The sequence below is a fragment of the Nelumbo nucifera genome, chromosome 7 (genome assembly GCF_055504915.1).
Source record: "Nelumbo nucifera cultivar China Antique chromosome 7, China Antique-T2T, whole genome shotgun sequence".
NCBI classification, from domain to species: domain Eukaryota; kingdom Viridiplantae; phylum Streptophyta; class Magnoliopsida; order Proteales; family Nelumbonaceae; genus Nelumbo; species Nelumbo nucifera.
Window position 1 is genome coordinate 19,680,901 of NC_142655.1, and position 144,179 is coordinate 19,825,079.

The 144,179-nt window shown below is 38.7% G+C and overlaps 4 protein-coding genes across 6 annotated transcripts in view; all 4 read left to right on the forward strand.

Annotated features, from left to right (window-relative positions):
• Positions 1–10,098: 10,098 nt before the first annotated feature.
• On the forward strand, positions 10,099–81,427 carry LOC104588289 (putative LRR receptor-like serine/threonine-protein kinase At1g56140). Of its 3 annotated transcripts, none has more exons than XM_088891763.1 (28): positions 10,099–10,333; positions 17,752–17,944; positions 18,022–18,093; positions 29,450–29,521; positions 31,033–31,104; positions 46,543–46,614; positions 46,954–47,025; positions 47,125–47,196; positions 47,361–47,432; positions 47,511–47,582; positions 47,676–47,747; positions 47,873–47,944; positions 48,028–48,093; positions 48,328–48,390; positions 55,300–55,344; positions 55,517–55,581; positions 56,094–56,482; positions 56,991–57,189; positions 57,337–57,522; positions 57,723–57,841; positions 72,962–73,172; positions 73,284–73,515; positions 73,638–73,788; positions 73,891–74,342; positions 74,477–74,630; positions 80,106–80,473; positions 80,825–80,957; positions 81,130–81,427. In XM_088891763.1, exons 1-24 carry the CDS (start codon positions 10,219–10,221, stop codon positions 74,275–74,277), a joined length of 3,141 nt encoding a protein of 1,046 aa, XP_088747889.1. In that variant the 5' UTR covers positions 10,099–10,218; the 3' UTR covers positions 74,278–74,342; positions 74,477–74,630; positions 80,106–80,473; positions 80,825–80,957; positions 81,130–81,427. The 3 variants fall into 3 exon arrangements, with proteins under 3 accessions (XP_088747889.1, XP_019051667.1, XP_088747890.1); XM_019196122.2 differs by having other exon boundaries at positions 80,119–80,473; XM_088891764.1 differs by lacking the exon at positions 46,543–46,614 and having other exon boundaries at positions 80,119–80,473.
• LOC109113900 (putative LRR receptor-like serine/threonine-protein kinase At1g56140) lies at positions 80,019–83,705 on the forward strand. The gene is made up of 10 exons (XM_088892247.1): positions 80,019–80,034; positions 80,119–80,322; positions 80,672–80,742; positions 80,825–80,957; positions 81,130–81,213; positions 81,632–81,750; positions 82,383–82,596; positions 82,720–82,951; positions 83,070–83,190; positions 83,307–83,705. The coding sequence occupies exons 1-10, from the start codon at positions 80,019–80,021 to the stop codon at positions 83,703–83,705; spliced, it is 1,593 nt and encodes a 530-aa protein (XP_088748373.1).
• Positions 83,706–96,689: 12,984 nt separating this feature from the next.
• On the forward strand, positions 96,690–112,062 carry LOC109114065 (putative LRR receptor-like serine/threonine-protein kinase At1g56140). Its single transcript, XM_088891766.1, has 24 exons — positions 96,690–96,890; positions 98,839–99,022; positions 99,473–99,544; positions 101,886–101,957; positions 102,522–102,593; positions 103,801–103,872; positions 104,010–104,081; positions 104,186–104,257; positions 104,638–104,709; positions 104,786–104,857; positions 105,117–105,188; positions 105,386–105,457; positions 105,554–105,619; positions 105,890–105,952; positions 106,823–106,867; positions 107,017–107,081; positions 108,692–109,080; positions 109,417–109,615; positions 109,712–109,879; positions 110,196–110,314; positions 110,501–110,711; positions 110,832–111,063; positions 111,185–111,335; positions 111,437–112,062. The coding sequence occupies exons 1-24, from the start codon at positions 96,794–96,796 to the stop codon at positions 111,818–111,820; spliced, it is 3,093 nt and encodes a 1,030-aa protein (XP_088747892.1). The 5' UTR covers positions 96,690–96,793; the 3' UTR covers positions 111,821–112,062.
• A 10,967-nt stretch (positions 112,063–123,029) lies between these two features.
• The window catches only part of LOC104588290 (putative LRR receptor-like serine/threonine-protein kinase At1g56130), a 35,003-nt gene continuing 13,853 nt past the window's right edge, over positions 123,030–144,179 (forward strand). Inside the window, exons 1-5 of the mRNA XM_088891767.1 lie at positions 123,030–123,223; positions 131,376–131,559; positions 132,170–132,241; positions 134,518–134,589; positions 135,151–135,222. Coding sequence (XP_088747893.1) covers positions 123,127–123,223; positions 131,376–131,559; positions 132,170–132,241; positions 134,518–134,589; positions 135,151–135,222 — 497 coding nt within the window. The 5' untranslated portion in view covers positions 123,030–123,126. The remainder of the gene's footprint in view (positions 123,224–131,375; positions 131,560–132,169; positions 132,242–134,517; positions 134,590–135,150; positions 135,223–144,179) is intronic.

Genomic DNA, 144,179 nt, shown 5'->3' on the forward strand with positions numbered 1-144,179 from the left:
TCCTTTCTTTTCCATTTCTCCCCTGTTCCATTGGGAGTATTCTTTGAAAGTTTTAAACCTCTGTCCAGTTAACAAAAATCTTCTCATTTAACTTTAAATACAGAAAGACAAGAGTAGAATAGAGGAGAGAGAGAGAGAGAAATTCAAACCAAGAGTTGGAAGCCTATGAGGTTTTCTTGTTCTCACTTTCTCTCTCTTGTGAAGATACTTAGAAAGAGAAAGGTATAGATGTTCATGTCCTCCGTTGAAAGTACTAAATTTCATTCTCTAGGGTTACTGTTTTCTAATGTTTATTATCAATTTATTTCATTTTTGTTTTGAGCATAAATCATTCCAACGTTGTAATTTCAATTTTTGTGTTTTCATCTGATTCTATTTCATTACTTTTATCTTTTCCCTCTAGATTCCTTTGATTGTCATTAGGTTTTCTCAGTTCAAACTTCAAAGGACTTGGTGGCTTCAAATATTCTATGCTAATATGCCCAGTGAATCTTCAAGGTTCAACGGATATAATGTCAGTTCACTGGTCATCCTAATATATGACAAATGGCAAATTATGGGTCCTCAGGCTGGTTATATTATTAGTAAAGTGGGTCCCCGCATGCATGTATAAACATGTATTATATAATGTATAATTATATTCTATATATGGTTTCTATGTCTAATGTTTTATTTTTGATAAATAAAAAGAAAAAAAATTGAAATTTGAGATAAGTGCTTTGTATTACCCAAAATCAAAAACAAAATTACTCTAATCAGACAACCCAACGCAAAATTATGGCCTCTGGAATTTTTCAATACATCGTGTGTTGTCCCATGACCCAGTGATTGAATCAAGCAAGTTAATGGGGCAATTTTTTAGCATGTCAATGGTTTTTCTTTTTTGGTCAATTTCTAAGTTTTAGAAAAACTGGACCTGAAAATGTGATCAGGTAATGGTTGAAATGGTTTGACCATCTGTGTCAACAACGGCGGATTCAAAACATTGTTCTAAACTAAACATTAGTTTGCCATCAGAATTGAAGGCGTTTTGATCCTTAAGGCTCAGTTTGGAAGGAGTACAAATGCAAATTTATAGAGTGCAAAATCTTATATTTTGTATGTATTTGTATACAAATACAATTATGTAGAGTATAGAACCTTGTATTTTGTATTGTTTTGTATGTATTTACGCTGTAAAAATTCAAGTTGGTACCCAATTTAAAGATTTTACATAGCATTTGGCTGGGCTTTTCAGTCCAAGCCCATTCAGATTTTGACAAAAACCCAATCCAAGCATGTCCAAGTTGCACTCCTATGTTCCTACCCTTAAGAAAATCAAATATTTAAGGTCAAAATTTTTTACTATAAATAAATAAACTTAAGATCAATAAATCAAAGATGAAACACAATTTTAGGAGTCATTCGGTGAACTTTGAGCTTTGTGTGAAAATATTTGAGTGAAAATTTGTTTTTTTACGTTTCTAAAATCTGAATGTTGAGTTCTAAGAAATGGAAATTTTATGATTTTATCATTATTGATGAATATATAGTTTATTACATTATTCTGAAAATATTAATATTAATTATAAATAAAAGTATTTAAAATTGATAAATTAATAACTAAAAATAAATTAGAATAAAATACATAATTTAATAAAATTAACAATTAATACTATTTAAAATGTAAATAATAAATAATAAAATTAATTAAATAAAAATACTCATTAAGATTAATAAAATGAATAATCAAATAATAAGCTTAATATAAAATAATTAAATTAATGAAAAAAATAATAGTTCATATTATTAATAAAAATATTAACAATAACTACCAAAAGAGTCCAAATAGTCAATGCTAAAAGTAAAACTCCTAAACTTAATAAAATAATCATTAAATAATATATTAATATAAACTAATTAGTTCAATAAAAATAACAATATTAATACAATATTGATAATAAAATAATAATTCAAAAAACAAGGTTGGATGTTTTCTAGAACCACAAATAGTAGTTGTGGTTTTGTGTGATTCAGAACACAACTTATTAAGAACAAAACCACAACCATAGCAAAACACTATGATAATTCAAAACAAATACTTTTATTTTCAAAAAGAGGTGGTATGATTTTGGAACACAACCACACTTTTTTCGAACCACAAAACGAACAATGTAGTTGTGCTAAAAAAACTATCTTCCATAGTGTTCAAAAAATGAGAGTTTTGCTATTTTTGGAACCATTGTTTGTTAGTTCTAGATCCAACAACATAATGAAAATGTCTTACAAAACATTGGTTGTGTTCATAAACCAAATGAAACATGAACACAACCATGAAAAAAAAGCCCTCTAAGAGGCGAATAAATAGCATTACCAAGAACTCTTAGTGCTAGGGGTGTTCATAAAAAAACCAAGGACTGAACCAAACCGGTCAATCCAGTTTGAATTCGAAATTTTAATATATATTTAATATTATCTATATATTATAAATATATATGCATTATATGTGATATATTATTTACTATTTTAATATAATATATTATATGCATTTCTAGTATTTATATTAGGGCTTTTTGCATAAAAATTAACAAAGTTATGACTATTGATAAAATCATATACATTTTGAACAAAATTGTAAAACTGATGAGGTGTACAAAAAAGCTTATTATTTTTTACCAAGTCACCCCTCATTAATCCCACCTAGGCCAAACTTTGCTTTCATTCTTTCATTGTCTCAGTCTTTCATCTCTATATCTCTCTCTTCTCACTTTGTGGGGCATCTATTTATTTCTCTATCTTTTTTTTTTCTTATATGTTGAAATGAAGTTGGAGGCTCCTATCTTTGCAGAAAACATGGCTCAAGCTCTTTACAATGGGGAGAGGATTTGTGTAGCTCACCACAAAAATCTAGAATTGTGGTTGGCTTAAGTCAGAAGTTGGTTTATTTCAAAAAAGAAAAATTGAGCTTGGCTTTTGCCAAATTTATCAATTATTTAACAGTAAAATCTCCCACAAGAATGCCCTCTACACTTCCTACAGAGTAAAAAACCCTAGAAGTTCATCACTGCCTCACAACTCTACGTGTTGTTGTAGTTATGGAGATTGCTAGAACGATGAATGTTTCGCCTCATGAGTTTGTTAAGGCATACACTACTCATCTCGAATGATCGGGAAAGATGGAGATTCCTTGCTCACTGGACTGATATTGTGAAACACCATTCAGCTTGTGTAATGCCGAATGGTTTCTAAATCTTCTCCATACCGGATGGTCTATGCACCTATGAGAAACATATACAACCATGTGGTCTATTTGGTTTTAAAAGAACTTGAATGTGTTAAATCACATGTGTAATTGATAATTGTAACTATAATTGTTGACTCAAAATTGTAAGCAACCATCCAACCTATGTAATGCTGGATGGTTTCTAAGTCTACAAAATGCCATCCAGTCTCCACTATACGAGATGGTCTATACAATTGTGAGAATCATATAAAATCTTGTAGTCTGTTGGGTTTTAGATGAATTTAAAAGTGTAAATACTATTTTGTCACAAGAGTGATGGATATTTGCAACCGCAATTGATGATTTAAAACTACAAGCAACCATCAAGTATTTATAATACCGAATGATTGTCAAGCCTGTAAAACACCATTCAGTTTGTTTGTTGTTGGATGATTCCTAAATCTATTGAACACCATCTAATCTATTATATACCAGATAGTCTGGGCACTTATAAGAATCATATACAACTTTGTGGTCTATTAGGTTTTAGATGCGTTTGAAGGTGTAAATACAAATCACTTGGTTTATCTATATTTGCTACTATCTAATAATTGAAATTTTCAAAAAGATGATCCAAGCTTCCCTATTGACTTCTCTGTCTCAGATGCAACGAACTGATACGTTCTGTTTATTTATTTATTCATTAATTTATTAGTAATAGCAAACCCATTAGTATGATAAAAAGCTTTTATCATTTAATTCAATATTACAAGAAGTATCTATACGATTTTTCTTTGAGAAAAATCTAAGCCTACAGATGTATAGTCTTGGTTGAAATTGAATCAATTTTGGATAAAAGAATGGATTCTTTATTTTTTCTCTTGATTTTGAGTAATAGTAGTGAAGGCATTTAGCAAACCCCATTCAACCCACATTCTCCAAATTGTTCCCTACCCTGATGTCCCTCTCATAATTTATCTCCATGGCAAAGGTTTCATCCTCTTTAGCATTGCAACTGTCACTCCATCACTCATGCGCTCACGTGGCCTCTAGTTTGGTGGCTTGGGGAAAGCGAAGCAATGGAATTGGTTAATGCCACTTATGCCAAAGAAATGGAAGAGATAGAAGAAGAAGAAGAAGAAAAAAAAGAAGGGTGTCATCATTGGGGCTATGTTTTGGCCACCACCTCTGCTTCGGTCACTTGCATTCGAACGGGATGATAGAAGGTAAGTAGCAGCGGTTGTAGGCTTGTAGTGATGGAGAGAGAGAGAGAGGGAGGGCGAGAGAGAGACGCTTATCTGTATGAAATAAGAGAGGAGAGAACCTTTAGACGATGAGGACGATGAGAAGAGGGAAAGGAGTTTGTCTAATGGGAGAGAATGGAATTTGGGTGGGCTTTTTAAGAAGGGGATTTTTGGTTCTAAAATGTTGATTTTTTGGTTCTTTTCACCCTTTTTGCAATTTGTTTGAAAACATAACTGAATTTGCCAATTTACTCAACCTTTTTAATTTTTATGCAAAAGGCTCTTTATATTATAGATTTACATATTATTTATAATATATATTATAAATATAAAAAACCAAAGAACCAAAGAATCAAACTCATAAACTGATTAACTAATTGATTTCAGTTTCAATTCGTGACTTTCCAAAAACCAGTGGTACCAGTTCAGCTTGGAAAATAACCCACCAAACCATGAACACCCCTATTTAGTGCTAAACAAAAGTACCTCATTTAACACTAGGAAGCATACTAAGCACTGCAAAAGGAGGTCTTATTATCTATCCTTTCATCCCTTTCTCTCAACTATGCTACCATTTCTGGTCATGCAGAGTGGACAAAGTAGATCAACATGTCAGTTTTCTTCACTAGCATTCATCATTCCTTCATTAGATTAAACTTTATTTACATTTGTCAGGTCATCTTGTGATGAGGGCGGATTTGGCCCTCTAATGAAATTATGACACCTGACACCTCATGTCAACTAAGTGCAACCTCTTGCCAACCAGGCAGCTCGGAGCTCATCACCAAGGAACTTGCCACCAGGCAGCTCGGAGCTCACCACCAAGGAGCTCGCCACCAAGCAACTCGGAGCTCACCACCAAGGAGCTTGCTACTAGGCAGCTCGGAGCTCACCACCAAGGAGCTCGCCACCAGGAAGCTCGGAGCTCATCACCAAGGAGCTCGTCCGGGGCCTCATGAGAAGCATTCCGTTTGATAGTCGTACCAGAAGATTGTACCCACGTCTCTCGCCTGACGGCACCGTACCTGCCAGCTCTGGTGGTTGCCTATTGCCTGACAGGACCGTACCCTGCAACGATTACCTGCACCCACCAGCTCAGCCTTGGAAAATAACGGTTGCAGCAGAGAATCAGAGGCGGTTGCATGTTAGATCACTAATATATAAAGACCTCACCCCCTAGGGAAAAGGGGGGATGGAAAAAGGGGAGGTAACCCCTACTCTCTAGCTCTCTCATTTCTCTAATATCATCTTCAAGCTCTCTACTATCAGAGTGCTAACTTAGCCATCGAAGTGGCCCCGTCGGGTAAACACCCCCGGGTCCTCTGATTCAATTCTCGCAGGTTCCTCAGCTCCCGTCGTCTACAAAGAGGAGCAGATCATCTCATGCAAAGGGCAGTCGGGTTGCACTCCACCAGGGAGCTCACCACCAAGGCAGCGCACCCAGCAGCTCATCAAGGTAGCTCACCACCAGGGAGCTCGCCACCAAGTAGCTCACCACTAGGGAGTTCGCCACCAAGTAGCTCACCACTAGGGAGTTCGCCACCAAGTAGCTCACTACCAGGCAGTTCGCCACCAGTGAGCTCCATCGTCCCCTGAGTCACAGGCCACCTGGAAGCAGGTCAAATGACGAGATACTTAGCCAAAAAATTAAAAAAAAAAAATTGGTACGTAACCAGAACCGGTTACATTATCTTGCATTATAAATAGATGCATATGTACATGCATAAACTTGCAAATAGTCATACATATAGAGATAGATGCACACATACAGTTACATACATACATATAAAATAAATAGGTTTTATATAATAAGTATACATGTAAGTATGAAAAGTATGAATCTATCGAGGTTGGGTTGGGTTGGCTAAAGTCTAAACATTTACCCAACCCAAAAAGTCATATTTTTTTATAATAAAGTAAAATGCATTAAAAGAAACAAAAGAAAGATACATGGAAGGTAACCACAAATCACCTGAGAGATGAGAAATAAGTAAAGATATATTCAAGTTCCATCCAATCCTCCCAAAACTAAACCACCCTTAAACAAATTTATACTACTTAAGAAGTAGGAATGAGGTCTAGCTTTTAGGCATTTTCTTGACTAAAGAACCCGTATTTTTGAATTTGGTCCTTTATTATGAGGGCAAAAAACATAATTTGAACTACTATTTTGAAGTCCATGCTATTCTATCTCATTAAGTCTTAATATTTAATTAAGGTATTTTCTCAAAAAAAATAATTAAGGTATTAAGTCTTATTCCCTCTTATTAAATCTTACATTAGGTATATTAAACAAATTATCTTTGTGGACTTTTTCTTGACTAAAACACCCTACTTATGAATTTGGCCCCTCTCTATAGTGAGCAAAAAACATATATAATTTAAATTACTACTTTTCACTTCATTTAATTCCATTTCATTAAGTTCAATATTTAAGGTGCCAATTCATATTTTCTCTCATCTTATCCTTTATTTGAAATAATTTTGTTTCTCACCAATAAATTCTACTAATTAAATTTATATCCAATAAATTTAATAATACAAAACCTATGCATTTAAGACCTACATAAAAGCAAAACCTTTCTTTTGTTTAGGTGGTAGGTAAATAGTTTAACCATATGGATCAAATGGGTCAACCCATGGTGTCATGGTTAAATAATAAAATTTTTTAAAAATAAATAAAATATAAAATTACAAAATAATACAACACATTTCTATAATGCTATATTTATCATATTATACTTTTATCAACGAAATACAAAATTTAAAACAAGAAATGAAACCATTTTCCTATGCAATAAATAGGTAGAAATAAAAATTTATAAAATACAAAACTTGTTGAGAAATTTTGTACACACCTCTAATATTATATATTTATAATACTAAATAAAAATACATATGCTAAATAAGAAGTATTCTTATTAACAATGAAAATAAAAGACAAAATTTAAACCAACTAGCACCCCATGCTTTGATTACTTAATGGGTTCTAATAAAGATATTGAAATTATTGAAAACACACATCATACAACCCCCCGACAAGCCCCCAGTGAGTTTTGAACACACCAATGCTTTAATCTGACACCAATTTGACGTGATATTTTGTCTTTTCACCAAACATTAAACATTGGTATGTTAAAAAATCACTGGGGTCTCATGTTTATCCTACAATGGGGTTGCAAGAAAGGTGTTCTTGAAATTATTATTGTTATTTTTTTCTTTTTTTCTTAAGCCCATAAAGACAGAATTCATTCATTCATGTTTGGATTGCAAAACAAGCTCAAAACAATCAACAAAGACCCAAACAAAGAAAAAGAAAAAAAAAAGTTGAACATCAAGAGTAAACCACTAAAATAGCCTTTGCAAACCGCATAATAAGTTTAGAAGTGTCAAAATGAAGGATCATGATGTAACCGTTTTTGGTCACGTACCATTTTTTGGGATGTGTAAAATTTTTTTGGCTAAGTACCTCGTGTTTGACCTGGTGGTGATGTGCCTTGGTGATGAGCTACTTGGTGGCGAACTTCCTGGGGGAGAACTGCCTGGTGGCGAACTGCCTGGTGATGCTCCCAGGTGGTGAACTGCCTAGGGGCGAACTGCCTGGTGGCGGACTGCCCGGTGGCGAACTGACTGGTAGTGCTCCCCGGTGGTGAACTGCCTGATGGCGAACTGCCTGGTGGCGAACTGCCTGATGGCGAACTGCCTGGTGGCACTACCTGATGGCGAACTGCCTGGTGACGAACTGCCTGATGGCGAACTGCCTGGTGGCGAACTGCTCGGCAGTGCTCCCTGGTGGCGAACTGCCTGGTGGCGAACTACCTGGTGGCGAACTACCTGATGGCGAACTACCTGGTGGCGCTGCCTGATGGCGAACTGCCTGGTGGCGAACTGCCCGGCGGCGCTGCTTGATGGCGAACTGCCTGGTGACGAACTGCCCGGCAGTGCTCCCTGGTGTAGCGCTACCCGACTACCCCCCGCGTGAGGTGATTTTCTCTCCTTTGTAGACAGCGGGAGCTGAGGAACCTGCGGGAACTGAATCAGAGGACCCGGGGGCATTTTCCCGGCAGGGACTCTCCGATGCCTAAGTTAGCATTCTGATTACAGAGGGCTTGGAGAGAAATGAGAGAGCTAGAGAGTGGGGGTTACCATACCCTTTTTCTTCCCCCCTTGGCTTTGGGGGTCGGAGTCCTTATATAGTGGTGCCCTCGCGGGTTAGGTGGGTGAAAAGCCTTCAAATGGTAAGACGTCATATCCCGTCAGAACCGGAGTACGGTGATGAACTCCTCGAGGTTGTCAGGCTGGCGCTTGTGCCAGGCGTCCAGGTCGGCGCCTGGGCTAGGTCGTCAGGTCGGCGCCTGTCAGTCGACGGGTCGGTGTTCGAGCCAAGTTGCTAGGCTGGCGCCTGTCTGTCGGCGGGTTGGTGTCCGGGCCAGGTTGCCAGGTCGGCGCCTGTGTCAGTCGGCGGGTCGGTGTCCGGGCCAGGTTGCTAGGTCGGCGCCTATCAGTCGGCGGGTTGGTGTCCAGCCAGGTTGCCAGGTCGGCGCCTGTGTCTGGGTCAGGTCATCAGGTCGGCACCTGTGTCCGGGTCACGTTGTCAGGTTGGCGCCTGTGTCTGGGCCAGATTGCCAGGTCGGTGCCTGTGTCTGGACCAGATTGCCAGGTCGGTGCCTGTGTCCGGGCCAGGTTGCCAGGTCGGCGCATGTGGCAGGCTGATCCGGCCAGGTCGCGCAGGTCGCGCGCAGGCCGCGCCAGGCCGCGCAGGTCGCGCTAGGTCGCGCCAGGTCGCGCGTAGGTCGCGCACAGGCCGCGCCAGGTCGCGCCAGGCCAGCCAGACCGGTGCCCGAGGGGGGGGACCAACTTGGTAAGTTGTTGCCTGGGGGCTTGCCTAGTTGTCACAAGGTGCCACATGTCGCAATTTCACTGGAGGGCCAAATCTGCCCTCATCAGATCACATCTCTCCATGAGGAATGAACTTAGAAAGGAAACTCCCATAAAATTGAATCTTATCCACCCGCAGTTTTACTTTACTTTTTGCTTGAGGAGAAATAGCCAAGAGAACCCCAACCCATGGCAATACAAACTTAAAAATTCGAAGCTGCATTAGGGATAAAGTATTGTTATATGAAGTTTCATGTGCAACGCACATAAATATTTACTAGTAATAATAATAAAGATACCACATTGGAAGACATGCATCCTATCACCTCTTGGTTTTTAGACCTAACACCTAACTTCTTATACCCTAAACTTTAAACCTTTAAGCCCTAAGCTCTAAGTTCTTATCCTAAATCTTAAACCTTAAAGTCTAAACTTTAGAACTTTAAACCCTAAATCTAAACTCTAAATCTTAACCCTCACCCTAAATCTTAAATCCTAAAATTTTAAAATCTAAACTTTAAAACCTTAAGCCCTAAATGTAAACTCTAAACTTTAAACCTTTAAGTCTTAAGCCTTATACCCCTAAGCCCTAAGATCAGTGATGGAACGCATGTCGCCAAAGATCGTAGGAGCCAAGTATTTTCCAAGAAAAAAACAAGACACCAAACTACATTGCCAGCTGACAGCCTGAGGTAAAATTTGTCGGCGGCTTAGACCAGAGGTCGTTATGGGTCCATTAAGTCAATATCTAAGACCCGACTTGGCTCAGAAAATAAAAAATAAATGTACCCAAGCCCAGCGGTTTCTAAAACATGAAAAAGCTCTCTATACCCTTATTTCCTCTCTTCCCAGAGTTGAGCTTCCTGTGACGGACATACGGAGAGATAAGAAAAGATGGTCAAGTCGGAGCTTCCAGCTTCGTTAGCGCTCACCATCGGACTTGCTTGTATTCACGCCCTCTGTCTCATCGTAAAGTCTCAGGATCAACCTAAAACTGATCCGATTGAAGGTACCCTTCCAAGCGCTCTCTCTCTCTCTCTCTGTTTTTGTCTGTGCGCGTGATGCAGCTTTTGCCCCTGTCAAAGTAAAGGGAGTAGGCTGCAATGGTATTCGTGTAATTAGGGGTGATTCGAAATTTCGAATTTGATCAATTTGTAAATTAAAGCCAAAAGGGAAAAAGTGAAATAACTGAAATACAACCCTCCTCTAGAAAAACATTTCAGAAAATCAGGGTTCAGGGATACAACTCCAACTCACCTTTTCTTAGTAGTTGTTATTTATTATAACAGCCTGTCGAGCAAGGAACTTAGTATTCACAAATGTGAGTTCTGAAATGTTTTGGTCCAATCCGATCCAATCCGGTCCAATGTGAGTTCATTATAAATGGATCAGGACTAATTCAATCTAATGAATGTTTTGGATTAATTTGGACTGGTCCAATTTAATGTCTGGACTGTCCAATCTGTTCAAATTCATTTTGATTTAGATTGGTTTCAATGTAAACCCAGTTCATTGATACATATATTCTTATCTTATATCAATAGACCAGATATTGGTCCAATCCAACCCAATCCAATATAAATTTATTATGGACGGACCAAGTTCAATCCAATCTAATAAATATTTTGGACCGAATTAGTCCAATCCAATGTCTTGTTGGTCTCAATCCAAAACCGGCCCATTGACACCCTTATTCACGAATATCCGGCAGAAAAGCCAATACTTAACATTCGGATGCAGAACTTAGGACAGGAGAACTCGTGCCGAACATTAACCTTCCTTCATCACAGACAATTATACCATCAGAAATATTCGACCCAACAGTTCCATCCACATTAATTTTAACCCATCCTTAAGCCAACCGTATCACTGCTTCACCATTAAATTTCAAACAACTCCATAGCTAGCGTATACATTGAAACCAAATGCTTTTTGCCACTGGACAATAAAAAAGAACATGTTCCAATTCCACCTCATAATCACAATAAGGACAGCTCGTCAAGATTAATTGGATCTTTTCTACAATAGCTTCTCTAGGAGGCAACACACCCACCCATGGTTTTCAAAACCGGATCGGACTGGACGGTTGGACCGAAAAAACCAGGAACTGGTCACCTCCGTTTCCCCCAAAACCGGCTTCATTTGAATGATTTTGACTGTTTTTTATTTATTTTTTTTATTTTTTTTATCAGAATGGGCTGACCTTTCGGTTTGAACGGTCGGACCGTTCGACCCGGTAACCGGACCCTGACCAGTTCGGTGTCTGGGTCAGTTTTAAAAACCATGCACCCACCAAACTTCCCCAAATAAAAACTTAAGCATTGGGAGGTAGATGCCTAAACTTCCAAAGAAGCTAGATAACTCTGTAACTACTTGACTCACCTTTACAAGCCTAAGCCAAGGCCCTCAAGTATTGGTGGTGTTTTTAGGGATGAGAAAGGAAAGTTTATAGCATTATTCTCAGGCCCAATTGGAGAAGGTGACTCTCTAAGAGCTGAACTAATGACAGTACTAAAAGGGGTTAAAGGGGCAAAGGAGATGAATATTCGTAAATTAATCTTAGAAGGTGACTCCAAATTAGTGGTGGTATGATTCAAAATGTTCAAGTGGTTAACATAGGATATTGAAGTTAAAAGTGGTATGGATCAAAAGAAATGCCACCTCCATAGCTGAGGGGCAAGCAAAGCAAGGGGTGAATAGGGATGTAATATTTTGGAGTGCCAATTTTTGTATTATGGTACAACTTTTCTGGGAGAGTTAAGAGAGTTACCTCTCCCTGTTCTGTTCGATTTAATTTTTGGAAAAATTCCACTTTATTATTTTGAATGGAGTAATGTCAAGTTAGTACCCAAACTTTCAAACATGTCACAACAGTACACAAACTTTCAAAAAGTTTCAAGTTGGTTCTTACCATTAACAGTCTATCAGTTATCTTATCACGTGATGATATATATAACTTAAAATTTTTCAAAATGTAAAAGCTACCCTTGAAAACAAAACACTGCTCATTGTCTTCAGCATTAAGATTGAACCATAATAACACTGAGTCATAATTGGATTGACTTGACGAGAGAACAGAAGACGTGAATTGATGAATTCAAACCCATAGTGCACATATGGTCGGACCCATCAACACTTGACCCCCAAATACGTCCTTATTGAAGCAAACCAGAGCAGCCATATCTTTGCATGTTCTGTTTTTGTCTTTTTTTTTCACCTTCATAAAGAAATCTACATCCGAGTCCGATTTAATTGATTTTTTTGGGGTGATGAGAAAATGAAAGTGCTTTTTGGGTGATAGGGAAAATAGATAAAGCCTGGTAACAAGCAAATTGCAGAATTAAATAGAGCAGCTTTAGTCTCGGCTTCTCTATCATTCCATTGCGCATGCCTTTGGCTTTGAATTTTGCTGTCTAATTTTTATTTATTTATTTTTCTGTAGAAAAATAGAAAGAAAAAGGAAATTTTCTGGATTTGAAAGTAGAGAGTAATAAGAAAGAAGCGTAAAAGAATAAAAGAAATAGAAGATGCTCTCCCTTATCCTCAAATTCGGAGGTGCCACTGGCAACAATGATGCAAGACCCAAAATTGCTGAAATGGAGGGGGTGGTTAGAGATCCGATAAGAATCAGAAGAAAATTAGATGATAGGTGAAGGGCATTTTTGCGCTTTTATATGATACTTGAACGCCAATTAACATTTTTTGAAAGTTTGAATACTACAGTGACACATTTAAAAGTTTGAATACTAAGTTGACACTACCCCAAAATTCATATACTAAAGAAGTGAAATTTTCCCTTAACTTTTAACAAAGCTAAGTAATATGTTATTGATAAAAAAATAAATCAAGAAAAATTTATATACCCACTTGGATGAAAAGGAACCTTTCTAAGTGCGGTAACCAAACTAACTTATCCTCCAGATTAAGTATTTTAGTTGAATGTCCATATAGTCTTTGCCATCACTTCATCAAATGTCTCTTGAATTTTGGTTGTTAACCACCGTCCCGAATCACTGACAGGAGATTTTTTTACCCATATTCATAATTTCAGCAGACCTAAATCCAAAGATACTCGGGGTCAGGGTGTCATTCCTAATTTGAATGTTTCTTCCATTTCCCATCAATCTGAACCATACCCAAGTGACCTGCTAATGATTGCCTAATTAAGCCTTCTATGAACATTGACACTAAAGTGAATAGAAGGCTTCACAAAATTAACTTGCTGTCATGTCTATGAACAAAACTAGTTATTTGCATTCTTGATGGCATCAACATCCTTTATAGTCGCCTAACCCATGATAATATCACCTGCAAACATTATATGGCTTTTAGAGCTGGAGCATCCCTAGCAATACTTAGGCCTTTCGTGTTTCCTTTCTCTTGTTCCAGTCTAAAAATCCTTGGAAGGAGTTAAGGACAATGAATAGGTATAGCGATAATGGGCAACCTTGTTGCAAACCCCTCATAGGAGAAAATGCAGAAAGAGGTCTTCCATTATGCAAGACCTAAAGAAAGTTGCAATGCACTGCCGGATCAGCTCCAATGCCTCAGAAGAAGAAGCTCCCATTCAATCTTACCATAAGCTTTTGTTAGGTCAATTTTACTCAACATAGACCCCATCCTACCTCCTTTTTAGCTCATCAGATGTCTTTCACTACCTATATAGGTTGCCTCCTAGCCAAGAAGGCATTTTGAAACACACAAAACAATCTTATGAAGGACACCAATCACCCTAGCTGCCAAAAACTCCACAATAGCCTTGTAGAATACATTGCAATGGCCAATTGGCCTAAAATCACTTAGTGTTTCTGGGTTATCTTTTTGGGGATAAGAACAAGATGAGAATGATTTACATCCTAGGCAGCTTCCTAGTTATAAAGGAATTTCTGATGAAGTGGCAGAGGCCAGGATTAGTGATTCTCCAGGTAGATTCATAAAAACAAAGCAGGGATACTATCATCACAGCTTTGATTGGTTGCCTGGCCCATTAGGTTCAATGCACATGGCACATCGGTGTGCTCACTTGTGATTGGTTACATATACATGTTTATGCTTACAGTAGATCCAGAGTCACAAGAACCAGTCAGATACCACCGAGTCACTGACCTTGATGCTCAAAAGATAACCCAATTGGAAATGTCACAAGGCTCCTTTTGCTTCAATTTCTCCCAGCGAAAGCACTACTTTGATTGCTATTTTGCTTCAATTTTAATTTCCTCATCATCATATTGGATAGCAGCTTTTCTCATGCATCACATGGGACCCTAGTAGTATTTAATATATAATCAAGATTGGGGCGGGGCGGGGAATTCACTCCCATCCCCAACTTTGTCCTTGTTAAGGCAATCTCTATCCCCTACAAGGCTGGGAGCCAATTACCCAATGGGGATGAGGAAAATTCGCCATCCCTATTTTCAACTTTCAAACCTTTTGCATTAGTTACACACAAGTGTAGACCCCACCCATCTGATTGTCTAGCCACGTTGGTTTAAGAATCTTGAAGATCAAACTAATGGAACTTATCTCTTAGCAGCAACTCCGAACCCTTAATTGGACCAGGCGCTAAAAAAAAAAAAAAACATTCTTCATTTTTTAAACTGAACATTCAAACTCTCCAATCACTTCTAATTCTCCCCGTCCCTCTCTCATCTAAACCTTAGGGGTCAAACTACCAGTGACCAATGGTGGTATCTTCTCTTCTTCATCTCAAATTTGCTTACTGTTCTTTGAACTCAAAACCCAGAAAATCTTTCCAAACAATGAGAGAGAAACCAAATAGGCATCTATAATAGGTGATATCATTGTTTTGAAAATTAGATTGGACGGCCATCTAACCTCCGGGTCCAATTTTGGAGAAAAAACGTTGAATTGGTCAGAGAACTGATGACCTAGGTGGTCAAACCATTAAACCATTTAACCCAGGTAGCAATTCACGGTTTAGTGAAAACTATTTAATATTTAAAGGAGATAAAAATAAAAGAATGGATCGAAAGATGGGGGAGTGACTGAGGCGAGATCTCAGACCTGATGTGTGAGAGAGAGAGATCTGAAAGGGTTGGGAGAGAAACATTGTCACTGCAGTCTATCACTGCCGTCACCATTGTCATTGCCACGACCACTACTGTCATCATCGCCAGTGAACATCACCTCTTCTCCCTTCTCCTTTCTTTTTTTCCTTTCCTTTCTTAGTCAGCAACCACTTTGCTAATTCCATTTAGCGATTTTTAAAGCAAACCTAATTTCGAATGAACACTTATTTTGGGTTGGGACCACACCAATAATCACTTGTGGGAATTATTTCAAGAAGCCCAAAATTTTCTTTATTCTTTTTTTTTTGTTCTTTTTACTGCTACAAGAAGTCCAAATGTTGAGCTTAATTATTTTAAAATGCTTTTTCAATAAGTGTTTATTTCCTTTTTGACCCATTGTAGCCTGCCACGTTATTTTGAAAATACCTGTAGTACTCTTGTTTGAAATAAGTGCTTTTCACCAAACACTTAGAAGTGTTTGTTAGTATATACACTTATTTTTAAGTACTTATTCAACCTATATCTATATTTATATCTACATATTAATCGGAATGATCCTAGTTAGGAGCATTCTGCTTTGTTGTTTTTTTGGGTTTTTTTTGTAGTTTTTCTTGAATGTTTTATCCAATCACCTTTCGGACTTTTATCCAACTTCATTAACTCACCACACACACCCTATCTCTCTCTTTCTCTAAACTTCATTAACTCTATCTATATCTATATCCTTTTCATTTTTTGGCATTTCAATGCAACACATTAATTACTCTCGAAGTAGGTGGTAATTGGTAGACTCAAATCCACATCTCTGTAGGGATTACCCAGCTAATATACCAACTTAGCCACCACTCAGTTGGTGTATCCATTTCAATTTAACTATGAGCTTATATACATTAGATATATTTGTATTAAACTATATTAAACTATAAATAGGGTATAATTTAAAAGTTAAACTCTATTAAATCACAATTAATATAACAATTATTTACTTCATAACAAAAATTAAGTTCTATTTAATTATAATTTATAACCCATTTAAAAGTTGGTTAATTTTAGAGTTAATATTTCAACCACCTAGGTTGAATGGGTTATGACCAAGTCAATGGTTCTTGATGAAATAATGGGTTATTCCAAACCTATAATTAGAAATAGGGTTAGGTGATGGTTTGAACAGTTCAATTGTCTAGGTCAATGATAGGTTGAAAATGTTAAATAAAACATCGTAAAACTTATAAGATATTTTCTATTCCATTTTAAAACAATAAAAAATAATTAACCATGGCAATAATAATTTAGTAAATTATTTGAATAAAAATAACTAGTGATTATTATTAATGATACAATTATTTATTAATATAATAAATATAAATTAATTAATTAAAAGTAATAAAAGAAATAAATAATTCATATTTATTTAAAATTAATACAAAATTATCTAACAATTATTATTTTTATAGTTAACTTTTTTAATTATTTAACAATCCTATAAACCTCCCCTATGTTTTCACCTTAACAAAAATGTCCCCTATTATTTAAAAAAAAATGTGCAAATACCTTCCAAATAGAAAACACTAATGTAATTAATGCACTATTTTTTTAATATCAAATTTACCCTTAACCAACTTAATTCAGATGTAAGTTTACTATAATACATTGAAAAGAAAATATTTGCTTCCTTTTACTTTCAATTCAACCTTTTTACCTTTCTTAATTTGTCTAGAAAAAGAGAGAATTACTGAAAAGTTGTTAGACAAAATAAATTAACAATGATACCTTACCAATGATAAATTTATTCCACTTTTGTACTTTTGTGGTTTGTTTGATTGTCGTGTGGTTTGTAATTTTTCATCCAACCATCCGTGAATAGACACCAACTCTGTCCATTTTCTATTTTCCAATATGAACCTTTCTTGAGTTTGTCCCTTTGCTCACAGATGCCTCTTTAGGCCCAAGAAGCTTTTTTTTTTTTTTTTAATTGGGATTTGAAGAAACCTATCATTTCCTTAATTAATTTAATTTACTTATTTAATTGCGTAATTTACTTAATTATTTTAATTAATATAATGTATTTAATTTACTTAATTAATTTTATTAAAATGAATCATTTTCAAACTTTAATAGTGCTACATAACCATGCTTTTATATTTTATTCATTGTCTAACGGATCCCTTCATTTGTATTTGCCTACAAATGGTCTCTTTTTTTTTCATTCTTTACAATCGAAATTGGCCGTTTCTGCAAAATTCAGGAGTTGTCAAGAGCCAACCCTCCCCAAAAAAGAAAGAATTGTAACATTTATGTGTGCAATTGACATAAGTTAGGTTTTTATTTTTTATTCATCAAAGGAAAAGCATATGTTAGTTTTGATATTTTTTTTTTTTTACCTGGGCATGTTACACAGTAAGCGCTTTGAATTCCATCTTTCAAAAATGGGGAATCTCAGCTATTGAATCATGGAACATTAGTGGAGAACCATGTAGCGGAGCAGCCATTGATGACTCCACTTATATTCACTTCCGCTATGCAGAATTCAACCCAGCGATCAAATGCTCTTGCGACTACAATAACAGAACTACCTGTCACATTAAAAAACTGTACGTGTCCATTAATTCTTGCGTCTCTCTCCATCCATCTATATAGATAGATAGCTTTGTATTATTTGTTTTTACAGGAAAGTAGATGGCTTGGACATCAAGGGGGTTATTCCAGAAGAACTGTCCAAGCTGGCTTATCTCACATACTTGTATGATTTTCTCATCTCTATCTTACGAAGCTTTATCTTTTTTGTTTATTCTTGGCTGTGGCTTTTACAAGTGGATGGATCATGAGTTATGACATAAGTGCTACTATTTTCTTTTGGTCTAATATGATGGCGGTTTAGTAAATTTGTTATTATACTAATCTTGCTCACATGGTCGTTTATTACATTCCTACTGAAATTTACTATTTTACCTTTATACTGTTTTGTTCATATTAAAACAATGAAATACTGTAAAAATGGTATCAAAACAGCGGGAATAGAGCAAAGAAACCCCTCGAAATGTATTGAATGAATGAAGACATTTATAGATACATTTGTGCTTCTCTAAGTAACTCATCTGTAATTTAATACATGTGGCAATTAACACACATGGTTAAGTAGCCAGTTGTCCAATTCTATAATGTTTTATTGGTATTCTAACACCCTCCCCAACTTGAAAATGAGGTTTTGAAATTGTGACACATCGAGAGCTTTGGTTACGATATCTGCTGGCTGGGTTGTTACTATTGATGTGGAAGGTTTTGATCTCGTTGTTTTGAATATGTTCCTGAGCAAAATGACAATCAATGTCAATATGCTTTCTGTGTCTGTGGAAAACTGGATTAGTAGTGATATGGAGGGGAGATTGACTATCACAGTGCAATTCCATGGGTGTTGTATTGTGAATTGTTAAATCCACAAAGACCCATTTAATCCAAATGAATTCTGAAGTTGTGACTGTCATAGCTCAATACTCGGCTTCTGTAGAGGATCGTAACACATCTGTGCTGCTTTTTAGTTTTCCATGAGATTGAAGACTGTCCAAGCATCGTGATATAACCTATTGTGGAGCGCCAGGTAAGTGGACAACTAGCCCAGTCGGAATCACAAAAGGCCCGAACTACAAAATTATTAGTGGATTGGGTAAAGATGCTCTGATGAGGAGTGGACTTGAGATATCTAACCACCCATAAGGCAACCTAAAGGTGCTCTTCACGTGGATCTTGCATGAATTGGCCGAGTTGGCGTACTGCAAGGCTAAGGTCAAGCCTCGTACCCGGCATGTACGAGGGTGTGAGTGAATTTTTGAAACCACATTCGTGAAGCTTGTTTAAGAACATACATGGACTTTTGGAGTTTGCAAACATGATGGTCGCCATTTTTAGCAAACCCAAGAGCTGTGTGTAATTAGATAACAATGAGGTAGTGGATACCATATGGTTAGAGGCACCACTATCTAGGATCCATCCAATAGAAATAGTGGAATGCTTAGTAGAAAGATTCACAGTTGTAACAGATTCATGGTTTTCCTTGCTCAAAAGCGCTATCAACTGGTTATATTGATGGATGGTCAGACCAATGATAGGCAATTCATTGTTAGTGTTTGCATTGGCACATGAACTCTGTTGAGGAGTTTTACCAGATTTTCCATGTCGATTTGGTTTACCCTTCTCCCAACCGACAGGGTAACCTACAAGCTTGTAACATCACTCCCTTGTGTGGCCAAGTTTTCTGCAATGCTCGCAAAAATACCTTGAACGATTGTGATTCTCAAAGTCACAAGGCATAGATTTAGATATTGTATTTAGCGCAACAGCTTCAGGATTGGGCGGCCCTCGAAGAGAAATTAATAGTTGATGGCATTCTTCTTGGATTATAAGAGAATATGCCTTGTTTAAGCTCGGTAATGGATCAAATCCCATGATGTTTGGTCGAATGGTGTTAAAAGATTCATTTAAACCCATCAATAACCAATGGAGTTTTTCTTTTTCATGATCAATAATGAAATGTTTCAAAGCTCCACAAGTGCACTCCTGAAGATCGATGAGACTTCCAAGTTCATCCCATTAGGGGTGGCAACGAGCTGAGCTTTTCACTAACTGCTTGAGCTCGGCTATGCTCGGTTTCAACCGAGCTCAAGCCTAATAGAACTCGACTCATGAGCCGAGCTCGAATATATATATATATATATAATAAAACTATAAAAAATAATATATAATAAATATATTATAATTCTTAATTTTTTAAATATCAAATAAAAATATTTTTTATATATAGTTTTTTATTTTTATAAAATATTTTTCCTCAAGTCGAACTCGAGCTTATGAGTTTTTTACTCGAGCCGAGCTTGAACTCAATATTCTAGCTCAAACCGAGCTCGAGCTCGAGCCTTATACTATTCAGCTCAACTCAGCTTGAATCCACCCCTACATCCCATAGCCTCTTGAGTTTTGTGAAATACCCTGCTACGATTAAGTCTCCTTGTTGTAGCATTGCCAAATCCTATTTTAGCTGATGGAGATGCGGAATGTTGCTCTATGCAAATGTTTCTTCTAGTTCTTTCCAGATCTCTAAAGTCGAATCAATGAAGGCAATGCTCTCATGGAGTTCCTGTCCACAAACCGGTATTTATTCTTTGCTCTTAGTGCATTTCGCATGGCCCATTGCCATGTCAGGTAATTCTCTCTGGTTAAAGGGAATGATACGAGAATGCTCCCTGGGCTATCAGAAGGGTGGAAATAATAAGGAGAGGCTGAATCAGATTCCATGGCTGTCATCATCGTTGTCGCTATTACCGTTACCGGTGTTGACTTCATAGTTGGAAGGATCAACATTGGAAATAGTAGTGGAAGAAATGCTCAATGGTGAAAGAAAACACAGACTGGTCAAGAGCGGAAGGCGGTAGTGAAAGAAATTGCAGGCTTTGATACCATGTAATAATGGTATCAAAACAGTGGGAACAGAGCAAAGAAACCCCTTTGAAATGTATTGAATGAATGAAGACATTCATAGATACATCTGTGCTTCTGTAACTAACTTATCTGTAATTTAAGACGTGTGGCAATTAACACACGTGGTTAAGTAGCCAGCTGTCCAACTCTAGAATGCTCTATTAGTATTCTAACAAATACTAATTAATGTCTTTTTATCTAGCTCACAAAGTCACTAGCATTTCCTTGTATCATTTTCTATATTTACTTTGTTGTCAAAAGCTTTTGCATACCTATGAAGGGTTTCAGGGATGGCCATATATTCGTTTAAGCTAGCTTAAGAAAAGATGCAACTATCATGAACAAATAGCAAATGATGGATGACCGGATCTATTATTCATTCTAACACTTGATACCATTCATCTCTATTGGTATGCTAAAAGGAAGAGGAGAGACCTTAAGCTATTATGAGAAGTAAGAATGGAGACAAGGGAATGTTTTTTAGATTGATGTGGGGATCAGGGAATGTTTATTTTCCTAGGTGTTATTTACCTAGTAAGTGATATCCATCTCCTAGGTGGGTAAATAACTTTCCCACCTAAGGATAAAGTTACCAACACTTGAATGAGACAAAAATGCCCCTTTTGATAATTGATTTTGATGGTTAAAATGGTCATTGCCTTATTTACATGAGAAATAAAAGAACACGGATAAATGCACTTACCCAGGTAAGTGTTTTCCAATAAAAACTTACCCAAATAACTACATTTACCTAGATAAATAATTTACTGAAAAACGAACGGAACCTAAAAGGAAAGTCATTAACTAGTATTAGCACTCTATGAGTGATAATAGAAATATACTCTGAAGTTCACTTTCTGCACAACAGCACATCTCATTTGGTCCAACATCCTATCTAGGATGCCCGTTCTACCATATCATATGTTTTATTCATATCAAATTTGATAGTTACATAGTGCTTTTTCACTTTGCTCATAAAATGAAACACCCCATGAACCACCAAAATGTTATTTGATATATATCAACCGACAATGAAGGCACTCTGTAATAGGGATGAGCATTGTTCCATCAAAACTGAAAATTTCGGCTTTAGTTTTTCTCAAATTGATTATTTCAGGTTTTGGTTATTTCAATTTTACAAAACTTTGGTTTCGTTTTCAGGTTTAGAAATTGGGTTAACTGAATTAATCAAATTTTATTATATATAATATACTATAAAATATCTAATATAATATTAATATATATTAGTTTATATATAATATACAATATGCATGCGTTATAATATATTAATATAATATTAATGAAATTAAATTTTAACTGGAATAACCAAAAACCAAACTGAGAATTTCGATTTTAATTATTTCAAATTTTTATTAGTTTACCTTTTTGTTTTATAAGTTTGAGTTCACATCAATGCTCCACATGCACATCTCAACATGCATTAGGAACATTTTCGGAAGTTATCATTGGAAGTTGATTCCAATACATGATTGGAATTTATTGTGGGGAGCTGATGTGAATCCAAGCATAAATTGAAATAGACCTCAAGCATAAATTGATGTGTGGCTAGTTGGTATGGCTGTTGGCTCATTTTTCTATAAAACCCGTTCCAACACTCTACCAACGTAATCTTACACTACACATTTTAACATTAGACTGGAACCCACCATTGATGAGATTAGGGGTGGAAACAAATCAAGCCTTTCATGAGCTATTTGAGCTCGACCTGTGAAAAGCTCGATTTAACTCGATTTAAATCGAGCTTTGAGCCAAGCTTGAGCCCAATAATATGGACTCATTTGCTAATTGAGCCAAGCTCAAGCCTAGCGAAGCTCGATTTGTGAGGCTTGTGCGCCTAATATATATAATAAATAATGTTTATTATATGTCGTACGTTACATATATATATATAATTTTTTATTTTTATGTATAATAGTAATTAGTTTTTATAATTCTTATTTTTTATATGTATAATAATAAATGTTATATATAATATTTTTATTTTTTTTATATGTATAATATTAAATATTTTTTATTTTTTTGTATATAAAATAAAAAATTATTTTTATATGTATAATTTTTATTTTTTTATAAGAAATTTGGCTCGGCTCGAGCCAAACTGAATTCAAACTTGTGAACTTTTAAGCTGAGCCGAATTCAAGCTCAAGTCTTTTTCTTGAATCGAGTTCCAACCTAATACTGATGAGCTCAGTTCGAATAATTACCATTTGACTTGACTCGACTCGAAGCCACACGTATGAGATGTGTGGGCAGTGTGGTTTTCGATCTTCTTGGTAGAGGTTTGGAACGAGTTCACATTTGCACCCCACTAGGGGGCACCGCACAACGTCCCACAGCACATCCCCACCGTGTATTGAGAACATCTCCCGATGATAATACCAACCCCGATGACGTCATCATTGGGAGATGTTCCCAATACATGGCAGGTATGTGCTGTGGGACATTGTGGGCCCCCCTTGTGGAGTTCAAATCAGCCCCACAATTGCCCCCAACAACGTCGCACAGCACATCCCTGCCCTGTATTCATCATTTATGGGATTGTGATCGGGATGTTCCCAATACACGGCGGAAATGTGCTGTCGGACTCACCCTCTCCGTTCTCATAGTCGCAAGTCGTCTAACATTCCCAAAAACGGATTGGAGAAGCTTCGTAGTTCGGAGTGAACTTGAACTTAGGTTGTTTCCGCGGGTTCACCACAAGTTGTCCATCATGTTTCTCGCTTTTCGCGCCCTGATCTCCTCGCTTATTCCCTCAGTCGCCTGGTTCACCATGGAAACCTCCGGCAACCTGGTCGGAGTATCCCGATTAGTCGGTTTGGAAACGGCTGCATTGATCTCCATAGGAGCAGGGCCATCCGGGATCTGTAGTGGGACGCCGTACCATATTAAATCTACTACGAATATTACCTTTGCTACTGCCTTCCAGCGTCTCCCACGTCCTTCTACGATTTTCACCACGAAAGTTTATGTTACCGATACCCTGGGCCCTTATTATTCTTTGGAGGTAGCTGTTTCCCTCACTATTGGAGATCTTTTTCAATCTTATGCTTGATAAAACAGCTTGCTTCGTCATGTCCTATTATGCCACAAAAGTAGCACAGAGTTGACAGCTTTTCATGTTGAAAATCATGTCACTCTTTGCTTCCATGCCACACCTTGCACACGAAGATATTTGCTCCATTGAATTCGGTTTTGGATATCGATCTCAAATTCTCAATAGTCTTTCCGGCGGCCCTGGCTAGCATTTTCCCAACCCCCTTGGTCATGCATTTGGATAAAAAAACAAGAAAAACAAAGGCTAGATATGTATATACTTTCATGGGTCTTATTTGAATCTAGGTCAGATATGGGTATGCATGTGATACCTGTTCAGATTTTAATGCCTTTATAAGATATTAATTGAGTGGGACCTGCAAGAGTACAGAGATAAAAACTTAAAGAGTGGGGAGAAGGTGCCAATTGGCTCAGTTGGTAAGATCACATGCTGGTTGTAGTGGAGACTGGGATCCAATCCCACCTTCACAAGGGTTGGGGGGATTATGGGTTTGGGGATGGGCTACCCCCTGTTGTGTAGCCCTATGGAGAGGATAGAAAGAAGAAAAGAGGTTTCATCTAGTTAACTGGAGCAAAGTCTGCAGGCCAAAACCATGGTGATTTAGGGGTGAGAAGAGTCAAGGATTTCAATACTGCCCTTTTAGGAAAATGGTTTTGGCGTTTTGGGAAAAATCAGGGGGTTTGTGGAGAAGAGTGTCCTTGCCAAGTATGGCGAGAGAAATCTAGGGTGGGACCTAGGAGCTGCTAGCCAGTCCTATGGATGTTTAGTCTGAAAAAGGGATTGAAAAGGCTTTTGCTGATTTTGCACAAGGAGTGAAGTTCAAGATTGGGGATGGGTTGAGGGTGAAATTTTGGAAGGATGTCCGGTATGGAGAAAGGCCACTGGAAGAAGCTTTCCCTGATCTCTTTGAGGTGGCGGTGGATAAAGAATCCAAAGTAGCCGACTGTATGCAGCTGTAAGATGGAAGTGTGGTGTGGCTTCCTCATTTTAGAAAAAATTTAAATGACTGGGAGGTGGATTCATTGATGGAAATGTTGCATCTTCTATACAACACAGAAGTAGAAATTGAGAGGGCTGACTATAGAGTTTAGAAATGGGACAGAGCAGGAAAGTTCAGAGTCAAATCTTTTCACAATGCTATAACCATTAGAGAAGAGCAGCTAGTTCCTACCAACATCATTTGGTGCAAGAATGTTCCCTCAAAAATTGCTTTCCTTTTCTTGACTGCTTATTTAAACAAAGTCCTAACCAGAGATAATCTCCCGCGCAAGGAAATGCTTTTGGACTCATCAGATTGTGTTCTTTGTGAAGGCCACTAAGAATCTGTGGACCACCTGCTGTTGAGTTGCCATTTTTCTGCTGATATATGGTTCATAGTAGCTCAACTTCTTCAGGTGCAAACCTGTTGCCCAGGATCAGTAGCGAAGTTTTTAAAAGGATGGATGGTGAAAGGTCTGAGCAAAAGAAGAAAACTGATCTGGAAAGTAATCCCAGTGGTGGTGTTTTGGTGCTTATGGCAGGAGAGAAATGCAAGAATCTTCAAAACTAAGATCAGCTCTTTAGATTCTGTTTTTCAGGAAGTTTTGGGGAATATACACTCCTGGCTTATGGGTTATTTGTATTTTAAGAATATAGGTTTCAGTCCCCTTTTTGTATATGAAAATCTTTTTGTAAAGCAGGATGGAGGGTATAGTGCTGCTAGGACAGTTTTCTGATTAGTTCATGTGTACATCATTTTGTTGTACATGTTTGTTTTTCTTAGTATATTCTTAGTTTTTAAAGTTACCTTCTCTAAAAAAAAAGTCCAATCAGCATGCTACTATCTTTTCCTGAATGCTACAAAAGACTTTAGGCAACCATTGGTTTTCTTCACCCTATAGACTTCATAAAAAGAGTTGATTACTGAGGACTGTAATCAGTCCAATTCTTGATGTGAATTTAATGAAAAAAAACAGAAAATAGATGAGAGAAGAGAGAAGGTAACATAACTATTTATATTAACATCATAAATAAAGCAGCAATTACACTAATGCCCCTACTACTTACATAAGCAAATATCTAAAAACACTAACATCACTAACAACAACCTAATAAGAAATATAAAACAGCAAACAAGTAACGACATCAGTGGGGACCACAATAAATAACTGGCAGCAATATAACAACACACATTATTGCTCTACATCTCTATATCCCCCCCCCCCCCAAAGTTGGGAATAGATATCTATCATTCCCAACTTGCATAAATCTGTTTCCAACTTGGTCCTTGTGTTAATAGCAACCTAATTGTCACTATACAATATTAGAGGCTTCTCATAAGCAATTCCCAGTTCCTCCAATAAGGACCTCTGACCTCAACCATAATACTTCAGCCACACCATGTGCTATAGATCTATATTCTGCTTCAACACTGGAATGAGCTACAACATTCTGTTTCCTACTCCTCCAATAGACAAGGCTTATTCTTACAAAAGCACAATACCCAGAAGTAGACCTCTTGTCATCAACACACTCATCCCAATCAACATTTGTGTAAATTTTTATCTTCAAATAACTATTATTTCGGAAGAGTATGCCTTTGCCTGGACATCTCTTTAGGTAAGCAAGAATCCTCTCAACTGCAAGAAGTGAGTATAGTCATCAACAAACAACAGAAAATATGTGTCCCCCCATAGCAGTGATGTGATATGGTCTCCAAACATCAGCATGCATAATTTCAAAAGGAATAGTACTTCTTTTATTGCTCAAAGAATAGGTTGTTCTATAATTCTTTGCAAGTTCATAACTTTCACATTTTAAACAAGACATCTGGATTGACTCAAACAAACTGGGAAACAAATGCCTTAAAGACTTAAAAGACAAATGACCTAACTGATTATGCCAAAGCATAATCTATAAAAAGAAGCATAATCTCACTCATAGATTGAGAAACAAGAGACCTTCCAACTTCTTTATCTTCCCTATGTAGATACCCTCCAATTAGGTAGATTCCATTTGTCTCACGACCAATCCCAATTATCTTCATTGTCTCCAAATCCTAGAAAACACACTGATCAGGGAAAAAAATCATTGAATAGTTTTGATTTTTAGTAATGCTACTAATTGACAATAGATTAGTACTAAGTTTAGGAACATGCAAAACTGAAGACAAGGAGATGGCGCCAAATAGTTTAATGTCTCCCTTCCCAGAGATGGGAATAAGGGATCCATTAGCAATGGATACTCTGTCTCCGCCAGGGGGTAAGCAATAAGTGTTAAGCAGAGAAGATAAGCTTGTCATGTGGTCATATGCACTTGAATCTATGACCCAACAATGTCCATTGTTACCTGGGCCTGAAACATCAAAATGTTGATGCCCTTGTACCTGAATGAGCAAATGCTGAAGTAGGAGTGGCAGATGTAACCGGTGACTGCGATGAGGGGACTGAAGTGCCAACTTCACTTTCCAACTGAGTCAGAGCAACTCGGACAACAACTAAAGTGTCTAGGGTTGTGGCTCTTGTGTTGGATGAGGATGCACCATCAGTAGTGATTGCCACATTGGCATTCCCCTTTTTGTTTTTGAGTTTGGCTGGAATTAAATGTGGATATAACTTCTAACAAATGACCCCGGTATGCTTCGGCTTCTCGCAATGGTCACAAACTAACTCCTTCTTATCCTCCTTCTTTATGTCCCTTTCCTTGTCACCCCCAAATTTTGGTTTCACTATTGCTAGGGCTGATTCCATTGGCTGAAATTGCAACATAACCTTTCTCCTACTTTCTTCGTTGTGCACTAGAGAATAGGCCTGAGATAAGGTCACACTCTCCCTGGTGAGTGGTTGTTGTCTCACAATATCATATTCTAAATTCAGACCAGCTAGGAATCAAAAACCCTATTGGTCTCAACCTGTTTTCTATAGGTTTTTGCATCCTTTTGACTTTCCCACTCAATGGTTTCTAGGTGATCAATTTTATCCATAATGATTTCAGTGGAGAAGTAAACTGACATTGGTTTCTCTCATTGCTTGAGATTATTTATTTCACATTTCAGTTCATAGGCCCTAACAACATTGAGTGGCTGAGAGTAGGTTTCCTTCACCACTTCCCAGATCTCCTTAGTTGTTTTTGCCCACAAGTAATTCCGGCTAATATGAGGCTGTGCAGAGTTACTGTTTCCAGCCCCCAAAACACGTTCCCCTTGAGTCCTAAACTCAGCTCCTGCCATTTCTATAAGAGATTTATCAGAAGAAACCAGTTCTCTGCAAGACACCCCCCCAAAAGAGAAACTTTTGTGTTATAACAAATATAGTAATCACCCAGAAAAGGTTTGGAAGCTGAAACTAGCCTACAAATTACCTAGAAAACAGTTTGGAATGCTGAAACTGATCTAGAAATCACCCAGAAAATTGTTAACAGTCAGGTCTGATTTTAGGGTTAAGAAAAACCCTAGAGAAAACAAATAATTCTCATTTGCTCCTTCTATATGGGTCTGATCTATCTCTGATTGGCATCGATCTCAAGGAAAAATAAAAACTTACCCAGGAAAACTTGATTGCCACTTCCAATCCCAGTCTGAACCCTAATCTTGATCCTTCTTGTTCTTCTCTTGTTCTTCCTAATTACTAGATACTCTCCAAGACTATACAAATCCTTGGACAACTTTTAAACCCTTCCAGTAACCTCCAAGAATCAGCTGATGGGCAGATCTTGCTAAACTTCCCGCTCTAGGAAGTTCTCATGTAGTCAGCTGGATTAGACACACATGAGAAACCCTAGATCGGCTCTGATACCAGATTGACTAATGAGGACTGTAATCAGTCCAATTCTTGATATGAATTTAATGGGAAAAAGTAACAAGAAAAGAAGAAGAGAACAGAGAGAAGAGAAGAGATGAGAGATAAGAGTGTGGGTTGGCTAGAGTCCCCCCCCCCACACACTCAACTATTTATATTAATATCATAAATAAGGCAGCAATAACACTAATGCCCCTACTGCTTATATAAGCAAATAACTAACAAAACTAACATCACTAACACCAAATATAAAACAGCAAACAAATAACAGCAGCAGTGGGGACCACAATAAATAACTAACAGCAATATAACAGCACACATTGCTCTACATCTCTACAAGTACAATAAGTCCAGCCTTTTCTTTTAGTGTCTTTTTAGGGTTCCCATTCTCTCTCTCTCTCTCCTATGTGAATTATATATTGAATTATGGTTATCCCCTTTACAAAATTATACGACTTTGAGGACTCGAACTGATGGACCACTGTACCATCAAATTGATAACAAATTCAATGTCCAGCATCACCCCGGCCTTCACTAAAACTCTTATAATTGAAAAAGTAGTATGATTTTGTACCATGAGGATGAGATATGTCTTGATGTCTTCTTTTATGAAAAGATGAAATGAGCCATGCAAAAGAAAAAAAGAGAGAGAGAAGTGAGCCATGCAAACTGAGGTCCATGTATTTGGATGATATGTACAATAGGTAAGGGTAATTAAACTCTAATGGTATTTGATCCATTTGTTGTCATCACATTAAATGATATTGCTCTTGCAGGAAGCTGGATAGAAATTATTTAACAGGTCCAATACCTGCATTTCTTGGCAATTTATCTGCAATGGAATCCATGTAAGTCAAACCTTTTATTGAAAATTTGATATGTGCCAAATCTAAAGATTGATGTGAAATGAAATGACATTTGAAAGCAATGACTCTCTGAGGTTTGGATTTATCCGTGCTGATGCTTAAATTTGCACACATGCAACATCAAACCCAGCCTCTGTGCCTATCAATTCCGGAGGGCTTTACACTTCTCAAAGGGGGTTAAAATCATGCTACGTTTCAGCTTTAATCCTCTAAACAAACTATCTGTAACTCTCTTCCAATCTCTTGGTGGTTCTTTGGTAACCACTACTAGTTTGTTCTCCCAATCATCCTTGGTTGCATTCAAGACTATTCTACTGTCACTTTTAGCTTGTCCCACAGTCAGCGACCCTACTGCCTTCTTAGACTGCAGCTGCTCCTCCTTTCCTGCAGGTTCTTTACTAGACTCCCGTGTTTTCTCCTTTCTGCCATGTACCTCCTACCACCTTCCTCTGTTGACCCCTTACATGCCAGCTTCCAGCTCACTTGGGTTGCTTTCTCAGCAAAAGCTTTAAACCAGACAATAGCCCTCTCCCCTAACAGGAGCACCATGGCCATTTTCATCTCTTTAATCTTCAATGCTGTCTTCCCCTTCACCCTGAAACGTTCAAAGAGAAATTGCTTTGCTTCGATTTCCAAGGTCTTTTCCACATAGCTGCCTTCACAAACTTACCTTCCATCCTCTCCACAACTTCTTGCTGTCTTCTTCTGTTAGTTATTTTCTACATTTACATATGACTAGTTGCATGGGGAGCTGGCAAGATTGTGGTTTAGAAAGTAATGAGGTATTCATATTTGATAAATATCTATATTCACATATTGTTTATGTCTGAAATAATATTTGTATTCATTCCTTGACAAAAGCTTCCTTTAGTATCTATTGGTTTAATTCTAAAATATTATATTTAGTTTTGGCTACTGCTATGTAAGTAATTCTTTTGTATCTCAAGTTATTGTATCATCCTATTATATTTGGTGGTCATTCTGTCTGTCTTTGCTTGATCTTATAATCATTTACTTAATATATATTGCCACAACTTTTGGTATAAGATAATCTAGGCCTTTAGTCATTCCCTCCCTACTTCTTTGTCTATATAACATGCATTCCCTTCTATCAACATTTTATCAACTCAGACAGTGTCTGGAAAGCTCTTGGAATTGGAATTCAAAAAGCCTTTCTATTGATTTCTTTTCTTTTTTTGGTAAGAATGGACTTTACAAATCAATAAAGGTTTGAGGGATACATTTGTCATTTAAATATCATTAGGAAGAGTGCGATGATAATTTAGGTATTTAAATGAAATCCTAATGTTACAATCTCAGTAGATGTTAAACTTTGCTGATCTTTGTAGAAGCCAAAAGCCAGAATCAGTAATTTTCTGGCTTCTGCTTAATTATGAAGGGAAAAAAAACTTGGAGCAATCCCAAACAGGGCTGTATTACTTTCTTATGCTAATTTGTGATTCATTTAACACTTGTTTTTTCTATGTTACTAGGTCATTTGGTACGAATGCATTGTCTGGAAACATCCCAGCAGAGCTTGGAAAACTAACAAATCTAAAATTACTGTAAGATCAACCTTTCTTTTTAAAGTTTAACAATGAAAATTGAGGTTTGTTGTTCTTATATCAGCAGAACAATGAAAAATTTCATTCATTAATTTAAAGAGGTACAGCAAGAGGTTGTGAGTACAAACAAGGAAAAATAGTTACAGCCTTAGCTTTCCCACCCACCCGTATATTTTACACCAAAACCCAAAAAAGTTGCTATTCTATTGGCTCCCTGCTTAGCCAGGCAATTAGCCCAGCCATTAGCTGATCTTTGAACCCATTTAATTTCAATCTGCATATCCTTTGATAGTGGTGTTCATGGTCTTGTTTGGAGAAGATCTCAGACCAAACCAATTAATTACGGTTTGAGAAGTTCTCAGACCAAAATAAACCATTTTAATATAGATACCAAACCAGACCAACCGTTTTATTATGGTTTGGGCCATTCTATTAGGCTTAATCCAATAAGAAAGCCCAAATAGCATATTTTTTTATATTATATTAATGCAACCCAATTATATTGTATTATATATATTTTGGTTTATGGTTTGGTTTTATTTCTAAAATTCAGAAAATTGAACTGAGACTAAACTGAAATATGAAATTATTCCAAACTGAACCAGACTGTTTCTAAGTCTAGACCAGATCAAACCATCAATTTCTGTTTGTTGATCTGGACCATATAATTAACACCCCTATCCTTTGAGAACCATTTGCTTTTATTTTTTATTTTTTTTGTTGAAGAAGGTAAAGTATAATCGCATTAAATATCAATAGGTGTATACTGTATACAAAAAAATGGTTCTTTGTACAAAGAGCTTCTTTACATATGAACAAATCTTAAGGACCACCAAAACAATTCACTTCCAAAAAAGAGGATGAAGTGAATTCTCCTTCAAAATAAGTAGACATTCAGCTTCTAATCATTTCTATAGTTGAAATTGTGAATAGATTGATTAACCCTAGTTTAGTTGTAGGTCTGAAGTATGTAAGAAGAATAGTCGGTCTAGGAGAGAAAAGTTACCTCACCTAGCCGACCCACATTGTATTTAAATTGTATATATTGAATTACAAAAGTCAATATTGCCCCTCATTAAGTATGGGATACATAACTTAAACTCAGACAGAACAGACTATTCAATCTTAATTAGATATACAAAAGACTTAACTACCCTTGTACTATCAATTCTAACACTCCCTCTCAAGCTGGAGAATATATGTCATTATAGTCCTAGCTTGTCACATATGTAATCCACTCTTCCATCAGACAACCCCTTTGTAAACAGATTTGCCCATTTGTTTCTTGAACTCGCATGAGCTGTAGTTATCACTCCATTGATCACTTTTTCTCGTACAAAGTGGCAATCGACTTCAATATGCTTTGTTCTCTTAGGAAAGACTCGATTAGAAGAAATGTGTACAACAGCTTGATTATCACAGTACAACCTCATGGGCTTGTCAATTGAGAACCCCATTTCTTGCAAAAGATTTTTCAGCCATATTAGTTCACATGTAATATGAGCCATAGCCCTGTACTCAGCTTCTGCGCTGCTCCTTGCCACCACTGTTTGTTTCTTGCTCTTCCAAGTTATCAGATTGCCACTAAGGAAGGTACAATATCCTGTAGTTGACCTTCGATTTGACACAGATCCGGCCCAATCAGCATCTGTATACCCTTCTATCTCAAGAGTTCCTCCACATTTGTATAATAGACCATGACCTGGATCTCCCTTCAGGTACCTGACTATTCTTATAACTGCTTCCCAATGTGGAACCTGAGGATGTTGCATAAACTGACTCACCATACTTACAACAAATGATATATCTGGCCATGTAATAGTTAGATAGTTCAATTTTCCCACCAACCTCCTGTACCTTCCATGACCATCAAACTCTTTGTTGGTTCGAGTGTCTTAATTTGTTTGTTTATCTTTGTTGGGTCTTAAGTCATTAGTTATTGGGCCTAATCTTATTTAGTGTTTTATTTGACTAGGTGTCCCATCACTAATCAGGGGCATTCTAGTCTATTTATGTAACATTATGTAATGCTCTTATATATAATAGAATAGGGCCGGCTGAGAAAGCATTGCCGCCCTTCTCATTATCTTCTCCTTCTTCTTCTTCTTCTTCTTCTTCTTCTTCTCTTCTCATTCAGCAGCCTTATTCCAGCAAACATGGTATCAGAGCTCTAATCTTTTGCCTGGTTACAGCAGCTGCTTCTTCTTCTACTCGCATTTGACTCTCTCTCTTCTTCTTTTCTATCTTGGTTGCTGCAAAGAAACCCTAGGGTTGGTCATAGAACACAGTAGGACCTACATCTAGGGTTTCCCTTGGTTGTAGGGCCCAAGGGAAGTTAGACCCAGAAGCTGATGCCCTAATAGGCACAGTACAGCAGACTGTAGCCATTCGGCTAAGAGGGATCTGTGTAGAACAGATCTAGGAGGGAGGACTGATCTCAGCAGTCCTAGAACTGTTCGTGGGTGAGGTTATAGCCTGCGATAGCAGTGATTAGCACACAATAGAAGCCAACACAGCAAGTTGCAGGCTGCGGTAGTAGTGATTAGAACATAGCAAAAGGTAGCACAACAGATTATAGTCTGTGACAGCAGTAATTAGGGCACAGTGCAGCAGTGTAGTACTCGGTGTTTCAGCTCTGTGACGGGCTCTCAGGACTGAGTTTACAGTGCAGCAAGTTCCGTAAGTTTGAAACAGTTCTCTATATATTGTGTTTACAGTCTTGACATTTACAAGTAGGAGAAGATGTCTTCCATATCTGGGGAAGTGTCTTCTAGAGATGTTAGGGCTTGTGGGAGGTCTCCTAATCTGGAGAATCCAAATCTGCACAACCTATAAATCACAAATGTGTTGTTGGACGAGTACAACTTCAGAGAATGGTCTGTTTCAGCCATGCTCTTCATCACATCCCGGGAACTCACTGGTTACTTGGACGGGCAGAAGAAGGAACCTGAAGTGGGGAGTGCTGAATATGCAGTTTGGCGCAAGGAGAATGCTACAATTATGTCCTGACTACTTGCTTCAATGACTCCAAGAGTAGCTAGGACTGTTCAACATTTCTCCACGACTGCCAAGATATGGGAAAAAGTGTCTAAAACCTATGGGCAGAAAAAAATAATGCCAGAATTTACAGACTGAATCAAGACATTGCTGCCTTGAGGCAAGGAGATATGAGTGTTGCAACATATTTTGCTACACTAGGACTATGGGAAGAGCTAGATCATCACCTTATTATTGATTGGGAAAATGCCAGAGACAAGGAAAAGCATGACAAATAGGTTCAAGAGGGTAGAGCATTTAAATTTTTGGCTGGCCTAGATCCAATATATGAGAGCATAAGGTCCCAAAATCTGGGAAGGGATGAAATGCCAGACTTACATCATGTCTACTACCTTGTGAGGAATGAAGAGGTGAAAAGAAAAGAGATGCAGGTTGATACTCAAACTAAACTAGCTGAACAATCTGTGGAACATTCGGCCCTAATCTCTACAAATCAAAGGGGGAACAGGTACTCAGACAAGAGACATTTGAAGTGCACCCACTGTGGAGGAGAAAGGCATGTGAAAGAGACCTGTTGGGTTCTCTATCCGCATCTGAAGCCAGCTGCACTGAGGAAAGATAAGAAGCATCAGAAGGGTCAACCTGCAAGTGGGAATCTGGCTGCGAGTCACAGTGATGATGGTTCAAAACACTCATCCACAGTTACTTCCTCTTCCATGGGACAGACTACTAATTCCCCTGGAACCGGGTCCTTGGGTTTTACTGCCGATGAGGTAGAGGTACTTAGCCGGGCTCTAGCCCGTCTAAGGACCAATTCTCTTGCTTCCTCCTCCCTTGCCAGATCAGGTATTGTCTCTGCCTTTAGTGCAACTAGTACTATTGATCCTACCTCTTGGATTATTGATTCTGGTGTAACTGACCACATGACACACATGTTTTCTCTATTTTCTTCCTATCATTTAATGTCTGGCCAAGATAAGATGAGGGTTGCTGATGGTTCTCTCTCTACCATCTCTGGGAAAAGGAGTGGTTGACCTAAGCAAGGACCTCTCACTCAAATCTGTCTTGCATGTTCCCAATCTTTCTTCAAATCTCTTATCTTACCAAAAATTTGAATTGTAGCATAACTTTTTTTCCTACCCATTGTGTCTTTTAGGACATATTGACGAAAAGAACGATTGGGAGCGGTCATGAGTGTGGAGGTCTCTACTACCTTGATGCAGACATCAGTTCGGCCTTACAAACATCTGCTACTAGTAGTCTGTCCAATGTGGAGTCAATAGCTAGGTTACATCTGTGGCATGCTAGGTTAGGTCATTTACTGTTTTCATCATTGGAAGTGTTGTTTTCAGAATTATTCAAAGGTATTTCAAGTCAAGAGTTAGTTTGTGAAGTCCGTCAACTTTCAAAGCAATGTAGATCTGTTTATTCAACCTCTAGTAATGAAATTCAAGCTTTTTTTGACTTATTCCACTCTGATGTTTGGGGTCCCTCTCCCATTATTTCTGTTGATGGCTTTCGATACTTTATCAGTTTTATTGATAACTATTCTCGATGCACATGGATCTACTTATTAAAAGCACGAGATGAAGTGCCGCGGGTAACCATGACATTTTGCAAAATGATTGAAACACAATTTGGCAAGAAAATCAAACAATTCAGGTTAGATAATGTTGCTGAATATTTTGAAAGGTCATTGAATTTGTTTATGGAGGATGTTGGAATGATTCATTAGTCATCTTGTGCTAGTACCCCCCAACAGAATGGGGTTGCTGAGCGCAAGAATAGACACCTATTGGAGACTACTCGAGCCTTACTATTTCAGCACAAAGTTCCAAAAAACTATTGGTCTCAAGCAATCCTTACTGCATCATATCCGATAAATCGAATGCCATCCAAGTATTGGGGATGGAAACTCCTTTCTTTGTTCTTTGCCCTCACCTTCTTGACTTTTCTCTTCCACCAAGAGTCTTTGGTTGTGTATGCTTTGTACATGTCAAGGATCCGAAAAACAAATTGGATCCTAGGGCTACGAAGGGAATCTTTTTGGGGTACTCCCCTACTCAGAAGGGGTATAAGTGTTATGATCTAGTCACCAAGAAAAAATGTCACAAAGGATGTGGTATTCTTTGAGTCTCAATCCTATTTTCATTCTTCCCAGAATCCTCTTCAGGGGAGACTAGTGGGATGGAAGAGGATTCTTCTGTTCCCTCATTCTTTGTGCCTCTCTCTACCTCGGACCTTCCATCTTCTCCTCCTGATCCACCTAGTTGTGGTATTCCGGGTGAATCTAGTGAGGCTCCCATTGTTCCAGCTACTACTAGTGATGTTGCAAATGCTACTGAAGACTCCAACAGGTAGAAAAGAGATATTAGAATCACCTACAACAGAAGGAAGAAGGGTCCTCTAACTCATGACAACAACCAATTGGACTCAGATCAACTTGTTTCAGAAACTCAAGGTAATCCTATCAATTCCTCTGACTTGGATCTTCCTATTGCCCTTTGTAAGTCTACCCGTTCTTGTACTATCAGACACCCCATTGCTGATTTTGTGTCTTACTCACATTTGTCTCCTCGTTATTGTTCTTTTGTGTCTGCTCTCTCTTCTATGCATGTCCCTACTAGGTATTCAGGGGCAGTATCTGGCCGAAAATGGAAAGGGGTTATGGACGAAGAAATGAAGGCCTTAATGAAAGCAGGGACTTGGGAATTAGTGGATCTACTAGAAGGGAAAGGCACTGTTGGATGCAAGTGGGTGTTCACTGTGAAGCATAGGGAGGACGGGTCCATTGAAAGGTACAAGGCTAGACTGGTAGCAAAAGGGTTTACTCAAAAAGAAGGGATTGACTACAAAGAAACCTTTGCTCTGGTAGCAAAACTCAACACAATCCGAGTTCTATTATCATTAGTTGCAAATTTCTCATCGGAGCTACATCAGTTGGACGTGAAGAATGCTTTCTTAAATGGCGACCTACATGAAGAGGTATTCATGGATCCTCCACCAGGTTATGGGTTTGGCAAGAAGGTATGTAGACTGAGAAAAGCTCTATACGGTCTTAAGCAGGCCCCTCGTGCTTGGTTTGAGAAACTGTGGGGCCATGAAGAAAGGGGGTTACACTCAAAGTGGGGCAGATCATACCCTGTTCATAAGGAAGAGAAATGACAAACTTACAACACTTATTGTCTATGTGGATGATATGGTAATTACAGGGGATGATCAGGAAGAGATTAAAAGACTAAAGGAGGTCTTGGCTGCTGAATTTGAGATCAAAGACCTGGGCCAACTGAGATACTTTCTTGGGATTGAAGTTGCTAGATCCAAAGAGGGCATCTATATATGTCAACGGAAATACATCCTTGATCTTCAGGCATGATGGGGTGTAGGCCAGCAGATACTCCAATAGAACAGAACCATGGTCTACAGGAGTTAGTAGGAGAGGACTACCTTGATAAGGAAAGATACCAAAAGCTGGTGGGGAAGTTGATTTACCTGTCCTTCACTCGCCCTGACATTGATTATGCTGTACATGTTGTCAGTCAGTTCATGCACACTCCTAAAATCCCTCACATGAAAGGTGTGGAAAGGATCCTTAGATATTTGAAGTCTTGCCCGGGGAAAGGGATTCTGTTCAGAAAAAACAATAAAATTGAAGTTGAAGGATATATTGATGCAGATTGGGCTGGCTCTGTTGGGGACAGGAAGTCTACTTCTGTTAGACAGTTGTATGCCCTTAGCTTCAATCAGATAGATGTACCTTATGAATTTATTGTAAATGAATAAAGTACACATTTGATTCATGTTCCTGTGGTGTGTTTCTGTGTAATACCCTTAAACTGGACACTTAATGAGACTCGTGTTAGTTTAGAATGTTCACAGCCATTGGGTAAGTCTGGGAGATTTATCCTGCCAAGCCTGACACTGGTGTGCTACCAACTGTTGGGGTGGCCTGTCTCAGCCACCAGGGTGAGACCCGAAGCACATGCAGTGTAGGATTAATAGAACCTTTGAACCGGACCAAATTTCTAGTATTGCCCTGGACCTTGGAGATTGATGGGCAAAACTGGAAAGTTACACCTGACCCCTAGACTCGATTATGATACTGCACTAGGTGTCGGATTGGGCTGTCTTTGATATGCCAATCAGTGAGATCCTTAGCGGGGGTCAAAACCTGAGTATGTTGGGACAGTTCGAGAATTCATCTGAGTAGGTGATCATAGTGACAGGATCAGCCCCTTTGTCGGACAAAGGTAATGATCGGGAATGCACTCTCTCTGATGGAAACCAAGACTGCCGACAGCCGCTTTCAATTGTTGAGATTTTGTTTTGCAAAATATATTTATATGCAGATATATATATATATATATATGTTATGGTTTCGAAATGATTTTCAATAGGTTTTAATTCCCGGGATCTATGTGAGCAGAGAGTGCAACACTGTTCCTTGCATCCGAGGGAGATGTCCTCTCTTGTCGGGCAATGTTTGATCATTATGGGCTGAGAGGTTAAGTGTAAGACCATTGAGGATAATACCTGATGGGCTAATCTTGCATCTGTCCACAGTCCCTAGGTGTTACAAGGTGGCTTGGCCCAAGGACCACTTAGGGTAAGTGTTGGGCCCATAGAGCCCATGTGATGGGTTTCAGGGGGTGCACTATCCATAACAGTGTATTCGGCCAGGCCTTGTAACAAAGGCTGGGATGAACCCATGTGGTTGATGTGTAGATCAATGTTTGGGTCTCACGCCATACAAGGAAGCCCAATTGGGCAGCAGTTTGGAAGGCTAAGTGAGTACATAATCTTAAATGGGCCTAAAGCCCATTTCGAACTGGGCTGATTTGATCAGTTAATTAAAGGGGCGAATTCTGGGATGGATCTGCTGATAGGATTGGGCCTTGAGCCTATCCACTTAGAGAGTCCAAGATCTAAATAAGATTTAGATCTGGAAGCCTCCTAATAAGATTTTGAGATGGCTGATCTAATCTGCAGATAAGATAAGGGTTCTCCCTTATCACTTAAAGGGACTTCTGATCCTAATATGATTTGGATCAGCAACTCCTAATGGGATTAGGAGCTGATCCCTTTAAGCCTATAAAAGGAGGGGGCGATAGCTTTAGAAGACACAACAAGATACAAAAGCACTGCACAATACAGAGAAAGAAGAGATAATTCTGCACCCTGCAAATACTCTCTTGCCTCCTTCCTACAGCCGCCACCTCCAGTAGTTCGATCTCCTATTCTCTACAGGAGTAATCAAGATTTGATCTTGATTCCAGTCTTTTGGCGAAAAGATTGATTGGAGCTGTACTCACGAGCCATCCTTTTGATTCTTGCGAAGGGTCAAGTTCTTTTGGAAGAACATTGCTGATTCTGCTCCATCTTGCACTGCGCCATCTTCAGTGGGAGCAGTTTTTGGATCCTTCCTTGGGCGTGAACACCTCCATTGAGAGAAAGTACTTCTCTGTATCAGGTATATCTCTCTCCTACTCCTTTTGGTTTAGATCTGGTTTGGTTCTTGGTTCAAGATTGATCATTGAAAAATGTGTTTTTCAAAATAGGGAATTCGATTCCCAGCAAAGATGGGAGAAATTTTTTTGAAATTCGCCTAGTCCATTCCGCAAGATTTGGGCGTCCATATGATGGATATCCCATCGCATTAACTTCCGGGTACTACACCTTTGTTGGAGGAAATTTAGTTACATGGAGGGGTAAAAAACAAAATGTGGTTGCTAGATCTAGTGCAGAGGCCGAATATCGTGCTATGGCTCATGGTGTTGCTGAACTTCTGTGGCTTAAGATCCTTTTTGGTGAACTTGGAATAAAGATCGAGTGTCCTCTTAGGTTGTACTGTGACAACAAGGCTGCCATCAACATTGCAAATAACCCAGTGCAACATGATAGAATGAAACATATTGAGATAGACCGCCACTTTGTCAGAGAAAGAATCGTCTCAGGAGAACTCTGCATTCCTTATACTCCCTCCGAGATGTAGATTGCAGATGTTCTAACTAAAGGGCTAGCTATAGTGAAATTCTTGGACTTACTTGGCAAGCTAAACATGATTGACATCCATGCTTAGCTTGGGGGGGAGTGTTGGTTCAACTGTCTTAATTTGTTTGTTTATCTTTGTTGGGTCTTAAGTCATTAGTTATTGGGCCTAATCTTATTTAGTGTTTTATTTGACTAGGTGTCCCATCACTAATCAGGGGCATTCTAGTCTATTTATGTAACATTATGTAATGCTCTTATATATAATAGAATAGGGCCAACTGAGAAAGCATTGCCGCTCTTCTCATATCTTCTCCTTCTTCTTCTTCTTGTCTTCTCATTCGACAACCTTATTCTAGCAAACACTCTTCACCTGCATGAATACTCAACTTAGCATTTGGTTCCATGGGTGTTTTAGCTGATTTGACACCTAACAACCATGTTTCTTCAAGTAAATCAAGGACATATTTCCTTTGACACAAGTTAATTCCATGCCATGACCTTGCAACTTTTATTCCTAGGAAGTATTTCAGCTTACCAAGGTCCTTTGTGTGGAAGTGATTCTGTAGAAAGTTTTTCAACTTGCCAATTCCATTGCCGTCACTGCCAGTTACGACAACGTCATCCACATACACTACTAACAAGATTTTACCATCTTTTGAGTCACGACTAAACACAAAATGGTCTACTTGACATTGTTTCATGCCAAAGTTCTTCACTGCGTCACTGAATTTAACAAACCACGCATGTGGAGATTGTTTCAATCCATAGATTGCCTTTTAAGTATGCAAACTTTACCATCCTCCCCTTAAGCAACAAACCCTGGTGGTTGCTCCATATATACTTCCTCAACTAGATCATACATTGCTGCTAATGAAATTAACACCTGAACTGAACCGATCTTAGCCACAAGAGAGAATGTCTCTGTATAGTCAATACCATATAATTGAGAATAGCTTTTGGCCACTAACCTGGCCTTTAATCATTCCACACTGCTTACCAGGAGGGAGAGTAGTAAGTTCCCATGTGTGATTGTGTTGTAAAGTAGACAATTCCTCTTCCATTGCTTGTTGCCACCCTGGAGGCCGAGCACTGATACTCCAATTAGAGACAAGACGTAGAGTCCAGGAAGTAAGGAGATAGGTGTAATCTTACCCAGCTCTGATTTCGATCAACTTCAAGCCATTCCTATTCAAGAAAAGGATTGCTCCTTTCATCCTTCAGTCCCACAAGGTACGATGATAAATTCTGGTTTTTGTACTGACCTGCTTCTTTGCCTGCCATCCTTGTCTCAGAAATCTAGCATGTACCTAAGCTGACAGCTAGTTTGCTAGGGGATATTGAGGATGGGGGGAGGATGAGAGGAGGCTGAAAATATGGAATTTAATGGAGTTCTTTGAGGAATTAAAACAAAAGGAAATAAAAAAAGGAGAGGGATCAAGAACATAGAGAGGTAATGGAGTCCGGAGGAGTTGGGGATAGTGTCTCTAAGCAAGTTACAATGAGTAATGATATTGAGGATAGTAAAGAAGATTCATTGGCAGAATTTGTGGAGATGATTGGGTGTAAGATAAAGGATCCCAATGAGCTAAAATGTTTTTTAAAAGATAACGGAAATGGTGAAAAAGCTAAGAAGAGAAAAATGAGTGAGGATGAAAGGCTGAAGAAGGATATAGAAGGGGACAAGGAGTTAAGTGAGAGGAAGGACAAAAGAAGGGGAAGTAGATAGGTGAAGGTTCTCATAGGGAATAACAGATAAAGAGGAATGAGGATAATAAGTTAGAATGTTCATGGATTAGGGAGTGCCAGGAAAAAGGCTACCATTAAAGAAGTCCTAAGAAAGGAGAACCCCGATATTGTTATCATTCAGGAATTGAAGTTGGGAGAGTTTGATAGTAGATGGGAAAGAAGTATCTGGAGGAATATTGGCATACATTGGGCTATGAGTCCATCTTACTTTCTTAGGGTTCTTTAGGGGGAATTGTAACCCTTTGGAGGGAGGATACATTGGAAAGGATTGAAGAACTGATGGGTAAGTACACATTATTTGTTAGATTTCGTCAAATTATGGATGGCTTTGAGTGGGTGATGAAAAATATATATGGTCCTAATGGGTATAGGGAGAGAAATGAGTTGTGGGAAGAATTAGGCGATATAAGAGGACTATGGGATGGACCTTGGTGTATAGGAGGGGATTTTAATGTTATGTGATTTTTGGAAGAAACCAATAAGATAACATAGAGGCTCACTACTAGTATGAGGAGGTTCACTGAGGTTATAAATGATTTGGAATTGAAGGAGATCCCGATGTCACACAGTAAATTCACTTGGTCAAATTTGCAATCAAACCCAACTTGTTCCAAGTTGTATAGATTTTTGTTTTCAGTGGATTGGGAAGAGCATTGGGGGGAGTTAGTATCAAGGGCCTTGCCTAGAGTTACTTTAGATCACTAACCAATTTTGATTTGCAAAGAAGAAATTTGAGGGAGAGGACTTGCCCCGTTTAGGTTTGAGAACATGTGGTTGAAACACCAGGGTTTATAGAGAAGGTTAGGGATTGGTGGACAGAGTATAATCCAGATGTCATTTATGAGGACATGAAATTCCATAGGAAGGTGAAGGAGCTAAAGGCTAACATAAAAAATTGGAACACCCACCAATTTGGCATACTAGAAGAAAGGAAGCAAGAGTTGGTGTTTCAAATAGAGGCTTTGGATTCCAAGGATGGGAAAGGAAACTTCGAGGAAAATGATAGAGTTGAAAGATATGTACTAAGAAAGCAACTGGAGGACATCCTATTTAAAGAAAAAATCAGTAGGAGGTAGAAGTCAAGATGTTTGTGGTTAAAGGAAGGAGATAGAAATACGAGATTTTTCCATGGAAAATTCTAGGAGAAGCAAGAATTGTATTTCCAAACTTGAGGTTAATGAAGAAAATCTTACTTAAGATAGGGAAATAGCTAGGGTCTTTGTGGATCATTTCAAATCTATTTTCAGACGGCCCTTGGGCGGGAGAATAAGTCTAGAAGGATTGGAATGACCAAGGATTTTGGAAGACTCCAAGATGTGGCTGGGACAACATTTTGATTTGGAAGAAATTAAGGAAGCAATTTTCTCTATGGATAGGGCTAAGGCATCGGGGCCTGATGGGTTTACTATGGCTTTCTACCAGGATTGTTGGGAGATTTTAAAGATGAATATTTTGTAGGTATTTAATGAATTTTTTTGGGAGAGGAGTGATTAATCCAGGGTTCAACTCTACTTTTATCGCTCATATTCTGAAGAAGTCTAATGCAGTTCAGCCTAGTGAGTTTAGACCCATCAGTTTGGTGAATAACCTATATAAGATAATAACTAAGGTTCTGTCCAGAAGAGTAAGAGCAGTGCTTCCATCCATCATTTCGCTAAATCAAGGGGCCTTTGTAGGTAATAGGTAAATCACTGACCAGATTCTTATTGCCATTGAGAGCTTGGAGGATTTTAGAAGGAATGCCAAGATAGGATTAGTGTGCAAGCTTGACTTGGAGAAAGCTTACGATTTGGTGGATTGGTACTTCCTATTGGAAGTGTTGAGGAGTTTTGGGTTTGGAGAAAAGTTGTGTAAATGGATTAAGGGGTGCCTTGAGTCTTGTCACTATTCAGTATTGGTGAATGGAACTATAATGGATCACTTTCCTAAGATCAGAGGAATTAGACAAGGGGATCCTCTCTCTCCATTCCTGTTTACCCTCATTGTGAAGGTGCTTGGGATGCTAATTGACAGAGCTGATGCAAAAAGATTGGTGAGAGGATGGAGAGTTGGCAGGGATAGGGTCCCGGTTACTCACTCGTAGTTTGTTGATGACACCATTTTGTTATGCGAAGGAAATTTTCTTAATAGGGTAAGGAATTTGAAGCTGGTGGTGCACTTGTTTGAGAGGGTATCAAATCTAAAAATCAATTTCAACAGAAGTTGTGTGGTGGGGGTGAATATGAGTGAGGAGGAGTTGCAGGTGTGTGCCTCTTTATTGGGTTGTGAAGTTTCCTAGTGGCCTTTGAAGTACCTAGGACTTCCTTTGGATGATAACACTAGGAACATTGACTTTTGGAACCCGGTGGTAGATAGATTCACTAAAAGGCTAGCCACCTGGATGAAGAACTATTTATCATTGGGAAGGCGAATAACTTTTGATTAGATCTACCCCGGCAAACTTACTAGTGTACTTTCTATCAGTTTTTAAAATTTCAGTGGGTGTGGGCAAGAGGCTAGAAAAGTTAATGAGAGATTTTTTTTGTGGGAGCATGGGGAGGAGAAGAAGGATAATAGAGTCAACTAGGAAATGGTGTGTAGGAGTAGAGCTGATGGAGGTTTCGGTATTGGTAACATTCAGTTGAGGAATCAGGCTCTCTTAGGGAAGTGGCTGTGGAGGCTACCTCAGGACAAGGATAAATTGTGGGCTAAAGTGATTATTAGCATTCATGGGCTGTCGGCAGATGGTTGGGATGCTGGAGTGTTGGCTGAGGCTACTTGTACTTCTCCCTGGAAAGCTATACATGTGGTCCTTCCCCTCTTTCCACCTTTTGTCGGATACAATTTTTGTTCAGGGGACCTTGTTAAATTCTAGGAACATGTTTGGGTGGGTGAGTCAGCTCTGAAAGTCCAATTTCCTACTTTGTTTGCTATCTCTGATTTTAAGAATGAGCCAATTTCTTCCTTTTTGATTCCTTCTGACTCAAACTCAGGGTTTGATTGGGACTTGGGCTTTAGGAGAGGTCTTAGAGATTAGAATTGAACCAAGCTTTGGATTTGATCACAATTGTCCAAGGAATCTCTTTGGACCCATCTAGTAGAGATAGTAGATTTTGGACCTTAACCCCTTCTGGTTCTTTTTCCTGTGCTTCCTTTTTTAGAGCTTTGACTCTACCTTCTCCTATTTTAGGCTCCTCCTTTCCTGCTAAAGAAGTGTGGGGAAAGCCAATTCCACCAAGAATAGGGGCTTTCTGTTGGGAAGCTATTCTGGGTAAGATTAATACCAGTGATTTACTTCAAAGATAAAGACCTTCATTGTGCTTGTCCCCTAACTGGTGCATCTTGTGTAAAGCTAATAGTGAGAACTGTTATTCCTTGCCCGTTGGATTCCCCCCCCCCCCCCGGACATACAAAACTTTTTTGCTGCTTTGACTATTAGTAGCTTGAAGAAGAGGGGAAAAGTTCTATGGAGGTGCACTAGAGCTGTTATTTTGTGGACAGTCTGGGAAGAAAGGAACCAAAGAGTGTTTCAGGATAAGGAAAGGAGTTTAAGTGCTGTTTTGGAGGCGGTTACAGCTAGAGTTTTGCCATGGGTGAAGATACTGAAACTGTTTGAGGACATTCTAGCAGGGCTTCTGTTGAATAGTTGGAAGGTAGTGGCAGAATCAGCTCCATGGAAAGATGCTTGTAGTCCAATGTGGTCTTTTGGCTGCTTTGGAAGGTCTAAAAAGAGCAAAAGAATTAAATATTAACAGTCTAATTATTGAAGGTGACTCCAAAGTAGTTATTGGTTGGCTAGGAAAAGAAGAGATTGGGCTATGGAATTATGCAAATGAAAAACAGAAGTTCAAATGGCTATCTAGGGATACGGTAGTAAGATTTCGATAGGTCAAACGGAGTGCAAATTCCTTTGCAGATGCATTAGCCAAACAAGGGGTGGGAAGTGTCCATTCATTCTGAGCTTGTTTGTAATTGCTTTTTCTATTATTATGCTTATCCTTGGGAAGGGTTAAGAGAGTTTATCCCTTCCCTAAGAGGCTGTAATTGCTGTGTGTTGTTTCTTTAATAAAATTTCTGTTACTGATTAAAAAAAATACGCAGTCAAAACCCGGCTTGGCCTATGATCACCCCTTCCCCAAAATCATGGACATTGAAGATCTTATCCACTTCAAATATAAAATTTTCTTCTACATAGCTAAACTAATTTCTTAATTTTAGCCACCCAAGTTTGTTGTATTGATTCAGAGTATGAGGTTTAAGTTTTGTATCCATGTTCATCTTGCTTATTTTCTTAAGAATATAATTTAATATTTATTTTTGGCTTGTTAGTTGCCCGTACAGTGGTAAAATGTTCACAGCTAATTAGCATGAGAACAGATTTGAGTCTGAGAGTGGCCACTTTGTACAAAAAAGAAAGCCAATCCTCCCAAGGTCTTAAATAGCCTAAATAATCATCAAATAATATATTTATGTTTGGGTTGTTACGTTAGGGAAAGCACATTAGGCAACTAACATGGTCCATGTCCATTATTTTGAATGTTCCATATGGTTGAAAATTTTAACTGCACAAAACTAAAATTATTCACAAGTTTATGATAACTCGACTTTAATACAATTGATTGCTTCCATAATTCTATTGTAGGAAAGATAAAATGATAATAGAACCATAAGATTTTTAATTTGGCATACTAAAAATCATTGTTTTGGTAATTTTGTTTCATACAGGGCTTTTGGTTCAAATAATTTTTCTGGGCCACTCCCTCCAGAAATTGGGAATTTAGTCAAACTCGAAGAGATGTAAGTCGTAATTGCTTGTATAAGCATTACCTTCTGTAACAATAAAAAGTTCATATATAGTTAAAGTAGTGTCAAAAAGCATTATGCATATTATTTATTGCTAATGATGAAACTAAGGTCCTTGTAGTCAAGAATTTGGGACATAGATGGCTTAAAGGTGGTGTGAAACAAGTAAATCTTTCAACCCATTGAGAGATAAAAATTGATAGTCATGTGTTTCCATCTTATAATTCCAGGGTTCAATACATTATGCAAATAAAAGAAATAGGAAGTAAATTAGACATCAAGGGAAGAAATGTTTTAGCTAAAGTTTGATTACATTCTTTTTGAATTTGACAGATACATGGATAGTTCTGGGGTGAGTGGTGAAATTCCTTCAACATTTGGTAACCTAGTAAACATACGGATTATGTAAGAGATTGTGACTATGACCATGCTCAACTTTTCATGTTTTGTTCTTTAGTGTTTTAAATTTATCTATCCCTTTTCCACAAAATATTTGGATGTCAGGTGGGCATCAGATAATAACTTTACGGGCATGTTACCTGAATTTATTGGGAACTGGACAAAGCTTAAAACTTTGTAAGATTAGATTTTGCTTGTTTTTCCTTTACATAATCTTTCTCTATATGATAAGAAACTTATTAATTTTATATGTTACTTATAACTTGATTCTTACCTTTTAGTTTTCCTTAGTTTTATATTCAGCAAGTTTTTTCTTAATAAAGCTGAATGTGTTAATGTAGGAGACTCCAAGGCAATTCTTTTGTAGGTCCAATACCAAAAAGTTATTCAAAATTGACCTCATTATTAGATTTGTAAGTACTCTTTTTGTTAATTAAATTTGATTTAGACTCATCTTTATACTGATAACCACTGTATAATATCATATATAGGCGAATAAGTGAATTGTCTAATGCAAGTTCAACCTTGGATTTCATTAAGGATATGAAGGTCTTAAGTACATTGTAAGAAACCTTTCGAACCTGTGCAATGATACATATATTTTAATTTTTTATATTCATTTTCTCCAGCTTAAGATGATTCCTTGCTTTATATAGGATCTTGAGAAATAATATGATTTTGGGTACTATTCCATCTAATATTGGCGAGTATCAAAATTTGCAAATATTGTAAGTTGCCACTTTCTTCAATAGTTTGTATTGAAGAAACTGATTATTCTTGCAAATGGGTGAAAGTATAGTACATTGATGAATCTTGTTTTAACATTGACTTAATGATTGTATCTTTTTTATAGGGATTTGAGCTTCAACAATTTAACTGGCCAGATTCCAAGCTCTTTATTCAATTTGAGTTCTCTCTCTTTCTTGTAAGTAGCATGGATACTCTTCTCCATTCTTTTGTGAAGATCATGAAATGTATCATTTATGGTATTTTATTATTTATTGTTAGGTTTCTCGGAAGCAACAATCTTTCTGGTTCACTTCCTCCTCAAAAAAGTACAAAACTCCTCAATATGTATGTCAAGATGATGTATTTATATTAGATTCAAAATATTTAATTTTGATTAATATTTTTCTAAACAAATGATTTGTTGATTTGGACTACCAAACTCGTTTATGAGATTTTTTTGGCAAATCTCCACGATAGAAATCATTGAATGGTGGGTCAAAGTTTTGTGCATGTGTAATAATTGTTTATATAAAGGCTATAATTTAAATGCTAATTATTATTATTTTGTTTTGTATACAGAGACTTATCGTATAATGGATTATCAGGAAACTTTCCTTCATGGGTGACACAAGGTTTACAACTGTATGTATGAAGAAGTTGAAAAATGTTCTCTTTTCCACTCACTTCTGCATTGTTAAGTTGAAAATTCTCCATCTGAAACCATAGTGGTTTGTTCATTATACTTATAAAAAAAGGTTTGTTCATCATTTACAAGATTTATAGCCTGAATATAGTGGTCTTGGAATACAACATTTTCATCCCAACTGTGCAAGACTTAACTTCCATTGTATTTTCAATATGTTGTTATTCTAAGTGTAAACTATGCTTCTATATAATAGAATCGCTTTTATGAAAAGTTGAAAAGTCCCTCCTATTTCTTATAATACAGTGAGATATTGTATAGTAGAAAGCAGTGATGAACAGCGACTTAAAAAGGTGTGCCTAGGCGCATAGGTGAGGTGCATTTTAGGGTAGGCGCCTTGCCCAGGTCCTAGGCACAGCCCATTCAAAAAGCCCAGGCATGCGCCCTTTAAAAATTTGATGCTTTTTCCTTTTTTTCAGTCTAGCGGCTAGAGCCCCTGGACCCCCGTGCTGCACCCCTCGAGGCCAGCCCAAACAAGCCCATGTTAGGGTGTTAAATTCTTAGTTTTCATACAAAAAATAAAGATTTTATAGTTTTAATCGCTTTTAAGAAGATATTTTATTAGGATGAATGAATGGACAACATTACCAAATAGGGGGTTCTCGAAGCTTCGGTTAGCTTCGCTTGCTCACCGGAGCTTTGAGAATCCCCTTTTTGGTAATGCTGTCCATTCATTCATCCTAATAAAGTATCTTCTTAAAAGCAATTAAAACTATAAAATCATTATTTTTTGTGTGAAAACTAAGAATTTAAGACCGTAACATGAATTCGTTTGGGCTTGCTTCAAGGGGCGTGGCATTAGCTACTTGATGTAATTGAGAAAAAAAGAGATTGTGGGTTTTATATGCTTGAAAATGTTTTATATGTTTGATTTCATTTTTAAATTCTCATTTGAATATGCTGTACATATTATGTTTATATAATTTAATTTTAGATAATAGGTTTTTTAAAACATTTATTTTAAAATTTAAGTTTATATTTTTATTTATATTATGTTTTATAATTTTTTGAATTTTTTTGGCATTTTTTATTTTTTTGACATTTTTTTTGATTTTTTAGCTTTTTTTTTTTTAAATTGTGCACCTTGCCTCAAAAAGGCGCGTGCTTCACCCTGTGCCATGTGCCTTAGGCACAAAATGGCCCTTGCACCTTTTGCTTTTAAAACACTGGTGATGAATGGCAAAATTTTTGTTGTAACTTACATAACAAATAAAAAATTCTTTTAGTTCAAAAAATCATAGTGTTATTTTGTTTATATTAGATCCTTATGTAAACTAAGAAGCTGAACTCGAAGTAGTGAAGAAGAGGATGAACTCCTTAGATGCTGAGAATGTCGAATTGTGTTAGCAGTCGACTAGGCCTTTATTTAAATATAAATGAAGTACAAAGTACAATAAAATTACTGGTATACCCTTGATTAGTAATGGGACAACCAGAAGACTTAAAACATAAACAGGATTAGGCCCATTAGCAAAGGCCCAGTTACAAGATAAAATTAACATAAGAATGGGCTAATAGGAGACCCTATCAGCCGAACACACTCTAACATTCTAACACTCCCCCTCAAGCTAAACATGGATATCAATCATGTTCAGCTTGCCAAGTATGTCCTTGAACTTTGTAGTTGCCAGCCCTTTTGTTAATACATCTGCAATCTGCATTTCTGATGGAGTATAAGGCACACGGAGTTCCCTTGAAACAATTCTCTCTCTGACAAAGTGTCGATCAATTTCAATATGTTTTGTCCTATCATATTGCACGGGATTGTTGGCAATGTTGATAGCTGCTTTATTATCACAATACAACTTGAGAGGACCTTCAGTCTTGATACCAAGCTCATTAAGGAGAGTTCTGAGCCATAAGAGTTCAGCAACCCCATGTGCCATAGCTCGGTATTCTGCTTCTGCACTTGATCTAGCCACAACATTCTGCTTCTTACTACGCCATGTAACTAGGTTTCCTCCCAAGAATGTACAGTAACCTGAGGTTGATTTTCTGTTTCCAACAGACCCAGCCCAATCAGCATCAGTGTAGGCTTCAATTTCAAGTCTACTGTTCTTCTTGAATAGAATTCCTTTCCCTGGGCAAGTTTTCAAGTATTTGAGAATTCTTTCCACTGCTCTCATATGAGGAGTCTTTGGTGAGTGCATGAATTGACTGACAACATGCACTGCATAGGCAATGTCTGGCCAAGTGAGGGATAAGTATATCAGTTTTCCTACCAATTTTTGGTACCTTTCCTTATCACAGTATTCCTCACCCATTGATTCTTGTAATCCATGGTTCGGTTCTATTGGTGTGTCTGCTGGCCTGCACTCCATCATGCCTGTTTCTTCTAGGAGATCTAGCACATATTTTCGTTGACATATGTAGATTCCTTCTCTTGATCTAGTAACTTCAATCCCGAGAAAATATCTAAGATTTCCTAGGTCCTTGATCTCAAATTCTGAAGCTAAGAACTCCTTCAGCCTCTTCATCTCTTTCACATCATTTCCAGTAATCACCATATCATCCACATAAACAATGAGAGCTGTAAGTTTTCCATCCTGCCTCCTTGTAAACAATGTATGATCCGCACTGCTCTGAGTGTACCCCACTTTTTTCATGGCCGTACAAAGTCTCTCAAACCATGCCCGGGGAGATTGCTTCAAGCCATACAAAACTTTCCTTAATTTACGCACCTTCTTTCCAACATTATATCCAGGTGGGGGTTCCATGAATTCCTCTTCATGTAGATCACCATTTAGGAAAGCATTCTTCACATCCAACTGATGAAGTTCCCAAGAGAATTTTGCAGTTAATGACAGTAGGACCCTGATTGTGTTGAGTTTTGCTACCGGGGCAAAGGTTTCCTTGTAGTCAATTCCTTCCTTTTGTGTAAATCCCTTTGCCACAAGTCTGGCCTTATATCTTTTAATTGACCCATCTTCCCTGTGCTTTACTGTGAATACCCACTTGCACCCAACAGTGCCTTTCCTTTCTGGCAGGTCCACCATTTCCCATGTTCTTGCTTTCATTAGGGCTTTCATTTCTTCATTCATGGCTTCTTTCCATCTTGGATCAGATACCGCCTCTGAATATCTGGAAGGGACACATACAGAGGAAAGAGCAGACACAAAGGAATGATAGGCAGGTGATAAATGTGAGTAAGAGACATAATCAGCTATGGAATGCCGAGTGGTACAAGAACGAACAGGCTTACGGAGAGCAATAGGAAGATCCAAATCTGAATTGAGAGAGTCAGAATTACCTTGGATTGCAGAGACAGATTGATCTGAGTCCAACTAGTTGCAATCATGAGGCTGAGAGCCCTTCTTCCTTCTATTGTATGTGAGTATCTCTTTCTCTTGCCTGCTGGAAAAGTAAAGCTCGAGCTGTCTCCATTAGGTGCCTGTTCTTGCACCCAACAACTCCATTTTGCTGAGGGGTGTAAGCACATGATGACTGATGTAACATGCCTTCATCTTCCATGAATGAGTTCAGGGATCTTTCAAAGTATTCAACTGCATTGTCTGAACGGAATTGTTTAATCTTCTTCCCAAATTGTGTTTCAATCATCTTGCAAAACATCATAGTTATCCGTGGAACTTCTTCACGTCCTTTTAACAGATAAATCCAAGTGCACCGAGAATAATGGTCAATAAAACTGATAAAATAACGGAAGCCATCAATGGAAACAATGGGTGAAGGACCCCAAACATCAGAATGGACCAAATCAAATGGGGCTTGTATTTCATTACTAGAAATTGGATACATTGATCTGCATTCTTTTGACATTTGACACACATAACAAACTAAACTTTGACTCGGAATTCCCTTACATAAATCGGGAAACAACATAGCTAAAGAAGAAAAGGACAAGTGACCTAGTCTAGCATGCCACAAGTGCAGCCTAGCTCTTGACTCCACACTTTCTGGACTAGTAGTAGCAGAAGCTTGCAGTGCTGAGCTGACATCCGCATCAAAATAGTAGAGGCCCTCATACTCACGACCACTCCCAATCGTTCTCCTCGTCAATCTGTCCTGGAAGACACAGTGAGAGGGAAAAAAAGTTATATTGCAGTTCAAATTTCCTGTTAGCTTTGAAACAGACAACAGATTTGATGTAAGACTAGGAACATGTAAGACTGATTTAAGAGAGAGATCCTTGCTTAGGTCAACCACTCCCTTTCCCGAGATGGTGGAGAGTGACCCATCAGCTACTCTCATCTTATCCTGGCCAGACAACAAATGATATGAGGAGAATAATGAGGACATGTGTGTCATATGGTCAGTGGCCCCTGAGTCAATCACCCAAGAGCTAGAATTAATGGAACTAGTTGCACTAAATGCAGAGGCTGTACCTGATTTGACAAGAGAGGTGGAAGCTAAAGGATTGTTCTTCAGACGGGCTAATGCCCGGCTGAGAACCTCTACCTCACTAGCTGTAAAGCCCAAGGTACTTGATCCAGCAGAATCAACAACCTGCTTTGTGGTGGAGGACATTGGCTGAGTACTCTGTGAGATGTCACTACTGCTGTTGGTGGCAAGATTCCCACTTGCCGTATGGCCCTTATGTTGCTTTTTGTCCTTTCTCAGAGCATCTGGCTTCAGATGAGGGTACAAGAACCAACATTTCTCCTTTGTGTGTTTCTCACCACCACAATGGGTACACTTGAGGGTCTTCTTGTCTGAAAATCTGTTTCCCTTAGTGGAGACTAAGGCTGAATGTTCTCCAGATAGTTCTGTTGTTTGTGTTTGGGAATCAACTTGCATCTCCTTTCTCCTTACTTCTTCATTCCTCACCAGGTAGTAAACATGATGAATTTCAGGTAATTCGTCTCTCCCTAGAATCTGTGACCTTACACCTTCATATATAGGGTCTAAGCCTACCAGGAACTTGAAGGCTCTGCCCTCCTCAATCTGCTTGTCATGCCTCTCCTTATCCCTTGCATTTTCACAATCCAAAATCAGGTGATGGTCAAGTTCTTCCCAGAGGCCTTCCAGTGTTGCAAAGTATGTTGCCACAGACATGTCTCATTGCCTTAGGGCTGCAATGTCTTGGTTCAGCCTGTAGATTCTGGCATTGTTCTTCATATATAGGGTCTAAGCCTACCAGGAACTTGAAGGCTCTGCCCTCCTCAATCTGCTTGTCATGCCTCTCCTTATCCCTTGCATTTTCACAATCCAAAATCAGGTGATGGTCAAGTTCTTCCCAGAGGCCTTCCAGTGTTGCAAAGTATGTTGCCACAGACATGTCTCATTGCCTTAGGGCTGCAATGTCTTGGTTCAGCCTGTAGATTCTGGCATTGTTCTTCTTTTGGCCATATGTCTTAGATACTTTCTCCCAGATTTTTGCGGCTGTAGGGAAGTGATGAACAGTTCTGGCCACCCGAGGAGTCATGGAGGTCAGCAACCAAGACATGACTGTGGCATTTTCCTTGCGCCACACAGTGTATTCAGGGCTGCTGATTTCTGGTTCCTTTTTGTCTCCATCCAAATAGCCTGTGAGGTCACGAGAGGTAATGAACAGTCTTGCTGAGACTGACCACTCTCTAAAGTTATACTCATCCAATAGCACACTTGTAATCTGCAAGCTATGCAGATTAGGGTTCTCCAGGTTTGAGGACTTTGTAACAGATCTGTTATCTCTAGAAGAAACTTCACCAGATAGTGATGACATCCTAACTTTGGTCAAGGGGTTTGTTCACAGTTCTGTAGGTGGTTCTGGTTAGGGCTGGCCGAAGTAGTCACAGAGTTCACAGTGCTGGTAGCACACCGGATAGGTTTCACTTCAGAGTTCACAGTGCTGATAGCACACTGGATAGGCTTCACTTAGACTAAACCAGTTCGGGTACAGTAGCAAATGAAGGTCTGTAACTGAACCAGTTCACAGAGCTGAAGTAGGGCTGATACCAGAAGAAGGGCTGATAACCGACCTGGAAATGATCTGTAACTGAAGTCGCCACAGTTCTGTAAAGGTCTTGCTGATACACCAAAGCTGCAACTGTAGAGGAGGCTATGCCTTTACCACTGTTCTGCACAAATCTGGCTGGAGCACCAAAGCTGCAACTGTAGAGGAAGCCCTCCCCCTTTCGGCTAGTGCTAGGACTGCTGGAATCAGTCCTCAACTAGGTCTGTCTTGTACAGATCTCTCTTAGTAGTCAAATAGCTACTACTTGCTAAAAAAAAAACTAGTAGGACATCTACTTCTGGGTCTTACTTCCCTTGAGTCCTACAACCAAGAGAAACCCTAGGTTCGAACTTGCTGAGTTCCCTTACACTCCTAGGTCTTCACTGCAGCAACCCAGAAAGAAAGGAGAAGATGAAAGAAGGTAGCAAGAGAAGATAGTGCACCGGTTGAAACCAGGAAGGAGCTAATGCTCTGATACCATGTAAACTAAGAAGCTGAACTCGAAGTAGTGAAGAAGAGGATGAACTCCTTAGATGCTGAGAATGTCGAACTGTGTTAGCAGTCGACTAGGCCTTTATTTAAATATAAGTGAAGTACAAAGTACAATAAAATTACTGGTATACCCCTGATTAGTAATGGGACAACCAGAAGAATTAAAACATAAACAGGATTAGGCCCATTAGCAAAGGCCCAGTTACAAGATAAAATTAACATAAGAATGGGCTAATAGGAGACCCTATCAACCGAACACACTCTAGCATTCTAACACCTTATAACCAGATTTAGAAAGAAATTTTGAGCATGAAAAGTATGTCAATACTAAAATGTTGTTGAAAGGAATTTATTGAATTAATATGGAAGCTGGTATTTTTTAATGCTTGTCCCTTGCATTAATAACATAAAATTTTATATATCCATGGCATTAAGTGCAACCTACCTGTGGTGGAATTTGCAGGAACTTGGTTGCAAACAATTTTATATTTGACAATTCAAATTCTAGGTGAGCTGTTATATTTTTAAACAGTCTAAAAAACATTTTTAACAATGTTGTGTTGCAAAGAAAATACGTTAATTGTTCTGTCTTGCCCAATTTTCTTTTTAATTTTCTAGTCTAAATCAAATGTTCAAAGTATTACTGTTGATTCTTACGAAATTATTGTTATGTCTTTAAGTCTTTTTTCTCCAGGTCTAGAATGTCTTCAGCGAAATTTTCCATGCAATGGAGGTTCTCCACGTTGTAAGTCCTGCAGTTTATATTTATTGCTTTCTTATGATGCTCAACATTTCTTGTTTTTGCTGTAGTTGTTTAACTCACTTTTCTAGACAAAAATGGCCTGTGAAAAGGAAGTTCTTCCTCATTTTCTAAGTTCTAGATAAATATTAAAATTTATTAAAGAAATTGGGGAAAAGTAACTAACCACACTTTTGAGTAATTATTAATTACTTTAGGCTGCCAAAAAAGATTTTGATCATTTAGGGTGTGTTCTGTTTGATAGAAAATAAGAGAGAAACATAAAGTTGAGTAAGCATTATTAACAAATATCACACCAAACAGCATAGCACATTTTTTCATATAATCTAGTAAAAGACCTTGCAAGCAATTTGTTCGATTCTTCTTTGAACATCTGATTTCATAAACATTCATTAGTGACATAGATGGAGTGGTAGACAGGTATAACCTATATCTTGACATTTATTCTTGTGCACTATATTGGAACTAATTTGAACCATGGAAACTTATTTTCACAGATGCCAACTTTTCAATCAAGTGTGGTGGTCTAGATATGGTATCTCCTGCTGATCGACTGTTTGAGAGAGAAAACGAAACTCTTGGACCAGCATCATATTATGTAACTGATACCAAAAAATGGGGAGTTAGCAATGTTGGATTGTTTGTTGATAGACAGACACCTAGTTATTTCCAAAGCACCGATGGACAAATTGAAGGTGCAGGTATTTTAACCACTGAGTTCTTCCAAACGTCAAGGCTATCTCCGGGATCACTAAGATATTATGGCCTAGGTTTGGAGAATGGAAAGTACACAGTAAGCCTTTGGTTTGCAGAGACAATAATCAGCGATGCAAGCTCACAATCTTGGAAAAGTACTGGAAGGCGTGTTTTTGACATTTATATACAGGTATACAATTATACATCTGTCAAAGAAATCTTTGCTGAGCGTCTCTATTTCTAATTAGTGATGTTTTGCTTTGTATGTCACTTAAAAGTCCTAAAATCCAGAAAGTTGCATATTATTCCAACCCATTTCTAATTAGTTGAACCCATCCATTAAAAAAAATTATGATGAGAATATAGCTTGGCCATATAAATTGTGTGTGTGTGTGGGTATATAGATAAATTTTCCTTTCTCTCATTGGAATATACTTGGTGGAGCTTACAAGATTACAAGAGAATTTTCAATTAAAATTTCATTAGTTGGATCCGGAACTCATATTTCAATTATTAAATTTCTTAGTTTATCTTACAAAATACCAAAATTAAATAGAAAAATTCTTAGGTTTCATGAATATTTGATGATGTGCTTTTAGTTTGTATATATACCTAATGGTACAAGATAACTTTGTTTTTGATGAATAATGATACAAGATACCTTCTTGGTTGTTAAAGCTACATTTTTAATCTTTTAGGGGAATCTACGATTAAAAGGCTTTGATATAAGAAAAGAGGCAGGTGGGGCCTCTAACAAAGCCGTTCAAAAAGAATTTACAGCTAATGTATCTGAGAACTTTCTTGAAATTCATCTTTTCTGGGCTGGAAAAGGTACTTGCTGCATACCTGAACAAGGTGACTATGGACCTTCTATCTCTGCCTTGGCTGTAACATCAGGTAATGTAGTAGGAATTGATGGACGAATCTGGTTTAATATGAATGGATGCAAAGAACCTGATATTCTTTACTGATCAAAACAGAAAAAAAAGAACCTGGTATTCTTTTATTCTTCTAAAAATTACTAATTATGCATTTCTTGGTCAGACTTCGTACCAACTGTTAGTGGCTTTCCACCAACAGCCACAGCCACAGCCACAGCCACAGCCACGAGGAGAAAGATGGGATTGATTGTTGAACTAGTAGTAGGTGTTGTAATTGCAAGCCTGCTGGTAATTGTAATAGCTTTTTACTTGAAAAGGAAAAGGTCAAGCAACAATGAGGACATAGAAGGTAGAATATGCTAAATTTTCTTCTTTGGATTCACAATATCACATTATCACTCTAAATGGGGCATTGACCATACACTTTGAGGTTTTATCTTTTTGGCTTCATCTTCTTTTGTACTATTATTAATGAAGTGGATAAACAGTGGTAGAAATGTAGAGAACTCTTTGATTGAAGTTATAACCTACCTTTGTGTTTATTTGCAGAGTTTATTACAATAGGTCCCAAGCCAAACACATTCAGTTATGCTGAACTGAAAAATGCTACAGAGGACTTCAATCCCAACAACAAGCTAGGAGAGGGGGGATTTGGACCAGTTTACAAGGTATGTTGCATTTAATTCCCAATCTCATAATGAATTATAGAATAACTTAACCTATTGACCTAGAAGGTGAGAGAGATGAGAGAAAATACAGAGACTTCCAAGTCTGTCCGATTGGTCTCAATCAATTGACCCAACCTAGAAAGCATAACTTCATATTAAAAGAAGTAAAAGTACATGACTGCCCTTACATAAGGAAGTAAAATACAATAAGGTACAAAGATTTCCAGTATACGTATTACACTAATATAATACAATAGAGCAGTACAAAGACAAAATTACCCCTTTTCTCTACACTCCCCCTCAAACTGATGTTGGAGAACAAGCATCAGTTTGTCAATAGGAAACATATACCTGGCCTGAGACGTAGATCTGATGAATAGATTTGTCAATTGCAGGCAAGAAAAAACATGGGGAAGAGAAATATGGCACTTTCATGGAACACAGGATTGGAAGCTATAATGATGGCACTCTTGTTGTCAGAAAAAAAGAGGAATGGAGGATGAATGACCAATGTTGCCTTGAACCACATAATTTCATTGCATACTGAGGACATTGCATGATACTCTGATTTTGTGGACGAAATGGACATAGTTTGTTGTTTCTTGCATTTCCAAGAGATTAGAGAATTACAAAGGAAAATACACCACCTGCTAGTAGAGCAGCATGTGTTAAAGGCAGCCAGCCCAATCAACGTCAGCATTGCCTCTAAGTAGAGAAGTAGATGAGGATGGGAAAAACAGATCATGAGATATTGTCCCCTGTAAATGATCCGAAGAACGGATGAAACAATGGAGGTGTCAAGGAGCAAAAACAAACTGACTGATTAGTTGAACAACATAAGAGATATCTGGTCTAGTCACAGGTAGATAAGGCTGCCCACAAACTGCCAATACAGAGATGGCATCAAGGAGCAATTCACCAACATCTTTGCTTAACTTTAGGTTGAGTTCCAAAGGAATGTTAACCTGTTTAAGAGTCTGTAAGACGGGCTATCTACACAAGATCAAAAACATAGTTGTGTTGGTTGACAAAATACCCTTGAGACGAGCTTTTAATTTCTAAACCCAAAAAAATAGTGACTGGTTCATGATCATTCATTTTGGAGGTGTTATTGAGAAGGATCTTCAATTTATCAATTCCATCCGCATCATCCCCAGTGATTAGGATATATCATCCACATACACCGAAAGAAGAGTCAATCCTTAGGCCCTATTGAGGGTGAAAAGAGAATAATTAGAAAAACTCTATTGAAAACTGACTTCCAGAACAACTAAATGGAACATTCAAACCAAGCTCGAGAAGCTTGTTTGAGCCCATAAAGAGATTTCTTTAGTTAGCATATCAAGCAGGAACCATCATAGTACCTAGGGGGAGTCTTCATATATAAAGTCTCCTACAAGTGTCCATGAACAAAAGCCTTTTTAACATCCATCTGATGCATAGTCCACTGTCTAATAGTAGTGATGGCCTAAAGAAGATGAACTGTAGTCATCTTGGTCATAGGAGCAAAAGTTTCTTCATAGTTAAATGCCACACTCTTGTTTGTACCCTTGTACAACCAGACGGGGTTTGTATCTGTCCTGAGTGCCATCAAATTTGAGTTTCACTGAATAAATCCATCTACTACCAATGATAGACAAGGATTAAAATTTTGATACGATACACCCCATATCGGGCGTATCATGTTGTATCTTTTGGGTTCCAAAACAAGTGGTTCGGGAACCCTTTTTTAATAAAAATATCTGAAAACCTATATAAAAACCAATTTTCGAAAAAAAACTAAAAAAATATAAAAGCACATTTTTTAGTACCGATACATCTTTTGCCGATACACAAAAGTGTATCGATACTTTGAACCTTGATAATAGATACATTTGGAGGAGGAAAGACAAGGTCCCAAGTGTCATTTTCCATTAAGGCTTGAATTTCTGCATCCATAGCATCTTTCCAATGCGTAACAACCATGACATGGTAATAAGACTTTTGAATGTCTATAGAGGATAAAACAACAAACTAGGATCTATGATTAGAGGAGAAACCATAGCGATCAAGAGGACAAGAAATATGGGTGGAGCAACGTTAAGGAAAAAGGAGGGGGTGAGTCAACAGAAGGAGAACTTACAATGTAAGTAGTGGGAGGAGGATGCACAAGCTCTAGTGCTAAAGATGGAAGGAGCATAGTGTCAGAGGTGGAAAATGGCTCACTTGGGCTGAATTGGAGTCGCCACCCATTGGTTGAGGAAATGGAGGTGATGGGACCTTCAAGAAGTACGTCAAAACCATTTTTATCTAATAGCCTGAGGCACTAGCTAAACCAGTTCGGGTAAGACTCAGATGGGAGAGGGAAGGGGTTAGGCACCCATCTCCCGGGTCCAGTGGGTGGGGCCCACATCACATCCCAAACAAGTATTATTACGGATAAACAATTAATCAACAAACATAATACTCAAGAAAGCAAATCACAAGAACAAGCCAACATAAAAGAAAATCCTCCCTGTTTTATTTATCTATTTTTTATTTTTATTTTTGCTTCGTTTTCATCTTATTTATTTATTATTATTATTTTTCATTTATTTATTATTTTTAAATTTCTATTTTTTTAATTTTTTATTGTTACATTTTTATTTTATTATTGTCTCTCTTTTTTCTATTTTCATCAATTATTTATTTATTTATTTTTGTTATTTTCTCTGTAACTATCCCCAACTTGCTAACATTTCCCAACTACTAAGCTAGCCACCCATTATCACATATTTTTTATTGTTATATTTTTTTACATAAACATTTATTGTTTATTATCATTATTTATTTATTTTATTATTTTTTTTCAGAATTATTTTGCTATCCATAACTGACACTCCTCACTCCTATAACCTGTGAGATGCCAAATCACCTCGGATCTAGTTCTTTTTCCTTTCTCTTTTTTATTGACTTTTTATTATTTTTTTACTGATGTATTATTTATCTGTTTACTTGTTTCTTTTTTTTTTTTTGATAAATACCTATTTCTTCTCTTATCTCATACAGAAAATACTCTTGTTTACTAGAGAGTTCAGATCGGTCACCTCTCTGAATCTGGTGACAAGCAAAACAATCCGTTCAACGGAAAACAACATTTCTTAGCATAATTTCAAAGACAAAACAGAGAACTACTTTAAGTCAGACTCAGATAACTGAAACAAAGACAGACATGACTTAAACTATTGATCAACCATTAGGAAGATATATAACAGGAATGGTAAGCAATTGATTTGTAAAGCAACTAAGAAATATTAAATTGGGATTTAAGTAACCATCGGGAAAAAACACAATTGGAGGGATCGTAGTCCTAATCTCAGATTATTGGAAAGTAAAAGTAATATCAGATAAAAATCAGATTTCAAAATGACAAGGGTGCAGGGTAATAAGATTTGATCTATGCACAAGCTGAAACACAACTGAGAGCTATGGTCGGATGAGGTGGGTGTGGAGAGCTTATTGGAGCTGGCTGAAACAGCTTCGTTGACTCTCCTCTGCTCCTCAAATCCCAATCAATTCATGTGGGAAGATGAGAAAAAATAAAGAGATGAAACAGCACATGAAAGAGATCTAAGAAAGCATGAGAGAATGGGTGTACCTGAATTGGGATTTTGGCTTGAGACTTATTGCCGTGACAGGGGAACCGAGAGTGTTCGTTGTTCTCCTTCTCCTAATGATGACAGCTATAGGTGACTACAACGAGGACGATGGGAATATGGGCTGAAGAGGTTCGGCCTCCACTTCCAATGCACCGCTGCAACTCGTTGCAGTGATGGTAAGGGGTCCCAAGTGTTGTCGATGGCAATAAAGAGAGGGGAACAGAGAGAGAGAGTGAAAACGGAGGGAGAGAAAAGGAATGAAGATGAAACTAGGTAAGGAAAAATGGGAGTGGAGAGTTCTCACTGCATCGCTGTTGTTGTGTCAGGCGGTAGGGGACGATGAACAGTGTATTCGGGGGATTAGGGCAAATGAAAGTCATTAGTTTAAATTTATATGGGGGAGCTAGGGGTATTTTCATAATTTTTAACAGTTTAGGGGTATTTTGGTAAGTTTGGGTTTAAGAGGGTCAATTCAAAATGCTGATTGAATGGTGGGGATTTTGGGTCAAGACATGGAGGGTGGAGATGGGTCTGACAATACACAATGGTTTTATGTGTGTGAAGTGTGAACCGGTGAGATTGGCCGAAACATCTTTTTAGATGAATGGGTAATTTGAAGTAATTCTGGCTGAGATTTGGTAGGGTGGCGTTTTTGAAGATTCTGGATTGAATGGTGGGGTCAAATTGGCCCAACTGGGCCCAACTCGGGAAGATCTGGAAGGGGAAGTGATTCATTCAATTTAGGGCCTCAAAATGGAATCTTTGTGCGATGAAGGGGCAAAGAAAGGTAATTATGGTTGAAATTTGGCTGGATGGGGTTTTCAAGTATCTGGGATCTGGTGGTAATGTCTAATTGGCTCAAGGGGGGTCAAGATTGGGAAGATTTGGAAGGGTAGTGATTTGGTCAATATAGGGCTTTAAAATGGAATCTTAGTGTGACAGGGGGAAAAGCAAAGGTGTTTTTGGTTGAGATTTTGTAGGTAGGGTTTTTAGGGTGTCTAGGACTTGATGGTAACATCTGATTGGTTTTGGGGATCAAGATCATGGGAGTTTGGGTCTACAAAAGGGTTTGAAATGGAATCTTAGATTTATGAACAAGTAAATGTGAGAATTTTGGGTTGAAAATTTATGGGTAAATGTTTTGGTGTGTCTAGGGTTCAATCATATGGTCTGATTGGTTTAGAGGTGTTAGGATCAAGGGGATCTCGGTTGTGGATGTTTAGGCTAACGAGAAGGCTCAAAATGGAACCTTGGTTTAATGGAGGGGAAATAGAGGAATCTTGGTTTGAAATTTCATGTGTAGGTGTTTTGGGAAGTTTTGGGTCTAATAATGGTGTTGGATCTAGTTGTCAAGGTGTAAATAAGGGTTAATCGGGGGCCATCAAATTGGTATTGGCTAGATTTAGAAGAAAAACAACCTTTCGAAATAAATGGATTGATTAAAAAAGTGCAAAAAAGTGAGAGAGAACAGTAGAAACAAAGAATCAAGGAGAGAGAAGAGGAACTCCAGAAGTTTGGACTTGGGGATTCCCTTGGTAAGGATATCAGCTAGCTGTCCTTCAATAGAGATAAATGGCAGACAAACTTCTCCAGAAGCCACTCTTTCTTGGATAAAATGTCTGTCAACTTCAATATGTTTAGTCCTATCATGTTGCACTGGATTGTGAGCAATGTTGATGGCAGCCTGATTATCACAATATAACAGTAATGGCTTATCATACTCAACACCCAGTTCTTCCATCAAGGGTCGAAGCCAAAGTAGCTCAGAAACTCCATGAGCCATGGCTTTGTACTCGACTTCAACTGAAGATCTAGCAATAACTGATTGTTTCTTGCTCCTCCAAGAGACAATATTACCTTCCACTATACTACAGTACCCAGAAGTTGACCTTCTATCATAAGTGTTTCCGGCCCAATTAACATCTATGTAAGCCTCCGGTTTCATATGACCATGCTTGGCAAATAGAATTCCCTTTCCAGGAGAACCCTTTAAATAACACAAAATTCGTTTTATTGCTGCCATATGAGTGCCCCTGGGAGCATGCATGAACTGGCTAATGCAGCTAATAGAAAATGCAATGTTTGGCCTAGTCATGCAAAGATAGAGCAATTTCCCAAGTAACCTTTGGAAGACTCACTTATTCTTCAACAGTAGTCCATCTGAGGCAGAAAGTTTGTGACTCGTATCAATAGGAGTAGCCACTGGTCTAGCACCCATCTTCCTTATTTCAGTGAGTAAGTCAAGCACATATTTTTGTTGAGAGATAAAGATCCCATCCTTAGACCGAGCTACTTCTATGCCAAGGAAATACCTCAATTCCCCTAGACCTTTGATTTCAAACTCTGTATGAAGGAAAGCTTTAAGATCATTAATCCCTGTTACATCATTACTAGTCACAACTATATCATCAACATAGACAATAAGATATACCACCAAAGAGTCTCTCCTCTTCACAAAGAGGGTATGATCAGACTGTGTCTGTATGTAGCCAAAGCTAACAAGAACAGCCCTAAACCTTTCAAACCATGCCCTAGGTGACTGTTTGAGTCCATAAAGAGATTTCTTTAGCTTGCACACCCTTCCCACCATATCTATGTCATACATCCCTGGTGGAAGAGACATATAGACATCCTCATGTAACTCTCCATTCAGGAATGCATTTTTCACATCCAATTGGTAAAGTGGCCAATCTGAATGTGCAGCCAGAGATAGCAGAACCCTCACAGAGGTCATCTTTGCAATAGGAGCAAAGGTCTCCAGATAGTCAATCCCATATGTCAGTGTATAACCTTTTGTAACCAGCCTAGCTTTGTACCTTTCAATGGTGCCATCAGCGTGGCATTTGATGGTGAAAACCCACTTACAGCCCACTGGTTCCTTCCCTTCAGGCAAATCAACCACTTCCCATGTGTCATTCTTATTCTGGACATCAATTTCTGTCCTCATAGCATCCCTCTATTCTGGAACAGTAAGAGCTTCTGACATTGACTTGGGTATTGGGTTAGAATCAACAGAAGAAAGATAGCCAAAATATGAAGTTGATAGAAAGCTATAAGGTATTTGGAAATGCAATGTGTAGTACACTTTCTTTTACCTTTCCTGATAGTAATTAGGATATCATGATCTGGGAAAGGGGGCTCCAAAGGGACTGTATCAGTACCTGTTGTCTCTTTTGTAACTGGAAGTGTATGAGGCTCCTGTGATGTAGTTCTCTGCCGCTGGTACAACCTGGGATTAAAGAGAGGATGAGGAGGTAACGGAGGAGGAATAGGAATATTGGAAGGAGAATGAGATGACTGTTCTTCCCTAGATTCATTGGAAATAGAAGAAGGCTCAAAAGAGGACTCAACTGGGACAGGAAGGGGGAGAGCAAACAATTGTGACCAATTTTCCCCCTTTGGACAATGTTGTTCCAGAGGAGGATCATAGAAAGGAGAGGGCTCATCAAAGGTGACATCCATTGAGACATATTGAGTTCTAGATTTTGGATCAAAACAACAATAACCCAAATGCGATTTATCAAAAAAAAACAATAACCCTAATGTGTGGAGGCATAACCAAGGAAAATACACTTGTGGGCCTTTGGTTCATACTTGTGTCTCTAGGCACGTGGAATGTGAACATAACAAGTACAGCCAAAGACACAAAATAGAATAGGAAAAAGGTCCTTACCCGGATGAAGGAGACTAATAGGAGACTTAAAACCCAACACTCTCGATGGCATACGGTTAATTAGGTAGGTTGCAGTGAGAACAACATCCCCCCAAAATCTTGTAGGACCATGTGAGGCAAATAGGATACTTCTTAGCAAAATGGTCATTTAGACCAGCCCCTTGAACCTGGACTAGTCTCCTGCTTTCTTCACTACTTACCAAGGCATAGGCTTGAGACAAAGAAAAACTATCCTTTCGGATATTTTGTTTTGTGATGTCATACTCGGGATTCAACTCGATCAAGAATTCAAAAACTCTGTTTCTCTCTACTAATTTTCTGTAGGTTTCAGCATCATTAGTACTTTCCTAGACAACAGTTTCCATCAAATCAATTTCTTGCCAAAGAGATTTCAGCATTGTGAAGTAAACAGCTAAAGGTCTCTCTCCCTGCCTTAAAATTATTCACATCACCTCTCAGCTTATATGCCTTGGCCACATTTAGTTTCTGAGGATAAGTTTTAGCAACACTATCCCAAATTTCCTTTGCTGAATTCATTCATAAGAAGTGTTGACTGATTTGGGGCTGCATAGAATTTACTAACCATCCAATGACAGTATAATTTTCTTGCATCCATTTTTCATAGGATGGATCATCTTTCGTAGGAGCTTTCTTGCTCTTGGAGATATACCCCCACTTGCCTCTGTTGCAAACATGAATCTTTACTGATTGTGACCATGCCAGATAGTTGGTTCCATCTAGCTTAAATGTTGTCACAGCCAGTAGAGACTCAACAGGTACGATTACCCCCTATGTAATCGTACCTGTTAACTGCGTCACACTCGGAACCCAGGAGAAATAGAAAAAAAATCTAGCCGCTCCTTGTTCAAGATGAAGAACAAGGAGCCTTTTAACCACTGAGCGCCAAGGTCAAACTCCCTATGGGGCCCGCAAGTAGAATTCTCCAGTTAATTAGGGTTTTGGGCAGAACACCAGAGACTGTCGGAAGGATGACAAAGACAACCTTCTTCTCTCCAAAAAGCCACTAACAACTGGGTTGAAGAAAAAATTTTAACTAATCATTCGATTCAGTTCTCCATATACACTGGGCCTGCTTTGATACCAAGAAGAAAAACAACCTTTTGAAATAAACGGACTGATTAAAAAAGTGCAAAAAAGTGATAGAGAACAGCAAAAACAGAGAATCAAGGAGAGAGAAGAGGAAGAAGGTGGCAGCAGTAGGGTTCTCAGAAGGATTTTCGAATGTAATCCTCTCTTACACGCTAATCCTTTTCATTAAACTTAATTTACTGTAATTACAGAGAGACCCTTAACTGGGCTGTTAAGTTTAAATAATCATAACATAAGTATGGCCCATTTTGAGGCCCATTACAACATAAAACATAAACAAAAGAATAAGAAAGCAGTCTATGGGCCATTCGGCCCATCCTCTCTACAGATTTAATGGTGGATCGGGGGCTTTTAGGCTGAAATCCGGGTTCTTGGGGTTTTTTGGTGTTTTAGAAAGACCAGAATGGTCTAATCGGGTGTTTGGGGGGAATCGGGAGCTCAGGCAGCGGACCAAGCAAAAATCGGGTGTTGACATAGGCATGGAAGGAACTGGATGCCTCTTGTAATAAGCCTACAACTGTTGATGACTAAGAGGAAGAGGATAATCTATAGAACCAAAATGATGCAAAACAGAGATGGGTGGTGCAAGTAGCTTAACAACATGCTCAAAGAAAGAAATATTTTAAAAAAATGACATTATGGGAATTGCGAAGATGACGGACTTTGGGATCATAATAGAGGAATCCCTTATGTTCTAGGCTATAACCCATGAATGCGCACATAGTTGATTGTGCAGTTAGTTTTGTGCGTTCATGAGTGGGAAGATGAACAAAGCATACACAATTGAAAACATGAAGCATGGATAAGTTGGATGAATGATGAAAAAGTGCCTTAAATGGAGATGAAGATGCCATTGGTTAAGGGAGGATGATGGTACACAAGCTTTTTCCACTTGGTAGCAAATGGAAGGAAAAGAAGAAATGTCGTTTCTCAGCTAGAGTGAGTAAAAGTTCAGGACTGTTATCAGTCTTGAACCTTAATGGATTTCAGGTTCGAAAATAAGAAGAAAGGTAAAGAGAAAAGAGGAGGAAGAGGGAGGAGAAGCAGTAGAACACAAGAGTTGAAAAGGAGGAGCAGAAGCTTAATGTTCTGCCGCCGCCACTTTAATTAATATTTATAGGTTATGCTCATTACATGGAAAGGACAGATCTGCCCTTAGTCTTTACATAACAAATAGAGCAAAATAAGACTGAAATAAATAACAACTGAAACAATTAAATGACCAATAGCTAACCCTAGGAAGACTAGAACACCTTGTACCCTACGAACACAGTGGGACCGTAGCTGTGGGGCCCACATCAGTGTTCTCTACACTCCCCCTCAAGTTGGGAATAAATGTTTATCATTCCCAACTTGGATAGATCCGCCTCTAGCTTCTTACGTGGTACAGCTTTGGTGAGGATATCTGCTAGCTGCATGTTGGAGGTGATGTATGGGAGACACACTTCTTGTGATGAGACCCTCTCTCGTACAAAGTGTCGATCAACTTCAATATGTTTAGTTCTGTCATGCTGCACCGGGTTGTGTGCTATATCAATAGCCGCTTGATTATCACAATACAACATCAGGGGCTTCTCATACTCAATACCCAACTCCTCAAGTAGTGATCTCAGCCAAAGAATTTCAGCCACTCCATTAGCCATTGACCTGTACTCAGCTTCAGCACTAGATCGGGAGACAACACTCTGTTTCTTACTCCTCCAAGAGACCAGGTTACCTCCCACAAGAGCACAATATCCAGAGGTAGACCTTTTGTCATCAACACTCCCAGCCCAATCGGCATCCGTATAGACTTCCACCTTCATGTGGTCATTGTTCTTGAACAGTATACCTCTTCCCGGGCATCTCTTCAAGTATGCTAGTATTCTTTCTGCTGCTAGAAGGTGCGTGGTTCTAGGAGAATGCATGTACTGACTGACAACACTAATTACATAACTGATATTTGGCCGAGTGAGACATAGATATAGGAACTTTCCCACTAACTGCTGGAACATAACTTTGTCTTCAAGCAGCTCCCCACTCTCTGCACTAATCCTGTGGTTTGTTCAATGGGTGTATCTGCAGGTTTGACACCCAGCTTTCCAGTTTCAGCCAACAGATCTAGAACATATTTCCTCTGAGAGACAAAGATCCCCTGTTTAGATCTAGCAACCTCAATACCCAAAAAATACCGAAGTGTACCCAGATATTTCACCTCAAACTCTTGATGAAGGAGCTGTTTGAGGGACTCAATCTCATGGCTGTCATTTCCTGTCACCACAATATCATCAACATATACTGCAAGTAGTGTCAGTGAGGACTCCACCCTCTTGATGAACAATGTATGATCTGACTGGGCCTATACATAACCGAACTTCCCAAGGGCTAGTCTGAATTTGTCGAACCAAGCTCTAGGTGACTGCTTCAATCCATACAATGCCTTATTGAGCCGACAAACCTTCTTACCTGCCTCTGTATTATAGAATCCAGGAGGCAACTGCATGTAAACCTCTTCTTGCAAGTCCCCATTCAGGAAGGCATTTTTAACATCCATTTGGTACAAAGGCCAAGTGTAGCTTGCTTTAGGGGATAATAGGACTCGAATGGTGGTCATCTTGGCTACCGGGGCAAAGGTCTCCAAATAATCAATGCCATAAGTCTGTATAAACCCTCTTGCAACTAACCGAGCTTTATACCTCTCAATGGATCCGTCTGCATTATGCTTCACAGTAAATACCCATCTGCATCCAATTGGTTTCTTTCCTTTGGGCATATCAACTACCTCCCAGTTGTTATTTTTCAACAGGGCATCCATCTCAACCTGCATTGCATCTTTCCATTCCGGGACAGATAGGGCCTCTTGCACTGTTCTTGGAATAGGGACATCGGAAATGGAACTAAGGTAGGACCTGTAGGTAGGAGATAGGCGATCATAGGATAAAAAACGGGAAATACGGTGGGCTGTAGATGTGGTACAATGTCGTTTCCCTTTACGGACTGCAATCGGAAGGTCAAGGTCATCTATAGGAGGTAAAATGGCAACAATATAGGAAGTCTCTGTGGGCCCTGGGATTGTAATACCTGGACCTGGAGTGCAGATGAGATTGGAGCTGGCCTGGACTGCTGATGATCGGGATCAACCTGCCTGCACCGCCTGTGATAGACCCTCAACTCCTGATCCCTTTGACCACCCTCACCATTGCAGCTCCCCCTCAACTCCTGATCCCTTTGACCGCCCTCACCATTGCAGCTCTCATCACCCAATGGAATAGGTAAAGGAACTACCCACCTCTCACTGCTCTCCCCCTGAAGACAAGGACTCAAACCCCTACTCTCACTGCTCTCCCCCTGAGGAGAAACCCGAGGACAATAGGGTGTCTCCTCAAAGAAAGTGACATCCATGGAGACAAACCTCCTCCCTGAGACAGGATCATAGCAGCAATAACCCTTTTGAATTTGTGCAAAACCAAGAAAAATGCATTTGGAGGCCTTGGGTTCGAATTTGGAGTGATGGGGTCCCTGAAGCTGAACAAAGCAGGTACAACCGAATGTTTTAAGGGGAATAGAAAACAACTCCTCATGTGGGTATAGAAGGGAAAAAGGAGATCTCATATCAAGAACCCGGGAAGGAATCCGATTAAAAAGATATACCGCCGTGAGGATAGCATCACCCCAGAAGCGAATAGGGACATTGGAGGTAAACATAAGACTTCTAGCCACCTCCAAGATGTGCCTATTCTTCCTTTCTGCAACCCCATTCTGCTGAGGTGTATGAGGGCAAGAGCTCTGATGGATAACCCCATGATTAAGAAGGTAAGATGCCAATGGTTTAGCAAAGTATTCCTTTGCATTATCAGATCTAAGAACTTTGATCTTGGCATCAAACTGGGTTAGGATCATTTGGTGAAAGTTTTGGGTCAGGGTGGGAACCTCATCTCGTGAATGCATAAGATAAACCCAAGAAAAACGAGTATGGTCATCAACAAATAACAAAAAATATCTATACCCACCCATAGAAGGGATGTGATATGGCCCCCAAACATCCGTATGCACAAGATCAAAAGGACGATTACTCCTTTTATTACTCAATGAATAAGAGTTTCTACAATGTTTAGCAAACTCACAGCTTTCACATTGCAACTGGGACAACTCAACAGACTCTTTAAGGACCGAAAAGACAAATGACCCAATTGGTTATGCCAAAGCATAACCGAACTCACACTCTGGGAAACAAGTGACCTCTTATCCACTGACTCTTCCCGATGAGAACTCTCCCCGAGCAGATAGATCCCATTCGTCTCACGGCCAATCCCAATCACCTTCTTCATCTCCAGGTCCTGAAAAACACACCGGTCAGGGAAGAAAGTTACTGAGCAGTTCATGTGTTTGGTAATACTACTGACTGAAAGAAGGTTAGCATCAAGCTTAGGAACATGTAAGACAGAAGACAAGGAGATCGTATCTGATAGCTTGATGTCACCCTTCCCAGAAATAGGAACCAGGGAGCCATCAGCAATAGATACTTTATCCCTACTAGAAGACAAATGGTAAGTGGTAAACAGTGAAGGCAAGCTAGTCATGTGGTCGGATGCACCTGAATCTATTACCCAACAAGGTTCAGTAGTACCTGGAGCTGAGGCATGGTAGGCTGAAGCTCGAGTACCTGAATTTACGATTGTAATCTGACCACCCATCTCAGAAACACTACCATAACTGATGTTCCCAAAGCTGCCTTCTGCCTGATTCTTAAACTCCATTTCGGTCAAGAACCAGAAGTCTCAAAATTAGGGTTACTACAGTCAAAAACAGCACTGGACTATCAACCACAATCACAAAATCAGTATAGAACCAATCTGTACTCACAGTAGATGTACATGAAACAGGTATAAAACTGATTTGAAATCAATAACCACACACAACAGCAACAGTCCGAACTGTTTTCACCCCCTTAGAAGAGTTTGAAACCCCAAAAGAAAACTGAAGAACAGTTTGAAGAACAATCTGATATGCTGAAGCCGAATTGGGGTTTTAATCAGTCCTAAAAGCAAATTCTCAGCCATACACTCCAGACAGTACCGTACGAATAAGGCTTGTAGTAGGGTTAATATGAAACCCTAAAACTGATCAATGTTGAGGAGAGAACTATTAGGGTTTGCCGCAGTATTAGATCACAAGGTTCAGTCCAGTACTAGGGTTTGCTGCAGGATTAAGACAAAACCCTAGAGAATAGAAAGATAAAACCCTAGAGTGGTTTGGCCGCCCTTGCTAGATAGGTCCAACCTATCTTCTCTCTTCTCTCAGAAAATAAAAAACTTACAATAGGATGTTGTTCGCTGCCTTCCAAGGTTACCCGAACCCTAGCCTTCTCTGATTCTTCCTGATCACCAACTCGCTGCAACTGTGGCAATTCTTCAAACCGCTGCTAATCCTCTGGAGATCTCCAAGAACCAGTCAACGAACTCTACTTTCTCAGCTTCCAGCCTTAGATGGTTCTCATGTGGTCGGCTGGACTAGACTCACATGAGAAACCCTAGCTTTGATACCAAGTAGAAGTTCAGGACTATTATCAGTCTTGAACCCTAATGGATTTCAGGTTCGAAAATAAGAAGAAAGGTAAAGAGAAAAGAGGAGGAAGAGGGAGGAGAAGCAGTAGAACACAAGAGTTGAAAAGGAGGAGCAGAAGCTTAATGTTCTGCCGCCGCCACTTTAATTAATATTTATAGGTTATGCTCATTACATGGAAAGGACAGATCTGCCCTTAGTCTTTACATAACAAATAGAGCAAAATAAGACTGAAATAAATAACAACTGAAACAATTAAATGACCAATAGCTAACCCTAGGAAGACTAGAACACCTTGTACCCTACGAACACAGTGGGACCGTAGCTGTGGGGCCCACATCAGTGTTCTCTACAGAGTGGAATGGACAAATTCTATCTATATTTTTATCCATTTCAATTTAATTATAAATTATAATTATAATAAATTATAAATCGCAAAGGCGTGACGTAAGGCACTCTACTGCCTGGAGACGTGAGGTGAAAAGGTGTAAGCCTCTTGAGCACAAGGTGTGAGCCTCCTCAAAAGGGTGTTGAGGGGGTCTAGGGGGTGAAGCCCCTCAGCCCAGACTTCCTTTCCTTTCCTTTCTTTTTCTTTTTCTTTTCTTTTCTTTTCTTTTCTTTTCTTTTCTTTCTTTGAGAGGCACACACCTCTGGTGTGCCTCATGTAAGAGGTGTTTGAGGTGCACATCTCTGGCACCTGTGGTGCATGCCTCAGAAGCATAAACACTTCCATCATGCGCCTCAGGGTGTTTTGAGGGTGCCTCCAGGCATACACCTCTCACACCTTTTAAAACATTGATATATACTGAAAAATATTCCTATCTCTGTATGGTTACTCTCCTTTACCTTTTGTTTTCCTTTATCCTTTTAATGCAAAACTCCATTCATCACTAACATTATAATATGAGGGATTTTCACTAGGTGACATGAAAACAGCATCCTATCACCCGCTGTATATTTGTATTGATGTGTGTGTCTTTGACAATCTTTCTCTCACATTGTACATGTATATAAAGATATATTTGTATGCACATAAGTGTGAGTTTTGTAAATTTACATATTTGAATATCCATACACTTATATATAGAGAAAAATCTATGTAATTTTAGTATTCATGCATGCATACAATCACAAACATACAATTTCTGCTTGTTTATTATAGATATATGGTTTCTACAGGGTACACTTTCGGATGGGAGGGTAGTGGCTGTGAAGCAACTCTCTGTGGCATCCCAACAAGGAAAAAGTCAGTTTGTAACAGAGATTGCTACCATATCTGCAATTCAACAGCGTAATCTTGTGAAATTATATGGATGCTGCATTGAAGGAGAAAAGCGCCTCTTAGTCTATGAGTATCTTGAAAACAAGAGCCTTGATCAAGCACTCTTTGGTATGAACCTGTTAAGAACTTTGTTCTTTCACCTTACTGCAACTCTAGTATATGGAATACAGTAGAAGCTATAAGAATCATGTATACCCAAATGGTGCCACTGGTTTTCAGGGAATACCACTTTACATCTTGATTGGCCAACCCGTTATAAGATATGCTTGGGAACAGCAAGAGGGCTAGCTTATCTTCATGAAGAGTCAAGACCTAGGTTTGTACACAGAGATGTTAAGGCTAGTAATATTCTTCTTGATGCTGATTTACATCCCAAGATTTCAGATTTTGGTTTGGCCAAGCTGTATGATGACAAGAAGACCCACATTAGCACCCGAGTTGCAGGGACAATGTAATTACCTGAAATCATTTACTTGCATCATTTTTCTGTCTTAGTTGTTGACTCTTTATTTGTATGTATCATTAGAAATATATATAACCAGTTAACCTCAGCTTTGGTTAATGTATGTGAAGTGGCTATCTCGCACCAGAATATGCTATGCGTGGGCATCTAACTGAGAAGGCTGATGTGTTTGGATTTGGAGTTGTCACTCTAGAGATCTTTAGTGGGCGGCCAAATTCTGACCCTAGTTTGGATCGAGAGAAGATATATCTCCTTGAATGGGTATGAAATAAATAAAAGATGAAATTTATTGTTTTGGGAACTCGTGTCTTTTATATTGACATTATGTCCTCCAATGTTTGTCATTTTTGTTTGATCGTTTAGGCATGGAATCTACATGAAAACAACTGTGAACTTGAACTTGTTGATAAAAAATTGAGTGAGTTTGATGAAGAAGAAGCCCGTCGACTTATAGGAGTAGCTCTTTTATGCACTCAGACATCACCGGCATTTCGGCCCTCCATGTCACGTGTTGTGGCCATGCTTTCAGGAGATACTGAAATTAGCAACGTTACATCCAGGCCTAGTTATTTAACAGAATGGCAGTACAATGACATCACCAGTAGCTCTGTGAGTAACTCGATGCCAAAATCAACTAATGATCAATTCAAGATGTCATCAGATTCAAGCATGGTGGATGAACCAAGCCCCTCCAGGCAAAATGATGATTCTCAACCAATGATCCATAGTATTATTGGAGAAGGAAATTGATAATTGGTTTCCATGTTATCTGATATTTGTCATAAATATCAATTTTCTAGCAGTTTTCTACTAAGGTACTTCTCTTGCACATTAGTAATTCTTTTGGAAGAAAGTATTTGAAATTAGTAACTTTATTTCTTGGATTAAAAGTCAGATTATGTTTTCCAGTTCTTGGAACTTAAAATGTTAAATTTGATATATATTTCAGGTCCACAGGTCTATAAAGCTAGGGGTAGACCAAAAACGAAATTGTTTAAGTAGTGAGAGGTGATTCAAGATCTGTAATTTAACAATGGATACAGTACTCAACAGAGTAGAATGGTGGAAGAATACATGTAGCGATCTCATTTGTTCAGGATAAGGTTTGAGTATGAATAGCTAGATCAATGCTTCAATGTTTCATCATTATCATTGTAGAGATAGTTGTTAGTGTTTTGTCCCACACTTTATTTTTGCTAATTTCCTTATGTTATTTCATGGCAGTTATTGGTAGTTAGGCCATATTTATTTGTTTTGTTTTCTTATGAAGTTATTAGGGGTATTAGAGGAATTCTACCTATTGTTTAGGTTACAAGTATAATTAAGAATTAGTGGGAAGGCCAGACATAACTAACTGCACCCCTTCTCTCTCTTCTCTTTGGTTCTGGGTTGATCTTTCTTCTCTTTTCTCTCTGAAATCACATCAGAAAACAAACCTTTTTTGTTTCTTTTTATTCAAGTATCATCATCAGTGATGGGGTCAGCTGCATGAATCTTGTTCCCCCAATCAATTCTGTTTGATGTCATAGCATAAATTTCCTAAGGGTACTTCACAGTGATGGAGAAGCTCATTTAGAATAGAGGCTAAAGTATTCTTCTTTGGTAGTCTTGGTTACAGTAGTTATCTGTTGAAGATTCTGGAGGACAGGAGGACTTATATTTTCCTGGACAAGATAGCAATAGAATGGTTCAAGGATTGTGTTGATCAGTTGATGGGACAGTGTATTTTTACAGAGCCAGGGAGGCAGGGAGTGGATAAAAGAACTTGAAAGAGAACAAGAGGAGATTCGTTGCAGAGTTGAAGGTGAACAGAAGGGGATGATATCTAAGTGCTATGGAACTTGGATAGAGTTCTAGACCATGAACCATTTGCATCCCTGAAGGTTGGAGGTCTTCTGGGTGAAGGTTTTTGGAAATGCTTTGGTTATTTCTAGAGATGAAAGTTCAAGTAAACAGAAATGCAGTGTCTTTAGGCCTGAAGGAGAGGCTGTGATAGAAGGATAACATGGCATGCATCACAAGTAATTCCATGCCAAAAGTTGTGGCAGACCAATGCTCTGAAGATTGGAGTGCAACAATGGTGGTGTCAAGAGGAACAGTTTCTATTGGTTGAAAGGACATGGAAAAGCCTTTATGAGAACTAAAAAGCGAAATGAGTTTAAACCTCTTTGAGGTGGATAGGGTTTTGGTTTTCATCTCTCCTCTGCTCATTGAAGTTGGCTTGGTTGGTCTTCCCTTCAACCTTTGGATGGAGAATATCTTTAGGATGATTGAGGAGACGTGTGTAGGTTTTATCAGAACAAACTAGGAAATTTGATTTTGAGCAATCTTCAGTTTGCCTCCATAAAGTGGTAGGAGATAGACCGGAGAGGATCCCTTGGGTGGTTGAGGTAATGCATGATAGGATCTGCTACAAAGTTTGGATTTTGTCTTTGTTGTAGTTGTAGGTTTGGAAGGAGTGGCTCAAGGTGGAAGATGATTATGTGGCAAGAGCTCTGTCATGTGGAGTTTCACAAGTGGAGCATATCAAATTTTTTGAGAACTTCCCCACTAAGGAAGCTGTTTTGACAAGGAAGTCAAGGGTCTCAACTCTCGAGTCAGTTTCTTGCCTTGCAGAAGACATAAGGTCCTCGAAGAGCGTGGGACCTGTCAAAGAGTGCAAGGGCAACATGGAAGCATTTGACCCTTGACAATTGTTGAGGGGGGAATGGTTCAATTTGTAGTGGGGCTTTACCTTTACCAACTGTATGCGTTAGTATGTGTAAAAATGCAATGCAATTGGTCACATTAGGGCTGATGTCTGTTGAGTGATGGTAGACAAATGATTTGTTCTATCATTGTCTTTTGTCAAGTAGTTTAAAAAATAAGGTCTCGTTGTAGTGGAAACAATTGGTAAAAGAGGGTGTAGTCAAGGCTTGTTCAAAGTGGAGGCTTTGAGGGGGAGCAAAGATATGATGTGTAGAAAGTTTCATGCATGGAAAAGTGTGAGAATAGGAAAGGAAAGATAAGTGGGAATGGGTGGTTATGAGATTTGTTAAAGAAGAAGGTTCAAGTTTTCAAGAGATAGTGTGGTTCCAATTGATTTAATGGTTATATTGAATCCTCTTGAAATTAAATAAAAATAGAATAAAATAAGAGGGAAAACCAGTAGAAATTTTCCCTAGAAGTCTCTGCTTGAAAGAGAAAGAGGAGAGAGAGATATGAGAACTAGGGATGAAAGCAATAAAGATTGAGAGTCAGTTCATCTCTCTAAGTCTCTCGATCTACTGCCCACTTTTTTTGATTTACTAATAAATAACCAATGACAACTTCACCCCTAACTAAGAAAGGAGAGAAAACTAACATAATATGAAATCCTAACTATACCCTTGCTGATCATAAATAGAAAAGATAAATACACTTCAACACTCCCCCTCAAGTTGGAACATAAATATCATAAAGTTCCAACTTGTTACAAATAGAATTCATTCTTACACGATTTACACCTTTGGTGAAAAGGTCGACTAATTGATTTCTAATTTCACATAGGGTGTAACAACTTCTCCACTTGCCATCTTTTTTTTTTCTCAAAAAATGATAATCCACTTCTATGTATTTGGTCCTCTCATGGAATACTAGGTTTAGTGGATATGTGGATGGCAGCTTATTATCACAAAGCAATTTCATAGGAGAGGAGGGTATATCTATCCCAATTTCCTATAACAAGTGCTTCAACCACACCAACTCAAGTAGTATGAGCCATAGTTATATACTCTGCTTCTGTACTATTTCTAGCAACAATATTTTGCTTCTTGCTTTTCCAGGAAATTAAATTAGTCCCAAGAAAGGTGCAGTAGCTTGTGGTGGACCTCTTATCTATGTTGGACCCTGCCGGGTCCACATCTGAATACCCTTCTTGGGACAACTCAGCTCCCTTCTTATATAACAACCCTCGACCAGGAGCACCTTTCACATTACCTCAATACCCTTATAGCTGCTTCTTAGTGGTTGGTTTTGGGATTTTTTATGATTTGACTATGCACATCCACTCTAAATGGAATGCCTGGTCTTATAATGGTGAAGTAAATGAGCTTGCCAACTAGTCTCCTATACCTCCTTGGATCTTCCAAGGGCTCCCCTCACCATCTGAAATCTTTACATTTGGATCAATAGGAGTGTCAACTGGTTTAACTCCTAGTAATCATGTGTCCTTTAATAAGTCTATAACATATGTTGGGAAAGGGAGATTCCATATTTGGATCTAGCAACTTCAATACCCAAGAAATATTTCAAGTGTTCCAAATCCTTGGTCTAAAATTGTTGATGTAGAAGCTGCTTAAATTCCTTAATTTCCCCACCATTACTGCCTATAATGATTATATCATCAATATAAATTGCCAAGAGGATTTTCCTGGTTGGTTTCTCTGCTAAACATTAAATGGCCCACACTACACTACTTTAAGCCTAATGTTTCCCACACTGCTAAATCTACCAAACCAAGCTCATAGTTACTGTTTTAACCCATAAATAGCTTTCTTGAGCTGATACATTTTACCTTCCTCCCCTTAAGTGACACCTTGGAGGTTGCTCCATATACACCTTCTTAAGGTCACCATGGAGGAATGCATTCTTGACATTAAGTTAAAACAATGCCCAATCAAAATGAGCAACTAGGGAGATAATGACACAAATGGGGTCCATCTTGGCCACTAGGGAGAAGGTATAATTTACTTCATATAACTAAGTGCAACATTTAGCAACTAGTCAAGCTTTGTACCAATCCACTTTACCATCAGGACGAGGTTTCACAGTATAAATCCACATTACCATCGCCTTCTTCAAGTTAGGAGAAATAAGAGCTTCCTTGAGAGAATGAGGGATAGAAATAGAAGACAACAAAGATAGGAATCTCATTAGCAGGAGATAGATGTGCAAATGATACATAACAAGATATAGGGTGATCAATACATGCATGTTTACTTTTATGGAGTGTGATGGGAAGATCAAGGTCAGATGGACTAGTCAATGGTGGCGGCGATGGTGGCAAAGCAGGAGCTAAAGTGGGATAATCAATTTTTTTTTTTTTTATGAATGAGTTGGATAATCAGTTCCTTGATGCCCTTTGTGACTCACACTCTTAGGAGGTGTATACTTCTCTTGCATCATTTTGGCTAAATATGAGGCTAACAACATCTGTTGAGGCAATAAGGAGAGTTAAGGAAAGAAGACATGGAAGAGGACCCAATAGGAGAAAAGAAAGGCATAGTCTCAAAACATGTCATATCGGGGAGTACAAATGACTTAGAAAGCTGTGGATGATAGCACTTGTGACCTTTCTGAGTATGAGAATATCCTAAGAAGATACACTGTAAGGCTTTGGTGTCAAGCTTATCCATTTTGGACCCTAATTGGTGAACAAAGAAGGCACAACCAAACACAAGGGGAGAAAGTGAGAAGGGTGGAGTAGATGGAAACAAGAAGGGAAAAACTCCACCAAGAAGTGATTATGGCATACGGTTAATTAAGAAACAACCTGTAAGAACTGCATCATTCCAGTTGTAAGAACTACATATATCAAATAAGAATAAGTGTGATAAATGGAAGTTGTTTTTATGGAAGTTGAAAATAAAATATAAAATTTCAAACCAACTCAAAAATGAAATTGTTTTCCTGGTGATGGGTCAACAATTCAACCACTTGGGTTATATGTGTTGTCCTTCGATATAATTAAATAATAAAAATTAAAAAACATAAAAATATGAAAAAGTTAGAAACTCTGTAAAAAATCATTTGGACACATCTCTAATATTTCATATTAATTAATCATATGAAAAACTAGACATGATAACTAAGAATTGTTTTTAACTTTTTATTGATGCTATAAATAAAATACAACTTTAAACTCAACACAAAAATGGAGTTGCTTTTTGTTTGGTGGTGAGTCAACAATTTAACCATTTGGGTCAAATGTGTCAACATCTGATGTCACAATTAAATTAAAAAACCAAAAAAATATGAAAACAGATAAAAGTATTAAAAATACAAAAAATGGTAGAAAACAATTAGGCACATCTTGAATATTGTACAGGATTCTACTATGATACCGGAAAGACATCAAATCTGAAAATATTCTTACCAATCAATCAGTATCATAAACATGTTAACCAATCAGATGGTATTTATCAAAATTTATGGGTGGGCTTTGATTTGTCAAAGTTCTTCCGGTACCATGTCTTTCAGTATCATAGATTTTCCCTGTACTGTATATTCATCATATTAAACAAAAATAAGTATAAGAAATAAGAATAATTTTTATAAACAAAAAAATATAAAATAATTGTAGAAAATTTTGATAACATATTATTTACTATCATCATCATTATCAAAAAAAAAAAAATTGTCACATGCAAAGCGCATGCCCACTTACTAGTCAAGTAAAAGCCCTTCCAAGCAATTCATTTGATTCTTCCTTGAACATCTGATTTCATGAGCATTCAGCATTAGTGATGTAGATGGAGTGCAATATAGGTCTGACCTATATCTAGTCAATTCATAATTATGCTTATGCACTATATTGGAACTAATTTTAACATTGACAGCTTATTTTCACAGATGCAAACTTTTCAATCAAGTATGGTGGTCTAGCCATGGCATCTACTTCTGGCCGACTTTTTGATAGAGAAAATGAAACTCTGGGACCAGCATCATATTATGTAACAGATACCCAAAAATGGGGAGTTAGCAATGTTGGACTGTTCAATGATAGAAAGACCCCAAGCTATTTCCAAAACACCTTATCACAAATTTCAGGTGCAGGTATTTTAACCACTGAGTTCTTCCAAACATCAAGGCTAACTCCAGGATCACTAAGATACTATGGCCTAGGTTTGCAGAGACAGGAATCATTGATGCAAGCCCAGATCATTGGAAAAATCTTGGCAGGCGTGTTTTCGACATTTAAATACGGGTATACATATTACATAATAGTGGGTTTATGTCCTAAATTTCAGGAATCCTCATTGTTATTCCAACTCATTTCTAATTTATTAGAGTATAAACAATAAAGCTTATTGAGGTTTTTTGTCCACAACCCAAATGATTTACTAAAAGAAATGGCCAGAGTAGAATCTATAATTATTATTTTTGGATCTTGAGCTCATTTCAGTCATTGAATTTCTCAAATTTATCTTACAGAATACCAGAAGTAAACCAAAAAGCCAGTTTGTTGATGTGCATGTTCTTTTAGTTTGTATATATACTTGATGCTATGAGCTAAGAGATTTTCTTGGTTGTTGAAACTATTTTTTTAATTTTTTAGGGGAATCGAGAATTAAAAGGCTTGGATATAAGGAAGGAGACAGGCGGAGCCTCGACTTTTGCTGTTCAAAAAGACTTTAAGGCAAATGTGTCTGAGAATTTTCTTGAAATTCATCTTTTCTGGGCTGGAAAAGGTACTTGTTCCATACCTGAACAAGGTTACTATGGACCATCTATCTCTGCCCTGGCTGTAACATCAGATAATATATTAGGAATTGATGGATGAATCTATTTCAATGAATGGATGTAAAGAATCAAGTATTCTTTTATTTTCTCTAAATTAATGATTATGGATTTCTTGGACAGACTTCACACCAAATGTAAGTGGCCTTCCACCAACAACCACAGGAAGTAAGGGAAAGACAGGATTGATTGTTGGACTAGTAGTTGGTGTTGCAGCTGCAAGCCTACTGGCAGTTATAGTTTTTTACTTAAAAAGGAAAAGATGCCAATGAGGATGAAGATGGTAAAATATTTTAATTTTAACATTGGTTAACTGGTAAATTGGTAATGGTGGTTTCTTTTTGTTTTTTTCTTTTCCTTTTTTAATTTTTTGACCCACTCCTCAGGTGATACCCAAGTAATAATAAGATAAAAAAAAATATCTCTCTGGCTGTGATGTTGTCTAACTCAGTTAGATTTAAGTATAAATGCTGAAAGACAAACTAAACTAAATTTTCTCAATTTTGATGCTCGATAAGCTGCAACCTAGAGCAGGCCATTGATCCTACATATAGTAGGTTATATCTATTTGGTTTCAAGAGCCCCTGATTAAAGTTATAATCCACATTTTTGTGTTTATTTGCAGTGTTTATGGGAATAGGTCCCAGATCAAACACATTCAGTTATGCTGAGCTGAAAAATGCTACAAAAGACTTCCATCCGAAAAATAAGCTAGGAGAGGGGGGCTTTGGGCCAGTTTACAAGGTAAGTTGCATTTCATCTACCAATCTTATAATTAGCTACAGAATAACATAACATCATAGTTAAAAGACTTAATTTCTCCTTTAAAGCTCAAAGCTCAGGGTTAGTATGATGATCGTAACATTAGGAAAAATAAGTGAGCTTCCATGGAAATTTTTGGCTCATTTCTTACTATAGAACAGGACATGGAATTATTGTTTGACATTAGAATGCATTGGATTTTAATAGGTGGCATGAAAAGAGCATTATTGTACACCTTATCTATCATGCAGATATGCATGAATACATATGTTTACATAAATACATAAGTATACAAACATAAAGAGGGGAGTTAAGTGGTTTTAGTATCTATGCATGAATAACATTCACACAATTTCTAGTTGTTTGTTATACATATATTGTGAATATTTGTATCTATGAGTGTGTCTTTGAAGGTTTCTCTGTCATAGTCTGTATGTATATGAATGCATGCACATAAGTAAATACATACCCACATAAAGGATCTTGGTTTCATGTTCTTTAAATACAATTACCAAAAAAAAATGTAGTTTAGTATATTTTTTCAACCAAATTCTTCCTGTTTGTATACATATATACTGACAAAGAGTTCAAATTGAATTGCATGGTTTCTACAGGGTACCCTTCTTGATGGGAGGGTAGTGGCTGTGAAGCAACAACTCTCAGTGGCATCCCATCAAGGAAGAAATCAATTTGTAACAGAGATTGCTACCATATCTGCAGTCCAACAACGCAACCTTGTCAGATTATATGGATGCTGCATTGAAGGAGGGAAGCGTCTCTTGGTCTACGAGTACCTTGAAAACAAAAGCCTTGATCAAGCCCTCTTTGGTATAAACCTTTTCAAGAATTTTGTTCTCTCACCTTGAAACTCCATAAATTTATTCATATATATGGAATACATTAGGTGCTATAAAGATCATGTATATCCCAAATGGTCCCACTGGTTTTCAGGGAAGACTTGTTTGAATCTTGATTGGCCAACTCGCTATGAGATATGCTTGGGAATTGCAAGAGGGCTAGCTTATCTTCATGAAGAGTCAAGACCTAGGATTGTACACAGAGATGTCAAGGCTAGTAATATTCTACTTGATGCTGAGTTAAATCCCAAAATTTCAGATTTTGGTTTGGCCAAGCTTTATGATGACAAGAAGACCCACATTAGCACCAGAGTTGCAGGAACAATGTAATCATCTGAAAGCATTTACTTGCATCATTTTCTAGCTTGAATTACTTTCTATTTATATTTATGATACTTAATCTATATAACCAAGTAACCTCAGTTTTGGTTATTGTCTGTGAAGTGGCTCTCTCGCACCAGAGTATGCTATGCGTGGACATCTAACCGAGAAGGCTGATGTGTTTGGGTTTGTTGTTGTCACTCTAGAGATCATTAGTGGGCGGCCAAATTCTGACTCCAGCTTGGTCCAGATAAGATCTATCTTCTTGAATGGGTAAGAATGAATGGAATATGAAATTTATAGTTTTCAAGTTTGTTTTAATCCATTACCAATGTTTGCAATTTTTGTTTGATCATTTAGGTATGGAATCTACATGAAAATAGCCACGATCTTGAACTTGTTGATCCAAAATTAAGTGAATTTGATGAAGGAGAAGTTCATCGACTTACAGGAATAGCCCTGTTATGCACTCAGACTTCACATGCACTGTGCCCCTCCATGTCATGCGTTGTGGCCTTGCTTTCAGGAGATATTGAAGTGAGCACCATCACATCCAAACCCAGTTATTTAACAGATTGGCAATTTAATGATATCACCAGTAGCTTTTTGAGTGAGAATTCTTTGAGGAAGTCAATGTCAGAGTCAATTGACAGCCAATTCAAGACATCATCAGATACTACCGTGGTGAATGAACCAAACACTTCCACCGAAGATGTTTCTCAACCAATGCTCCATAGTATCATTGGAGAAGGAAGGTGACAATTGGCTTCCATGTTAACCAAACATGTATCATAAATGTCTTGTTTTTCTTGCAGTTTCCTACTAGAGGAAGGTACTTTCATTGTGCAGCCTATTTGTTGTTTCAAAACTAAAAACAAAAATTTGTTATTAATGTTTCAGAAAATATTGAGTAGCCTATTTCCTTTTAGTGTCAAATTGAATTCCATCACAGGGCAGCATCGGTTTACTTCTGAATTTAAAATGCAGTACTTCAGCATTTCGAGTAGTTCAACATTTGCCATTGCAGACATTGCCTTAACCTCAATAACATCACTGAGCCCAACCTATTATCCAGTAAAAGAATCCAACGTGTCTTCTACCTAGTAGCTACTTAAGGTCCAATGTTAACAACCGATCATTCTCATTTTCAACAGTACTCACTAACAGCACACCAGTGGATTGACAACCTGAACCATAATATACTTGAGTGGGGTTAATTTCAAAGGAAGTAAGGTCCTTGAATATGTTTTATTTTCTAACATGCCCCCTCACACGAAAGCCCATTGGGCTTGAAGTGTGGACAGCACAGGTCCACCCATACCTTGTGCTGAAACTTAATTAATTATAATGGGGTGACTAGAATCGAACAATAGGCCACTTGGTCAAAGTGGATCTGATACCATCTCAAAGAACTATTCAACCTAAAAGCTTAAGCTGTTAAGTGAGTCATTGAATAGGTTTTACTCTCTAACAATGTTTTACTTACTGTCTTGCTTACAATAAATGTACTACTTCCAATGTGAACTGTAAGGACATTTTAACTTCAACATCAATGCATGAGTATTGGAAAAAAAGAAAGTTTCCTCCGTAAAATTACATAGATTCCTAATGAGATCTTAGTAATTTACACACCCTTAACAAACCACAGAAATGGCCGAATATATACAAAAAATAAATTGAAGAAAGTCCATTTTTTCCATTCTAATAAATCATTCTTCCAACTATATACTACAAAGAAGAAATACTAAGGAAACAGAGTATTATTTTAAGTTCACCTAGATCAGAAAATTCAAGCAAATCATCATAAGTAAAGAAAGAGAGAAAACAGAGAATCTTATGTAAAGCAAATTAGTAACAAAAAGGAATTAGTAAAGAAAATGAAAGGAAAAAAGGGGAAAAGCAGGTCTAATCTGAGCACAGATATAATTATATTGCCACTATAATAAACTATTGAATCAGGCCTAGCTTAATCTGATTTCTTTTTTATTTGTTTCTTTCGTTATTTTTATCTAGACCATAAAGACTGGCTCCATCAAAAGGAGCCAGACCAATCCAGAAGAAGCAGACCAGGCTGGCCATAGGAAACCCATTTGAAGACTTCATAGTTCATATGGACTAGCTGCCCATTTGAAGACTTCATAGTTCATATAAACTTCTGTAACAATGCCAATAGAGTCCCAAGATCTGTCTATAAGCACAGTCCCTGGATCCTGATAGAAAGGTAATGTGAAGGCCAATTATCCAGCCCTAAGCTTCCACTTCCTTAAATCACTGATCCATTCATCTCCTTGCTTCTTCCAGAATCCATATGATTCCCAAACTGGATGAGGTGGTATCTTAATAATATCCCGTGGCATTGGATTGCCGTAAGGGCTGCATATTTGGTATGGCTCTTCAAGGTGTTTAGCATTGTTAGTTGCACAGTAACTATGGTTAGCCTCATATGGAAAGTTGGATGTGTCATTACAATATATGGGAGGAGAACCACCATGACTAATATGATATGGAGAACATGCTAAGTTAGTAGGACTGAACAGTGCACCTGTGTTTGGACTGAGGATCATTCTGAAGTATTGATCTGCATCAATTCTACTGTTGCCTTCGCATCTAAGCCCATCGTTCTGCCAACAACTTCTCATCTCTAGCAAGTTGAATTAGCTATTTGCACCTCCTCCTTTGAGTACATTAAGTGTGAAAATAACTTCAAAGTCTGGTGAAATTGTAAGTTACAATATCATAACAAGCCAAAAGAATTTAAAACCCTTGACTAACTAATTACCATTGCAAATTATATAACTAATATGATCAGAAATTAATTTTACCAAAAAAGAAACCAGAAAAATCATACTTACATCCTTAGTCATTCCTCTGGTACCAAAGCCAAAGTGATGAAAAACCCAACTCCTATCCTCTCTAATGTTCTCATAAAGTGATGAAAAACCCAACCTCTATCCTCTCTAAATTTCTTTTCCCATGACAGAGTAGTAAGAAATGTTACATGTTACTCCTTTAGCAAAATCAACATCAAAGTCATATGTGCCAAATAAACTCTCTCTATGAAAAGTCTCCTTTCCAACTGCTTGCAACTGGTATACATAAGTGGTTGATTTATACACCCTTTTTTGAAACATGAGAATCTACCTCCTCTATCTTCAAAGGGGCCAACCTTCTTGCCATTACTCGAACACAATCCCAGCATGTGTATCTAATAAGTTACTATTTTTAATAGTAATCATCCAAAACTGATGAAAAAAACTCAGATCATGCCCATGTACCTCACATTTGGAACTGAGGTATAGTTCCTTCTGAACAATATACAAACCTTTGTCATGAACATGAGCCAAATCTTGTCCCCTAAATGAACTAGGAAAGGGTTGCCCATGTTGCATTTCTTTTATTTTTAGTGTATGTGATTCAAAAGTTTTGTAGGGGTATTTTTGTCTTTATTTTCTCACTAAGTGTCCTTTCTTATTCTAAATGACTTTTCAATTTAAAGTGTCTTTCGGTTAAAGTTTCTTTAAACATGTCTTTAAATTTAAATTAGCATCCTTTCATTTTGAAGTGCCTCTTCATTTGAAAGTGTCCTTTAAACATATCTTTTTTTTTTTTTTAAATTAGTGATTTTTCATTTCGAAATTAGCAGCCCTTCATTTAGAACCTATTTCTTATAAAGTATTTTTCTTATTTTAATCTTAGTAACCTTTCATAGGGGTTTTTTCTTTGTTTAGTACCTTTTTAACAAATTGCTATTGGGTTTATATATATACCCAAGGACATTTGAGACTCAACACACACAACACTACTTTAAGGAAGAAAAAGGATGGGAAACCTGTACATAGTAGAAAGTAAGAACAAAGTAGGAGGAAGAAGAAAAGTGGGTTTCAAGGAAGGAATACCCTCTCAACCTGCACTGTAGTTCTATTCATTAAGCATGCTGAAATTACAAAAATGCCCTTGTTAAGTGATTCTTAACAAGGGAATACCTGATTACATCAAAGGACTAAAATGCCCATGTGGGCTAAACACCTTCCTCTCATGCTGTATGCACTATACTTGATCTAGAGAAGATGAAATTTTTCTTAGGCTCAGTTTGGAAGCAGTACAAATGCAAATATGTACAGTGCAAATACATACAAAATAATATAAAATATAAGGTTTTGCACTCTACATATTTGCATTTGTACTCCTTCCAAACTCAGCCCTAAGGATAGTGTCCTAGACATGCTTTAGCCGATAAGCCCAATTTTCTTCTTTTTCTTTTACTTCTCTAACCTTATTTGCTATTAGTGGTTTTCTACTCTAATTTTACAATTAAATTATTTTCTTTCAAATTTCATTTGATATCCTACAATTAAATTATTCTCTTTTAAATCTTACATTTTTATCCTCACTTTATTATTAGTAGTAGTATCCATGTACACTTCCTACCACCCACACTTGATATGTTATCTGCTTCCATCACTCTATGACCAACGGAAGATGTCTTCAAATGGACATCAAAGCAATCAGCTATAGTTGGGCTCCCCATGTTAGGAGCTTCTTATCCAACCTTGTTCCAATAGTTCCATGTATCTTGTTGTTGCCTAAGATGAGCCGAGGGCAACAATGTAATTTTTCTTCCATAGACGAGGGCTAGCTAAGCTCGAGGGCTGATAGAGCCAAGGGGTTCAAGATCCGACCTGTGTGCAAAGGAAGATATCAAAGGCCCCGTATGTTATCCTAGGGGCAGTGACTCCAAAGGTCAAGTTAGTAAGAGCATAGTGAGGGTTTGGACGAGGCCTGAGTAGAAAAAGCTCAGACGAGATCACCAGAGAGCTAGGGAGTTTAAAGTAGTAAAAGCCAAAATAGCTTACCCAAGGAGTGACACCACTTATTTATACTTGAACATACCTAGAATTTATTACCAGCGAACGGCCAGGATGCATTCCGGTGCACACCACATGTCGCCATCTTAGGCTGCCATGTGCGCCTATGTCATTGGGCCTGCTATATGCACCTACATCAAATCTATTGCTAATCTCAAATTAAGAGTTTCTTATGCTTGAATCTCCCATAATGGAATATTCAGGTCTAGGCCACTCGGAGTCATCTTGTTGCCCGCTTGAAGCAGTAAATGAAAGGATAGATAAATACACACAGGGGGAAAGAGAGAGAAAGATGTTTTTTTGGTTCTCTCACATTCAATTTGAGTGAATAAAAAATTCCTACCCATGTTATTGGGTTTAAATAATCCAAGCATATGTTGGCTATTGACCAATAAACTTGAATGTTGAACCCAATTTAATAGGATTCTGATCATCCTAAAATTAGACATATGGCAAGTTTAGGGCTGTTCATAAGAAGGCCCAACCCGATCAAATTGATCAACCCGGACCGATCCAACCCGAGTCGGTTGGGTTTTCATCAGCACGGGTCGGTTTCGGGTTGTGCAAATTCCTAAACTGATGATTCGGGTCGGTTTCAATTTTCACACAAGAAAATCGAAACCGATCCGAACCAAACCGACTTAGTTCCTAGTTCAAACATGAAGTTCTAAAGCCCATTAGGCCACCTAGTTTTTGAATGGTTGCAAGAAATTTTGGATTAGTGAATAGTGATTAATGAACAACTTTTGTGATTAACTTTTCATTTAAATTTTATCATAGGAGATGACTGAAATGATGTTCAATTTATGACTGCTTTTAAAATTAACAAGATTTTATCACAGGGATGAACTTAGAATCAAAACCAACCCAAACTGACCCAACCCGACTCAAACCGACTAGGTCGGTTTTGCTTAACACTAGGTCGGTTTTAGTTTCTATTTCAAATAACCCGACTAGGTCAGGTCGGTTAGAAAAACCACAATAAACCGACCCAACCCGACCCATGAACAACACTATCAAGTTATGGGCACTTGGATCCAAGCTTTTACCCTCCCAAATTGTCCCAAATCTCAACAGTAGAGTAGAATTTAGTTCTATAATGAGAATTCCAAGAAATATTTTCTGCCCCCTTCTTTAAAATAAAAGAAAGAGTCAAACTTTTTTACTTAAAATAAATAAATAAATAAATAAACAAATTTAAGACCACCAAATTGAAGACGTAATCACGACCTTATTATCTTCTCTCTCTCAGCTGCTGACATGTCGAAATTTTCATACACCGTTAGTTTCAGCTTTATTTAATATTTACATCCTTTGCCTGATTGTCTGCTATGAGGCTCAAGCAATTACAGACCCCATTCAAGGTATTCTCTCTCTCGTTCATAATAGTTCCCTTGAGAGGATGATGAGCTCAGAATTTTATTTGTTTTTGCTGACTTTGTTTTTGATGGAAAACTCAATCAATGCTTTTAGTGGACTGTTGAAGTCTTTTTTATGTAAACATCGATTATAGATGGAAAAGTCAACTGATGAGAATGTTTAATTTTACACCAATCCGTATTTACACTGAAAACAAATACATGCAAATGCGAGTCAATAATAGAGTTTTATGTTGGTGTAAATGTAAATTGACATAAAACTCTATTATTGATTTGCATTTGCATGTGTTTGTTTTAGATGTAAATATGGATTGGTGTAAAATTCCACTGTTATTGATTTGCATTTCCATCAATAATCGATGTTTACATAAAAAAGACTTCAACGGTTAAAACCATTGATTGACTTTCCCTTGGAGTGAATAGGAACAAAGATGATTACATTTTCTGTCTCCCATCTATATGAGAGAGAATTGAGGTAGAAAGAACAAAAGTACAATTTTGTATCAAATAGAAATACAAATCATAGTTACAAACAAACAGATAACCAAAAAGACAAGTGAATAAAAGAATCCGACTCCAACCTAACTCCACCCTCTACTATCCACAAATAGACCAGATCATGGGCTGAGGTCAAGTTTGGCTTTTGCTGAAATTTTAATGCGCCCAACCTGAAGCCCGAACTAGATACAGCGTAAAATTGACCTGTGAACAAGTCTTCCCACCAATTCTTTCAACATCCTTATCCACAAGACATTACCGTCTTGTATGGATAACATTTCCGCATGAATGATAAAGGGAAATATCTGAGCTCACAATTGAACCGGATCAAATTCCACCCGATCTCTAATCGGTTCAACCTCGAGAGCTCGACCAATAATTTTAGGATGAAATGGAAACAGTTTCCTAAATAATTCTTGAGTCAACCAGTCTTACCATCCAGTCCAGTCTGGCTTTCAAAACCATGCTACAAACCTTTTATCGGTTTTCCTTCATTTTCCTTCAAACCAAGTAAAGCTTAAATTATTACAAATTTTCGAATACCAAGAAAATTTTAACTTATATGGTCTTTTTGGGGATGTTTGGTTCCATTGAAGTTTATTGAAAAAACGCTACCACATCAGTGCCACATAGGTGTTTGTGTTTATTGAGCATGAAACCATTCTTTGGTTTCATTATTTATCAAATAAACACTAAAAAGCATAAATGCCCAGATTTATGTGCATGAGGCATTTGGGAAAACGTTAAATTCTTATTTCCCCAAATGCCCAAACATTTTTTGAAATGAAATACTTATGTGGCATATTTTATGGGATGCTAATCCGAGTTAAAAAGTAAAAAAAAATAAAAAAAAAAAACATTTAAAGTTATACTCAACCAAACAATAAAAACAAGAAACATTTAAAGTAAAGTTATTAAAATAAACATTTAAAGCAATAAACACCCAAGAATAAATGCCCGCAAAATCAAACATATACTTTGTTATATATGTTGATATATTACATTAATTCATCATGTTATTTGTTCTTATTTATGGTAGTGTTTGGTTGTATTGTTATTTCTCCGATGGTATGGTGTTTTTTTAGAAAATAGCAATGTTTGGAGGTATTTGGTTCCATTTGAAAAAAACAACAATATCTCTTTAATGTATTATATATTGATTATTTGTATGATTCACAATCAAACTATTTTACACATTCCGTCTTGTATTGGATTCAGTCTTACATTAATATTGTTTCTCTCTCTCTGGCTTTATATTGTTTTGTTTGCTTTGAATGTGAAGGGGGTGATGGCCAATTTGACTTTTCTCACCAACTTGTATGGTTTCTTTTCAATCTACCTTTAGTAAGCTTTTATCTTCCCGTTTAATCACTTTTGGTTTGTGGTCTCCCTCGCTCCACGCCCTATGAAGTTGATGGTTCATGAACCACCTTGAGAGTATAATTTATTTATATATTTTATTTATTAATGGGCCCTGTGTGATGCACGGAAATACCCAATATTCAATATGATTTGTATAAATTAATATTAATTTTCAATTAGAATTATTTAAATTATAGTTTTACTATTTTTAAGTTTTAATACTAATATAATTATTTTAAATGAATTATATTTATTTAACTATGCTTTCATTTTATCAATTATTATACATTATATAAATATATAGATTAGTGTTGTTGGCTAACATATTTTGCTCAAAGACATTTTACACTTCTACGGTTATAGTTATCTCAATAGGAGTCTTCATTATACGGTCCAGATTGCCAAACCGAATTCAACCAAACCATAATTCGCAATTTGCAATTCGATGTGGTCTAGATTTAGTATGGTTTGGTTTGGTTTTTTAATTTTAAAACCAAACTAAACCGTAAACCATATATATGTATGTATGTATTTTAACATATATAATATTATATGTTATATATTAAATTAGTAGTATAACATATATAATATATAATGAAATAAACTCTCGAAACACTCTCATTCTAATCAAATTGATGTTACATAGATTATCAATTACAATGATTTTTATGATGACTAAAAGACAATATTAAGCCCAATAAAATGGCCCAAAATGTATTAGAAACTGCACCAAACTGTAATAAAACAGTTTGGTTTGATTTAAGAAATTATTATGTCTTGTAAGAATGTCAACAAGTAGGGTATTTATGCAAATTTCTCTATCAATTTCTGAACCCGTTTATGTATCCCTAATTCTAAACCTGTCTCAAACCCGTATAACCTTTCCTCTCAATTAATTTTCTAAACCTGTTAAACCTGTCCCACCTGTTAAACCTCTTGATCCCAACGTTTTCTACTAAAAAACGTTTATTAGCATTTACAATATGACTTGAGCCTAAATCAATTAATAATAACGTCAAATCTCTTAGCTCTATCTTAAACTACTAAGCAATTTTTCCCTTTATATCATTTAATGAAATTAAAAAAAAAAAAAAGTATATGGAGTGGTTTTACTCCGCAACCCTTAAAGGTTTCTTAACTGCCGTTCAAGACATGAGATATCATTTTCTTGACCTGAAATGTCAGTCTTTCAGGGTACACATGCAACAACTACTTTCAGGGGAATTGGGATCTGCACCTCACAACGATCTCAGAGGCACACCCCATCGTGCATTGAGTACATCTCCTGTAAATAATAACACATTATGTATGAGAAATATTCTCAATACACGGTGGGATATACCTGGTCAGTGTAAGGCGCCATATGTGATGAAGACATCCGGGTCTCCTTTCAGGGTACATACATGCAGAGAGCACATTTCCTGCGACCCGAGAAGCCCAAGACACTAATTTTGAATGCGCCAGTGCTTTTAATCCGACGTAATGTTTTGTCTTTTTCACCAAAATCACTGGAGGTCTCGGGTTTATCCTGCACATCACAGCAGCAGGGGCGGAGCCAGGGGGAACCCAGGAGAGACATGGTCCCCCCTATAGTCCAGAATTCTTCACTTCAAGTTTTAACCCCTCACAAAAAATTTTTGGCTCCGCCCCTCCATCACAGGAAATGTGTATTCATACATGCATGCCTAAATAAACTACCAAATAAAATATGTGGGTTTAGAGCTGCAACTTCTTGGGTGGGTTTGGGTTTTCATTTTGCTAAAATTTGAATGTACCGGGCTGAGAAACCAGGCTCGATACTGTATAAATTCTTTTAATTCGGGTATTCAACATGTGCTGGTATACATATATATTAGCGGGTTTGGGTTATTGAAATGGCATACCTTAAAAATGGATGTGTGGAAGACTGTATGTAGAAATGTAAAATTGACATTTCTTGCTCATGGGGTGAAATCTAATCATTCTAATTTAAATGGCTCTCATGTGTGATGAGACAATACATATCTCTCACCAATTTTGATTAATCCAACACGTTTTATGTTGAAATAGTCATGGCACTAAGCACAACCAATATCAACATTCAACCTGAGTTAATGATAATAATAACAGTAATAATATATTTCTATTTTTTTTATTTTTCTTCTATGTATATAAAAATGATTATTATTTTTCATACTTATTTTTATTTATTATGATGAATATATACAATATTAGATACATGCCCAATTATTTTCTACAGTCTTTTTTTTTTCTATATTTTTTTCATTTATTTGTGTTTTATCTTTTTTCTAAGTTTTATTATTTAATTATGACATCAAGGGCTAAGACATTTTACCCAAAAGGTTGAATTGTTGACCTCTCATCAAATAGGAGAACAATTTTGTTTTGTTTCGGTTTTAAATTTTGTGTTTCATTTTTATCATCAATAAAAACAATTTTTATTTATCAGACTTATTTTTCTTTAATGTGATTAATGTAAAACATTAGAGTTGGACCTAAATTTTTTCACAATTTCCTTTTGTAATTTTTGTATCTATTTCTGTCTTAAAAAATTATTATTGTCCTATGACATCATAGGTTGACCCATTTGACCCGGATGGTTGAATTGCTAATCCACCACTTGGACAAAAGAAAAGCTTCATTTTTGTGTTAACTTTAAAATGCATGGGTTTTCTATTATTAAAATTATTGGATATAGATCTAAATAGTAGAATTGATTGTTGATAAAAAAAAAACCTTAAATATAGGATTTAAGGGGAGATAATGGAAATTTATACCTTAGATATAAGATTTAATTAAAGGAACTGAATGATATGAAAATAGTAGTTCAATTACATTTTGTGTTTGTAATTAAGAAATATCAAATTTGACAATGAGGATATTTTAGATGAGAAAAGTCCCACAATCTCATTATTTTAATAGTAGTATAGATATAGATAAGATTGGATCTGGTTTGAGTTATACTAAAATGCAATATACGGGTTTATCCAGATGGATCCTAGTTGGATTTGGATCCAATAAGGCATAAAAGTTTTTAGGCTCGGACTTGAAAATTTAGTTAGATCCACTACATATCCAGCCAACCCCATGGCCTAGATAGTAGACACAACATCAAAAAGACATCCAACTAGTGATGGTTTAACACGTATACCGCAACCTTCTTGGTGTGGGTTTTGCAAACTTCTTTTGCTTTGATTCAGTTTGGAAAGACCAAAAGAGTACAAATATAAATATATATAGTATAAATACATACAAAATAATATAAAAAACAAGGTTTTGCACTCTACATATTTGTATTTGTACTCCTTCCAATCTTAGCCTTTGTTGTAATGCAAGAAGTACAAGTAGGCTGAGTGTAAATTCTGATTTTTGTTTGTTTCAAAATTAACTTATTTATCTTTGAGAAGTAAAATAATATGGTCTCTATCTTATGTGAAAGAGAATGAAGCGTGGAGATAGGGGGGAGGGTTATTTGTTTGGGAGTGAGGTAAGAAGAAGGCATTGTCCCACTTTATATGAGAGAAAATTGAGGAAGGATCGAGGAAGATAGTGCAAAAATTTTGCATCAGCTTTTCAGATAAAAAATTGATCAAAGAAGATTGTGCACACTTTAAAGAATATTTTAGATTGTGCATACTTTCAAATTGATCAAAGAACAAGCTTTTCAAGCCCTCAGATTGAATCTTTAAAGAAAAGAATCAAAGGTTTTCTTATTGTAAAGAAATTAAGTCTCAGAGGTTTGTATCCCATTTTACTAATTAAATATCAATGATTTGATATTTGTCATCATTTTTTTGTCTTTGGATTTTTTAGATAGGGAATTTGTGCTGACATGTTACACAACGGATTTCATTCTTTTGGATGTAGTTTGTCATTCAGGATCAGTTTGGAAGCAGCACAGATACAAATATATAGGGTGAAAAACCTTGCATTTTATATTATTTTGTATGTATTTATACTATACATATTTGTATTTGTACTTCTCCCAAATTGAAGCTCATATATACAGTGTAAAACTTTGTATCCAAACCTTGTATGTGCACTTTAAATATTTGTATTTACACTCTTGAACTGAGTGGCAGCTGGGTGGCAGCTGGGTCCAGTAATTGTTCATGTCCAATATCTCCCACTCTTGATGTCAGATGCCGTGCTCTTTATTTAACCAGAAAAAATAGCAAGCTTTGTTGGTTATTTATTTAAAAATTAGTAGCTGGAAAACATCTTTTTCTTGAGCTGAGCTCTTCTCACTTTTGAATTTTCTAAAACTTTAATTGGAAGCAACCAAATGCTTTCCACCCAACCAACTTAATTCACCAAAATCAGTCATGCCACCAGACCTTTTCAAGAAAGGCAACCTGGTTAGAGCCTTCTTCAGATGCATCCTTTGAAATTGAATTCAAGTATTCCTTCCCCTTACAATTATCTGAAAACCCAAGACCATTGAAGATCTTTTTGGTTTGTGAGTTGTAACTTTCATACTTGAATATAAATAATAACCACAATCTAGTAAACTACCATTCACACTATTTTCAGTTGATCTCATTGAATTTAACAATAATCTCGAACCCTTAGTGCCTGTTTGGGGAGGACTGAAGTGCAGCAGCTTTTGGCTTTTGAAGATGAGTTCTGCATAAATAGTCTATAAGCCATGTTTGGTGAAAATTTAAGAGTCAAAATTAGCTCAGTCATTAATTTTGAACTGCACCTCAGCCTTATATAGAGTGCTTCAAAGCAGCCGAACCAGCTTAGTTGAATCTTCAGCTTAGTCCTCCCACATGGGATCTAATACTACTCAAAGCCTTCATACAAGCGCTCTTTCGCTGGGCCACGTTAATATAAGAGAAAAGAAAGAAAGAGAGAGAAAGAGAGAGAGAGAGAAAGATGGGTGTTTTTTTTATGCTTCTTTTCCAGAACTTTTTGGGTTTCTCACATTCAATTTGAGTGAATAAAATATTCCTACCCATGTTAGTGGGTTTAAATATTCTAAGCATACTTTGCCCATTGCCCAATAAATCTTTAATGTTCATCCCAATTTAATGGGTGATGTTTTGGTAAATTGTATACATACATATATGTGTATATATATAATATACAAATTAATATAAAATACAAGGTTTTACACTCTAAATATTTGTATTTCTTACAAACTGAGACTTAAGGCTTTGTTTGGTTGAAGTACAATTTTATTTGCACTGGTATAAATGCATGGGAGTGCAAATGTAAAAAATGCAAATTCTTGTTTAATTTTATTTTGGATTTAACTTTATTTTGCTTCATGCCTTAATTTAGTTCATTTGTACTGCAACCAAACAAAATAAGTTAAAATTTGAAATAAAAATAGCTCAGAATTTACATTCAAATCATTTGCACTGCCATGATTTTGGATCAGTGTAAATTTTTTTGCATTGCCATCAAACACAGCCTTAAGATCAGTTTGGAAAGAATATAAATATTAATATATATAGTATAAATACATACAAAATACAAGATTTTGTACTCTACATATTTGTATTTGTACTGATATTAAGAAAATTCCAATTCTCCCATGGAATTGGTAAAATCGATTCCATTAGACAAATTCAAATATTTAAGGTCAAACTTATCTATCTAATATAAATAAATAAATAAACAAAATTAAGATGACCAAATTCTAGACGAAATACAACTCTTATCGTCTCTCCTCTCCCTCCCTTTCAGTTCTGCTACCAGTGACAGTCATACAGCTGAGAGAACCAAGCAGGACATGTCGAAATTTTCATTTACAGTTGGTTTCTGCTTTATTTACGTCCTTTGCCTGATCGTCTGGTCTGAGGCTCAAGCTACTACAGATCCCATCGAAGGTACTCTCTCTCTCTCTCTCTCTCTCACATGTCCATAACAGTTCCCTTTAGAGGATATCTCCAATCTCATCTCTTTCTTCTTCTCAGAATTCAGATGCCCAATATGGAAACCTTTTCCTAGAATTTGTAGTTAAATACCGTCGGTTTTGTGGGTTCTCTGCAATTCTATATCCTGAATCCTATCCTTGGGTGCACAGATGATTCACACCATTTATGAGAAGTTCCTTCCTATCTTTTCTGTTAGATTGGAATCTAGAGTCTGCCCATGACGTTGTGATTTACTCTTGCTGCAACTTGAGCAGGTGATGTTCAGGTTAGGGTTGAAAAACATCCAAGTTCGGTTAGGGTTGAGGCTTTGAACAATTCAATCCAATCTAGATATTGGGTTTAAGATATTTAGACTGCGTTTGGTTGTCATTTGCACTAGTCTAAAATGTAAATGCATGAGAGTGGTGTAAATTTTGGATTACTTGCTTCAGATTTGGCTTCATCTTTTGTGTGAGAGTAATATCTATCTATCTATATATATATAGTGAGAATCATGATGAGAAGTTCCTGCAAATGCAAATGGATGCCTTCTATATCCTGAATCCTATCCTTGGGTGGACAGATGATTCACACCGTTTATGAGAAGTTCCTTCCTATCTTCTCTGTTAGGTTGGAATCTAGAGTCTGCCCATGACGTCGTGATTTACTCTTGCTGCAACTTGAACAGTGATGTTCAGGTTAGGGTTGAAAAACATCCAAGTTCGGTTAGGGTTGAGGCTTTGAACAATCCAATCCAATCTAGATATTGGGTTTAAGATATTTAGACTGCGTTTGGTTGTCATTTGCACTAGTGTAAAATGTAAATGCATGAGAGTGGTGTAAATTTTGGATTACTTGCTTCAGATTTGGCTTCATCTTTTGTGTGAGAGTAAAATAGGAAGCCAATTAATGATGTGATTCTCACTATATATATATATATATATATATATATATATATATATATATACCAAAGAGAATGGAGGATTTAGAATTATTTGTTTTGGAGTGAGTAGGAACAAAGATGACAGGGTCTCCACCTTATATGAGAAGGTCTTGAGATGCAAAATTTGGACTGTCAATAAATGCAAATGGATATATCAGGTATAGGAGTACAAATCATGGTTACAAACAGTGAACGGCAAACCCAACCCAAATATTGGTTAAGATTGAGAGTTTCACAACTAAGGTTGTATAGGGTTGTCTCTATCAACAGCATCTGATGCCGGACATCTCATATATGACAGTTCCATTTTTATGGTGGGCTTCAATTTCAAAATGATGTGTGTCAGATCAAGTTGATAATGTGTCAAATCCCAACTCCTTGGATCTTTTACCTAGAGCTGTTCTCACATCTCTATCCACGAAACATTAATTCACTCCGGCCATGGTTGACCAGATCTTACTCGACCCGATCTCTGATCGGTTCAACCTCGAGAGCTCGACCAAGATCCTGTTTTGGGCTTTGATTTTGATTGGGCTCCACTAATAAAATAACCTCTAACCGTCCGATGAGGTAAAACCTATCACAAAATCCACCGGGATGCCAGCTTGGATCTTTCCATGATCACGTGACATCATGTTTTCGTGGTGGCCCGTAGGATTGGTGACGCTGGGTTCGGGTCATTGAGATTTGTGGCGTACAATGCTACATGTACGAATTGGTGGATTCCGTAAGGGATACAGCACCCCGTGATGACGCACTCAGCCTAGCATTTCTTACGCAGTAATCGCATTCACTACCTAACCCACCAAACAGCAGCTCTCATGTGGGGCCCAAACATCACATAGTCCGATAGTCGCCACCTTTCGCAATCGGGAGTCGGGACCCACATCCACTATTCTATTCCTCCACTTCAATTCGCAATGTGTGCAACCCGGCGTGCGTTAGTTTTGATCATCATGTGTTTATGTTGTGATACAGTGAGCGCTTTGAACTCGATTTTCCGACAATGGGAAATCTCAGCTGGTAATTCGTGGAATATCAGTGGAGAACCGTGCAGCGGAGCAGCCCTCAATTCCACTGACATCGATAACACTCCCGAGAACCCTGCGATCAGATGCGACTGTAATTACAATAACGGAACCACCTGCCACATTACAAAGCTGTACGTGTTCCTCTCTCCCTCTCTCTCTCTCCCAAGACTCTAAATTCAACCATCACGACCGGGTTTGAATGATTCGGCTGGTTTTTTCACGACACGCCCGGGTCAGGGCCTGTTTGGTTTTCGGCAATAAAGATTTAAAATAAAAGAAATGGTTCATTTCGATTCTAATTATTTGGTTGAACGGAATCAAAATCCCGTTTTCATTCCTGGTGAAACTGACATTCTCCCATATGAGAAAATGGTCATTCCCTCTCCCTCCTCTTGGAATGAATCCAGTCCAGCCAATGGTATGGTGTTTGTGAAAAAAAACGGTACTATATCAGACTTACATCATCTTATATCTTTTTATTCTATATATTGATTATTTGTACGATTCATAATCAAATCGTTTGGCCCATAACGGGACATTGTTCTCTCTCAAGCTTTATTTTGTTTTGTTTGCTTTGACAGAAGAGTATATGCGTTGAATGTGAAGGGGGTGATACCAGACGAGCTGGCCAATTTGACTTATCTCACCAACGTGTATGGTTTCTTTTCAATCTCTACCTTTTAGTAAGCTTTATCTTCTTGTTTAATCATTCTTGGTTTGTGGTCTCCAACGCTCCACGCTCTTTGAAGTTGATGGTTCATCAACCACGTTGAGTTTAATATATATATATATAGATATATAGAGCACTATTTTGTAACATCGATTATCAATTTTTGGATGGGTTTGGGTTGAGCATTTGTTAAAATTTAAATGAATCGGGCCTGAGAGTTTCGACTCAATACTGTATAAATTCTTTTAATCCGGGTATTCGATGTGTTTTCCTAAAGTATTAGTTGGGTATATATGGGATCCTATATCATATCCATATTTAGTGGGTTTGGATTATTGACATGGCATACCTTAAAAATGGATGTGTAGGAGTTTGTTTGTAGAACGTAAAATTAACATTTCTTGCTCATGGGGTGAACTCTAATCATTCTAGTTTAAGTTGAGTTTATGAATTTATATGTTACTAACAATAAGTACATGTTTTGTATGTGGCAATTTTAGATGATAAAAATAATAGGAATAATATTTTTGCAAAATTTTCAATTTTTTTACTTTTATGTATATAAAAATAATTATTATTTATCACACTTATTTTTATATATTATGATGAATATGTAATATTAGAGATGTACCCAATTGTTTTCCACAAAGCTTATGTATTTTTTTTCATTTTTGGTGTTTTATATTTTTTTGAGTTTTATTATTCAAGTATGACATCAAGGGCTAAAACATTTGACCCGAAAGGTTGAACTATTGACCTGTCACCAAACAATAAAACAATTTTGTTTTTTTTGTCAGTTTTAAATTTTGTATTTCATCATTAATAAAAACAATTCTTACTTATCATACTTATTTTTCTTTAATACAATTAAATTAATAAAAAATATCAGATTTGGGCCTAAATTTTCCACCTTTTTTTTTTAAATTTTTGTATTTATTTGTATCTTAAAAAATTATTATTTAACTATGACATCATAGGTCAACCCATTTGACCTAGATGGTTGAATTGTTAATCCACCACTTAGACAAAAGAATGGTTTCATATTGGGTTGACTTTAAAATACATTGGTTTTCTATTATTAATAGTATTTGGATATAGATATAATTAGTATAATTGATTGATGAGAAAAATATGAATTCATACCTTAGACATAGGAGTTAATGGGGAATTGAATGAGGTGAAAAATAATAATTCAATTTTTATGCCCTCACAATTGAGAAAGACCAAATTCATTAGTAGGTACATTTTAATCAAGAAAAGTTCCACAAGCTGATTGTTATTTTTAATGGTAGTATCTATATATATATATATAGATAGATAGATAGATAGATAGGATTGAATCTGGTTTGAGTTATACTAAACTGGAAAGATATGGATTTATCTATATGTATCCTAGTTGGATTTGGATCCAATAACGCATAAAAATTTTTTAGACCCGGACTTAAATTAGTTAATTAGATCTACTAAATATCCAGCCCATCCCATGCCCAAGACAGTGTACACTCCATCAAAAACACTTATCATATATTGATGATCCAACATATATACCCCAACCCTTGGTGTGGGTTTCCCTTCTTTGTTGCTTTCTCATTGTTTGGCTTAGTTTGTTTGCAGTGCAAATTTCTTTTGCTTTGGCTCAGTTTGGAAGGAGTTTTGCACTGTATGTATTTATACTCTTTCCAAACTGAGCCTTTGGTATAATGCAGGGAGTGCAAATAGACTGAGTATACATTCTGGTTTATGTTTCTTTCAAATTTAACTTATTTGTTTATTATTAGTAAAATATGGAGTTAAATGATATGAACTCCATGTTATATGAAAGAGAATGGAGGTGGGTGAAAGTTATTTGTTTAGGAGTGAAGTAAGAAGCAAGAGGATGTCCCACTTTATATGAGAGAAAATTGAGGAGGGGTCGAGGAATATTGTACAAAAGTTTTGCATCCGTTTTTCCGATGAAAAATCCAAACTGTCAATTAATATAAATGAAATGAAAACTACAAGTTTTATATCAGATAAGAATGCAAATCATTATTACAAATGGATGTAAAACTGAACCGGGTGCAACATTGTATCCTTTTAGGTTTACAACGCAAAAACAAAAGAAAAAAAATAGTAAAATATTAATCAATCTATCAAACATTAATATATGAATAGTATTCATGGAATTGATTAATTTATTCTATGGTAATGGATTCATGGACAATACTTTGAGGCCTAATGGATTCGTGGACAATACTTTTAGGTTTAAGCAGTACTGATGCTGCTAATTGATTCATTTGTTGTTACCATTATTGTTAAGTGCTATTGTAATACTGTTCTTGCAGGAAGCTGGATCAAAATTACTTGACAGGTCCAATGCCCGCATTTCTTGGCAATTTATCTTCAATGCAATACTTGTAAGTCAACCTTTTTATTGAAAATTTGATACAAGGAAAGTTTTAGGATTATATTACTACATTCATTTAACAATTATTTGAAGCATGTATGGTTTTAAAAAACAGCCTGGAATTTTTCTGGTCACCGGTTTTTGAGAGGACGGTACGATCGTCTAGTTTGAATAAATAGTTTATTTTGACAAAAATAATTAAAAATGGCCAAAACTGCTGAATGGATTGATGGTTCGACCGCCCAGGTCAACAAGTCATTAACCTTTTCAACAGTTTTTTGCCAGAGACCAGGTTTGGGGTAAAATGGAACCGGTTGCTTGAACGGTTATCAAGCTGAACAGTCCCCATCCGGGTCAACAACAGTTCAAAAACCATGGAAGCATGCATAAAGGTAATGGAATTTTAATGTGACCATCTCAATCACATATTAATCTGATATTTGGAGAAACAAAAGCCAAAACAAGCAATTTTCTGGTTTTTGCTTTTGAAAAAGAAAAATGTCTTCTAGAAATCCCAAACAAGGCTTTATTGCTTTGTTTGTGTGTAACACTACTTGTTTATTTTTCTTGCTAGGTCATTTGGTATCAATGCATTGTCCGGAAGCATCCCAGCCGAGCTTGGAAAACTTACAGACTTGCGTTTACTGTAAGATCAACCTTTCTTTTAAAAATGAACAATAATGGAAATTAAGGTTTGGTGTTTAAATGCCAAGAAGTAAGAACAGACTCAGTAAGCTTAGGCTATACCTTGGCAACATTTGTCTTAACGCAACCCAAGCACTCAAAGGGACCTTCCTCCCTCCCTCCCTTTGAATCCATCATTTAGGGATGATAATTTTTTCCATAAAATCAGGGCCTCAATCAATTATGCCCGAATAGAGTAAGTTTTTTCCAATCTTAAATGAGGACAGGCAGAGATGAGAAAATTTTCTTTTTGCCTTGAATCAGGGATGAGGTCTGTATATAATTCCTAACCCACCCCCAAATTTAATGATAAATTACTAAAATAGCCCCTGGTTTAACATTAATTTTTAATATACCATTGAGTATGGAAGGTGATCTAGGGTTTCTATAATTCTATTGTCCCCAAATTCCCAAAAGTCTAGGATTCCATAATTCTATTTCTAAAATACTCCCTAGATTTAATGTAATTTTTAGGGATTTCCTCGAGGGGGAGAAATGGCAGGGACTCCCCATATGGGGGGTTGAATTCCTGCCCCACCACCCCAGGGAAGGAGTGTTGCCGGAGATTTTGGCTACATGGTGGGAACATGGAGGGGTGCCCGCTGCATTGCTATTCCTGCCATCATTGGAATAAAAAGAAATTAGGATCTGCTCCTCACACCAACCTGACATCACAACTACACCCCAAAATGTATTGGGAACATCTCCCCATAAATAATAAATACAAGTATAGGAGAAATTCCTAATTTGCATCCAGAACATGCTGTGAGATTGGTTTGAGAAGCATTTTGTGAGGAACAGATTCGGACTCAAATAAAAGATGTGTTATTGTACGGCTAATCACTGACCCGCTCAAACTGGGCTTTGGGTCTATGTAACTAAATATATTATATCTAATACATATTATATGATATTTAATCAGCCCTACATTGGTCCACCAATTCATCTATTTTAAGCATTAGTTAGGTTGGAAATGCCTTGATAGATAGGGCCCTGAGGTTATGGATGTGGAAGATCTTATATACTTCAACTATAAACTTTTCTTCAGAGTGCTGATTGTACTAATTTATTAATTTTAGCCACCCAAGTTCTTTGTATTGATTTTATTTTATTTTTGTTCCATGATTTGATACTAAATATCATTGTTTTGTTAATTTTGTTTTCTACAGGGCTTTTGGTTCAAATAACTTTTCTGGGCCACTCCCTCCGGAAATCGGGAATTTAGTCAAACTTGAACAAATGTAAGTAGGTTTGTAAAGGTTTTTCTACCATTTTCTTCCTTTCTCTACCTTTTCCTTCAAATCAAAAACAGCATAAGGAAAGAAATATAAGGATTGATGTTTAATTTGATGATATTATTTTTTTTTTAACTTGTCAGTTACATAGATAGCTCTGGAGTGAGTGGTGAAATTCCTGCAACATTTGCTAAACTAGTAAACATGCAGATTTTGTAAGGCATTGTGATTATGATCATACTTAATTTTTAAGGTTTTGATCTTTAATGTTTAGAAATAATTTATTTATCTCACATTTCCATAAAAAATTGGATGTTAGGTGGGCATCAGATAACAACTTCACCGGCAAATTACCTGAATTTATCGGGGATTGGACAAAGCTCAAAACTTTGTAAGATACCATTTTGTTTGTTTTGCTGTCACATAATCATTTTCTGGGCCTAGGGAAGTTGTTTACTTAGGTAAATGCATTTATTCGTGTTCTTTTCTTGGGAAAGAGCCTTATTTTTTTATTTTTTTTTGTAGTAGTAGAGGCATTTCAGTCTCACAATAGTTTGGTCAGTATTCCTCCTATGTCGATAAATTTACCTAGAAAAGTGATAAAAAATTTACACTTTCCATGAACATTGCGAAAGAACATGAAAAAATTGATCAATTGGCACATTGACTAACCCCCTCCCCCAAACTTGTAGCATGATTATTATGTTATAGTTTTCACTAAATTTACATTCAATAAGGTTTTTCTTAATAAAATTAAATTTGGTAATGTAGGAGATTCCAAGGGAATTCTTTTGAAGGTCCAATACCATCAAGTTATTCAAATTTGACTTCATTAACAGATTTGTAAGTTCTCTTTTGTTATTTAAATTTAATTTAGACTCATTATTATACTGATTATCTATTGTATGATATTATGTAGGCGAATAAGTGAATTATCTAATGCCAATTCGACATTGGATTTCATTAAGGACATGAAGGCCTTAACTGTACTGTAAGAGACTTTTCTAATCCATTCAATGATACATGTAATTTTTTTGGGTGCAACTATTATGTGGAAAAGATATGATATCTAAAAAACAACTGACCAATAAAGTTGAATCATAAACGTGGTAGGAAATAAGGTGCTATTTATCAAAAATCATGGATGGATTTTGATTGGTGAAAACTCCTTTCATACCATATATTTTCCGCATCATAGATTTATCCTTTTTATATTCAATTTCACTTAGATAATTTTCTGTTTTATATAGGATTTTGAGAAATAATATGATTTCGGGTACTATTCCATCTAGTATTGGAGAGCTTCAAAGTTTGCAAAAATTGTAAGTTGCTACTTTCTTTAGTAGTTTGTATAGATAATTGTTTTACAATAGTGATTCATTATACTCATTTAGCATAAAAGATAGGGGAAAATCGAAATGGTTGAAAATTTTTTAATTTTATTTTTTTGAATAAAGTAAAGTAAAATGAAGAATAATTTGCACTAACTATTTTTTTTAATCACATATATTTCTTGCAGAGATTTAAGCTTCAATAATTTAAGAGGAGAGATTCCAAGCTCTTTATTCAATTTGAGTTCTCTATCTTACTTGTAAGTAGCATGGAAACTCTTTTTTTTTTTCATCCTTCCATATAAAGAAAACAATATATGTATCTGTAATTCATGGTATTTGTTATTTATGGTTAGGTTTCTTGGAAACAACAACCTTTCTGGTTCCCTTCCTCCTCAAAGCAGTGGAAATCTTGTCAGCATGTAGGTTTTAATGATGTATTTCTGTTATATTAAATTTTGATTTATATTTTCTAAACAAATGATTCATTTTGATTTTGACTACCTTAGGTTTTTCTGTTTGTTATTATTATTATTATTTTTGCAAATCTCAATAGATATCATTGAATGGTGAGTCAAAGTTTTATACATGTGCGATGCTTATTTCATACACAACCATTTTTAGCTACTTTTTTGTTTTTATTTTTATGACTTAAGTAATTACTAACAAATGTTAATATGCTCTATATGCAGTGATTTGTCCTATAATCAATTATCAGGAAGCTTTCCTTCATGGGTGAACAAAGATTTACAATTGTATGTATGAAGAAGTTAGACTCATGTCGTTTGCATATGACTACTATGAAATGCAAATGTTATAGTAAGGAAACATGTTTCACAATACTAAGTACTATGAAAGCACATAAATTATAATGTTGCACTCAAGAACTATAAATGGTTCATCCATTATTTACAAGATTTACAACATAAATATATAGTGGTCTAGGAATTAGGGGTGATTTTGTAGCCCGGCCTAGCCCAATCCCATCCCACAAAATTTTGGGCTTGGGCCTAAGTTTTATATTTAGGCCTGGCCCGACCAGCAATATATTTATATCATCAACATTAGCATTCAAGTCTTATCCTAATTATATAGGTTCAGTTATTCTAATCTTGTTTAATGTTATATCCATTGTTAAATTATGAGCAATTAAATAATTTGCTACTATTTCAATCACGTCCTTTTTTTATCTACCTCTAGCCATTTTAGCCCCTTCGGCTTGTTTTATTCCATTAATTCTGTTTAATGCTATATCTATTGTTAAATTATAAGCACTTAAATCATTTGCTACTACTTTAATCCATGCTCCTTTTGATCTACCCCTAGCTTTTCTAGTCCCTTCAACTTGTAATTGATCATTTTTATTATGGGTGCTATACAAGGACTTCTATGCACGTGACCAAACCGTTCAAGTCTACATTTGTAATAGTGTTATTTTTACACGAATTATGTTTATATATAATTGCTCTAATAAAAGAGGCCCTCTTTCTATTTTTTATTATATAGTGAGAAATTGTATAGTTCAATATGATGTTGTGTATGTTTTCCCTTACACTAATATATAAAATAAAAGTATATACATCCATACTTTTAAATGCAAGCTACTTGTGTGGTGAAATTTGCAGGAATTTGGTTGCCAACAATTTTGTATTTGATGATTCAAATTCTAGGTAAGTTATTATATTTTTCAACCATACAAAAGCATTCTTAAACAATGAAAATAGATTACATTGTCTTTCCTATCTATTTTTCTTTTCTTTTTTCTAGTATAAATTGAAATCTTTCTTCATTCTCAAAAATTATCGTTGTGTATATACAGTTCTCTTTCTCCAGGCATAGATTGCCTTCAACGGAATTTTCCATGCAATAGAGGTTCTCCACGTTGTAAGTATTTTCATATTTATTGTTGTGTATGTACAATCTTCTTTCTTATTTAGCTTGTAATTTTTTCATATTTCCCTCCAATATATAATTGTGGCAATATCTATTATGATGCTCAGAATTTCTTCTTTAGGTTGTAGTTGTTTCATATTTTTATTCCATAATTGTGAAAATGTCCTTTAAGCAACTGCACTTTTGTAAAGCTTTAATTTTATTCATGGAATGCCATTTAGCCTTGAGAGTGTCACATTAAATTCATGAGCAACAGATGACTAATAGCATTCCTCATTGGATGGTTGTCAAGAACCTAAGATACAGGCAATAGAACCAATCATTTTATATGCAAAACAAAGTTTTGATCTTTATAGTTTAGCATCTTTTTCCATATAACCTATATCTGTTCTACTATTAAAATTGTGAATGAGTGTAGAACTTCTGTTTGACTAAAATAACTCAATTTTTAATTTGGTCACAATTTAATTGCAAGAACTAAAATGTAATTTGAATAATCACTTTGTTCTTATTCAAATCCATTTCATTAAATCTTATATTTAAAGTATTAATTCCCATTATCATTCATTGAATCCTACGCGTGACTAGAATATCCTTATTTTTGAATTTAGTATTTCTTTAATTGTGAAGGCACAAAATGTAATTTGAACTATTCCATTTCTCTTCATTCAATTCCCTCTCATTAAGTCTTATTTTTAGGGTATTAACTCTCATTCTCTCATTGAATTCCATGTTTAAGTTTATTTTACCAATAAATTCTATTAATTAAACTTATATCCAGTACTTTTAATAACATAAAATACATGCTTTTTAAAATTGACCCAAAAATGGAACTATTGTTACATCCTTGTGACAAGTAAGCAATATAATTCAACCATTTAGGTCAAATGGGTCAATCCATGATGACATAAAGAAATAAAAATATTTTAAAATAGAAATAAATACAAAAAAATAATATATATATATTAAAGAAAAATAAGTGTAATAAATGAAAATAATTCTTAATATGTTAAAATAAACTATATATTTAAAACCAATCCATGGTGGTAGGTCAACAATTCAACCTTTTGAGTCAAATGTGCGAACCCTTGATATCAAAATTAAATAAAAATTAAAAAGGATAAAAACAAAAAAGCATAATGTAATATTATAGAAATTTGTAAAAAGCATTTAGGCACTTATCTAATATTTTCTATTAATCATATCAAATAAGAATAAGTGTGATAAATAATAGTTGTTTTTATTGATGTTGAAAATAAAATATTAAACAAAAATAAGAATAATTTTTATAGACAAAAAAATATAAAATAATTGTAGAAAATTTTGGAAACATATTATTTATTATCATCTTCATCATCATCATCATCAAAAATTGTCACAAGCAAAGCACATGCCCACTTACTAGTCAAGTAAAATCCCCTCCAAGCAATTCATTTGGTTCTTCCTTGAACATCTGATTTCATGAACATTCAGCATCAGTGATGCATATGCAAACTTTTCAATCAAGTGGAAGATAGGTCTATCCTATATTTAGTTGATTCATATTTATGCTTATGCCCTATATTGGAACTAACTTCGATATTGACAACTTGTTTTGACAGATGCAAACTTTTCAATCAAGTGTGGTGGTCTAGCCATGGCATCTACTGCTGGTCGACTTTTTGAAAGAGAAAATGAAACTCTGGGACCAGCATCATATTATGTAACAGATACCCAAAAATGGGGAGTTAGCAATGTTGGACTGTTCAATGATAGAAATACCCCAAGTTATTTCCAAATGACCTTATCACAAATTTCAGGTGCAGGTATTTTAACCTCTGAGTTCTTCCAAACATCAAGGCTATCTCCAGGATCACTAAGATACTATGGCCTAGGTTTGGAAAATGGAGTCTACACAGTAAGCCTTTGGTTTGCTGAGACAGGAATCGATGATGCAAGCACAGAAACTTGGAAAAGTCTTGGCAGGCGTGTTTTTGACATTTATATACAGGTATACATAATAGTGGGTTTATGTCCTAAATTCCAGGAACCCTCATTGTTATTTCAACTCATTTCTAATTTACTGGAGTATACATAAAGCTTATTGAGGTTTTTCGGCCACAACCCAAATCATTTACTAAAAGAAATGGTCAGAATAGAATCTATAATTTTTATTTTGGGATCTTGAGCTCATTTTAATCATTGAATTTCTCAAATTTATCTTACAGAATACCAGAAGTAAACCAAAAAGCCTGTTTGTCGATGTGCATGTGCTTTTAGTTTGTATATATACTTGATTCTATGAGAGATTTTCTTGGTTGTTGAAACTATGTTCTTAATTTTTTAGGGGAATCGAGAATTAAAAGACTTTGATATAAGGAAGGAGACAGGTGGAGCCTCGAATTTTGCTGTTCAGAAAAACTTTAAGGCAAATGTGTCTGAGAATTTTCTTGAAATTCATCTTTTCTGGGCTGGAAAAGGTACTTGCTGCATACCTGAACAAGGTTACTATGGACCATCTATCTCTGCCCTGGCTGTAACTTCAGGTAATATTTGGAATTGATTATGGATTTCTTGGATGTAAAGAATCAAGTCTTCTTTTATTTTTTTTTTAAATTACTGATTATGGATTTCTTGGACAGACTTCACACCAACTGTAAGTGGCCTTCCACCAACAACCACAACAAGTAAGGGAAAGACAGGATTGATTGTTGGACTAGTAGTTGGTGTTTCAGTTGCAAGCTTTCTGGCAGTTTTTATAGTTTTTTACTTAAAAAGGAAAAGATCAAGTGCCAATGAGGAAGAAGAAGGTAAAATATTCTAATTTTAACATTGGTTAACTGGTAAATTGGTAATGGTGGTTTCTTTTTTTCTTTTTCTTTTTTAATTTTTTGACTCACTCCTCAGGTGATACCCAAGTAATAATAAGATCAAAAAATCTCTCTCTGGCTGTTATACTGTCTATCTAACTCAATTAGATTTTAGTATAAATGCTGAAAGACAAACTAATCTAAATTTTCTCAATTTTGATGCTCGACAAGCTACAACCTAGAGCAGGCCATTGATCCTATATATAGGAGAGCCCCTGATTAAAGTTATAATCCACATTTTTGTGTTTATTCGCAGAGTTTATGGGAATAGGTCCCAGATCAAACACATTCAGTTATGCTGAACTGAAAAATGCTACAGAAGACTTCCATTCGAAAAATAAGCTAGGAGAGGGGGGCTTCGGGCCAGTTTACAAGGTAAGTTGCATTTCATCTACCAATCTTATAATGAACTACAGAATAACATAACATCATAATTAAAAGACTTAATTTCTCCTTTAAAGCTCAAATCGCAGGGTTAGTTTGTGCATAAATACAAACACATTCAAATTGAATACATATATACTGACAAAGAGCTCAAATTGAATTGTATGGTTTCTACAGGGTACCCTTCTTGATGGGAGGGTAGTGGCTGTGAAGCAACTCTCAGTAGCATCCCATCAAGGAAGAAGTCAATTTGTAACAGAGATTGCTACCATATCTGCAGTCCAACAACGTAACCTTGTCAGATTATATGGATGCTGCATTGAAGGAGAGAAGCGTCTCTTGGTCTACGAGTATCTTGAAAACAAAAGCCTTGATCAAGCCCTTTTTGGTATGAACCTTTTCAAGATTTATTCTTTCACCTTGAAACTCCATAAATTTGTTCATATATATGGAACACATTAGATGCTATAAAGATCATGTATATCCAAATGGTGCCTCTGGTTTTCAGGGAAGACTTCTTTGAATCTTGATTGGCGAACTCGCTATGAGATATGCTTGGGAATTGCAAGAGGGCTAGCTTATCTTCATGAAGAGTCAAGACCTAGGATTGTACACAGAGATGTCAAGGCTAGTAATATTCTACTTGATGCTGAGTTAAATCCCAAAATTTCAGATTTTGGTTTGGCCAAGCTGTATGATGACAAGAAGACCCACATTAGCACCAGAGTTGCAGGAACAATGTAATCATCATATGAAAACATTTACTTGCATCATTTTCTAGCTTGAATTACCTTCCATTTATACTTATGATACTAAATCTATATAACTAAGTAACCTCAGTTTCGGTTAATGTCTGTGAAGTGGCTATCTCGCACCAGAGTATGCTATGCGTGGACATCTAACCGAGAAGGCTGATGTGTTTGGGTTTGGAATTGTCGCTCTAGAGATCATTAGTGGGCGGCCAAATTCTGACTCCAGCTTGGCTCCAGAGAAGATTTATCTTCTTGAATGGGTAAGAATGAATGGAATATGAAATTTATAGTTTTCAAGTTTGCATCACTTAAACATACATAATCCATTACCAATGTTTGCAATTTTTGTTTGATCATTTAGGTATGGAATCTACATGAAAATAGCCACGAGCTTGAATTTGTTGATCCAAAATTAAGTGAATTTGATGAAGGAGAAGTTCTTCGACTTATAGGAATAGCCCTGTTATGCACTCAGACTTCACCAGCACTGCGCCCCTCCATGTCACGCGTTGTGGCCATGCTTTCAGGAGATATTGAAGTGAGCACCATCACATCCAAACCCAGTTATTTAACAGATTGGCAATTTAATGATATCACCAGTAGCTTTTTGAGTGAGAATTCTTTGGGGAAGTCAATTGACAGCCAATTCAAGACATCATCAGATACTACCATGGTGAACGCAGACACTTCCCCAAACAATGTTTCTCAACCAATACTCCATAATATCATTGGAGATGGAAGGTGATAATTGGCTTCCATGTTATCGAAACATGTATCATGAATATCTTGTTTTGCTTAAAGTTTCCTACTCCTTAGAATTTTAAATTTTAAGTGTTGTATCTGACCATCAGCCTAATTAGAGAATAATACCTGTAGTATGGGGGTGTCAAACATTACTTGCTGCTTGTTTCTCTGAGTTCCAAAAGCAAAAGGTCTCACACATTGTATGAATTAAAAAATTAAATAGAAACGCAGAAATATCTTCTTCATTGTGTACTCTATTTCTTCTTTCCTAAAATAAAAACAAAAACTTGTTATTAAGTTACAAAATAAAAAAACTGTGTAGCCTATTTCCTTTTAGTGTCAAATTGAATTCCATCACTGGGCTGCATCAGTTTACTTCTGAATTTAAAATGTAGTTTAGAATTTTGATGTAGTGCAATCTGACTGAACCTAGCTGGAGGTGACTTGGCCCCCAACTGACGACGGGCTTGATGGATCTGCACAAGGAGAATCAGAGAACTCGGGGTGGCTCACCCGATGAGGTCGCTCCGATGCTTAAGTTAATACTTGGTTGCAAGCTGATGAGAACTTTAAGAGAGTAAGAATGTTGAAGAGCAGAGATTACGCATATCTTGGCCCCTAGGGGGTTGAGGTCTTTATATACTGGAGTTGGCATGGGTTTGGTGGAGTAGTTCCTAGATTCTCGCTGTGACAGGATCCGTTGCAGTGTTAGTTGGGGGTAATGTCTCCAACTGGTGAAATTCCCCATTCCCATCTGAACCGGGGGGTGGGTGAGATAAAACTAGCCGTTACAGAGCATGATCCCGTAAGATGCGGGATACAACGGTGAGGTCCTTGGAGTAATCACATGGTGGTCATCACCCGAGCTTGTGCTCTTCAGACCCGACCTAATGTGAATGCCAAAGTGTTTCAGTACCGAGGTGCCCTTGCACCGAGGTAATCTGGTCCTGAGGTGGACTCGTCCTGACGTGGGCTTTCTCCGAGGTGGTTCAGTTATCCGAGATTGATCCCTTGCAGATCTGGCGCGATGAGTGAGCTGTAAGCCCGCTCAGTTGGGTCGTGTCCACGTGTCCCCCTATTACTAGGTCAGACCAAATCACCATACATCAATTGCCCCCCACTCCCCGAGCTAGGGGTCCTGACCCAATGCGGGGAGTTCATGACGAGCCAAGTATATTTGGTTCGAAGTCCAGGTAGCTGGCCAGATGAATCACGGGTCGGATTTGTTTGGCCACCCGGCTCCACCAGGAAAACCCAGGTAGCTGGCCAGATGAATCACATGATCTGTAAATTCCACGGATGTCAAAAAACGCACTAAACTGATTTTATCGTCGGGAATCACGCAGCCAGTTTCCTTTGGGGTCGTTGGATTGCTTTGATCTCGACCGTCAGTTCTTGGACATAGCGGCTATAAATAGGGGGACCCATGACTCATTCTTCCCGCCGTAATTTCTGTGATTGAGATCTCCCGATGTCGCATCGGAGTCTTCCGACTCGGTCTTCTTTATGTTTTCCAAAGTCATTCTTCTCTTCGGTGAGTCTGTGTCTTCCTGTTCTTTTCTACTTTTTCAATCATGTCTAGTTCTAGTGTAGATAGACTCTTAGGTAGTTCTAGCGAGGTGGAGGGTGTTATTATCCATGTTGGGGAGGTCAGCTCATGGCAGGGTGCCTCCTCTCTCTAGTCTTTAGAGGGAACCTCTAATCCCGAAGTCAAGCCATCTCGGCTCGGGAAGAGGGTCTGCCCTCCAGGTCAGGGCCCCCTTCTTCTTTCCAAGGTTGGGATCTAGATGACTTCGGTCCTTCCACTTTGACCTTAGATAGGTTAGTGTACTTAGTGTCCTGCTATCATCTCCCTGATAACTTAGTCTTTAGTCTTCCTTTAGGTCAATACCCTTGGGCTCATGATCACCATGAGCTCATATTTCCGAGGAGCAGCTCACGGCAGGGCTGCACTTCCCGTTTCACCCCTTCCTGATAGAGGTAGTCAAGTTTTTTAACATTACCATTGACCAACTACACCCAAACTCTATTCGGAATATAGTTGGCACCATTTCCTTGTTCCATGCATACAACTGACCCCTATCCCTAGATACCTTCAGCTTGATCTATGTGATCAAGCGAAACTCTGCCTATCTACGCAGGGACGTTAGACAAAGCTACTATATCTCACCCCGGCCTGGATTCAAAATCCTATTCGGCTGCCCAAACAAGGTTCTAGCCTGAAAAAGGAGATACTTCATCATCCGGAATCCGGAAGGGTGGTCTTTTCCAGCCCACTTGAGGGTAGCTATTAAGGACCCCGGGGTGAGCTTGGACATAGAGACTAGGGCAGTAATCAACTCGTGGAGGGACCTTGACCTCGAGATGAAAGACTTCTTAGCCAAGGAGAAGCTGTTGCGAGCTGGTTTGAGCCCTCCTAGTAGGTTTCTCCTTGATTTTTGTTTAAGATTCCTTTTAGTTCGTGACTAACTCTTTTGTTCTTGTTGTTACCATGCCTGAAGTCGATGCTGAGAGCCTTTTAAAGAGTTCCTAGAAAGGGAAGAAGAGGAAGGCCTTGAAGAGGCTTCACCGGGAAGCTGGGTTCAGGCACCATAACTTTGTGAAGAACCAGGTCTCCGATGCAGAAGTTCTGCTTCTTGACCTGGGCATTATAGTACCAAGCCACTCTTTGCTAGTAGGTTGCGGTCCGGATGTATGTGAGGTCCCATACTTCTTCTACTAGGTTGAGGTTGGTATGTAGCTTGTCATCATTTACCTCTTCGTCATACGCTTCTAGGCATAACGTCAACACCTCGATCTCAGCTAGGATTACTACCTCCGTGCCATAAGTGAAGTCAGAAGGGGGTTTCACTCGTGGCGGTCTTCACAATAGTTCGATAGGCCCATAGTACACTGGGCAGCTCATCTGCCCATAGTCTCTTAGCTCAGGCTAAGCAGGCTTTCAGTCCACGGAGTATAACCCTGTTTGTGACTTTCGCCTGCCCATTTGCTTGAGGGTGTGCTACTGAAGTGAAATTCTACTGTATCCCCATCTTGTTACACTTGTTCTGAAACTTGATATCTTCGAACTGCTTACTGTTGTCAGAGATGAGCACCCGAGGTAGTCCAAAGCGGCATATTATTTTCCTCCAAAAGAAGTTTTGTACACTTCGGGCTGTGACTGTTGCCAGGGGTTCTGCCTCCACCCACTTTGTGAAGTAATTCACTGCTACCACCAGGAATTTCCTTTGTCCTATTGCTGGTAGGAATGGTCCAAGGATGTCGATTCCCCACTGTGCGAAGGGCCTTGGGCTAGTGAGGTACTTCAGGTCAGCAGCAGGCTTGTGGTGGATGCTGGTGTGCTTTTGACATTTATCCCACCTCTTGACGAGCTCAAGTGCATCCACCTTCATTGTGGGTCAGTAGTACCACAGTCGTAGTGCTTTCTGAGTGAGAGCCCTACCCCAAGTGTGCGCCATACAGTCCTTCATGAGTGTCATGGAGAACGAGCTCAGCCTCTAAGGGTTGCAAGTACCGCAAGTAGGGGAGCATGTAGGACCTTCGGTACAGCCGTCTGTCTATAATGATGTACTTGGCTGCCTGTCGCTCTACCCTTCTGGCTACGTTGCGATCTGCAAGGAGGATCCCGTGAAGTAGGTAGCTTGCGAGTGGGTCAATCCAACTTGACTCTATTTGTGCAACAGGAGCGACTTCTTCTGCCCCCCCCGAGAATGATGGGCCGAGGTAGGTTCTCTATATACATGGTATTGGCGCTTGCTAATCGGGATAAGACATCGGCCTCAGTATTCTCGGACCTCAAAATCTGCTTGATGAAGTATGACTAGAAGCCACATAGAACTTTCCTGACTTTGGCGAGATAAGCATCTATGGTGGGGTCGCGAGCTTCATAGTCTCCAGTGACCTGGTTAACCACGAGCTAAGAGTCGTGGCAGATAACAACGTGTTTTTCTTGTACCTCGTTTGCTAGAGCGAGCCCAGTTATTAGTGCTTCGTGCTCTGCTTCATTATTGGATACCGCGAATTCGAACCGAAGTGCGTACTCTAGCTTTACCATGCTTGGTCTGTACAAAATAACTCCAATCGCACTTCCTTGCTGATTTGATGAGCCATCTACTTGGAGGATCCAGGGCTCCTCGTCCCAAATTGGCCTTGCTCTAACTGGGATTGGTGCCGCACTGGTTGAAACTTCTTCTCTATGTTTGGGCTCGATTAATTCAGGGACTGCGGTGCTGAAGGTGCATTTTGCAACAAAGTCAGCTAAGGCTTGGGCCTTAATCGCCGTTCGAGGCTCGTACTGGATGTTGTACTTACTGAGTTTGATGGCCCATTTCGTCAGTCTGCCAGAGACCTCGGGTTTAAGTAAGACTTGCCTCAAAGGTTTGTTGGTGAGGACGACTATGGAATGGGCTTGGAAGTATGGTCGAAGTTTCAGAGATGCGATGACCAATGCGTACGCCAGTTTCTTGATCTCTGGGTATCTTGTTTCTATGCCCTACAAAACCTTACTGATGTAGTAGATGGGTCATTGAACCCAATCTACCTCCTTTATTAGTACCGAGCTGACTACTTCATCACTTGCGGAGAGGTACAACTTCAAAACCTCTCCCTCCTCAAGTCGGGTTAGAACCAGGATACTAGCTAAGTATTTTTTCAGCTCGTCGAAGGCGAGCTGGCATTCTTCGATCCATTCAAAGTCTCTACTTTTCTTAATTGCCTTGAAGAAGGGTAGGCAGCAATCTGCTGACTTGGATATGAAGCGGCTTAGTGCAGCTATGCGGCCATTTAGCCTCTGAACCTCTTTCAACTTGCGAGGTGCCTCCATATCCAGGATGGATTTTATTTTTTCAGGGTTGGCTTCAATACCACGTCGGTTAACTATGTAACCTAGGAATTTGCCCGAGGTGACATTGAAGACACATTTGTTAGGATTTAATTTCATATTGTATTTATGTAAAATTTCAAAAACACATTGCAAGTCACTTGTCAAGCAATTTGAAAATCTGGTTTTGACAACCATATTGTCTACATAGCATTCAACCTTGTCGCCGATCAACGGCTCAAAAATTCGGTTCACAAGTCTTTGGTAGGTTTCCCCGGTGTTCTTCAGTCAAAAGGCATGACCTTGTAACAGTAAAGGCCTAGTTTGGTAATGAAGGCCGTTTTTTCTTCATCAGTAGGGTCCATCTTGATCTGATTATAACCCGAGTACGCGATTAGAAAACTTAGCAACTCGTGCCCTGAGGTCGCGTCCACTAGACGGTCGATCTTAGGGAGTGGGAAACAATCCTTCGGGCAAGCTCAATTTAGGTCGGTATAGTCAATGCACATGCGCCTTTTGCCGTTGGCCTTTTTTATCAAAACGGGGTTAGCTACCCAACTCGGATAATGGACCTCCCTGATAAAATCAGCTATGAGAAGTTTTCTGACCTCCTCGTCGACTATCCTCCAGCATTCCGGGGCAAGGTTGCATTTCTTCTGCCTAACGGGCCTGACTATAGGATCAATATTTAATTTGTGAGTTATTACCTTTGCATCTATTCTAGGTATCTCTACCGCGGACCATGTGAATATGTCTAAATTTTTGAGTAAACAACTTACCAGCTGAGGCCGAAGAGGTTTCTCGATTGCCACCCCAACCTAGAGAGTCCTACTTGGATCTTCTTTTGAGGTCGGGATGTGGATTGTTTCTTCGGTTGGTGTAGCTCGCTCTTCGAGATACTCCACATGTCACTCTAGCTCGATGTCATCCGCCAGCCTAGCTTTCCCTTTGAGGGCCGCGACGTAGCATTTCTGAAACTCGAGCTAGTCGCCTCGCGCTACCCCTACTCCGAAGTCCGTGGGTGATGGGCCGCCCTATGATGGCATTGTATGGGGAGGGAGTCGCGACCACCAAGAAGGTATGCTCAAACCTCGCGATGTTGGGCCACGTGTCGACCTCCACGAGTTCTAAAATTTGTCCGAGGGGCCTAAGTTTTTCTCCGTTGAAGCCAACCAGAGGAGTACTTGTGGGATTGATGTCGCTTTCCCGAATCTGTAGCTTGTCGAAGGCGTCCTTGAAAATAAGATGTCAACTGAGCTTCCTGAATCTACTAAGACACGCCTAACCTCGAAGTCGTTGATCTTCATCCTTATGACTAGCGCATCATCGTGGGGGTACTGAATCCCACACGCATCATCCTCTGTGAGGAATATTGGATCTTTGAGCTGCGGTCGCTTTGGAGGGTTCTGTTCTTCCCATTCCAGCTCGTGAACTGAAGTCCGCCCTGCTGCCAAGGAGCAACCTGTGACAACTAGCCCGCCAGTGATCGTGTTGATTACTCTGCGGACCGGTCTTTCTTTGGGTAGCTGCCTTTGTTCGTTTTGCCTGCTGCTAGACTCGAGACCATCTGTCCTCTGCTCCCCCTGCCTCACCTGTGGGGGCTCACCCCCTATACTTGAGACCACCCGGAGGTAGGTGAGCATGGACAGTCAAGATGTAAAGACAACATTTTTTCAATCCTAATCAAGTTGAAGCTTCTATCCCTCGTTCTTTTGCCGGGAATAAGGGGGCAAGTTGGTCAATAAGATAGTTGACTAATTGCAGAGCCCACAGAAAATGCATTTTCTCTCTAATAAAATTTTTGACCAATTCACTGGTTAAGTGTTTTTCTTCTCCTAGGTGGATAAATCACTTCCATTTGGGGGGTAGCTACTCAATTTGTTATGCGACTAAAATACCCTTTGCCAAAACACAATTTAAGGGTAAAAGTGGTAAACATGGAAAAACAACAAACTTACCTGGTAAAATGATTTGTGCAAAAGGGCAGTGGTAAATGCATTTTATCTAGGACTTTTGGGTATATATATAAATATATATATATATATATATATATATATATATATATATATATATGTTCTTGGCAAAAGAATGAGGCCTATATTTTATAGAAAGGTAAGTTCAGGAGCGAGCCTATAAACTCCATCGGAACTCAAAACCCAAACAACACTAGCTTTGCCTATACACACTCTACAACCAAGGGATTCGAGGTGCACATTGGGAATATATTCCTATGAATTTAACATACACGTATGGGGAGATATTCCCAATGTGTAGTTGGATGTTAATGTGCGCAGATTTTTTGCTTGCAAGAGATCTAGGGTCGTCCATTGTGTCCATATAGATGGATTGGGTTAGGTACTAAGGTTGGGTAGAGGACCATGACATTTGTCATTCATGTAGTGGGTAAATTCTGGGGGGGCATTTGACCTGTGAACAAGTCTTCCCACCAATTCTTCCAATATCCTTACCCACGAGACATTACCGTCGTGTATGGATAACATTTCCGCACGAATGATAAAGGGAGATATCTGAGCTCACAATTGAACCGGATCAATTTCCACCCGATCTCTGATCGGTTCAACCTCGGGAGCTCGACCAAGATCCCGTTTTGTCGCTTTGATTGAGCCCCACTTAAAAAATGGCTCCTGACCATCCGATGACATAAAACCTATCGCAAAATCCACTTCGAATCCAGCTTGGATCTTTCTTTCATCAACGTGGCATCATGTCTTCGTGGTGCAATGGGTCATGGGTGAATTGTGATGCTGGGCTGAAGTCATTGTGGCGAACAATACTACATAAACGAATTGATCGATTCCGTAAGGGGTACAGCACTTCCTCACCGCGCACTTTGAACAGTCAACTAACAAAAAGGGAATGACCACACTCACAAGATACACAGCGCTGACCAACTCGTGGATCTAGCATTTCTTAACCTTGTTAGTTGTCAGCAGCACTAATGTGGGCCTAAACATCTCATAGTCAGTCTCTCTCTCAATCTCTCTTACACTTTGGATGGGACCTGAATGACGGGTTTTAAGATATACCCGAATCACTAAGACTCTGTTTGGTTTGAAGAAAAAGGTAGGGAAAGGAAGAGAAATATGTACAAACTAAGGTTTTAAAAATTAAACTGGACACGAAACCTTTTTGGTCATCAGTTCTTGACTCAAATGGTATGATCGTCCAATTTGAATAGATGATCCATTCTTATTTTAAAAAATGATTAAAACAGAAAATTGCCAAGAACCGTTGTGGGGATTGATTATGGGTCGCTGACCAAGTCAACGATTTCTGACCCAAGAATAGTTCTAGGGTGAAACAGAAACAGTTGCCTAAATAATTCTTGAGTCAACCAGTCTTACCATCCAGTCCAGTCTGGCTTTCAAAACCATGCTACAAACCTTTTATCAGTTTTCCTTCATTTTCCTTCAAATGAAATAAAGCATAAATTATTACAAATTTTCGAATACCAAGAAAATTTTAACTTATATGGTCTTTGGTTCCACTGAAGTTTATTGAAAAAACGGTGCCACATCTGTGCCACATGGGCGTTTGTTTTTATTAAACATGAAGCCACTCTTTGGTTTCATTGTTTATCAAATAAACACTAAAAAACATAAATGCCCAGATTTATGTGTATGAGGTGTTTGGGAAAACATTAAATTCTTTTTTCCCCAAATGCCCAGGCATTTTTTGAAATGAAATACTTATGTGGCATACTTTATGGGATGCTAATCCGAGTTAAAAAGTAAAAAAAAAAAAAAAAAACATTTAAAATTATGCTCAATCAAACAATAAAAACAAGAAACATCTAAAGTAAAGTTGTTAAAATAAACGTTTAAAGCAATAAACACCCAAGAATAAATGCCCACAAAACCGAACATATACTTTGTTATATATGTTGATATATTATATTAATTCATCATGTTATTTGTTCTTATTTATGATAGTGTTTGGTTGTATTGTTATTTCTCCGATGGTATGGTGCTTTTCTATAAAATAGCAATGTTTGGAGGTATTTGGTTCCATTTGAGAAAAACAACAATGGAACCATACATCTCTAATATCTCTTTAATGTATATATTGATTATTTGTATGATTCACAATCCAACTATTTTACACATTCCGTTTTGTATTGGATTCAGAGTCTTACATTAATATTGTTTCTCTCTCTCAGGCTTTATATTGTTTTGTTTGCTTTGAATATGAAGGGGTGATGGCCAATTTGACTTATCTCACCAACTTGTATGGTTTCTTTTCAATCTACCTTTAGTAAGCTTTTGTCTTCTCGTTTAATCACTTTTGGTTTGTGGTCTCCCTCGCTCCACGCCCTCTGAAGTTGATGGTTCATGAACCACCTTGAGAGTATAATATATTTATATATTTTATTTATTCGTAGGCCCTGCACGGAAATACCCAATATCCAATATGATTTGTATAAATTAATATTAATTTTCAATTAAAATTATTTTAATTATAGTTTTATTATTTTTAAGTTTTAATACTAAACCGTAAACCATAAACCATATACATGTATGTATGTATTTTAACATATATAATATATAATATTATATATTAAATTAGTAGTATAACATATATAATATATAATGAAATAAACTCTCGAAACACTCTCTCATTCTAATCAAATTGATGTTTACATAGATTACCAATTACAATGATTTTTATGATGACTAAAAGACAATATTAAGCCCAACAACATGGCCCAAAATATATTAGAAACTGCACCAAACTGTAATAAAACAGTTTGGTTTGGTTTAAGAAATTATTATGTCATGTAAGAATGTCAACGAGTAGGGTATTTATGCAAATTGCCCTATCAATTTCCGAACCCGCTTATGTACCACTAATTCTTAACCTATCTCAAACCTGTATAACCTTTCCTCTCAATTAATTTTCCAAACCCGTTAAACCTGTCCCACCTGTTAAACCTCTTGATCCCAACATTTTCTACTAAAAAACGTTTATTAGCATTTACAATATAACTTGAGCCTAAATCAAAATCAATTAATGATAGCATTAAATCTCTTAACTCTACTTTAAACCATTAAGAAATTTTACCCTGTATATGAAATTAAAAAAAAAAATTGTATATGGAGTGGTTTTACTCCGCAATCCTTAAAGGTTTATTAACTGCCGTTCAAGACATGAGATATCATCTTTTTCAGGATACACATGCAACAGTTACTTTCAGGGGAATTAGGATCTGCTCCTCACATAGGGCACCTCATAACGATCTTAGAGGCACACCCCCCGGTGCATTGAGAACATCTCCTGTAAATAATAACACATAAGTATGGAAAATGTTCCCAATGCATGGTGGGATGTGCCTATGAGGTCAGTGTGAAGCGCCATGTGTGATGAAGAGATCTGGATCTCCTTTCAACATACATACATGCATAGAGCACATTTCCTGTAACCCGAGAAGCCCAAGACACTAGTTTTGAATGCACCCGTGCTTTTAATCTGACATAATGTTTTATTTTTTCACTAAAATCACTGGAGGTCTCGGGTTTATCCTGCACATCACAGAAGGGGCAGAGCAGGGGGACCAGGGGAGCCATGGTCCCTGCATCACAGGAAATGTGTTCATACATCCATGCCTAAGTAAACTACCAAATAAAATGTGGGTTTAGAGCTGCAACTTCTTGGATGGGTTTGGGTTGAGCATTATGCTAAAATTTGAATGTACCGGGCTGAGATCCCAGGTTCGATACTGTATAAATTCTTTTATTTCGGATATTCAACATGTGCTGGTACTGGTTATATATACATACATACATACATACATACATATATGGGTTTGGGTTCAGGAAGAAGTTTTATCATATCTTAGATTGTGCATATTTTCAAATTGATCAAAGGACAAGCTTTTCAAGCCCTCCGATTGAATCTTTAAAGAAAAGAATCAGAGGTTTTCTTATTGTAAAGAGATTAAGTCTCAGAGATTTGTATCCCATTTTACTAATTAAATATCAAAGATTTGATATTTGTCATCATGTTTTTGACTTTGGATTTTTTAAATAGGAAATTTGTGCTGACAAGTTACACAATGGATTTCATTCTTTGGGATGTAGTTTGTCATTTGCACTGCCATGATTTTGGATCAGTGTAAATTTTTTTGCATTGCCATCAAACACAGCCTTAAGATCAGTTTGGAAAGAATATAAATATTAATATATATAGTATAAATACATACAAAATACAAGATTTTGTACTCTATATATTTGTATTTGTACTGATATTAAGAAAATTCCAATTCTCCCATGAAATTGGTCAAATCGATTCCATTAGACAAATTCAAATATTTAAGGTCAAACTTATCTATCTAATATAAATAAATAAATAAACAAAATTAAGATGACCAAATTCTAGACGAAATACAACTCTTATCGTCTCTCCTCTCCCTCCCTTTCAGTTCTGCTACCAGTGACAGTCATACAGCTGAGAGAACCAAGCAGAAGGACATGTCGAAATTTTCATTTACAGTTGGTTTCTGCTTTATTTACGTCCTTAGCCTGATCGTCTGGTCTGAGGCTCAAGCTACTACAGATCCCATCGAAGGTACTCTCTCTCTCTCTCTCTCTCACATGTCCATAACAGTTCCCTTTAGAGGATATCTCCAATCTCATCTCTTTCTTCTTCTCAGAATTCAGATGCCCAATATGGAAACCTTTTCCTAGAATTTGTAGTTAAATACCGTCGGTTTTGTGGGTTCTCTGCAATTCTATATCCTGAATCCTATCCTTGGGTGCACAGATGATTCACACCGTTTATGAGAAGTTCCTTCCTATCTTTTCTGTTAGATTGGAATCTAGAGTCTGCCCATGACGTTGTGATTTACTCTTGCTGCAACTTGAGCAGGTGATGTTCAGGTTAGGGTTGAAAAACATCCAAGTTCGGTTAGGGTTGAGGCTTTGAACAATTCAATCCAATATAGATATTGGGTTTAAGATATTTAGACTGCGTTTGGTTGTCATTTGCACAAGTCTAAAATGTAAATGCATGACAGTGGTGTAGATTTTGGATTACTTGGTTCAGATTTGGCTTCATCTTTTGTGTGAGAGTAAAATAGGAAACCAATTAATGAAGTGATTCTCACTATATATATATATATATATATACCAAAGAGAATGGAGGATTTAGAATTTTTTGTTTTGGAATGAGTAGGAACAAAGATGATAGGGTCTCCACCTTATATGAGAAGGTCTTGAGATGCAAAATTTGGACTGTCAATAAATGCAAATGGATATGTCAGGTATAGGAGTACAAATCATGGTTACAAACAGTGAACGGCAAACCCAACCCAAATATTGGTTAAGATTGAGAGTTTCACAACTAAGGTTGTATAGGGTTGTCTCATATAGTCCGAAACCTGACCCATGAATAGGTATTCCAAAATGGCAACATCCCTACTCACATGATAATACAGTTGTGTAGCGTGTGGATAGGAGATACAAACTCACTAGTTGCACCCCTTGACACCCAACAATCTATGTTCCAATACCCTATCAACAGCATCTGATGCCTGTTGGGGAAGATGGGGTCACTGTAACTTTGGAGGAGAAGCTCTGAGGCGTGTCTGAAGACACTGTCTTTAGAACGTTATTTGCCCCCACTCAGTTTTACTGAGTTTGCTATTGGGTTACAGGCAAATTCGTTCCCAGGATACAACAGAGCCTTGGGCGAGAATCTGCTACCAGTAAAGTTGAAGAGTCTCCAAAGAAACCTTCTGTGAACTGTAGCAGACCGGACTGAGAGAGAGAGAGTGAGTGAATTTCGAAATTGTGTGATTTGGAGTCTGATTCATGCTCCTTAAATAATTTGTGAAGATGTATGAGGAAAAGGTAGGTGCTGGTTTAGAGAAGGCAGCTTGAACAGTCACAATTTTAAGCATTGTGACTGTTTAAAAAGTAGTTAACAGTTGGAGTCTATTAACTTTGAATTGTGCCTCTTGATCACACCCGATCGAATCGTGACCATTGATCTCATCAACGGTGATCAACGATCATCAACGCACCAAAACCAGAGCCATCCATTGCCTCTAAAGCACCTCGTTGCGCGGTATCGAATCCCCATACTCTCCTCGCGCGCGTGCGTGCTTGTTGCGCGGTATCGAATCCCCATACTCTCCTCTACTAATTCTAAGGAATGTAAATCAGCTCCTATTGAAAAACTGAAAACAAAACTTATAATTTTCCAATGTGTGACAAGTTCAAAACTAGGTTTTTGTAAGAGAAAAACTGATTTTCCAACCAAGTGTGCAGGTGCAATTTCTCATGTAATTGACCAATCAAACCCATTGGATTTAATCTCTTATGAGATTAAAATCCAACAATGCCGGACATCTCATATATGACAGTTTCATTTTTATGGTAGGCTTCAATTTCAAAATGATGTGTGTCAGATCAAGTTGATAATGTGTCAAATCCCAACTCCTTGAAATGGGCTTGGATCTTTTACCTAGCGTTGTTCTCACATCTCTACCCACGAAACATTACAGCTGTGGTGGTGTTCTGTAGTAACAATTTGTGGATAACAGATCCAAATGCTTGAAATGTCTAATTCACTCCGGCCACGGTTCACCAGATCTTACTCGACCCGATCTCTGATCGGTTCAACCTCGAGAGCTTGACCAAGATCCCGTTTTGGGCTTTGATTTTGATTGGGCCCCACTAATAAAATAACCTCTAACCATTCGATGAGGTAAAACCTATTGCAAAATCCACCGGGACGCCAACTTAGATCTTTCCATGATCACGTGACATCATGTTTTCGTGGTGGCCTGTAGGATTGGTGACACTGGGCTCTGGTCATTGTGATTTGTGGCGTATAATGCTACATGTACGAATTGGTGGACTCCGTAAGGGATACAACACCCCGTGACGGCGCACTCAGAACAGTAGACCGACAAATAGGAGAGGACCATGTTTCACAACTCACAAGATATAAGGCGCTGACCAACCCGTATACCTGGCATTTCTTACATAGTAATCGCATTCACTACCTAATCCACCAAACTGTCACGGGATTAATCGACGGGGCCCGTGCGGTGCTCGATGGGGTCGAGGAAGCCTACAAATGCAAACAACAACACACAAAAGGAAACAAGAACGCACACAAATTAGATAAAAGGCAAATTGTATTGCATTAATCAGTGGTAAGCACAAGCACACGGTACAGTGTCGAGGGGATCTCGTGCTTAACCTTTACACGCTAATGAAATCACTCGACTACCTACCTCCCCTCAAAGAGTACGTTAAGCTTTTGGGGGAGTGACAGAATGAAACATCAAAATACTAAATATTCATACTACTATTTACATAATTGCCATTGGCATTACCCCCCCTTTACAAAAAGAGTACAAGGACCCAACCCAAGACACTTAGATGGCATTGCTGATGGTGTGCTGATGGCGCTGATGGTGGCTGATCTGTCACAGTCTCCCCCACTCAATTCAATCTTTGTCCTCGAAGATTCTTCCTCAGGTACTCGTCTAGCTTCACTATGAACGGAAGGAGGTCTTCTGCAAGCTCCCTGGTGACTTTTTCTGCAGGTCCCTTCCACTTCACCAGGTACTCCCATTCTGATGTTTGGGAGGATTGGGACAACCTATGGTTGAGGATGGAGTCAAGGGATCGGTTCTTGGGTGGTTGGTAGGATGGATGTGGGCATTGGCTTTGGTTTCGGGAGATATCTTGGCTATCGGCATGGTAGGGTTTAAGTTGGCTTACATGAAAAATAGAGTGTACTTTTAGCCAAGGAGGTAGTTTGAGTCTATAGGCTGATGCTCCTACATTGGCTAGGATTTCATAGGGTCCCTCATATTTTCTCACAAGCCCGGGGTGTATTCTTCGAAAGAACCTAAGGCAATGGGTATGGAGTTTTACTAAGGCCATGTCACCTACTTGGAAGTTCTCAAGTCGTCTACCAAAATCGACCCATTTCTTCATTCTTTTGGAGGCTTTCTCTAGTGAGGCTTGTGTGATGTCAAGGCATTCTTTCCATTCCCTGGTGAAAGTGAAGGCTCGAGGGCTTCCCCCTTGATGGTCGTTGATGATGCTGTGCGGACATCTTGGTAGTTGACCGGTGATGACTTCAAAAGGACTCTGATTGGTGGAGGAGCTCTTCTGTGTGTTGACGGAGAACTGTGCAATGTCCAGCAATCGAACCCAATTCTTCTGTGTAGCTGATACAAAATGGGGGAGGTACTCTTCAAGGAGGGAGTTCATTCTCTCTATCTGCCCATCTGACTCTGGATAGCTGCTGCTGGAGAAGTTCAAGTTCGATCCAAGAAGCTTGAATAGCTCTGTCCAGAAAGCACTAGTGAATCGGGGATCCCGATCAGTAACAATGTTCTGTGGGACTCCCCAATATTTTACCACGTGCTTGAAGAAAAGGTATGCCGTGTCTTCAGCTGAAAGGTGCTTTGGTGTTGGGATGAAAGTGACATACTTGGAAAATCTATCAACAACAACAATAATGGATGCATAGTCTCCCACCTTAGGAAGATCGCTGATGAAATCCATGGAAACACTCTCCCAAGGTTGTGAGGGCGTTGGAAGAGGTTGTAGGAGTCCAAGAGGCTTGGCCCGCTCAATCTTGTCTTGTTGGCAAATCAGGCATGTCCTTGTGTATTCTCGAACATCTTGCTCCATATGAGGCCAATAGTAGGCATATTGTAGAAGTGCCAAGGTACGCTGCCACCCAGGGTGTCCTACCCATAAGGCCTTCTTCAACCCAAAATCGCTTGGTCTTCCCTTCACAAGCAGCTGTCAATAAGCTTTGAGCAATGGGGTCCTTCTGGAGTCCTTCCTTGATGCGATCAATGAGGTCCAGTCTAATATGGCTTTTAAAGGGACCTTCACCTGTTGATAATGATGCAAGCTCGGCCTTCCTGCTAAGTGCATCAGCAACCCTGTTCATCGGCCCTGACTTGTATTCTAGAGTCATGTCAAACTCCGCTAAGAAATCCTACCATCGAGCTTGTTTAGGGCTCAGCGTCTTCTGTGACTAAAACTAACCAGTAGCTATGTTGTCAGTCTTGACCACGAACTTGGAGCCCAGCAAGTAGTGTCACCATGTGCGGAGGCAGTGGACGTTGGCTGCCATCTCCTTCTCTTGCACAGTGTACCTCCTCTCTGTATCATTCAATTTGTGGCTCTCATAGGCGATGGGATGTCCTTCTTGCATTAAGACCCCACCAATGGAAAAGTCAGAAGCATCTATGTGTAGCTCATACGGCTTGCTTGGGTCAGGCAAGTCGAGGACAGGTTCTACCGAGACAGCTCTCTTCAAATCATCAAAAGTTGTTGGGCAACATTCATTCCAGGTCCACATGCTAGTCTTCTTCAGTAAGTTGGTGAGGACAGTGGCTCGTGCTGAGAATCCAGAGATGAATCTTCGATAGTAGTTCACGAGGCCAAGGAAGGAACGAAGTTCGGTGACCCTGGTGGGAGGTGCCCAATCTTGAATGGCCTTGACTTTAGCTGGATCCATGCTGATTGTGCCTGCTCGAATTATATGGCCGAGGAAGTTCACCTCTTCTGTGGCAAAAGAGCATTTCTCCTTCTTAACAAACATGTCGTTGTCTCGCAAGACCTAGAAAACAGTACGAAGGGGGTCAACATGTTCCTCCAAGGTTTTACTGTAAATTACAATATCATCAATATACACAACAACAAATTGGTCCAGGTTGGGATGAAATATTCTGTTCATCAATGTACAAAATGTGGCTAGAGCATTAGTGAGCCCAAAGGGCATGGCAAGAAACTCAAAGGACCCATATCGGGTAACACAAGCTGTTTTGTGTTCATCCCCTTCGGCTATATGCACTTGATAGTACCCCGACCTCAGGTCTAGCTTGGTGAAGTACTTGGCTCGGCTGAGTTGGTCAAAGAGGTCGGCCAGCAAAGGTATGGGATATTTGTTCTTGATGGTGAGCTTGTTGAGAGTTCGGTAGTCAATACAGAGCCGAAGAGATCCATCACGCTTCTTTTGAAACGGGACTGGTGCTCCAAAAGGGGCCTTAGAAGGCTGAATCAACCCAACATCCAACAACTCATTCAACTACTTTCGTAGCTCCGCCAGCTCGGGAGGAGACATTCTGTATGGCGGGCGTGCTAGTGGTTTGGTTCCAGGCTCCAACTCAATCTTGTGATCAATTTCTCTCCTTGGGGGAAGCTTCTTCGGCAATGTGGGAGGCATGACATCCTGGAATTCTTCTAGTGCCATTGTAATTGCTGGCGGGATATGCCTGGTTGGTAGGTCAGGCAGGTCGGAGTCCACCAATGTGGCTAGGTAAGTGATCTCTCCTTTCCGCACTCCATCCTTGAGTTGCAATGTTGAGAGCATCTTGGGGGTGGACTTGGTCTCTGGCACAACTGGAACCATGCAAGGAGCTTGATCTTCGAATATGCACACTGAGTTGAGGAAGGGCATGGGCACCGCCTTTACTTGAGTTAAGAAGTCCATGCCGAGAACAACCTGAAAATCATCCATGGGCACGACTGAGAGGTCTATCATCCCTTCCCAATCACCAAGTTGCAAGACCACCCCACGAGCTACACCTTGTATGGGTTTGGCATTAGAGTTCACAACCTTCAACCATCCGACTTCCTTGCTAGGTGCAAGTTCTACTCGGGATGCCTCCTCCATAGAGATAAAGTTGTGTGTAGCCCCTGTATCCACCATGGATCTTGTGGGCTTACCATTCAAGCAAATGTCTACATACATCAGTCCCTTCGGCTTGAACTTCGGTGCTTCTTGCAGGCTCGCCTTCTTCTTCATTACATCGAGTCTTCATAGAGCCCCCATTCTTGTCTCCTCTAGTTCCTTCTCCTCCTCAGTGTGCTCATCATCACTAAGCTTTGCAAGCAAGGCATTGAGCTTCCCCCGACTAGGACAATCCTTCATCCAATGTTTTCCCTCATAGATGAAGCATGGTGCTGGAGGTGTTCCCTTCACAAACTGGCCACCCTTATATCCAGAGTCCCCTTCAGGTCTCCTGTAGAACCTAAAAGTGTTGGGTTTACTTGGCCCGGAGTCTCCCTTGGGCCCGTAGTAAGGTTTCCTATCACCTCCTATCTTCCCTAGGCCCTGATATGAGTTGGGTTTGGGGCCGTCTTTGCTTGGTCGCCTGTTGTCTACCAGTTGTTCAGCAACACCCATGGTTGTGGCAAGGTCCTTCACACCTCATCTTTGGAGTTCAAGCTCGGCTCATTGTTGTAGGCCGTCCACAAAGTTGAAGAGTAAGTCCTTGTCTGACATGTCCGTGATCTCGAGCGGTAGTGCGGAGAACTCCTTCACGTACTCATGCAATGAGCCCGTGTGCTTTAGGTTCTTGAGCTTCCAATGGGCTTGGTACTCCACGTTCTCTGGATAGAACTGACGCTTTATCTCGCTCTTGAACACGGCCAGGTATCAATGGAGCATAATCTTCGCTCTGCATCGGCACATCTCCTGCGCCACCATAACATAGCAACATCAGTAAGATACATAACAACAGTACACACCTTGGCCACCTCCTCAATGAGTTCGGCAGCGGTGAAATATTGTTCCATTTACCACAGGAAGTTGTCAAGTTCCCGGGCATCACGGGTCCCTGCATATGAGGTGGGCTCGCGGACTTTGATCTTTGGAGGGGCTGGAGCAGCAGGTGCACTGGTTGTACTAGCCATCAACCTCTTCAGAAGGGTCACCTCGCCCTTCAAGTCGTCGAGTTGGATTTGTAGGCACTTCACCAGGTCTTCTAGTGGGTTGTCTGGCCTGTTGGAGCCGTCACCGGACTGGTCCTCCAATCTTTCCACAACCGCTGCTACGGACCCAAGGTTGAGTTGAAGCTCGTCCACACGGTCACGAGTTTCCCCAACCACTGCTTCACAGCGCATGATGCGCTTGTCCATGGTCGCAAGCTTGTCAACTGACTTGTCACGCTTACTAGGCTTTGAGCTGACGCCTTTGTCTTTGGGAGAGCTACCTCTAGGCTCGTTCTCATCATAAACCCGTGAGATCCCTTCCTGGATCTCCTCTCACATATCACGACTCTTCATCGGGCTGGTGTTGTTGCGGGGCACGACAGGGACTCGTTGGGCTGGACAACCGCTAGTGTCAACGAGGCTCTGATACCAACTGTCACGGGATTAATCGACGGGCCCCGTGCGGCGCTCGATGGGGTCGAGAAAGCCTACAAATGCAAACAACAACACACAAAAGGAAACAAAATGCACACAAATTAGACAAAAGGTAACTTGTATTGCATTAATCAGTGGTAAGCACAAGCACATAGTACAGTGTCAAGGGGATCTCGTGCTTAACTTTTACACGCTTATGAGCTCACTCGCCTACCTACCTCCCCTCAAAGAGTACGTTAAGCTTTTGGGGGAGTGACAGAATGATACATCAAAATATTGAATATTCATACTACTATTTACATAATTATCATTGGCATACCCCCCTTTACAAAAAAAGTACAAAGACCTAACCCAAGACACTTAGATGGCGTGCTGATGGCGCTGATGGTGGCTGATCCGTCACAGTCGTCGGCAGCTCTCATGTGGGGCCCAAACATCACATAGTCCAATAGTCGCCACCTTTCGCAATCGGGAGTCGGGACCCACATCCACTATTCTATTCCTCCACTTCAATTCGCAAATCGCAATGTGTGCAACCCGGTGTGCGTTGGTTTTGATCATCATGTGTTTATGTTGTGATACAGTGAGCGCTTTGAACTCCATGTTTCGACAATGGGAAATCAAAGCCGGTAATTCGTGGAATATCAGTGGAGAACCGTGCAGCGGAGCAGCCCTCAATTCCAGTGACATCGATAACACTCCCGAGAACCCTGCGATCAGATGCGACTGTAATTACAAGAACGGAACCACCTGCCACATTACAAAGCTGTATGTGTTCCTCTCTCCCTTTCTCTCTCTCTCTCTCAAGACTCTAAATTCAACCATCAGGACCGGGTTTGAATGATTCGGCTGGTTTTTTCACGACACGCCCGGGTCAGGGCCTGTTTGGTTTTCGGCAATAAAAATTTAAAATAAAAGAAATGGTTCATTCCAATTCTAATTATTTGGTTGAACGGAATCAAAATCCCGTTTTCATTCCTGGTGGAACTGGACCCTTGGACCCTTAGAAGCAAATGGACCCTTGGAAGACCAACAAGACCAACAAGAAAATTAAATGGTTGGAAGCAAATGGACCCTTGGAAGACCAACAAGAAAACGTTAAAATGACATTTCCCGAAGGCCGAAGTGGCACTGACATTTGAGAATAGAAAACAACCAATCAAACCACAAATTGCAATGCATTTTTTGCCATTTTTGAGAATCCCTGATGAAACTCCAATGTGGTGTCGTTTTTTAAAAAACGGTAATGAAATCAAACACCTCTTATATCTTTTTATTCTATATATTGATTATTTGTACGATTCATAATCAAATCGTTTGACCCATAACGGGACATTGTTCTCTCTCTAGCTCTATTTTGTTTTGTTTGCTTTGACAGAAGAGTATATGCGTTGAATGTGAAGGGGGTGATACCAGACGAGCTGGCCAGTTTGACTTATCTCACCAACTTGTATGGTTTCTTTTCAATCTCTACCTTTAGTAAGCTTTATGTTCATCAACCACGTTGAGTTTTATTTTTGGATCATTTGCTAAAATTTAAATGAATCGGGTCTGAGAGCTTCGGCTCAATACTGTATAAATTCTTTTAATCCGGGTATTCCATGTGTTTTCCTAAAGTATTAGTTGGGTATATATGGGATCCTATATCATATCCATATTTAGTGGGTTTGGATTATTGAAATGGCATACCGTAAAAATGGATGTGTAGGAGGTTGTTTGTAGAACGTAAAATTAACATTTCTTGCTCATGGGGTGAACTCTAATCATTCTAGTTTAAATGGCTATCAATCCAAAACGTTTCAGATAGAAACAGTCATAGCATGAAACACAACCTATTTCAACATTTAACTTGAGTTTATGAATTTATAAGTTACTAACAATAAGTACATGCTTTGTATGTGGCAATTTTAGATGATAAAAATAATAGAAATAATATCTTTGCAAAATTTTCATTTTTTTTAACTTCTATGTATATAAAAATAATTATCATTTATCACACTTATTTTCGTATATTATGATGAATAGAGATATACCCAATTGTTTTCCACAAAGCTTATGTATTTTTTTTTTTTTGGTGTTTTATATTTTTTTTGAGTTTTATTATTCAAGTATGACATCAAGGGGTAAAACATTTGACCCGAAAAGTTGAATTGTTGGCCTGTCACCAAACAATAGAACAATTTTGTTTTTTGGTCAGTTTTAAATTTTGTATTTCATTTTCGTCATTAATAAAAACAATTCTTATTTATCATACTTATTTTTCTTTAATATAATTAAATTAATACAAAATATCTGATTTGAGCCTAAATTTTCCACCTTTTATTTTTTTTTGTACTTTTTGTATTTATTTGTATCTTAAAAAATTATTATTTGCCTATGACATCATAGGTCAACCCACTTGACCTAGATGGTTGAATTGTTAATCCACCAGTTAGACAAAAGAATGGTTTCTTATTGGGTTGACTTTAAAATACATAGGTTTTCTATTATTAATAGTATTTGGATATAGATATAATTAATATAATTGTATGATGAAAAAAATAAGAATTCATACCTTAGATATAGGAGTTAATGAAAGGGAATTGAATGAGGTGAAAAGTAATAATTCAATTTTTATGCCCTCACAATTGAGAAAGACCAAATTCTCTAGTAGGGACATTTTATTCAAGAAAAGTTCCACAAGCTGATTATTATTTTTAATGGTAGTATATATATATAGATAGATAGATAGATAGATAGATAGATAGATAGGATTGAATCTGGTTTGAGTTATACTAAATTGGAATAGATATGGATTTATCTATATGGATCCTAGTTGGATTTGGATCCAATAACGCATAAAAATTTTTTAGACCCGGACTTAAATTAGCTAATTAGATCTACTAAATATCCAGCCCATCCCATGCCCAAGACAGTGCACACTCCATCAAAAACACTTATCATATATTGATGATCCAACATATATACCCCAACCCTTGGTGTGGGTTTCCCTTCTTTGTTGCTTTCTCATTGTTTGGCTTAGTTTGTTTGCAGTGCAAATTTCTTTTGCTTTGGCTCAGTTTGGAAGGAGTTTTGCACTGTATATATTTGTATTTATACTCTTTCTAAACTGAGCCTTTGGTATAATACAGGGAGTGCAAATAGGCTGAGTATAAATTCTGGTTTATGTTACTTTCAAATTTTACTTATATGTTTATTATTAGTAAAATATGGAGTTAAATGATATGAACTCATGTTATATGAAAGAGAATGGAGGTGGGTGAAGGTTATTTGTTTAGGAGTGAAGTAAGAAGCAAGACGATGTCCCACTTTATATGAGAGAAAATTGAGGAGGGGTCGAGGAATATTGTGCAAAAGTTTTGCATCCGTTTTTCAGATGAAAAACTACAAGTTTTATATCAGATAAGAATGCAAATCATTATTACAAATGGATTAAAACTGAACCGGGTGCAACATTGTATCCTTTTATAAAATATTAATCAATCTATCAAACATTAATATATGAATAGTATTCATGGAATTGATTAATTTATTCTATGGTAATGGATTCGTGGACAATACTTTGAAGCCTATTATGTACCTTGAGATATTCCTTCTAGCATAAAGAAATTGAACTATACAAAATAAGGTCTACGTGTTAGATTAATTAAGCAGTACTGATGCTGCTAATTGATTCATTTGTTGTTACCATTACTGTTAAGTGTTATTGTAATACTGTTCTTGCAGGAAGCTGGATCAAAATTATTTGACAGGTCCAATGCCCGCATTTCTTGGCAATTTATCTGCAATGCAATACTTGTAAGTCAACCTCTTTATTGAAAATTTGATACAAGGAAAGTTTTAGGATTATATTACTACATTCATTTAATAATTATTTGAAGCATGTATGGTTTTAGAAAATAGCCTGGAAATGTTCTGGTCATCGGTTTTTGGGAGGATGGTCTGATCGTCTGGTTTGAATAAATAGTTTATTTTGACAAAAATAATTAAAAATGGCCAAAACCGCTGAATGGGTTGACGGTTCGACCGTCCAGGTCAACAAGTCATTGACCTTTTCAACAGTTTTTTGCCAGAGACCAGGTTTGGGGTAAAACAGAACCGGTTGCCTGAACGGTTCTCAAGCTGAACAGTCCCCATCCGGGTCAACAATAGTTCAAAAACCATGGAAGCATGCATAAAGGTAATGGAATTTTAATGTGACCATCTCAATCACACATTAATCTGATATTTGGAGAAACAAAAGCCAAAAGAAGCAATTTTCTGATTTTTGCTTTTGAAAAAGAAAAATGTCTTCTAGAAATCCCAAACAAGGCTTTATTGCTTTCTTTGTGTGTAATACTTGTTTATTTATCTTGCTAGGTCATTTCGTATCAATGCATTGTCCGGAAGCATCCCAGCCGAGCTTGGAAAACTTACAGACTTGCGTTCACTGTAAGATCAACCTTTCTTTTAAAAATGAACAATAATGGAAATTAAGGTTTGGTGTTTAAATGCCAAGAAGTAAGAACAGACTCATGCTTACCTTGGCAACACTTGTCTTAACGCAACCCAAGCACTCAAAGGGACCTTTCTCCCTCCCTCCTTTGAATCCATCATTTAGGGATGACAATTTTTCCGGCCTCAATCAATTATGCCCGAATAGAGTAAGTTTTTTCCGATCTTAAATGAGGACAGGCAGAGATGAGAAAATTTTCTTTTTGCCTTGAATCAGGGATGAGGTCTGTATATAATTCCTAACCCACCCCAAACTTAGTGATAAATTACTAAAATAGCCCTTGGTTTAACATTAATTTTTAATATACCATTGAGTATAGAAGGTGATCTAGGGTTTCTATAATTCTATTGTCCCCAAATTCCCAAAAGTCTAGGATTCCATAATTCTATTTCTAAAATACTTCTTAGATTTAATGTAATTTTTAGGGATTTCCTCGAGGGGGAGAAATGACAGGGACTCCCCATATGGAGGGTTGAATCCCTGCCCCACCACCCCAGGGAAGGAGTGTTGCCGGAGATTTTCGCTACATGGTGGGAACATGGAGGGGTGTCCGCTGCATTGCTATTCCTGCCATCATTGGAATAAAAAGAAATTGGGATCTGCTCCTCACACCAACCTGACATCACAACCACACCCCTAAGTGTATTGGGAACATCTCCCCATAAATAATAAATACAAGTATAGGAGAAGTTCCTAATTTGCATCCAGAACAAACTGGGCTTTGGGTTTATGTCACTAAGTATATTATATCTAATACATATGATATGATATTTAATCAGCCCTACATTGGTCCACCAACTCATCTATTTTAAGCATTAGTTAGTGATGAAGGAAGATTTGGCCTGGCCTCGCAATCACGCCACGTGGCAAAAAAACAAGTAGCTCGGCACTTGAAACAGCGTACCCAGGGTGCAAACACCAAAGGGAAGAAACAAGCAGTCCGAACTCCCCTCGAGGAGACCGAACTCCCTTCGAGGAGCCCGAACTCCCTACGAGGAGCCCGAACTCCCTACGAGGAGCCCGAACTCCCTAAGAGGAGCCCGACCTCCCTACTAAGAGATCGAACTCCCCACGAGGAGCCCGAACTCTCCCTTTGGCCCTGAGCCACACAAAGCAGTGACCCGAACTAGCCCGCCTCATGGCAGTTCGGGACATTCCCCTATCCGAACTCAAGACTTCGCCTCGCACACCGCTCCAGCACTTCGCCTCCAGAGCATTGAACTGGACAAACCACACCATACTTGACACCGAAGGAGTCCGTATCCAGGGGCGGCGCACCTGACTGACTTGGGATCTAACGCTTGACGGCCGCACTTCAATGGCCACCTGCCACCGTCACCTGCCACCGCCATCTCCAGTTACAGAGACGGCTCCGACAAAAAGAGCAGTGACGGTTCTGCCCTAGTAGAGGTGACACCCAAGTTGGCAGAAGAACGGAAGTAATCATACCTGACATGACAGAAGTCTAGGAGTGAGTGCGCGAGGTGGTTATAAAAGGCTCTCCACCCCCCAAAGAAGATGTATGCAAACTTTGCGCTATCTGGTTTTATCTCGCCTTTGAAGGATTCTAACTTGAGGTTCGGAGCCTTTACACCGGGTTCCTCCTGGAGCTTCCTCATCCTCTCCGTTTCAGGTTCCCTGCTGCTCAGTTCAGAGGCAAGGTCGTTGATAGCTAAGACCGGCCGGATTGCGCACCATCAATTGGTGCCGTCTGTGGGAACGCTTCAAAAGGCCTCCCTCCAAACTCTCATAACCTCTTTTCTTCAAAAAACCCAACACTCATGGCTTCTTCCAGCAACGCCAGACGTGGCACGGAGACAAACACCACTGGGGAACAACTTCAAGTCCCCGTGGTATGCGTTGGATAGTTCACCATCCCCCTCTCGGTGGATGGGATCCCCAGCTTGAATGCGCCACAAGCAGTGGCGCCCGCAAACCTTCCTGCCATGAGCATCCCCTTTCCTCCCCCTATTGAGACAACCTTCACTGAACCAACTGTCGTCCCCCTGACAGCCAGCCAAAACCGGTTGGACGACCTGATGCAGTGCATGCGGGCAATGCAAGCCCAAATGCAACAGTTCCAACAACACCAGCTTCATCAGCACCAAGTACTGCACAACATCTCCCAGTATCACTATCAACAGCAGTTCCCCCAACTGCCGCTGAACCAACCACCACTTCCACCTCGGCACCCTGCCCCGAGGCCGGTTAAGGCCTCCCCACAGGATGGACGCCCCCACCAGGGAAAGGCCTCTCGGCCCCAGAACCCCCCTAATAGCTAGGCCTCATCCCCAGGCCAAAGAGAGAGAAAAATCATCCCCGCCTCGCAGCTCGCAAGCGGGTCAAGAACTTCGCCCGCAATGTCAGCACCTCGGCGCTCCAAGCCCGAGTTCCCGCTCACGGAAAACCGATTCGACGTCCTGGCAGCAGACCACCAGCATTCCGGGCCCATCAAGCTCGGCAACACAGAGGCCAGCAGTGCCAGTACCAGGCCCACTCAACGAAGGCGCCGACGAAGTCGCCGAACTGCCACCCATGTCCTGTCAGAGCTCAGAGGCAAGGAAGAGATGAGCTCGGACGAGGTAGGAGCTGCCCCGATTCTCTCAGTTTCTTCCCCCTCGCATCAGAACTCCTGGTGGTCCCCTTGCCTAGGGATTTCAAGCTCCCACCTTTGGACAAGTATGATGGGTCCTTCGATCCCAACGACCACGTTGACGCTTTCCAGTCCCAAATGCACCTCGCCAGGGCCAGTGAATCGTGCATGTGCGTGGCCTTCACCACCACCTTCAGGGGGGTAGCCCGCACTTGGTACAGGAACCTGGCCCCCGGGTCGATAAAATGCTAGGCCCAGTTCGTACAGGTCTTCACCGCACACTTTGTCACCAGTAAATGGTGCCCCAAAACAGATGAAAGCATCTTCGGAGTAGTCCAGAGGGAAGGAGAATCCATCCGGGGCTACATCAAGCGATTCAATGAAGCATGCTTACAAATACCGCGGTTAGACCCCGCGGTGCAGCTCGCGGCGGCCAAGAGAGGAGTAACGCACAAAGAGTTCAAGTGGCACATGGTAGCTAACTAGCCCGCAACCGTGGCCGAATTCCTCAAGCTCGCGGACAAGTTCATGAGGACAGAGGAAGAAATCAACCAACGAACCGAGAGCGAGAATGAGAAAAGAAAGAGGGAAGGCGAGCCCTCCAACCCAGTCGACAGAAAAAACCCGGCCCGAGAGCCGAAGCCGACCCAATCGTTCCGGGCTCCCCTAGCAGTTCGGACGGAATACACGCCGTTAAACGCGAGGCGAACCGAGATCTTAATGACAATCAAGGACGCCCCATACGTTAAGTGGCCACCTCGCCTAAAGGGAAATCCGAACGAGAGAAATAAGAATTTGTATTGTAGTTTCCATAGAGACCACGGTCATAGTACCGAACAGTGTAATAATCTCCGGGACGAGATAGAGGGGCTCATCCGTCGTGGATACTTAAGGAATTTTGTACAGCATAACAATAATAACAATAAGGCAGGTCGGCAAGGGGAGCACGAAAAGGATGCCTCCGAATCTAGCAGCAGACCTGCTGAACCGTTGCAGCGACAGCCTCCGGAAGAGAGGCCAGTTCGGGGAACCATCCATGTAATTGTGGGAGGTTCGGTGGTAGCAGGGTGCACCTCAGCAGCAGCCCGGACTTCAGTTCGCGAAGTGGCCCTCGAGGAACGGAACCCCCCAAAAAGACTAAAGACCGAAGAACCAATCTTCTTCATGGAAGACGACGTGCGAGGGGTCCACTACCCCCACGATGACGCGTTCGTCATTAAACTAAGGATCAGCGACTTCGAGGTCAGATGCATACTCGTAGATTCGGGCAGCTCAGCGGACATCCTCTTCAAATCAGCATTTGACCAGCTACAGTTACAGAGGAGCGAGCTGAAGCCCGCGAACACTCCTCTGGTGGGTTTTAGCGGAGAGGAAGTCAGGCCCCTCGGAAAAATAACAGTACCTGTGGAAGTCGGCACATGGCCTTGTGCGGTTAGACTCAACCATGATTTCCTGGTGGTCGCGACCCCCTCCCCATACAACGCCATAATTGGGCGGCCAATCACGCATATCCTGCGGGCGGTGGTCTCCACCTACTATTTGGCCATGAAGTTCCCTACAGACTTCGGTGTGGGGGTAGCGCGGGGCGACCAGCTCGAGTCCCGCAAGTGTTATGTTGCCGCCCTAAAGGGAAAAACCAAGGTGACCGACGACCTCGAACTGGAGCGGCCTGCGGAGCAAGGAGAGGAACGAGCTTCGCCCACAGAGGAAATGACTGCAGTCCCGACTTCGGCTACAGACCCAGCTCGCACACTACAGATCGGTGCTTCCGTCGAGAAACCCCTACGAACCGAACTGGTGAGTTTTTTACTTCAAAATTTAGATATTTTTGCCTGGTCCACGGCCGACATGCCCGGTATTAGCCCCGGCCTGATAACTCACAAACTTAATACTGACCCTGTAGTCAGACCCGTTAGACAGAAGAAACGCAACTTAGCCCCAGAGCGCTGGAGGGCGGTCGATGAGGAGGTCGAGAAGCTCCTCGCAGCAAACTTCATAAGGGAAGTCCATTACCCGAGCTGGGTAGCCAACCCAGTGCTGGTGAAAAAGGCAAACGGCAAGTGGCGCATGTGCGTCGACTACACCGACCTGAACCGAGCTTGCCCGAAAGATTGCTTCCCCCTCCCCAGGATTGACCGCCTAGTGGACGCGACCTCGGGACATGAGTTGCTAAGCTTCCTAGATGCCTACTCAGGCTACAACCAAATCAGGATGGACCAGTCCGATGAGGAAAAAACCAGTTTCATAACCGAGTTCGGCCTGTACTGCTACAAGGTCATGCCCTTCGGATTAAAAAATGACGGGGCAACCTTCCAAAGACTTGTAAATAGGCTGTTTCGGCCCTTAATTGGCACAAAGATAGAATGTTATGTAGACGACATGGTTGTCAAGACACAGTTTTCACAAGAATTAATACAAGACTTAGATTCTGTTTTCCAAATCCTGCGTCAATTTAGCATGAAGCTGAACTCTAACAAATGTGTCTTCGGTGTCACCTCGGGCAAATTCCTAGGGTACATTGTCAACTGACGCGGTATTGAGGCCAACCCGGACAAGATAAAAGCCATCCTAGATATGAGACCACCCCGGAAAGTAAAAGAAGTTCAGAGGCTAAATGGCCGCATAGCCGCTCTAAGCCGCTTCATGTCCAAATCAGCAGACCGCTGCCTACCCTTCTTCAAAGCAATCAAAGGCAAAGGGTTCGAATGGACCCAAGACTGCCAGCTCGCGTTTGACGAGCTAAAAAGTTACCTCGCTAGTGTGCCAACCTTAGCCCGGCCCGAGGAGGGCGAAGTCTTAGAACTATACCTCTCAGCAAGCGACGAGGTGGTCAGTTTGGTACTAATAAAAGAAGCAGACCGGGTCCAGCGACCCATCTATTATGTTAGTAAAATTTTGCAGGGAGCAGAGACAAGGTACCCATAGATAGAAAAGCTAACATACGCACTGGTGGTAGCAGCTCGAAAACTCCGCCCGTACTTCTAGGCTCACACCGTCATCGTCCTAACTGACAAACCTCTGAGGCAAGTTTTACTCAAACCCGAGGTTTCCGGTCGACTGACAAAATGGGCCATCGAACTCAGCGAGTATGACCTTCAGTACAAGCCAAGAACTGCTATTAAGGCTCAGTTCTGGCGAGCTCGGAGCTCCCAAGCCAATAGAGTCCGAACCCCGTAAAGTAGCAGCCAGTGTAGCATCTCTCCTGGTTAGGCCAAACGCGAACTGGGATGAGGAGCCCTGGATCCTTCACGTAGATGGCTCCTCGAACCAGTAGGGCAGCGGGGCTGGAATAGTGCTACGCGGCCCGAGCGGAACAAAAATGGAATACACACTACGCTTTGAGTTCGCAGCATCCAACAACGAGGCGGAGTACAAGGCACTGATAGCCGGGCTGAACCTAGCACACAAGGTCGAAGCAAAGCACATAGTTATCTGCAGTGATTCCCAGCTCGTGGTTAACCAAGTTACAGGCGAGTACGAAGCACGCGAGCTCACTATGATTGCATACTTGGCAAAAGTAAAGGAAGCTCTGCTCAACTTCTAGTCACACTTCATCAGGAAAATCCCGAGGTCAGAAAACACTGAGGCCGACACCCTGTCCCGGCTAGCCAGCACGAGTCACAACGCCATGAGAACTGTGTACATAGAGGACTTATCTCGGCCCAGCATTCTCGATGGGGCAGAAAAGGTCGCTCCCGTTCTTGAAGCAGAGCCGAGCTGGATCGACCCACTCGCGAACTTCCTGCTAGATGGAACCCTCCCTACGGACCGCAATGCCGCCAAGAGGGTGCAGCGCTAGGCAGCCAAATACATCATAATAGACGAACGGTTGTACCGACGATCCTACACGCTCCCCGACCTGCGTTGCTTGCGACCTGCCGAAGCTGAGCTCGTACTCTGCGACACTCATGAAGGCTTGTGCGACGGACACCTGGGGGGCAGAGCCCTCGCTCAAAAGGCACTTCGACAAGGATACTACTGGCCAACGATGAAGGCAGAGGCCGTCGAGCTCGTCAGAAAATGCGACAAATGTCAAAAACATGCCAATATCCACCATCAGCCTGCTGCTGACCTCAAGTACCTCACCAGTCCATGGCCTTTTGCACAATGGGGCATCGACCTTCTGGGGCCATTCCCGCCAGCAACAGGTGGGAGAAAGTTCCTAGTGGTGGCAGTAGACTACTTCACAAAGTAGATAGAAGCTGAATCCTTGGCAACAGTTACAGCCCGAAACATACAGAACTTCTTTTGGAAGAACATAGTATGTCGCTTCGGGCTACCTCGGGTACTGATCTCCGACAACGGCAAACAGTTCGAGGATATCAAGTTTCAAGAATGGTGCCAAAGTATGGGAATTCCTCAGAACTTCACGTCGGTTGCACACCCGCAGGCAAATGGTCAAACAGAACTAATGAACAGAGCCATCCTCCGCAGACTGAAAGCACGACTAGACCGAGCTAAAGGGTTGTGGGCGGACGAGCTACCAAGTGTCTTGTGGGCTCACCGAACCACAGAAAAAACCGCTACGGGAGAGACCCCCTTTAACCTCACCTACGGCACCGAAGCGGTAATTCCGGCGGAAATCGAAGTACCTACACTGCGACTAGAAGCATACGACGAGCAGACAAACAGAGACGAGTTACGCACCAACCTTGACCTACTGGATGAGGTAAGAGACCTCGCGCACATCCGAACTGCGGCCTACCAGCAAAAGGTAGCTCGGCACTATAACGCCAGAGTAAAGAAGAGGAGCTTCCGTGTTGGCGACCTGGTTCTCCGTAAGATCATGGTACCCGAACCCGGCGTGGGAAAACTCGGACCAAATTGGGAAGGACCCTACAGAGTAAAGAAAGCACTCGGGGGGGCATACGAGCTTGAAACCTTAGAGGGTAAGCAGGTACCCCGAGCATGGAACATCGTCAACCTAAGGCGATACTACCTATAGACCGCCAAGCAAAGTGGATAAAATCACCACCAAAACAGGCCGCGCGAGTGCGGTAGCCCGGACAGAAAACAGATCGGACGTATGATTAGTTCGGCAAAATATGCTCAGTTCGGGAGAAAGAACAACCAACACTTAACCAAAAGTCATTCCATTTCAAAAGTAAGGTAGTATATTAAAAAAAAAAAATTTACAAGCCTGGAGCTATTTCTTCATTATCAGAAGGCACTTCAACGATACCCGAAGGCCCCGCCTCGCCCTCAGAGTCTGGCTCACCGTCAGCAGCATTGGCCATCTCCTGAGTTATGCGCGAAGTGGATATGGCGCTAATATCGAGCTCGGGTACGTATTACGGATCATCCACCGGCTTAGTTTAAAACCCCTCCTGTATGAATCCACCATCAGATCATCAAAGCCCGGCAAAGCAATGTACTCATCGACAGCCTTCTTTTTGGCATCTTCGATACCTTGAGAAAATATCTGCGTCCTCTCCCTGATGTCCTCCTGAAGGTACTCGACCTGATGCTGCAGATCCAGCCTCAAGTCCGCCATGTGTTTCACCACCACTCTCATGTTAGACAGTTTATGTATGCCCTTAGCTTCAATCTAATTTGATGTGCTTTTGTTATTTAGTGGAAATAAATAAAGTGCATGTTTGATTCATGTTGTTTGGTTTAATTCTGTGTAAAACCCTAAAACTGGACATTTATAGAGATTCATGTTAGTTTTAAATGTTCACAGCCATTGGATAAGTCTGGGGAGATTTATCCTGCCAAGGCTGATGCTGGTGTGCCACCAAGTGTTAGGATGGCCTGTCTCAGCCATCAGGGTAAGACCCGAGGCACATGCAGTATGGGATTACTGGAATCCTTGAACCGGACCAGATTTCCAGTCTTGCCCTGGACCTTGGAGATAGATGGGCAAAACTGGAAAGTTACACCTGACCCCTAGACTCGATTATGACACTTCACTAGGTGCTGGATCAGGCTGCCTTTGATATGCCAATCAGTGAGATCCTTAGTGGGGATCAAAACCTGGGTATGTTGGGGCAGTTTGAGAATTCATCTGAGTGGGTGGTCATAATGACAGAATCAGCCACTTTGTCGGACAAAGGGTAATGATCGGGAATGCACTCTCTCTGATGGAAACCAAACTGTCGGCAGTTGATTTCAATCGTTGGAATTTTGTTTTGCAAAATTAATATATTTATATATATGTACGGTTTCAAAATGTTTGCAAATGGTTTTAATTCCCGGGATCCATGTGAGAGGGGAGTGCGGCATTGTTCCTTGCAGCCGAGGGAGAGGTCCTCTCTTGTCGGGCAGTGCTTGATCATTAAGGGCTGAGAGGTTAAGTGT

Bases quoted from the DNA above. Each gene is read 5' to 3' on its own strand.
- LOC104588289 (XM_088891763.1), top strand. From the start codon at position 10,219: ATGGTCAAGTCGGAGCTTCCAGCTTCGTTAGCGCTCACCATCGGACTT. The intron at 29,522-31,032 runs GTAAGTCAAACC...CTATGTTACTAG, and splicing joins TTATCTGCAATGGAATCCAT to GTCATTTGGTACGAATGCAT. The intron at 47,748-47,872 runs GTAAGTTGCCAC...TCTTTTTTATAG, and splicing joins TATCAAAATTTGCAAATATT to GGATTTGAGCTTCAACAATT.
- LOC109113900 (XM_088892247.1), top strand. The intron at 81,214-81,631 runs GTGTTGCAGCTG...GTTTATTTGCAG, and splicing joins GATTGTTGGACTAGTAGTTG to TGTTTATGGGAATAGGTCCC. The intron at 83,191-83,306 runs GTCCAGATAAGA...TTGATCATTTAG, and splicing joins CAAATTCTGACTCCAGCTTG to GTATGGAATCTACATGAAAA.
- LOC109114065 (XM_088891766.1), top strand. From the start codon at position 96,794: ATGTCGAAATTTTCATTTACAGTTGGTTTCTGCTTTATTTACGTCCTT. The intron at 104,710-104,785 runs GTAAGTTCTCTT...GATATTATGTAG, and splicing joins TTGACTTCATTAACAGATTT to GCGAATAAGTGAATTATCTA. The intron at 105,189-105,385 runs GTAAGTTGCTAC...TATTTCTTGCAG, and splicing joins CTTCAAAGTTTGCAAAAATT to AGATTTAAGCTTCAATAATT.